Source organism: Phyllobates terribilis, unplaced genomic scaffold, assembly GCF_046119375.1.
Source record: "Phyllobates terribilis strain yellow unplaced genomic scaffold, ASM4611937v1 Scaffold_1__5_contigs__length_1240528914, whole genome shotgun sequence".
Classification (NCBI taxonomy): Eukaryota; Metazoa; Chordata; class Amphibia; order Anura; family Dendrobatidae; genus Phyllobates; species Phyllobates terribilis.
The window spans coordinates 1,113,259,615-1,113,403,793 of NW_027362761.1; positions in this window are offsets into that span (position 1 = coordinate 1,113,259,615).

Genomic DNA, 144,179 nt, shown 5'->3' on the forward strand with positions numbered 1-144,179 from the left:
CTCTCATTCGAGAGAATCGGGCTGATAATGCCGAAAATTGTCTCCATCTTCTCCATTCGAAGCCCCTTTGAGAAAGCTGATGCAAAACCATGTTAGCAGTGCTCTATATTGCATGGTTCCCACTGTGGTATAATGATTTAAAAGTTTCTTATGACTATTTAATCTTATATTCAATATTGACATCTCTATATATGGTAGCTTGGCCTAGGCAATGGTTATTTAATTCCATTCTGTGACTGCATATGTAAATTCTCAGTTTTCTCTATAGAGTTATAATTTGGGTCTCTGAGTTCAGTCTCTATTCTTTTTGGCCCCTTGTGAATTGTCCCTTCATCTCTGGTTTAATCTAGGGGACAACTGGAGATTACTTTGCTCACTTGATTGATTTATTTAGATCTGACTCAGAGGTTATTTTGAAACCAATTTTTTTACTACTCGTATATACTCGAGTATAAGCCGACCTGAATATAAGCCGAGGCACCTAATTTTACCACAAAAAACTGGGAAAACTTATTGACTCGAGTATAAGCCTAGGGTGGGAAATGCAGCAGCTACTGGTAAATTTCCCTATCCTGGTAAGCATTGCCCACTCATTCCCAGTCCTGGTATGCATGGCCCCATCATCCCCAATCCTGGTATGCATGGTCCCCCGTCACCAATTCTGGTGTGCATGGCCCTATCATCCCCAATCCTGGTATGCATGGCCCCATCATCCCCATCCTGGTATGCATGGCCCCATCATCCCCAATACTGTTATGCATGGCCCCATTATCCCCAATCCTAGTATGCATGGCCCCATCATCTCCAATCCTGGAATGCATGGCGCCATCATCCCCAATCCTGGTATGCATGGCCCCATCATCCCTATGCTGGTATGCATGGTCCCATCATCCCAAATCCTGGTATGCATGGCCCCATCATCCCCAATCCTAGTATGCCTGGCCCCATCATCCCCAATCCTGGTATCCATGGCTCCATCATCCCCAATGCTGGTATGCATGGCCCCATCATCCCCAATCCTGGTTTCCATGGCCCCATCATCCCCAATCCTAGTATGCATGGCCTAATCATCCCCAATCCTGGTATCCATGGCTCCATCATCCCCAATGCTGGAAGGCATGGCCCCATCATCCCCAATGCTGGTAAGCATGGCCCCTCATTCCCAATCCTGGTATGCATGGCCCCATCATACCCAATCCTAGTAAGCATAGTCACCCATCCCCAATCCTGGTATGCATCGCCCCCCTAGCCTTGTATACATGGCCCCCCATCACTGCACTCATGAAAAAAAATACACTCCTAATCACCTTCCTTCCTTGTGCTCCAGAGCTGCAACCTGTTCTGCCAGCAGCAGATCACCTCCACATCTGAGCAGCGCATGACATCAATGCCATGCGCCCTCAGACACCGAGGTGAGCTGCCGGGATATCGACTCCTCACCACACTGGGACTATGGGCGTGGAAAGGAGTGAATAGTCATTCTCCTTAATAGCACAGTGTGAGTCGCAGCCACCGCTTCCTGCAGAGGCTCTGCAATCACATGTGCCCGCTACTAAAGAAAATGAATATTCACCTCTCTCCATGCCCATGGGTGTGGAGAAGAGTGAATATTCATTCTCTCTAAAAGCGGGCACAGAGGATTGCTCAGCAGCAGCAGGAAGCCGCGGCTGCAACTCACACTGCGCTATTAAAAAAAATGAATATTCACCCCTCTCCACGGCCATGGGTGTGAAGAAGAGTGAATATTAATTCTCTTTAGCAGTGGGCACACATAGTAGCTGCAGCTGCCGGCTACTGTATGTACCCGCTCCTCCACCACCGCAACCCCCCCACCCCACCGGTATATACTGTATATATAAGTATATACCTAAGTATAAGCCGATGGGGGCTTTTTCAGCACAAAAAATGTACTGAAAGAGTCAGCGTATACTCGAGTATATGCAGTACTTAATCAACTCTGATCAGAGTTTGGGGAATTACTGCTCAAGCACTTGCACTTTTAAAGGTTTTTCTTTTTAACAACTATGCAAGAAATGATTATTATTTATGATTTCCTTAGTCTATAAAATCTAAATTTGGTGTTGTTTTGTACTCCTGGTACATTTCAGTGTAAAATGCATAATAGGGTGATTCTAACATATGTCAACCACATGCAATATGACCCTTTTGCCTTCCTGTACTATGTAATGCCTTTAAAGTTTTTATATACTTTATGATTTTATTATGAAATTAATAAAATTTGATATATTTTACCAGTCCTTAAAGGATTAAAAGGCTCAGGCTGATGTAAAATACTAAAATTAGAAATGTTCACCTGCAGCTTCTACTCCAATCTATACTAATATCTTGGAAATGATCGGTATCTCAACCAATCAAATCAGAGTTTAACTCAGTGGGCAATTCTGGCCATTTTTGATGGGTGAAAACTGGTATAGGAAATAGAGGTCTGGGGGGGAACAAGTGCAGTACATCATTCTCATAAACCCCTTTCTATCCCCTGTCATCCACTTTAAGGATAAAGTTTATAAATATAAGATTTGCTGGAAGACATGTTTATTCATACATCCAACATTTGCGTCAATGAGCAAGACATGTAGGTCATATCTAGGTTTGCAGGTCTAGAATTTACACACATCTATTGGCAGCAATGCATTTTGCAGAGAAAAAGTGCTATATTTTGGGGTCAAAGTTAGAATTACACATTTTCTAATTCTGGTAATCATATTCAAAGAGAAATAATACAGAGAAAGACAGAGCATTTCATAAATCTTAACATTGCTGCTCGTGAATTTAATAGCTCTGCTGGTAAATTAAGCTGATTGGAAACGGTCCAGCGAGGCTCTAAGCAGAGTTATTCATTTCCTGTCGATTCCTGGAATGATTTGAATTCCACAAAATTAAAAGTCTTGATTTCCCAGGCCAGAATTGCGGCCAGCTCACCATTAAGCAACATTGTCTTATACTTTTCTAGCTGTGTTTTGCTACTAAGACTTTTCACCAACTGTGTACAGGATTAGGTCTTCTCCAAGAGTGGCCTTAAGGGCAAGCAATGATGAGCTCTTCATATAGATTACAATAGGAAGCTGTGTGTATTCTGTATTCCAATTTTATCGTTCATTTCCCATGTTATTATATCTGCAGCTAATATTATAGAGCCCAGCTTGTTTGACTAATAGACTTCAAGTTTTAATTAAAGTTGACATTTCCAGTCTAAAGTGTGTCTAATGCAATGGATCTTGGCCAACAATTGAGTGAATATGTGTCTATGATGTGTAGAATTTTCAGAAAGAAATGAATGAAATTGTGAAATTATTACATGTTATGATAAATAATTAAATTATATAATGATGTAGGAATATCTTTATTTAGGTATTTTATTAAATTGTTTTATATAAAAAAAATTGGGCTTTCAAGACAACCTCCCTTTACAGCGTACACGTGCAGCATAAAAGGGATCCTCCTCTCCCTCTGGCACACTCAGCCTATGTATTACATGGACAACTATTCATCTGAATTAGAGGGAACCTGTCACCAGGTTTTCCTAATATGTGAGTATAATAACAGGTAATTTTTGTGGTGTGTAGAGAAGATTGGAGAATCACATACAGCTTACTAGAATTCTGTAAAAGAGGCCTTTAAGGTGGTCTCCATACTTTATATTGGGAAAAACTGGTGACATGTTCTCTTTAATACGCAACAAGTAGTACAACATTTTCCCTGGAGTAATCATTGAAACTATTTATTGGTCTTATTTAGCCATCTATTGCCCCACACTGCAATAGTAAGAAGGCAACAAGTCACTGTGCACATCATCCACTATCGTGCCACAGGGCTGTATTTTTTATTTTTCTTTGAAGCAATTGGTATACATATAAATTCTGTGATTTCCCATCATTGGAGTATACAACAGTTGAAAACTGAAATCTGCAGCAGACACAGCCGCTGGGTTTGTGGTAATATCATTACTTACAAGTGGTAACTGTATTATACAGTTTACACTCAGAGATAACTTTGATCCTAGCTGTTTATCCACTTAGATTCAGTCAATGCTGGTTTCAGCAGCTAATTGGTCATACAGAGGGAGGGTCTTCCTCTCTCATGGCACCTAGTCGCATACCCCGCAATGCACTGATGTGTTTTCATAGCTAAAGACATAATATTCTACAGTGCAGAAGTATTGCAGTGCATCATGTGCCAATTTAGAGGACAAGGGCTCATTCAGACGTCTTTCACATACAAATTCTATCCGTGATTTTCACACATAGAACGTGTACCTATGATAGTCTATGAGGCTGTTCACATATCCAAATTTTTTTGTCAGAATGACTTGTCAGCGCACAATCATGGAGACCTGTCCGTCTTTAATCCAAGTGTCAGAGCAAAATTGGCAATGCAAGTCTATGGGTCCCTGAAAAATTAGGCACCACTCGGATGCCATTGGATGCAGTATGGATAACGTACAAACATCAATAATGGAGCCAACATGATTTTTACTCGACTCCCCCCCCCCCAAAAAAAAAAAAACCCAAACATATAATATGTGACATGATTCCAAAAAGGGTGCCATTTATAAAAGATATCTCATCCTGCAAAAACACATTTTCATACTGTTGCGTCCTTAAGGGGCTAAAGGACTGTTTGAAGTAAGAAGCCATGACATATTTCTTACAATGAACTGATGGCCCATAAGTTTTGTTCATTCTTGCAGCTTAATTCTGCCAATTTGCATAGGTTGAGCTCTAATAGCAGCTCAGATTAATATTGTTTTGGGGAGAAAGTAGCCATGCTTTATAATTTCATACAAAAATGATTTTATACAAATTATGGCTCTCGGCAAAATTTACAAGTAGGACCCCACATGGTAACATATTGCACCATCACATCAGCATTTACAAAGGCTGTTTTCAGACTGTTAAACAAATTCCTATCGGCAATATTCAAATCATTCGGCGCTTGTTTATCAGCCTCTTTACACAGATTGATGAAGAATGATGGGGTAGAAGATTATTCTGTCCACATATATATCATGTTATCTGCAGCACATCTACTCTGTACATCAGGCGATGTGTTGTCGAGAACAATGATATTCATTCTATACATCAGTATGTAATACATACACAGATCAGTATATAATACACACATCATTACTAGTGTTGAGCAAGTATGTCTCATTAACCCTTTCGACGAGCATGCTCGGGTGCTCGCCGAGTATTTTGGCGTGCTCGGCATTTGTTTTACTGTGGCCGCGGATGCAAGTGTCACGGCTGTTAGACAGCTGTGACACATTAAGGGATTGCCTGTTTGACACACAGTGTAGAGGATTCACCATGTTTTCTTGTCTTCAGAGCCTCCATACTATTGCAGGTTGAAAGACCTTTGTCGCATGACCATGATGTCACCAAAGGTCCTTCTGCCTGTCTAACCTTGGAAACTGCACTGGTAATGCAGGACCAGCATTATCAGTACATTTTCTGGCTTTTAAAGTCTGAGGCCAGAGGCATAGCTAGGGGTTTAGCATAGGCAGAAGCAAAACATCTATATAAACACATATGTTGTAGATAAATAGACAGATATTCAGTATATACAGTACATGTATAGATATACAAATATACAGTATTTATTAATTGTAGCCAATATCACTATTTTTATCTATTGTCTTGTAATTTATTAGATATTACAGTCTTCTTCTTTTCATAAAAATATTAATAAAGACCAGCTTGCCTATTGTTAATTGACTAAAGTGTTAGGATGCATAATATATTCAGAAGCATGAACAATATACGCAGAATGATAACTGATACAAATGGATTGTAATGTAATGACTGGATTGTGAACAAAACAATATACGATGTGGATAGATTCCCAATTGTGAATAATTACATTATCATACGAATGTCATTTTATAATATTCTGTATAATCCATAGTTAGAATTCCCTAGTTCCTCAGTGCTTTATCAATGATAATTACATTGGCACCTGCCCGCCATGCTGATATGACATATTTTTGGAGCCAGTCGCCCTATTTCAAAAACCTGACTTATTGTAATAGTTCTGGGTCCTAATCATTGCTCCCTCAAATACTGTGCATGTAAGTCAGCAAGCCCAAATCCAGAGTGCAAATTTGGGTGATTAATGATATATCAGCTACAGGGAAGACAACTCCCTTTAACAATTTGTTTAGGATTATTTCTTAGCACATTGCTTGTCTTTTTGACGTGTACAAATCCAGCAAATTTTTCAGGAAGAAAACAATTCAGGAAACTCTTAAAAAAATTCTAAAAAATATATAGCTGCACTCTAGGTTGCTAGAATGGTAAATTTAGACAATTGAACTGCATTACTGCCATTATAAATATATAAGTGCTACATAATATACATATGGAATTTTGGTAAAATGGAACAGCAAAAATTTTGCTCTAGGAAAATTTACAGTAGAAGGAAGGTACTTGGCACATAAGTTGACCAATGTATATGAGCCCAACAGCTAACGTCAAAGCGTACCTTTATTGTTGGGTCCCTGTCCTGAAAACATACACATCTCTTGGACTAAAAAGCCTAGAATTTATGGGGCCTGAAAGAACCAGCTAATTAAAACCACCTATGACTGATGGTAATAGGAGTGCACATGTCACAGGAGTTGGCTGCAAATAGAAAAAAACAGACCGGCACACCGTAACTAGTGTGAATAGGAGCCAGCTAAGAAAATAGTTCTAAAAAATATATAGCTGTACTCTAGGTTGCTAGAAAAGTAAAATTGGAACTGCATTACTGCCATGAGAAATAGATATCGGATTTTTCGGACTATAAGAAGCACTTCTTTCCTCCAAAATTTTGGAGGAAAGTGGGGGGTGCGTCTTATAGCCCGATATACAGAAATACTGTGGCTGTGGGTGGTGGAGGATGTGGGGGAAGCAACAGTGGCAGAGTAGCGGGGCACAGGAGGCAGCAGCCACCTGCTGCAGCCTACACTGTGCCTGATACTAAAGAAAATGAATATTCACTGCTCCCCACACCCATGGGCGTGGGGAGCAATGAATATTAATTTTCCTTAATAACCGACACACTGTGCCTGCCGCACGGCTCCTGGTATGTATGGCACCCTTCATCCCTGTATATATGGTCCCCCTCATCCAGGTATGCTTGGCACCCCCTGATCCCTGTCATGCTGCACAGAAAAAAAATAAACTTTCATACTCACCTTCTCTCTCCTCCAGTGCTGTGTCTCGCTCTGTGCCGGAATAGTCACTGCTCCCCACGCCAGGACTGTCTGCATGGGGAGTAGTGACCATTCATTCACCCTAATAGCGCAAATGCTGTAACCGCAGCGCGGCTCCTGCGGGTGTGGTGAATATTCATGGCCTTTAATAGCAGGCACGCTGACCGCCGAGCACAGCAGGAGCCACGCTGCAGCTAAAGTGTGCGCGCTATTAGGGAGAATGAATGGTCACTGCTCCCCACGCATGCAGTCCCGGCATGGGGAGCAGTGACTATTCCGGCACAGAGCGGAACACAGCATTGGAGGAGAGAGGAGGTGAGTATGATTGTTTATTTTTTTTTTCTGTGCAGCGTGACATGGATCAGGGGTGCCAAGCATAACAGGATGAGGGGGCCATACATACAGGGATAAAGGGGGCCATGCATACAAGGATGAGGGGGGCCATACATACCGGGATGAGGGGGGCCATGCATGCAAGGATGAGGGGGGCCATATATACAGGGATGACGCATGAGGGGGACCATACATACAGGGATGAGGCATGAAGGGGGCCATACATACAGGGATGAAAGGGGCTATAAATACCAGGATGAGGGGGGCCACACATACAAGGATGAAGGATGAGAGGGGCTATACATACAGGGATGAAGGGGGCCATACATACCAGGATGAGGGGGGGCATACATACAGGAATGAAGAGTGCCATATTTACCAGGAAGAGTAATGAAGGTAACATACATACGAGGAATAGGGGTGAAGGTGCCATACATATCAGGATGGGTGTGAGGGGGATATACATACCAGGAAGAAGGGTGCCATACATAACAGGAAGAGGGATGAGGGGGCCATATATAGCAGAATGGGGAATATTAACAGAATTGGGGGGCATTACCCCTATAACAGTGTCAGCAGCAGACGCCCTCCCCCTCAACAGGGCATCATGACCACATTTTTGGCTTAAATTTTTTTTTCTATTTTCCTCCTCTAAAACCTAGGTGCGTCTTATGGTCCGGTGCGTCTTATAGTCCGAAAAATACAGTAAGTGCTACATAATGTACATATGGAATTTTGGAAAAATGGAACAGCAAAAATTTTGTTCTAGGAAAATTTACAGTAGAAGGAAGGTTAATTGTAGGCTTCTTAGTCCAAGAGAGGTGTCTTTTTTCAGGACAGGGACCCATCAATAAAGGTACGCTTTGACGTTAGCTGTTGGGCTCATTTGCATTGGCCAATTTATGTGCCAAGTACCGTCCTTCTACTGTAAATTTTCCTAGAGCAAAATTTTTGCTGTTCCATTTTTCCAAAATTCCATATGTACATTATGTAGAATTTATATATATATATATATATCATGGCAGTAATGTAGTTCCAATTGTCTAAATTTACCATTCTAGCAACCTAGAGTGCAGCTATATATTTTTTTAGCTGTCACCTATTCACACTAGTTAGGATGTGGTAGTCAGTTTTTTCTACTTCAGGACACTCAGGCATCTTTTTTACTGAAAAGCATTTTTGGGGTTTCTTTTCAGTTGTTTTTTTTTCAATGTCTGTTACTGTTGTTTTTTTAACTAATATTGAATAAACTAATGAGCGGCTTCCAAGTGGAAACCACTTGCACAAGGTCAGATCACTTCTTTAACCGTTTTTCAACTTTGGATACCTGAAGCGCTAAAAAGGCAAAAAGCTGAACATTTGGTCAACTAGTAGTTTTTACATGGTAGCACAAGACCCATTGATTTTCCCGGAAATTCTTAACCAATATAATAATAACACGTGACACACTAAATTTGTGGAATAAATAGGCCGTGATGTTTTTATTAAGTTACTTTAAATTAATATCAATAGATAAATACCATAAATAGTTTTAATATTATCATCCATAAATTGTAATACTATAAAATTCTCATAAAACCATATAACAACCATAAACAAAGACCAACTCCACCCAGCAAAAACTGGGCGATTATCCACCAGCCAGGACTAAAAGATCTGACCCCCCCCTCCCCAACAAAAACATCACAGACATTTCTCCATAGCATTTTGCAAACCCAAATTAAAAATATCCAGACCTATGTCTGACAAATGTACTAAATCTCTCCTAAATAAACCTGCCGCGAATCCCTCTAAATCAGAATACCTGTAAGAAAAACCTCCTAGCAAATTCGTACATTTTTCCATCGATCTATTCAGTCTTTTCCGCATTTTCTCGAAAAACTTGCTATCTAAACCTGACCAAACTAATCTATGGACTATTTCTGAATAAACTAAACAAGTATTGGGAAACTAACATTTAATTAAAGAAACATCTCCATGCATTAACCAAAGAAGGTGCAAAGTTTTTAGCTTACCTGTGTCGTTTCCACCTGCATGAATTATAATTAGATGTGGATTCGGCCATAACAAAGACACTTTTTTAATTTCATTAGGAACATTTTCCCACCTTAGACCTTTAACACCATATCAGAAAATATTGAAATTTTACAAGATCAATAGATAAGTTTTCAGAATAAGACCTCTTGTTTGCCCTCTTCTGGACCCAATGAATATACAAATGACCCAGGATCCAGATAATCATTGTACCTGAGAAATGAATATTAAAGTTTAACAATTAATTCTGGCCTTATATAAATATTGTACCAGTTAGATTCCCATATACCTATCTTTTTAATTGTGCTTTCATTCAAACCTGAGCTGATATCTTAATTTTTTCCAAGCCTAGTTTCAATGAAATTTCATAATAAGATCAACTTGTATAAATAAAGAACCTTTATTAACTGGTCTATTGCGTAACCACTTTATGAGGTTAAAAACTGGGCATAAATTAAAATTCTTCAAACTATGTACCCTAATCCAGCTTCCTTTCCCCCTTCCGATCTGTTTTTGATCTTTTTAAATACACTAGCATCATTTTTTTTTTTTAAATAACCTCTTCAAACATTAAGCCAGAAAATCTCTTCTTACTCTCAAAAGAACCTCACCAATTCTTAACTCAGCGAAAAAAGTCTATAGAAAAATTGTTCTAAATAAGCAGGCTTCAAAATCATTAAAACAAACTTCAGCTAAAACTAAAGAAAGCTTTTGCAGAAAAACAATAAAAATTGGTCGCCTATCATCCTAAAACCTTTTAAAGCCTGCTTTACAGGAAAAAATACATATAAAAGGAAAAAGATATTTTCTTGGAGAACAAAATCATTTAAAAATAATAAAACAGATTCTAGTATGATAGGTGAGTTGGGCAAGGGATCCCTTCTTGATCCACTTCTGGAAATAGTAAACAAAATGCTTCCCACTGGGGGCGAGAAAGGGCGTTAGCTATTAATTTATTGCTATTCTCTATCAACGAGTTTTTACATATATGTTCTTTTTAAGGCAAAAAAAAAACTAAATGTCTAATTAGTTTTGCTGAGCAAAAACGTTTTGAAGTAAGAGTATTCAATGCTAAAAAAAACACCTTGATCATCTGAAAGAAATATAATTCTCCTATTCTGCAGCCTAGTACCCAAAATAACCAACACCACTAAAATAGCAAAATGCTTTAATGTTACCAAGCTTTTAACCACTTTTGATTACACTAAAGAGAAAGGCCATTCAGCCGTTGATCAATTGACCATCAAAAAACACTCTATAATCATAATTAACAACAGCTTCTGCAAACAAAATTCAGCCAGTCTGAAGAAGCAAAATCAAACTGCCAACAACTACGTCCGTTAAAAACTTCTAAAAATTCGTTCCAAACAGTCGTATCTTCTTTTATAGCTTTTGTTGAATGAATATGACATTTTGGAGACTTAATGTTTTTCGTGGCATCATACATCCTTCTAAAAACCATACCCATAGGGATGATACGAAGAGAAAAAATTCAACAATCTTAATACAGACGGAAGCTCTTTAACCCCTTCGCAACCTTGGGTTTTGTCGTTTTTGCTTTTTCGTTTTTTGCTCCCCTTGTTCCCAGAGCCATAGCGTCTTTATTTTTTGGACAACATAGCCGTGTGAGGGCTTATTTTTTGCGGGACAAGTTGTACTTTTCAACGCCATTACTAGTTTCACCATATCGTGTACGGGAAAACGTTAAAAAAATTCCAAGTGCGGTAAAATTGCAAAAAAAGTGCAATACCACAGTTGTTTTTTATTTATTTTCTTTACCACTTTCAGTTACCACTTTCACTGAATGCTAAAACTGACTTGCCATTCTTATTCTCCAGGTCATTACGAGTTCGTAGACACCAAACATGTATAGGTTATTTTATATTTAAGTGGTGAAAAAAAATTCCAAAATTTGGTAAAAATTTTTTTTAAAAAAATAGCGCCATTTTCTGAGACCTGTAGCGTCTCCATTTTTCGGGATCTGGGGCTGGGTAAGGGCTTATTTTTTGCATGCCGGGCTGACGTTTTTATTGATAGCATTTTGAGGTAGATCCGATGTTTTGATCGCCCGTTATTGCATTTTATTGCAATTTTGCCGCGACCAAAAAACGTAATTCTGGCGTTTAGAATTTTTTTCTCGTTTCACCGTTTACCGATCGGATAAATTCTTTTTTTATATTGATAGATGGGGCGATTCTGAATGCGGAGATACCAAATATGTGTATGTGGGGTTTTTTTTTTATATTTTATTTTGAATGGGGTGAAAGGGGGGTGATTTAAACTTTTATATTTTTTTTTCATTTTTTTTATATTTTTAAAAACATTTTTTTTTCACTTACTGCATGCTTCTATAGTCTCCATAGGAGACTAGAAGCAGCAGTTGTCTGATCGTCTCTGCTACATACAGGGGACCAGCAGATCCCCTGCATATAGCAGAAATGGTCCTGTGCTATGAGTGCCGACCACTAGGTGGTGCTCATAGCGACGAGATCATGACAACCACAGGCGTCTGCTGCAGACCCTGGGTTGTCATGCACGCCCATCGGTGACCCGCGATCACGTGACGGGTTCGCCGGTGGGCGGGGCTTATGATGCGCAACCCGGAAGCGCGCGTTAAATGTCGCTGTCGGAGATTGACAGCGGCATTTAACATGTTAACAGCCGCGGGTGGATCGCGATTCCACCAGTGGCTGTTGCGGGCACATGTCAGCTGTAAGAATCTGCTAACATGTAGTCGGTTCAGTGCGGGCTCAGCGCCGGAGCCCTCACTGAACCGGGGGTACGCAAATGTGCGTACTAATACGGCAAGGGTTGGAAAGGGGTTAAACGTTGTTTGATCTTTTGTAATATACTTGTCAATAAGCCAAGCAATCTACTTACTTTAAGTAAAGGTAATCTACATTCCATTTTCAAGAAGTCATTTGTGATACCCAAAAATTCCAAGCAATTACAAGGACAAACCGTCTTTTCTTCTGCTAAATGTACACCAAACCACTCAGACAATTCTTTACATTTTAATAACAACTTCAAACAACTATCAGAGCCATAATTATCTATAAACAAAAAGTCTTCTAAATAATGCAAAACCCCCTCCTCCTTTACCTGAAGCTGCAAAACCCAATGTAAAACAGGACAAAAAAGCTTCAAAATAAAAACATGGTGAAGAAAAACCGATAGGTAAACTCCTGTCAAAATAAAAATTCCCTTTAAACTGAAAACCAAGTGAATGAAAACCTTTAATATTAACTAGTAACAATCTAAATGCAGATTTAATGTCAGTTTTTGCCATCAAAGCTCCTTTACCGAACGATTGTATATTTGACTGACGACTCTCATTTACTTATCTCGTCATTCAATGAAACACCAAGAGGAAAAGAGAGATGGGGGATCAAACTAAAAGATCCCACGTCCTTTTAAGGTACTACTCCAAGAGGAGATAACCTAAAATTTTCTAATGGAGGAAAAGAAAAAAATCCTGATATTCTCCCCATCTCTATTTCTTTCCTTATCTTTTCTTCAACCACATTTTCAAACATTTTTTACGGAAGACAAATTTTCCACCCAGCAGCACCCTTTACCAAAAAACTCAGGTACATTAAACCCATTCTTGAATCCTTCAAAAAACAAATCAGCCTTGTCCCGGTTTGGGAACAGCTCGAGCCATGGACACATTCTTTCCAGCATCACTGGCTTCTACTCTTTTAAAAAGTTCTTTTGATCCTGGTTGCTGCTGATTGGATTGTGCATTCTTTTTGAAACATTTCGACATGGGGTGCATACTCCCCCTGAAGGAGCATTCATTCCAAAATCTACAGTTGGCTTGCTATTTGCAAGCCGAGTCATTGTAAATAAAGCAAAAACCTCTTTTAGGCATTACAGGAACTGCTGTCCTGGAAAAACTGCTCCTCTGTAATAACAATGTTAAATCACAGCCCTATGTCTCTTGCACCCCATTTTAGTGAATTATGAACTGAGAGTTTCTGTCTAAACATGTCGTTATAATTGTACCAGGCCATACTGTCAAAATTGCGGTATGCCTCCAATACAATATACATACATTGGGATAAGCCCGAACACAAATGAGATTTATTTTCGCCTAAAAACAGAAGCGTAAATAGGAAAAACCTGAATCCAATTGTTGAAAGATTTAATAACCCCTTGTTTCCTATCATCACTTTCAGATTTTTCCATCCCTTTTATTCTGCTTAGGAAAAGAATCTCTTAAAGGGAGCAATGAAAAAATGTCTATTTATTTAAAATTTCAAACACGCTTCTTAACTTAAATTAAACCCTAAAGGGGATATCTCACAAACTAATCGTTCTTTGAGACAAGTCTCAGACAAACCAGATCTTTTAGGAACTGATTTGCTAGACCTCTCCAAAGAAACATCAGACCTAATATTAGATAAAAACTCAGGCTCTTTTAACATGTCAAAAACCATTTCTTTAACTGTCTCTTTAAAAAAGTCTACATTAATATTAGAAGGCGGGACAGACAATGTCACATAAAATTTCTCACCCCTCCTTTCTGCTTCATGGCATCTATCTTGCGCTGGGGTAGCTGTGACGTCTTCTTCAGCGCTCATAACCTCCTGTAGTGCCGCTAAGCTTCTTTAGATCTTGCTGCTGCTTCTTCCTTAGATGATATATCGCTGTTGTCGCACCAGGCACTGGACACTGATGCACTTATGTGGCACCCCAGGGGTCCGGTTGCCACAGTGGAATTGCCTCCCTCACAAGGGGTGATGCCATGCCTGGAAGCAAGCAGGGGTCCCCTAGTCAGGTATACTAGCATGCAACACTTTCCTGGCTCCAGACCAGCAAGGGGAGCTCCTCCCCTTAGAAAATGAAATCTGGAGGCGGGGTTAGTTAGAGTTAGTGAGAGGAGTTGAATACAGGACAGTGACGAGGAAAGACCTAGGGAGTGGAGCTGCACGGCAGCTCGCCCCAGAGAGGAGCATAGAAGAACCGGACACCGGAGTCCAAGGTTGTGGGGCACTGAAGGCCCAGCAGCAGAAACCGGAGGGCAGGAGACAGCAGGTCTCCTGGCCCCATCAGACGCCCGGGGGCTCAGCAGCACATAGGGCCAAGCACCGCCACGTGGGAGCGACACATAAGGAAGGCCCGAGCTGCCTGCCATACGGGTGAGCACAAAGACATTTTACTTAGGGACGAGGGTCACAGCACAGCTATAAGCAGCAGGGCCAAAGAGATTAACTCAAAGGGAAGGCCTACAACTTCACCTGGCGAGGTGGATTCCCAACATGCTTCCAGGCTGCCCGGACCTCTACTACTCGCTAGTACCCGTGCCTTACCACTGCAAGTAAATATAAGAGGAAACCGCCATTAAGTTGTGGACTGATTATTAACTGAGCCATCCCCTGCACTACACTGCACAGAAACATCTATAACATCACCATTTCCTGCCCTGGAGCTAAGCACTGCCAGTGGAAAGCTGCACCAACTCTGCTGTGTCATCATCAGCTCCAGAGGATCTGCCCCGCAGCGGCGGCCCCTTACAGCCGCATAGCACAGGTGGCGTCACAAACATTTATATAAAACTTTAATTCCCCTTTTCTCAACATCCCCTTTTATTGACCGCCCTGGGTCACGGACTGGGTCACCGCCACTGTGACACCCCCAGCACCGACCGGCGCGGCTACAGAGTACCCCACGGCCCAGGGGGCGTGTCAACTTGGCGTCACAAACAGGATACGAAGCCCGGTATTACCGGGTCCTGTGTGCCACAAAGACTGTGTACAACTGTATAAACTGCAGCCATTACTGTAGCACATGCAGAATTAATGATATGTGGGGTGTCCCATCGTGGGTGGAGCCTCAGAAACAGCGTCAAAATAGGCCCCTCTCACTTGAAAGGTGCCAGCCTTCCCCTTTGCATCAGACTGAGGGGGGAGATTGTCGCCTCCCCCTGCAGAGGGCTGTGTGATCCCATCCATCCATCCATCCCAGCTGCTGAAGCTCTGAGCTGTGTGATCCCATCCACCCAGCTGCTGCAGCTCTGTGAATACACATGTGAGAAGCTGTGCAGCAAGAGTGCAGCTGTACAGTGACCTGCAGAGCAGCAGACTGGTACGTCAGCAGAAACCCAGGACCTGGCTGAGGTTCACTAGGGGGGAGGAAGATGCCCAACCTGGGAGAGAATCTAGCTGTCGCCGCCGCCACTGTGATGCCGTTATCAATGCCATATATACCAGGGGCGGCGTGGTTGCCCCCGTACTCAGGGGAGTTGCACACCCTGACCGACTTTGAGGAGAGACTGCGCAGTTTGTTTAAAGTGTACCCCCTGTCTGAGGAGCAAAAAGTCAGCATCCTCATAGGCCAGCTAATCGGTGCAGCCTAGAGAGAAGTGAGTCCTGGCCGGGCAGGGACAAAGGCACTGTTAAGGAAATACTGGCCCGGTTAAAGGATACCTTTGACACCCGCACAGCAGTAGAGATTAAAATGAAGTTTTACGGGTTCAAACAAAGGGTGCAGGACAGTGTAAGGGACTATGCTCTAAACCTGCAGGAGGCGCTGTGGGCCATTAAACAGGTAAACCCCGACAGTGTGCGGGACGAGGACAGATTGCTAACTAAGCAGTTTATTGAGGGGCTACTGTCTAATGCTCACCGGACACAGCTGCACATTATGGCTCTGCAAAACCATGACCTTGACTTTGCGCAATCTAAAGACCGAGCCATCCGGGTGCTGCGAGAATCAACCCCGAGTGGCACTGCATCCCTCCGGCGCCCAGCTATCACATACCACCAGGGCGTGGTGCCCTTTTCCCCAGCACCTCTGGAGGCTGATGCGCAGACTCTATTTAATCACCCGTCTGCAAACCTACGCCTTCAGGTCCAGGAGCTGACCAAAAGTGTGGCTACACTAACCAAAACCATGCAGGCCACTCAAGTGTCTCCAAAGGAAAAGATCCAGCTGGCTTCCAGTCCAGATGATGTCCCATGGCGATAACAGAGAAGAATTCCACCGACCAGAGGGAGGAACAGCGATCGCTACAACCAGGACAGACAACCCATCTGCTGCCTCTGTCAAAAGGCGGGCACTTCGCAAGATTCTGAGATTTAAAATGAGCAACCCCTGGGGCAGAGGGCCAACCCCCAGGAGTAAGACGACCAGGCCTACAAAGCTGGCGAGACAAGTACGTGGGAGAATGACCGGTCCTACCTGTCGTGCTTGATGGCATCCCGATGAACGCACTGCTGGACACTGGGTCCCAGGTGACAACGATGCCATATATCCTTTATAAGCAATACTGGACTGATTCAGACATTACCCGCCGTCCAGATGAACATCTTAGCACCTATGCCAGCAATGGTCAGCCCTTGCCTCAGGTGGGGTATAAAGAGGTGACCATAAAAGTTGGCCAAGTAGAATTGCCATCATAAGGAATGATTATTGTTGATATTGATCGCCGAGAAAGTCATCCTATGATAACTATAGGCACCAATCTGATAGAGAATTGTCTTGGTGAAATTATTGTTTTGTTGCAACAGGTCGCAGAGACTGCCAGTTCCAGTCGGCAGCAAGTTCTGCAGAAGGAAATCAGAGCCCTGATGAAAAGAAAACAGGTAGAGCTGTCAGGTGGAGAAGTTGGCAGTGTCAGAATGAGTGATCCATTCCCCATTGCAATGCCCGTAGGAGTGAAATGTTAATATGGTGTCAGGCAGCAATAGGTCTCAGGGGTCAAGATTACCAGGCCCTGTTAGAACCCATGTACTCTGATAGTAGGCCCACCATCTTGACAGCCAGGGGGTAGTCGATGTCCGCAAGGGGAGAGTACCGATATGCATCCTGAATTGTGGGGAGAAAGAGGTTCATTTACCCCGGTATGCTACCCTTGCTAAGCTATTCACTGTCAGTAACAACGCAATAAAGACAGTGGAACCCTTGCCTCCATCCAAACAGCGGAGGATAATGGCTCCAAGGGGCAGATGGAGGATTGGTGTCAGAAGCTACAAGTGGGCACTGACTCCACCCCTCTCCACCAAAAGCATGGAGTATACCGGGTGGTCCAAGAATATGAGAGAGTCTTCAGCAAACACCCACTTTGGGCAGGTAAAAGGGGTCCAACATCATATTCCCACGGGAGATCATCTGCCTATTAAAGAGAGGTACCGGCCTGTACCCCCAGCTCACTATCAATGTGCCAAAGGAATTTTATGGGAGATGAAGGAGGCTGGGGTGATCAGAGATAGTTGTAGCCCCTGGGCAGCTCTATTAGTTCTCGTTAGAAAGAAAGATGGTACAATGAGGATGTGTGTTGACTACAGGCAGATTAACCGCATTACACATAAGGCTGCCTACCCATTACCCAGAATTGAGGAATCCTTAGCAGCATTGAGATCAGCTAACTATTTCCCCACTTTGGATCTCACCAGTGGGTACTGGCAGGTTCCTGTGGCAGAGGCGGACAGAGAAAAGACCGCATTTACAACATCAATGGGCCTCAGCGAGGTAAACTGCATGCCATTCGGGCTCTTCAGCACCCCAGGAACCTTCCAGACGTTAATGGAGTGTTGCCTAGGACACAAAAACTTCGAAACCATCCTGCTGTACCTAGAAAACGTAATCGTCTATTCAAAGACATATGAAGACCACCTGGAGCACCTGGCCGAGGTGTTCGAAGCCCTATCTGGTTATGGCCTGAAAGTAAAGCCGTCCAAATGCCACCTATTAAAGCCCAAGGTGCAGTACTTAGGTCTTGTGGTAAGCGCCGAAGGTGTAGCACCAGACCCTGAAAAATTACTGTGATCAAGGACTGGCCAAGACCCTCCACTATCAAAGAAGTGCTGCAGTTCCTCGGGCTGGTAGGCTACTACAGGAGATTCATCAAGGGTTTCACCAAGATAGCAGCACCCATGCAGGACCTCTTAGTGGGCCAGTCCAAGAAGGCCAAGAACACGAAACCTCCGTTCAAATGGGGTAAACCAGAAGACAAATCTTTCACTCGACTGAAAATGGCTCTTACGGGAGATGAAGTCCTGGCCTACCCCGACTATGGCCAACCCTTTGTACTTCATACGGATGCCAGCAACGTGGGATTGGGAGCAGTGCTGTCCCAGGTACAGCAGGGCAGAGAGAGAGTGATTGCCTACGTCAGCAGGAAGCTCCGGCCCACGGAAAGGAACCCCGACAACTATAGTTCCTTCAAGTTGGAGTTTTTAGCCATAGTCTGGGCTGTAACAGAGAGCTTCAAACACTACCTCGCCTCCTCCAGATTTACAGTCTTCACGGACAACAACCCGCTAACACACCTGGAGACTGCGAAGCTTGGTGCCCTAGAACAATGATGGATGGCCTGACTGTCTAACTACGAGTTTACCATCAAGTATCTGGCGGGGCATAAAAACACAAATGCTGATGCGCTGTCCAGGATGCCCAACTTGCCAGATGGGGGAGCAGACCGGGAAGAGCTGGAGGAGATAGAGCTACCCGCTTTCCATCGTCACGGGGTGAGCCAGTGCTCCCATTGTGTGAGGGACAAGCGCTCCGCCAACAGAGAGGCCACATTCAACACATTGCCCCACCATGGATGGGCAGAGACGCAGGATAGCGACCTGGCTGTCCGCCTGGTAAAAGAGTTGCTGACACAAGCTGACTCGCACCCTGATCCAGATGCTCCACAGGAGTCCCAACAGTTGTGGAAGGAGAAGGGCAAACTGTTCATCTACGAGGGAAAGCTGTGTCGAAGAAGCATCAACTCCCGGACACACACACTGGTCTGGCAGGTGGTAGTCCCGAGGCGGGATGCGCCAATGGTCTTAGATGCGTACCACGATGGAGCAGAACACTTTAGGTGGAAAAAGTGGGAAGTACTGCTACGTGAGCGATTCTACTGGGTTGGCATGAGGAAAGCAATCGAGAGATGGTGTCGAGAATGTGGTCCATGCGACCTGAGACGGAAAGACTGTGACAGCCAGAGGGCTCCCCTGCAGGCCATAATCACCAAACAACCATTTGAACTGGTAGCCTTGGACCACGTGAAGCTAGCCCCAAGCCGGTCAGGCTATGTCTACGCTCTCACCATAGTAGACCACTACTCCCGGTTCTTGGTAATAGTGCCAGTGAAAGATAAGATGGCTCAGATGGCAGCCAAAGCATTTCAACAACACTTTTGTCGCCCATACGGTTACCCTGAACGAGTGCTGACCGACAAAAGTTCTGCCTTTGAAGCAGAAGTGTTCCAGGAATTCTGTAACTTTTACGGCAGCAAGAAAATCAGGACGACGCCGTATCATCCCCAGACCAACGGGTTGTGTGAGAAGATGAACCAGGTGGTAATAGACCTGTTGAAGACATTGCCCCTTGAAGAACGTAGCCTGTGGCCAGAGAGGTTACCAGATTTGGTGGACCTATATAACCACATCCCGGTGAACTCCACCAACTCTACACCCGCTTACCTGATGAGAGCAAGACCTGGTAAGCTACCCATCGACTTAGACATGGGAGTCTTAACACCAGAGATGACATCACCAGATTCAGATTGGGATACACAGCGGCAGCAACAATACCGCAAGGAGCAAGAATGTGTGGAGAGAAGTTTGTCCCAGGCGAGACAGAAGCAGGAGAAAACTTACAATCAGCACGCACCTGCAGTTCCCTTATCACCTGGAGAACAGGTACTCAAGAGGAAGAGACAAGTCCATAAATTAGATGACCAGTGGGAGGTTGAGCCATACACCGTCCTACCCTCGAATTACGATAACACCAAAGTGCACCTCATCAGTAAAGATGGAGGGGAAACTTCAGCGGCAGTCTCAAGAGACCACTTGAAGATATGTCCTGAACATTTGAAACACAAAGAAGAAGACCAAGACAGCCCTCAGCCCACAGAAGAGGTGGAAAAAACGGTCCAGACAGTCCTTGGAGCATTTCCCCGGTCTTGGATGCAGGTGAACAGAGCAATTGTGGTACCGGTTCTGACTTTTCTCCAAGCGGCCTCACCGGAAGCTGCAGAGGCTCCAGAACATCTGGAAGCCCAGTCAGCCCCAGAGACAGATGCTTCATCAGCAGCAGATTAGGAGAATCCACCCTCTGCTAGCAGTGAACCTGTCATACCCAGGGTGAGTCAAAGAATTCGTAGGAGATTACCCAGCCTACCGGTGTTATCTCAGACTACCCGTAGTGTAGTTCACACTGAACCCACCACATCAGGGGTAGTCACTAGGAACCAGGGTAGGTCAGTGACAACAAATGTACTACGTAGATCGACCCGGAGTAGCTCCCTGGCTGCTGGAGGAACTAAAGTGTATGTTATATATAGTTGTAAACGTTAAATAATCTTGGATATATATAGTTGTTAAATTTATGGACAGTTGGACCACAGGACTAGGTGTGGTCAGGACAATATTGAAAATAGTTGGTAAGTGGCCTTGAAAATAAACCGCAGGCGTGGCTGAAAACCGGGCCCAATGACAGAGTGCCCTGAAGCCACGCCCAGGGACGATACACAAAGTGGGTTGATGCGGTTCCCACCAGCCAAATTTCAATTATCCGGAAAAAGACAATCCCCGGATTGTGGCGTAAAGACTAAGCGCCGCAGTGACTGCTATATCTTTTTGGTTATTTTTTTTTGTAATCTTTGACTTTGTAAACATTTTGTAATGTGAATTGTTATTGTTCATTGTTGATTCAAAAAGGTATCCTCAGTCCAGGAGTACTGAATTTAACTAGGGGGGAATGTGGCACCCCAGGGGTCCAGTTGCCACAGTGGCATTGCCTCTCTCACAAGAGGTGATGCCATGACTGAAAGCAAGCAGGGGTCCCCTAGTCAGGTATACTAGCATGCAACATTTTCCTGGCTCCAGACCAGCAAGGGGAGCTCCTGCCCTTAGCAAATGGAATCTGGAGACGGGGTTAATTAGAGTTAGTGAGAGGAGTTGAATACAGGACAGTGACGAGGAAAGACCTGTGGAGTGGAGCTGCATGACAGCTCACCCCAGAGAGGAGCATAGAAGAACCGGACACTGGAGTCCGAGGTTGTGGGGCACTGAAGGCCCAGCAGCAGAAACCGGAGGGCAGGAGACTGCAGGTCTCCTGGCCCCATCAGACGCCTGGAGGCTCAGCAGCACATAGGGCCCAGCACCGCCACGTGGGAGCGACACATATGGAAGGCCCAAGCTGCATGACATACGGGTGAGCACAAAGACATTTTACTCAGGGACGAGGGCCACAGCACAGCTATAAGCAGCAGGGCCAAAGAGATTAGCGTAAAGGGAAGGCCTCCAACTTCACCTGGCGAGGTGGATTTCCAACTTGCTTCCAGGCCGCCCGGGACTCTACTACAAGCTAGTACCCGTGCCCCGGTCTGCCAAACCACCGCAAGTAAATATAAGAGGAAACCGCCATTAAGTTGTGGACTGATTATTAAGTGCACCATCCCCTGCACTACACTGCACAACAACATCTATAACATCACCACTTCCTGCACTGAAGCTAAGCTCTGCCTGTGGAGAGCTGAACCAACTCTGCTGCGTCATCAGCAGAGGATCTGCACCGCAGAGGCGGCCCCATATAGCCGCATACCACAGGTGGCATCTCGAACATTTATATAAAACTTTAATTGCCCTTTTCTCAACATCCCCTTTTATTGACTGCCCTGGATCATGGACCGGGTCACTGCCACTGTGACACCCACAGCACCGACTGGCCTGGCTACGGAGTACCTCACGGCCCAGGGGGCATGTCACTTGCTCTTCTTGCGCGTCGCCTAGCAGCCTGCACTGACGAAATAGCGCTTACCGCAACTTGCTCTGATGTTTACGGTCTCTCAAGGATCACCGCCAGTTCACAGACGCTATTTGCTGAGGTAACGGATGCTGCCTTATGACGTCCGCGATGACGCGACTCGGCCTTCAAACTTACGATAGGCGGTGACTTTCTTCTGGATCCGGTCTTTTTCCTGGCGGTTAGCGGCGGCGGTGAGTATGCATTACAGCGCCTCTGTTTCCTTTTCAAGTTTCGATAGCTCTGATGCTCGTCCTCAACCACCGCTGCAGAATTCTCTTCAGGGCTTACTTCTTGCTGAAACCCACTCGGTCTTCTCTCTTCTTCAGCAATTGATTGAAGATTTTGCTCCTTAAGGCACCTCTTCAGTGCTTCCCTCGCTCTCTTCAGGAGCTGTTCTTTCTTGATATGGCGGCGAATGCCAGCATCAGACTGGAACTGTTATTTAAATATAAGAGCATTTTCCCGCTCTTTCTGATTCAACCAATCATAACTCTTCAAAAAGACCGTGCAGCATAACTGCCAAGAACAAGTTCAAACCTGCTCGTGCCTCAGCACAGCGGACTCATATTTATTTTCAACTACAAGAATAAACTGAACACAACTGTTAATAATATATAACCTTATAAATGAGCTATAATAAAATAATCTCTTTATAGGGTCTGTGCGACCACGTATCCCCCATTTTAATATGGCGGGCCCCTCATAGTGCGTATATTCATTCTTTTTAACATTTATTTAGTTTTGTTTTAGTTGGGTTATGGAGTGTACCCCCCTGAAAAAGACATCAAGTGCACAAACTGTAAGGGTATGTGAACACGATCAGAAATTTCTGCAGCGTTTCTGCAAGGTTCTGCACCTCTTGGCATAAAAAAACGCTGCGCAAATTTTGCATGTTTTTTGACGCATTTTTTTTGCCTGAAGATTTGCCATGTGTTTTTTTCCAATGCATTGTATAGGAAAAACACAGGCAAATCCGCACAAAGAATGGACGTGCTGCTTATTTAAACACACATGAAATCCTGTCAAGAAAATTCCTGATCACGTGCACAGATCTTTCAATTTTTCATAGAAAATGCTGGGATAAGGTTTGTAAAGCGTTTTTGGGGCCAATTCCAAGCAAATTTACCTCATGAAAAATGCAGCATGTGCACATACCCTCAAGCTAGGCACCTGTCCAGAGTCGACAGATGACTATCTCCAGGGCTCGTTCACACAACCGTATTTTCGGACCTCATTTCGACCAATGTTAATCAATGGTGCAGTGCAGATGACCAATTTTTTTTCCCTGCGTGTGAAAAAAATAGCGGCATGCACTGGTTTCTTCTGTAAATCAGATGAAACCCACCCAATCAAGTCTATGGGTGCAGAAAAAAATCAGATGCCATACGGAGACACAGTATAACATCGGATTTTTATGGATACATTGTAATTCTGTAATGTAGTAAACTGTAAATGGTCTTGTAAATGATTAATAGCTGCTGTAAAACTGTAAAAAAATAAAGAATTGTATACAAGTGAGAAAAAAAATCATCCAAGTTTTCTGAATGAAACTTTAAATGTTTTTTTTATACACTCGTGTGAGCCTACCCTCATCGTTTGAGACCACATTCTTTCTAGTTTAAATCCACATTGTACAGTTACTGCATTTTTACATATTTTTGGAATATCTCTTACATTAGGGATGATTGAACATGATTGAGCATGGATGGATTATTTAGGATATGATTATTTTAGGATATGACCAATTGAAATGGAAGTTATCAAGGGATACTGCAAGACAATTTAGGTACTTTAATATCAAGACTGCACATGAAAATGTATTCATAGAATTACCTTTTGTCATTTTTCTATAAAACGGCATGCTTTCTTATTTTCCTTCCCTCATTTTGTGCCAATCTAATGTTATTTCTAGGTTATTGTAACACCACGCTCTAAAATTAGTAGCGAATGCCATGACTACCAGTGATTTTTTTTGCTTGGTGCCTACAAATAACACTCAATAAATGCAGAACCAGTTTTCAGGTAGAAAAGCATTGGGAATAATGTTGTCATGTACATGGCAAACCAAGTTCTATCTCCTACGATTAAGGGAACGGTTTACCTAATATCACACGCACTACTATATCAAACTTTTCTTGGCTTTGCTCAAATATGCCTTCAAATGCTTCTCACACCATGACATAATAATCCATGAAGAACCTACAGCACCTTATTACATTCATGCGATCACGTAAAAACAGACATTATCACTTGCAGATTGGAAAATAGCTGGATTCGATTACAATTACCAAAATCCTTATGTATGAGAGGATACTAATATAACTGGCACAATATATTTGGGGAGCTCTGGGGAGCAATAGACTGTGGCTCTGCTTGCAGAATAGGATTATGTTCACGTCTTTTTCCCATGCTTTTCAAGTGGCTCTGCACATAAAAACAATGGGAAAAAAAATTCACAAAATGCTCAAAAGACTCTTCCTATTTTTTTCCATGGAAAAATGACAATGTTTGTATGATCAGCGTTTTTAGCATCTTTTAAACTTTTCAGGCTTTTGAAAACTCCTGCTTGGAGAAAATGAAGTGAAGGTAACTTCTTTGAAGTAGCTCCTGTCTAAAAACGTTTCAAACTCTGGGCACTAACCAATTAAGAGGCTGGAAAAAATGCTTCAGGAAAACAAAATTCAAAAACTTTTGAAAAACTCTTCAAAACTGGTGCAGGAAATGCTCCAGGAAAAGCAAATCTTCTCCAAGAACTCTCCAAGAGTATGTGCACATGATGTCTTTTAAAGTCAGATGAACCTGTCTAGTTTTTCAAATAGAAGATTCTTCAGGGAAAAAAAAATTCAGTTGTTTTCCTGAGCGTTTTCCAGTGGTTTTTCCCAACTGCAATTTTTTTCCAGTGGTTGAGGTGATGTCTTTTTTATTGTTGTTGTCTGGTAATTTTTTTAACGACATTGAATTGAATAATAAAGAAACCTTTTGCATGTTTTAACTACAAACAATAGTAAAACATTCTAAAATTGTCCAGGCTTTTTAATGCCTTTTAACTCCTTTACAACCCAAGGTGGTTTGCACGTTAATGACCAGGCCAATTTTTTCAAGTCTGACCACTGTCACTTTATGAAGTAATTACTCTGGAATGCTTCAACGGATCCCCCTGATTCTGAGATAGTTTTTTCGTGACATATTGTACTTCATGATTGTGGTAAAATTTCTTCGATATTACTTGCATTTATTTGTGAAAAAACTGGAAATTTGGCAAAAATTTAGAAAATTTTGCAATTTTCAAAATTTGAATTTTTATGCCCTTAAATCAGAGAGATATGTCACAGAAAAGTAGTTAATAAATAACATTTCCCACATGTCTACTTTACATCAGCACAATTTTGGAACCAAATTTTTTTTTATTAGGGAGCTATAAGGGTTAAAAGTTGACCAGAAATTTCTCATTTTTCCAGCAAAATTTACAAAACCATTATTTTAAGGACCACATAATATTTGAAGTCACTTTCAGGGGTCTTTATGACAGAAAATAACCAAAAGTGACACCATTCTAAAAACTGCACCCCTCAAGGTGCTCAAAACCACATTCAAGAACTTTATTAACCCTTCAGGTGCTTCACAGGAATTTTTGGAATGTGGAAGAAAAAAATTAACATTTAACTTTTTTCACAAAAATGTTACTTTAGACCCAATTTTTTTTATTTTTGCAGGGGTAACAGGAAAAACTGGACCACAAAATTTGTTGTGCAACTTCCCCTGAGCAAGCAGATACCCCATATGTGGGGGAAAACCACTGTTTGGGCGCACGCCACGGTTCGGAAGGGAAGGAGCGCCATTTGACTTTTTGATTGTAAAATTTGCTTGAATAATTAGCGGACGCCATGTTGCGTTTGGAGAGCCTCTGATGTGCCTAAACAGTAGAAACCCCCCACAAGTGACACCATTTTGGAAACTAGACCCCTCAAGAAACTTATCTAAATGTGTGGTGAGCACCCTGAACCCCCTAGTCCTTTGCAGAAGTTTATAACATGGAGCTGTGAAAATAAAAAAATCAAACTTTTTCCACAAAAATTATGTTTTAGCCTCAATTTTTTATTTTCACAAGGGTAAGAGGAGAAAATGGACCCCAAAAACTGTTGTGCAATTTCTCCTGAGTACGCCAATACCCCATATGTGGGGAAAATACAGTGTTTGGGCGCACGGCAGAGTTCAGAAGGGAAGGAGCACTGTGTGATCTTTTGAACGCAAAATCGGCTGGAATCAAGAGCGGACACCATGTCGGGTTTGGAGAGACCCTGATGTGCCCAAATAGTGGAAACCCCCCTCAAGTGACCTCATTTTTGAAACTAAACCCCTCAAGGATTTTATCAACGGGTACAGTGAACATTTTGAACCCAGAGGTACGACACAGAATCTGATAACATTAGATCATCATATTGAATAAGTTGACATTAGTCTTGAGTGTAAGTGCTCGCTATTTGAGTTTGCATCGGGTACTCAGGTATGCACCACGTATCAAGGATGCTCGAGTGACATGCTCGAGTCCCCGCATGTTTCACGGTTATTAGACACCCCCAAAAAAACAGGAAGGGATCGCTTGTGCATGGCAGGCAATCCCCGTGAGGTTTTTATGGCCGCGAAGCATATGGGGCGGAGACTTGAGCATGTCACTTGAGCACCCGCGATACTCAGTGCATACCCAAGCACCCGATGCAAACTCAAGTAGCGAGCACTTGCACTCAACACTAGTCTTTTTTTTTTTTTACTTTTGAAAAAAATCCCAACCCTAACCCTAGCCCAACCCTAACCCTGACCCCAACCCTAACCCTAGCCCAACCCCAACCCTAACCCCAGCCCCAACCCTAACCCTAGCCCAACCCTAGCCCTAACCCCAACCCTAACCCCAACCCCAACCCTAACCCTAGCCCAACCCTAACCCTAGCCCAACCCTAACTCTAGCCCAACCCTAGCCACAACCCTAACCCTAGCACAACCCTAACCCTAGCACAACCCTAACCCTAGCCCAACACTAACCCTAACCCCAACCCCAACCCTAACCCTAGCCCAACCCCAACCCTAACCCAAGCCCAAGCCTAACCCCAGCCCCAACCCTAACCCTAGCCCCAACCCTAGCCCAACCCTAGCCCTAACCCCAACCCCAACCCTAACCCTAGCCCAACAATAACCCTAGCCCAATCCTAACCCTAGCCCAACCCTAGCCCCAACCCTAACCCTAGCACAACCCTAACCCCAACCCCAACCCTAACCCTAGCACAACCCTAACCCGAGAGTTTACTTTTTACGCCGTTCCTCGTGTGGTATAAGTGATTAGACGACTTTATTCTTTGGGTCAGTGCGACTACAGAGATACCAGAATCATATCGGTTTCTTATGATTGACAGCCGTCACACACTAAAAGACGCATTTTTTAAAAAAAATCTAGTTTTTGCATCGCCATATTTTGAAAGCTATAATTTTTCCATATTTTGGCCGACAGAGTCATATGATGGCTTGTTTTTTGCAGGATGAGTTGACGTTTTTATTGGTGCCATTTACAGGCACGTGAAATTTTTTGATCGCTTTCTATTCCGATTTTTGGGAGGAGGCAGAATAAACAAAAACCAACAATTCAGGAATTGTTTTTTTTTTTATTTTTTTATTCTGCTCCGCGTTTGGTAAAATTGATAAGGTAGCTTTATTCTTTGGGTCAGTACGTTTACAGCGGTACCACATTTATATTGTTTTTCTATGTTTTGGCTCTTTTGCATAATAAAAGCAATTTTATAGAAAAAAATATTTTTTGCATTGCTTTATTCTGAGAGCTATAACTTTTTTATTTTTCGGCTGATGGAGCTGTATGGCAGCTTGTTTTTTGTGGGACGAGATAACGTTTTCAGCAATACCATTTTTATTTATATTCGTCTTTTTGATCGCGTGTTATTCTATTTTTTGTTTGGTAGCATGACGATAAAGCATTCTTTTGTGCTTCGTTTTTTTTTTGTTTTTTTTTACCGTGTTCACTAAAGGGGTTAACTAGTGGGACAACTTTATAGGTCAGGTCATTACGGAAAAGAAAGAAAAAAGTTTGTAAAGCAGTAGATTATTTATTATGAGGATCTGAAAATCGTGGTTAGGTGAATTTGTTTATGGATAGATGTTATTATGAGTGTTGTTGTTTTTTTTTTACATGAAATAATGCTTGTTACATATGTACTGTTTGGGTCAATATGACCCTATGATGTTTTATACAGATCTCCTGCCATATCTTCACTCACATAAACGATTTATGATATTGTGGCACCCCAGGGGTCTGGTTGCCACAGTAATAGAAATATTATGTCTGAGAGCAAGTGGGAGGTTTCTCTGGTCAGGAGCCCTAAGCATGCAACACGGCCCACCCAGACCTGGGAGGGGAGGAATCTGCCCTTATAAACTGGGTCTGGGGCGGGATTAAGTTAGTCAGAGTCAGAGTGAAGTCCAAGACAGAGACGCAGTCAGGTCTGGAGGACAGCAGACACAGGGAAAGCAAGAACTAGGAGCTCTGTAGGAGCAGGAGTGAGTGCCAGAGGCTGGAAGCTAGACAGCTCGCCTTGGCTGAAGACACTAAACCCGGACACGGAGTCCGAGGCTGTGGGGACATCCAGGTCCAGCAGCAGAATCCAACCGACAGGGGATTCCATGTCCTCTGGCCATAGAAGCCCGGAGGCACAGTCACAAGCAAGGGACCAGCACCGCCATCGTGAAGCGGAGGCTAACGGAAGGCCCCGGCCATACGGGTGAGCACCACACGGTATACTCAGGGACGTGGGCTGCTTCTACCCGCATAGAGCAAGGTAGCCAGGAAAGAGTGCAGATAGTCGGGGAGGCCTACAACTCCACCTGGCCAGGGGAGATCCTACTTTCTTACAGACTGACCAGGCCCCTACTGCTAACCAGTACTCCCGGGAGGGTCTGCGTTATACCATCAGTAAAGACCCTGAACTGCACCACACGTTTCTGTGTTTCATCGCCGCACCAGCACCATTACTACTGGGACGCTCACACCATCACTCCCATCTTCCACACTAGCTGCCCTGAGGCAATACTTCTCCCGTGGGGAGTTATCCCATACTCGGCTGTGCAAACAACATCAGCCTCAGCGGTCTGCAGCACAGCGGCGGTCCCCACTGACCGCAATCCACGGGTGGCGTAGTCGGACATTGTGATTACCTAAGACTGCCACTGGTTTGACCGCCCTGGGCACGGACCGGGTCACCGCCACACTGAGACTACAACCCCCAGCGATCCGGCTCCGGGTATCCCCTGCACCGCACAGGCCCAGGGGGCACGTCAACTTTGGCGTAGTCGGCAGGATTTCGTGCCCGCAACCACCGGGTACTGCGTGCCTGAAAAAGACTTTTATACTTACCTGTGGTGAAGTTTCCCGCCGTCTTCTGCCGTCTTCCCGCCATCCGCAGCTGCTTCCCGCCATCGGATGCCATCTTCAGGACGCCGCGCGGGAAGTAGAGGGGCGTGGACGCCAAAAGCGCGCGAGATCCGAAGCTCCGCCCCACGCACCGACGCTGCGCAAGGTCCTGGAAGGGAGAAAGAGCGACGCTGATGTCATCGGAGCGCGACGCCAGGTCCTCGACCCCGACGATTTACTGCGGAGCCGCGGCCTACGGAAGAAGAGCATCGCAAGGTAGGCCACGGTCCACTAGGGGGGAAGAAGGATGTCGGACACCGAGGGGAGTTCCACCGCCACACCGGCCGCCAGAGCAACTGCTGCAGCGGTCATGCCATTCACCATGCCCTATATCCCGGGGGCAACCTGGCTACCCCAGTACTCAGGGGAGTCACATACCCTGAGTGACTTTAGGGAAAAACTGGATAGCCTCTTCCAGGTATACCCCCTCACGGAAGAGCAAAAAGTAAGCATCCTGGTGGCCCAGTTAATCGGGGCAGCCCAAAGGGAGGTAAAGTTCTGGTCACCTGGGAAGAAGAGGACTGTCAGAGAAATACTAGCCCAGCTGAAAGACACATTTGACACCCGGACCTCAGCTGAAATAAAACTCCGATTTTACAGGTGCAAACAACGGGCACATGAAAGTATAAGAGATTATGCTCTAAAACTACAAGAGGCCCTGAGAGCCATTAAGCAGGCAGACCCTGACAGCGTGGGAAATGAAGACAAGCTGTTGACCGAACAATTTATTGAGGGTCTACTGTACAATGCCCACCGAACCCAGTTGCGAGCAATGGCCTTACAGGACCCTGACCTGGACTTTGCACAGTTCAAGGACAGAGCCATCCGGGTGCTCCGAGAACCGGCACCAGGTGGCGCTGTGACTCACAGGCGCCCTGCTATCACTTGTCACCAGGACGCGGCGCCCTTGTCTGCAGGGCCTGTGGGAGCTGATGCGCAGGCTTTGAACAATGACCCGGCTACAGACCTGCACCATCAGGTCCAAGAGCTGACTAAGAGCGTTGCCGCGCTAACCAGAACTGTGCAGTCTTTGCAAGTCTCTTCTCCAGGAAAGATCCAGCTGGCATCCAGACCGGAGGACGTCCCGTGGCGCCGACTGAGGAGGACCCCACCGGCCAGAGGAAGACCCAGCGACAGATACAACGAGGACGGACAACCCATCTGCCGCCGCTGCTATCAACCCGAACATATGGCAAGGTACTGTCATTTAAACGGCACAACCTGGGGTAGAGGGCCAACCCCCAGGCTTAAGATCATCAGGCCCATTGAACTGGCATGACAAATACGTAGGGGGACGTCCGGTCTTGCCTGTGGTACTGGATGGCATTCCTATGAGTGCCCTACTAGACACTGGGTCACAGGTGACTACCATCCCGTATGTGCTCTTCAAGCGGTACTGGAATGACTCGGACATAACCCGCTACCCAGATGACGACCTGAGCATTATCGCCAGCAATGGTCAGCCCGTGCCACAGAGAGGATTTAAGGAAGTGACCATCAAGGTCGGTAAGGTTGAACTGCCGGCACAAGGACTGATCATTGTGGACATTGACCGTCGCGAGAGTCACCCAAAAATAACCCTAGGTACTAATGTAATCGAAAACTGTCTTGCAGAGGTAATTCTTATTTTGCAACAGGTTGCCAAGAACGCCAGTTCCAGCCAGCAGCGTGTGCTCCAAAAAGAGATCCGGGCACTGATGAAGCGGCAACAAGTGGAACTATCTGGTGGTGAGATAGGTAGCGTGAGAATGTGTGACCCGTTCCCTATTGCCACGCCCCCGAAAAGTGAGATGATGATTTGGTGCCGGGGAGCTATTGGTCTAAGAGGTAGAGACTACCAAGCAATGGTAGAACCCGTCTACTCAGACAGTAGGCCCACCATTTTGACAGCACGGGGGGTGGTCGATGTACGCCATGGGAGGGTGCCCGTCCGCATCATTAATATCGGGGAGAGAGAAGTATACCAGCCCCGGTATGCAACGCTAGCCAAATTGTTCACCATCAACCAGAACTCTGTACAGGCCGTGGAACCCTTGCCTCCATCTCAACCAGAGGAAGGTAACGGCTCTAAGAATCCACTGGAGGACTGGTGTCAGCAACTGCATTTGGGTACTGACTCCACTCCCTCACACCAAAAACAGGGAGTCTATCGGGTGGTTCAAGAGTACGAGAGAGTGTTTAGTAAACACCCGCTGGACTTCGGGCGAGTAAAGGGGGTAGAACATCACATCCCCATGGGAGACCATCCTCCCATAAAGGAGAGGTACCGACCCGTACCCCCTGCACACTATCAACACGCCAAGGGGATGCTAAAAGACATGAAGGAGGCTGGGGTAATTAGGGACAGCTGTAGCCCCTGGGCAGCTCCACTAGTCTTAGTGAAAAAGAAAGACAACACCATGAGAATGTGTGTAGACTACAGGAAGGTCAACCATATCACACACAAAGATGCGTACCCGTTACCAAGGATAGAAGAGTCCTTAGCTTCATTAAAATCTGCTAACTTCTTCTCTACTTTGGATCTCACTAGCGGGTACTGGCAGGTTCCTGTAGCAGAGGCGGACCGGGAGAAGACCGCATTCACCACCCCGATGGGACTCAGCGAATTTAACTGTATGCCGTTCGGGCTCTGCAACGCACCAGGAACCTTCCAACGGTTGATGGAATGCTGTCTGGGACACCGGAACTTTGAGACGGTCCTATTATACCTGGACGATGTCATCGTCTATTCCAAGACCTATGAGGACCATCTGGAACACCTGGCAGAAGTGTTTGAAGCCCTGGCAAACTATGGCCTAAAGGTAAAACCCTCAAAATGTCATCTACTGAAGCCAAAGGTACAGTACCTGGGACACGTGGTGAGTGCTGACGGAGTGGCCCCCGACCCTTACAAGATCACCGTGATTAAGGACTGGCCAAGACCATCCAGCATAAAGGAAGTGCGGCAGTTCCTCGGGTTGGTAGGCTACTACCGAAGATTCATTCCCGGTTTTACCAAGAAGGCAGCTCCTATGCAGGACCTCCTGATAGGCCAGTCCAGGAAGGCCAAAAACCAGAAGTCACCCTTCAAATGGGAAAAGCTGGGAGTCCTTCCGCCAGCTGAAGATGGCCCTCACGGGGGATGAAATCCTGGCGTACCCTGATTACAGCCAGCCCTTTATCCTCCACACGGACGCAAGCAACATTGGGCTAGGAGCCGTACTGTCCCAGATCCAGCAGGGGAGAGAACGGGTAATTGCTTACGCCAGCCGAAAACTGCGACCCACGGAAAGAAACCCTGAGAATTACAGCTCGTTCAAGCTAGATTTCCTGGTAGTGGTGTGGGCAGTAACCAAACGTTTCAAGCATTACCTTGCCTCTTCCAGGTTCACCGTGTACACGGACAACAACCCGTTGACACACCTGGACACTGCAAGACTGGGTGCCCTGGAGCAGAGATGGATGGCCCGCCTGTCCAATTATGAGTTCATGATCAAATACCGGGCAGGACGCTCCAATACCAACGCGGACGCCCTGTCCAGGATGCCAAACCTACCGGACGAAGGGGAGGATCCAGAAGAATTGGAAGAGATCGAACTCCCTGCGTTTCACCGTCATGGGATTACCCAGTATTCCCACCGTGTGAGGCAACTGTCCGCGGAGAAGAGCAGACTGTTTCTCTACAAGGAGAAGTTGTGCCGCAGAATGGTCAATTCCCGGACACATGAGCTGATCTGGCAGGTTGTGGTACCGAGACGGGACGCAGCTATGGTGCTGGAGGCCTACCACAATGGGGCAGGGCACTTCGGATGGAAGAAGCTGGAGTTCCTGCTGCGTGAACGGTTCTACTGGATAGGCATGAGAGGAGCCATTGAGAGGTGGTGTAGAGACTGTGGCCCGTGCAATCTAAGAAGAAGGGACCGTGCCAGCCAGAGGACTCCCCTGCAGCCCATCATCACCAGGCAGCCGCTGGAACTGGTCTCTCTGGACCATGTTAAACTGGCTCCAAGCAGAAGCGGGTATGTTTACGCCCTAACCATCGTGGATCACTACTCCCGGTTCCTGGTGGTGGTCCCTGTCAAAGACCTGACGGCTCAGACAGCAGCCAGAGCCTTCCAGCTGCACTTCTGCCGCCCACACGGGTACCCGGACCAAGTGCTGACGGACCAAGGACGAGCCTTCGAAGCGGAGGTCTTCCAGGAGTTCTGCAACCTGTATGGCTGCAAGAAGATAAGAACAACGCCCTATCACCCCCAAACCAATGGACTCTGCGAGAAGATGAACCACGTGGTGATAGATCTGCTAAAAACATTGCCCCTGGAAGAACGCAGTCTGTGGCCTGAGAAACTGCCTGATCTGGTGGACCTGTATAACCACATCCCGGTAGGTTCCACCAACTGTACCCCGGCTTACCTAATGCGAGCAAGACCTGGTAAGCTGCCTGTTGACCTGGATATGGGAGTCCTGATACCCGAGGACACCTCGCCAGAGGCAGACTGGGATACAGAACGGCAGCAGCAGTACCGGAAAGTACAGGAGAGCGTCGAGCGAAGTCTCTGTCAATCAAGAGAAAGGCAGGAGAGGACTTATAACCAACATGCTCCCGCTGTTCCCCTGGTACCTGGAGAGCAGGTCTTGAAAAGAAAAAGGCGGCTCCATAAGTTGGACGAACAGTGGGAAAAGGACCCGTACACGGTACTGCCCTCAAGCCACAATAATCCAAAGGTGTACGTCATCAGCAAGGATGGAGGAGAGACCACAGCCACTGTCTCCAGAGACCACCTGAAAAAGTGCCCCGAGAAGTTGCAAAGCACGGATGAAGATCAGGAAGACCCTCAACCAGTAGAGGAAAAGGAGGAAATGATCAGCACCGTACTCGGAGACTTTCCCCGGTCCTGGACACAAGTAAACAACGCTATCGTGGTGCCCATCCTCACCTTTCTCCAGCCAGCCCCTCAAGTGCCTACAGAAGACCAGGTAGAGCTGGAAAAGCAGCCGGCCCAGGAGGCAGAAGAATCCACACCAGCAGCACAGGAGGATCAACCCTCTGCTAGTAGTGAGCCTGCCATGCCCCAAGTGAGCCAAAGAGTGCGCAGACAGCTGCCCAGCTTACCCATAACACCTCCTACACCCTGTAGTGCAGGACCAGTTAGTGAGCTCCGTAGGTCCACTAGAGTCACTAGAGGTCAGATGCCCGCTCGCTGGAAAATATAAAGTAATGCACTGTGAATTTATCTGTTTAACTGTTTATGGTTTATGTCTGTTGCCTGTTATTAATTATGCTTCTCAGTTACCCTGCAGATTTCTTTGGACTAACAGGTTATGGACACTGGATAACCGGAACAGTTTTGTAGATAGTTGCACCTTGGTGCCTCTTGCGAAAACGGCCGCGGAAGAGAAAACCTGTCTGGCGTGGCCTCCTTGCGGCCCAAAGTAGCTAGCTCCAGCCTTGCAGCCACGCCCAAGGCCAATGCAAGGGGTTTGCTTTGGACAGGTCCCCTACTTCGCTTAAAGCTTCACCTTGGGTGATATGGACACCCGGTTGCAGACACGCCGTGACCTTTAAAGAACTAAAGCTTCTTGTAAATATGTTATTGTATTGTTGTTTATACCCTTGTATTTATGTTTCTTTAAAAAAATGTGTTTAGTCCCGGAGTACTAAAATTTACTAGGGGGGAATGTGGCACCCCAGGGGTCTGGTTGCCACAGTAATAGAAATATTATGTCTGAGAGCAAGTGGGAGGTTTCTCTGGTCAGGAGCCCTAAGCATGCAACACGGCCCACCCAGACCTGGGAGGGGAGGAATCTGCCCTTATAAACTGGGTCTGGGGCGGGATTAAGTTAGTCAGAGTCAGAGTGAAGTCCCAGACAGAGACGCAGTCAGGTCTGGAGGACAGCAGACACAGGGAAAGCAAGAACTAGGAGCTCTGTAGTAGCAGGAGTGAGTGCCAGAGGCTGGAAGCTAGATAGCTCGCCTTGGCTGAAGACACTAAACCCGGACACGGAGTTTGAGGCTGTGGGGACATCCAGGTCCAGCAGCAGAATCCAACCGGCAGGGGATTCCATGTCCTCTGGCCATAGAAGCCCAGAGGCACGGTCACAAGCAAGGGACCAGCACCGCCATCGTGAAGCGGAGGCTAACGGAAGGCCCCAAGTCACCGGCCATACGGGTGAGCACCACACAGTATACTCAGGGACGTGGGCTACTTCTACCCGCATAGAGCAAGGTAGCCAGGAAAGAGTGCAGATAGTCGGGGAGGCCTACAACTCCACCTGGCCAGGGGAGATCCTACTTGCTTACAGACTGACCAGGCCCCTACTGCTAACCAGTACTCCCGGGAGGGTCTGCGTTATACCATCAGTAAAGACCCTGAACTGCACCACACATCTCTGTGTTTCATCGCCGCACCAGCACCATTACTACTGGGACGCTCACACCATCACTCCCATCTTCCACACTAGCTGCCCTGAGGCAATACTTCTCCAGTGGGGAGTTATCCCATACTCGGCTGCGCAAACAACATCAGCCTCAGCGGTCTGCAGCACAGCGGCGGTCCCCACTGACCACAATCCACGGGTGGCGTAGTCGGACATTGTTATTACCTAAGACTGCCACTGGTTTGACCGCCCTGGGCACGGACCGGGTCACCGCCACACTGAGACTACAACCCCAAGCGATCCGGCTCCGGGTATCCTATGCACCGCACACGCCCAGGGGGCGCGTCAACATCATTGTGGATTATTTATTGCATCTACTATTGTTTATTAATTTCTCCAGCTCCTGCAGGTCCGTGCGCTCTTTACATTTGCAAGTTACTATAGATGGATGAGCTTTGAGTACAGGTCTGTGCAGGTCTGTTTCGCTGTAGTAAATAAGGGTCACGCATGGTATAGGAAAGACTAAGTGCAACACAAAGGGAAGAGAGCAAGGGAGCCCAAACACTAGGGAAAGGGGGAGTGGAGACCTCCTATGCTGATCTGATATCACCTTGTCTCCCCTAATGTCCCTATATTGGTTTCTCACCAACCACCGCACAGGAACCTAAACCCTGTTTTTCCCTAGAGCTTGGCCCTGGATAGGGAAGGGGAGATGAGCATTAGTCAGTCCCCACTAACAATTAAAGACAACATAGGAGACAAACACGGGGGAAAGTAACAAAGCTTGAGCCGACTTCAGAGAGATTACACCAAACGTTCTCCTAGGGACCAGAGAGGAAGTAAGAAGACTGCAGTAGCTCCAAGCCTTCACAAGGGAACATGTAAATATCACTGGCGCCTCCCTGTAGCAAACAGAAAGTATTTAAACACCCAGGCCTGGGTGTCAGTTAACAGGATGGAGGTAGCCACTGGGTCTTAGAGTGAAACAGATCTAAGAAGGTGTCTATAATGCCAAACAAAGAGATCTTCTGCAACCAACTGTAGGGCGACTGTCTGTCACATCTGACACACCCGTGACAATAAACTCTTATTGTTGCTACACTGGTTAGTGTTTGCTGCGATTTTATTATTATTTTTACTATTATTATTATTGTTGTTTATTTATATAGTACTATTATATTCCACAATGCTGATTTAACCCCATGAAAGTTGTGAGTGTCCATTATTTCAAAAGTTGAATAAAAATGTGGCAAAGAAGTCTATTGAGTGAAACTAAATTGTAGAAGCTTGCCAATGCCTCAGATTATGAAGAAGATATCCAACTAGAGAAAGTATCTAGTGGACAGGACCACATAAGGGGCAGGGAAAGTGATAACAAGCATTCTGATTCTGAAGTTGAATCTGATGAAACAATATACCCAGACAACTAGTCTGATGCAAGCAATTCAGTCTAAAAACAAAAATGTACCGTATTTTTTGGACTATAAGATGCACCGGACCATAGGATACACCTAGGTTTTAGAGGAGGAAAATAGGAAAAAAAATGTAAGCAAAAAATGTGATCATGATGCACTGTTATGGGGGGAGGTCTGCTGCTGACACTGTTATAAGGGTAATGTACCCCAATTCTATAGTAATATTCCCCTTCCTGGTATATATATATATATATATATATATATATATATATATATATATATCCTGGTATATATGCTCCCCATCCTGATATATATATATCCCCCAATCAAGGTATATATGGCCCCCAATCCAGGTATATATGGCCCCTATCCTAATCCTGGTATGCATGGCCCCCTCATTCCCATCCTGGTACACATGGCCCCCATCCTAATCCTGATATATATGGCCTCCTCATCCCCATCCTGGTATGCATGGTCCCTCATTCCCATCCTGGTATGCATGGCCCCTTCATCTCCATCCTGGTATGAATGGCCCCCTCATCCCCATCCTTTTATATATGACCCCATCCTCCCCATCCTGGTATATACTGTATGGCCCCCTAATCCCCATCCTGGTATGCATGGCCCCTTCATAACCATCCTGGTACATATGGCCCCTCCTCCCCTTCCTGGTATGAATGGTCCCCTTCATCCCCACCCTGGTATAAATGACCCCCTTCATCCCCATCCTGTTATACATGGCACCCCCCATCCTGGTATCCTTTGCCCTCCATCTCCATCCTGGTAAGCATGGTCCCCCATCCCCATCCTGTTATTCATGGCATCCCATCCAAATCCTGGTATCCATGGCCCCAATCCAAATCCTGGTATCCATGGCCCCCTATTACCATCCTGGTAGACATGGCACCCCCATCCCCATCACTGTACACATGAAAAAAAATAAACAATTCTACTCACCTTCCTTCCCTCTGCTCCAGTGCTGTATCCTGTTCTGCTGCAGGCAGCTAATGTCAGCCTATGAGCAGAGCATGTCACTGCCATGTGCCCTCACACGCTGAGATGGACTATGGACGTGGAGAGGAATGAATATTCATTTTCTTTAAAAGTGCACACTGTCAGTCTCTACCACGGCTCCTGTTGCGGCTTCGAGATCTCATGTGCCTAGTGTTAAAGAGAAAGAAAATTCACTCCTCTCCATGCTTATGGGAGTGGAGAGTAGTGAATATTCATTCTCTCTAATAGGGGGCACAGAGGATCACTGAGCCACTGCAGGAGCCGTGGCTGTGACTGATAGTGTGCTGGCTATTAAATGAAATGAATACTCACTCCTCTCCACTCTCATGAGCATGGAGAGGAGTGCATATTCATTTTCTGTAGCAACAGCAAAAGAGATAGCTTCAGCAGCAAGCTACTGCCTGTGACCCATGCCTCCACTGCAACTCCCCCCCACCTCACCATCCACAGCCGGAATGTATTACCGGACTGTAAGAAGCACCCCCCACTTTCCTCCAAAATATTGGAGAAAATAAGTGCGTCTTATAGTCCGAAAAATATGGTAATTTGGAACTTACCGTTATTAGAAAAGGTTGGGATAAACAGATAGAGATTCTTCCAAACTTATACAATACTGGTGAAAATGTCACTGAGAATGAATAATTGGGCATTCTGAGGTAGGTGCCCGTTCACACAATATATACCGAGTAAGCCAGCAAAGTACGGCATCAAGATATGGACACTTTGTGACAGGAGAAGTTCATATGCTCTAAACGCTCAGGTAGCTTTCAGAAAAAAGCCTGGAGAATAAACTGAAAAGAATCAGGGTATGCAAGTTATTTCAGATTTGACGCATGGACTAAGAGGACAAAATGTGACAACATTTTTACATCGCACCAACTGGGGCAGCTGTTGCTAAAACTAAAAGTTATTCCTTCCAATGTCACACAAGGTGTGGGAAAGACTTAGTGCAACACAAAGGGAAGAGGGAAATGGAACTCAGACTCTAGGGAAAGGGGGGAATGGAGACCTTCTAGGCTGATCTAGTATCACTCTGTCTCCACTAACGTCCCTATTTTGGTTCTTCACCAATCGCCGCACGTGTACCTCGGCCTGTGTTTCCCTGGCATTTAGCCCTGGCTAGGGAAGTGAGGGGATGAGAGCTAGGTGATCCTTACTGAACACTAAAGACAACAAAGGGGAACAAACAGGGGAAAATCGCTTAGCTTTAGTCGACTCCATACAAATGTGCACACGTCCTCTAGCACCAGAGAGGAAGAAGTACTGCTCTTTCTCAAGCCTTCACAAGGAGGATAGAATATCTCCGGCACCTCCCTCTCGCACACATCAGGTATTTGCACACCCAGACCAGACTGTTAATTAGCCAGAGGAAGGTAGCTGCTGGGTCGTAGAGAGACAGCTTCAAGAAGTTGTCTGTAATGCCAAACGAAGAGATAATAATAATAATATTTTTTATTTATATAGCGCCAACATATTCCGCAGCACTTTACAATTAAGCAGGGACATGTACAGACAATAAATTCAATACAAGGTGAAACATATAAACAGTTACATCAGGAGTGAGGTCCCTGCTTGCAAGCTTACAATCTACAAGGAAAAGGGGGGACACAATATGTGAAAAGTGCTTGTCCTTTCAGGTCTGGCAATTATAGTAAATAGGGATTTTCATATATAGCTGCATGATCAGGTCATCAACCCATATGTTTAAGTAAAGTATCGAGTGCAGTTATCGTGTGCATGGAGGGAGTAGAGACAGATAAACAGTAGGGAGCAGATTCTGAATAGTATTTAGGAGGGAACAGGGGAAAGTTAGTTTGCTTGGTATTTGAGGTGGTAGGCCTGTTTAAAGAGATGGGTTTTTAAAGCGCGCTTGAAGACATGGGGGCTAGGCATCAATCGGATCGTCTGGGGTAGAGCATTCCAGAGAACTGGCGCAGCACGGGAGAAGTCTTGGAGACGGAGGTGCGAGGTTCGGATTATGGAGGATGTTAGTCTTAGGTCGTTTGTGGAACGGAGGGCACGTGTAGGACGATAGACTGAGATGAGAGAGGAGATATAAGGTGGTGCAGAACTGTGGAGAGCTTTGTGGGTGAGAGCAATGAGTTCATATTGGATCCTGTAGCGAATGGGTAACCAGTGTAATGACTGGCACAAGGTGGAGGCATCGGTGAAGCGGCTGGACAGAAATACGACCCTGGCTGCCGCATTCAGAACGGATTGGAGAGGGGAAATTTTGGGAGACCGATCAGAAGAGAGTTGCCGTAGTCCAGACGAGAGTGAATAAGAGCGACAGTCAGAGTTTTAGCAGTTTCAAAGGTGAGAAAAGATCGGATTCTGGAGATGTTTTTAAGATGCAGGTGACAAGAGCGAGTGAGTGATCGGATATAGGGAGTAAAGGAAAGGTTAGTGTCGAATATGACCCCAAGGCAGCGGGCGTGCTGCTTGGGAGTTATGGTTGAACCCTCCAAGGTAATTTCAATGTTAGGTAGAGTTAGGTTAGTAGAGGGGGGGGAACACAATAAGTTCAGTTTTGGAGAGATTCAGTTTAAGATAGAGGGAGGACATGATGTTAGAGACAGCAGACAAACAATCCTTGGTATTTTGTATTAGGGTAGGGGTGATGTCAGGGGAAGAAGTGTTTAATTGAGTGTCGTCAGCATAGAGATAATACTGGAACCCAAATCTGCTGATAGTTTGTCCAATAGGGGCAGTGTATAGAGAGAAGAGAAGGGGGCCTAGGACTGAGCCCTGCGGAACTCCGACGAGGAGAGGAAGAGGAGCCAGTAAAAGATACAGTGAAGGAGCAGTCAGAGAGGTAGGAGGAGAACCAGGAGAGAACCGTTTCCTTGAGGCCAATAAAGTGGAGCATAGTGAGGAGGAGCTGGCGATCCACAGTGTCAAATGCTGCAGAGAGATCCAGGAGAATTAGCAGGGAGCAGTGACCTTTGGATTTAGCGGTTAGTAGATCATTAGAGACTTTAGTGAGGGCAGTTTCAGTGGAGTGTAAAGAGTGGAAACCAGATTGTAGAGGGTTGAGGAGAGAGTTATCTGAGAGATAGCGGATTAGACGGGAGTGGACCAAGCATTCCAGGAGTTTAGAGATGAAAGGAAGATTAGAGACAGGTCTGTAGTTAGCAGTGCAGTTCTGGTCCAGGGATGGTATTTTCAGTAGAGGGGTTATGATGGCATGTTTAAATGAGATGGGAAAGATACCTGAAGAAAGAGAGAGGTTAAATATTTTAGTCAGGTGAACGGTGACCACCGGTGAGAGAGACTGCAGGAGATGTGAAGGAATGGGGTCACTGTTGCAGGTTGTAGGCCGAGAAGAAGCGAGGAGCTGGGTAACTTCTTCTTCTGTAACAGGCTCAAAGATGGCAAGTGAGCTTGAAGTGTGGCAGGGAAGGGGATCCAGGCGCTGAGGAGATTGGGCTGAGATGTCCTGATGGATGTGGTTGATTTTTTCAAGGAAATAAGTGGCCAGATCCTCACTGCTGAGGTTGGTGATGGGGGCCCATGCTTGAGGTTTCAGGAGGGAGTTTAAGGTTTCATAAAGTCGTTTTGGATTGTTGGACATTGAAGTGAGGAGGGTGGTGAAGTAGGATTGTTTGGCCAGATGAAGGGCAGAGTTATAGGTTTTGAGCATGAATTTATAGTGGATGAAATCCTCTGCTAAAAGAGATTTTCTCCACTGACGCTCAGCACACCTTGAGCAACGTTGAAGAAAACGTGTTTGCATCGTGTGCCAGGGCTGCCGTTGTTTGTGTTGGGTCTTTCTGCATGTAGAAGGTGCTGCTTCATCTAAGGCACTCTTCAGTGTAGTATTGTAGTGTGTCAATGCTAAGTCTGGACAGGAGAAGGAGGAGATGGGGGCTAAAGATGTGTGGAGATTGTCCATAATCTGCTGCATATTAATGGTACGTGTATTCCTATAAGTGTGGTAAATGGGGGTGTCCCGGGTGAGGAGACAATTCTTGACAGAGAAGGAAAGAAGGTTGTAGTCCGAGAGCTGGAGAGGGGAGTTGGTAAGGTCATCCAGTGAGCAGAGACTGGAAAAAAACAGGTCCAGAGTATTCCCGTCTTCATGGGTACGAGAATTAGTAAACTGTGAGAGACGGAATGAAGAGATTAGAGAAAGTAGATGAGAGGCAGCTGGGAGAGGGGATCATCGATGGGGATGTTAAAGTCGCCCATGATGAGGGTCGGGATGTCACAGGATAGAAAGTGAGAATGCCAGGTGGCAAAGTGATCTAAGAACTGGCGGTAGGTGTCTGGAGGGCGATACATGACCGCCACTCACAGGGAGAAGGGTTTAAAGAGTCTGATGGTGTGCACTTCAAAGGAAGGAAACATGAGTGAGGGAACCGGGGGGATGACCTGGAAGGCACATTGTGAGGAAAAGAGCAAACCAACACCTCCACCCTGTCTGTTGCCAGGTCTGGCGGTGTGTGAAAATTTCAGCCCACCAAACTAGAGAGCAGCAGCAGCGGTGGTGTCTGGCTGATGAATCCAGGTTTCTGTGATAGCCAGAAGGTTAAGGGAATTAGAGAGGAAAAAATCGTGAATGTTAAATTAGTTTGTTCCACACAGACCGTGCATTCCAGAGAGCATAATGGAAAGCGATAGGAGAGGGCATGCACTGAACATTAATAAGATTAGCAGTATTTCTATATGCAGCTGGAGGAGAGTAATGTATGCTAGTGGAGGGGGGCCCAGGGTTGGGGGAGATGTCGCCTGCGACAAGTAAAAGGAGAAAAAAGAGAAAAAGCAGGTGGTGCAATGATTTGTATGAACATTTTGAGTGCTGTATGGAGGTATTGGATGGTTTGCAGTGGGTGAGAAATGTCAGTAGAGCCTCAGAGTTATACATGGGAGAGGGGAAGGGAGGGGTGAACATAGAGAGAGTGCACAGAATGTGTTAAAGGGCGGGTGATTTGTGAGGAAGCAGAAGTGAAAACAAATAAAAAGCAGATTGATAAGACTAATGCATAATGCAGTATGACTGACCGAGAAGCATGGTTGTATGAATATCTTATGAACCTTACCTGTCTCCTGCCCTGTCCAACTGCCATTGTATAACTGCACTTTTAACTATTGCACTTAAAATCTATTGCACGCGTGACCCCGCATGCGAACTATCCCGAGCCAGAGCTGAATATATATGAAATGAAATGTCTGCTAGAGTCCAGCACCAGTTGGTCATACTGAGTAATTAGACAATTAGCACAAGGTCAGAGCAGGCAATGCTATGTAAGATAAACACAGAGGCCATAAAACAGTGAAACATAAGGCTTTGAACACTTTAAAATAGAAACAAGAAAACAAAAACAAAAAAGACAAAAATACACAGGAGCAAGGAATTAAATACCATGGAAAAATGTTGCTAGAGAATAAGACTCTGTTCACACTTATCAGACAGCACACAAACGGATGGATGAATTAAATACAGTCATATGAAAAAGTTTGGGCACCCCTATTAATCTTAAGCTTAATGTTTTATAAAAATTGGTGTTTTTGCAACAGCTATTTCAGTTTGATATATGTAATAACTGTTGGATACAGTAATGTTTCTGCCTTGAAATGAGGTTTATTGTACTAACAGAAAATGTGCAATCTGCATTCAAACAAAATTTGACAGGTGCATAAGTATGGGCACCTCACCAGAAAAGTGACATTAATATTTAGTAGATCCTCCTTTTGCAAAAATAACAGCCTCTAGTCGCTTCCTGTAGCTTTTAATGAGTTCCTGGATCCTGGATGAAGGTATTTTTGACCATTCCTCTTTACAAAACAATTCCAGTTCAGTTAAGTTTGATGGTCGCCGAGCATGGACAGCCTCTTCAAATGATCCCACAGATGTTCAATGATATTCAGGTCTGGGGACTGGGATGGCCATTCCAGAACATTGTAATTGTTCCTCTGCATGAATGCCTGAGTAGATTTGGAGCGGTGTTTTGGATCATTGTCTTGCTGAAAGATCCATCCACTGCGTAACTTCAACTTTATCACTGATTCTTGAACACTATTGCCAAGAATCTGCTGATACTGAGTGGAATCCATGCGTCCCTCAACTTTAACAAGATTCCCAGTGCCGGCATTGACCACACAGCCCCAAAGCATGATGGAACCTCCACCAAATTTTACTGTGGGTAGCAAGTGTTTTTCTTGGAATGCTGTGTTTTTTTGCCACCATGCATAACGCCTTTTTGTATGACCAAACAACTCAATCTTGGTTTCATCAGTCCACAGGACCTTCTTCCAAAAAGAAATAGACTTCTTCAAATGTGCTTTTGCATACCTCAGCCGACTCTGTTTGTGCGTACTTGCAGAAACGGCTTCTTTCGCATCACTCTCCCATACAGCTTCTCCTTGTGCAAAGTGCGTTGTATAGTTGACCGATGCACAGTGACACCATCTGCAGCAAGTTGATGCTGCAGCTCTCTGGAGGTGGTCTGAGGATTGTCCTTGACTGATCTCACCATTCTTCTCTGCCTTTCTGATGTTTTTCTTGTCCTGACACTTCTGGCCTTAACAAGAACTGTCCCTATGTTCTTCCATTTCCTTACTATGTTCCTCACAGTGGAAACTGACAGGTTAAATCTCTGAGACAGCTTTTTGTATCCTTCCCCTGAACAACTATGTTGAATAATCTTTGTTTTCAGATCATTTGACAGTTGTTTTGAGGAGCCCATGATGCCACTCTTCAGAGGAGATTCAAACAGGAGAACAACTTGCAAGTGGCCACTTTAAGTAGCTTTTCTCATGATTGCATACACCTGGCTATAAAGTTCAAAGCTCAATGAGGTTACAAAACCAAAAAAAGTGCTTTAGTAAGTCAGTAAAAAGTAGGCAGGAGTATTTAAAACAAGAAAATGATAAGGGTGCCCATACTTATGCACCGGTCAAATTTTGTTTGAATGCAGATTGCACATTTTCTGTTAGCACAATAAACCTCATTTCAAGGCAGAAACATTACTGTGTCCAACAGTTATTACATATATCAAACTGAAATAGCTGTTGCAAAAACACCAATTTTTATAAAACATTAAGCTTAAGATTAATAGGGGTGCCCAAACTTTTTCATATGACTGTACCTGTGAGAAGAAGAGGAGAGTGGAATATCAGCTTCATGTCATTGTATAACTGCACTTTTAATTATTGCACTTAAAATCTATAGCACTCGTGACCCCGCACGCGTGCTATCCCGAGCCAGAGCTGAATATATATATATATCTCCTCCAACCAACTGCAGGGTGACTGTCTGTCACTTCTGACACACCCATGACAGTACCTCCCCCTCTACAAGAGGCCTTCGGACACTCAAGACAGGGTTTCTCAGTATAAAGGGGGTGAAATGAACGAACCAACCCGGGAGCGTTCACCTCTGATGCTGAAACCCACATCCTCTCCCTTCCAGTGCACCAAATATTGAAGAGAACGACGTTGGAGACGAGAATCTACAGTCCTCGTAATCTGGAACTCCAAATTACCATCAACCATTACTGGGGCCGGTGGTAGAAGTGAGGGCTCAAGAGGTTCCACATACTTCTTGAGTAAGGACCTATTGAACACGTTGTGGTCTTTAAGGGCTCAAGACGAAACGCTGCTAGATTAATGACAGCGGTTATTTTATAGGGACCAATAAACCTAGGTCCCAGCTTCCAAGAAGGAACTTTCAATCTTATATTCTTGGTAGACAACCGCACAAAGTCATTCACATTCAGGTCCGGACCTGGCAAGCGTTTTCTGTCAGTCATACGCTTATACCTGTCTCCCATGATCTTTAAATTACTCAGAACACCCGGCCTCCTCAGGAACTCCCGAAGCTCCTCCCCCACTAAAGGTACGAAATTCAGGGTGGTAACCATATGCACCGTAAAACGGTGACCTGCCAGTGGATTCTTGTCGATGATTATTAACGGCAAATTCTGCCAGCAGTAAGTAGGATGCCTAATTCCCTGATTCTTGGAAATGAAACACCTGAGGTAGGTCTCCAAATTCTGATTGACACGCTCAGTCTGTCCATTTGACTGAGGGCGGAAGGCAGAGGAAAAGGACAGCTGCACCCCCAGTGGAGAACAGAATGCCTTCCAGAACTTTGAAACAAACTGGGTCCCCCGATCTAACACCACATTGGAGGGAACCCCGTGAGGCTTCACGATCTCATTTATGAACACCTGAGCCAGTGTCTTGGCATTAGGAAGTGCAGGTAATGCGATGAAATGAACCATTTTACTGAACCGATCTACAACCACCAAAACCACCGTTTTGCCTGCAGAAACCGGTAGGTCAGTAATAAAATCATTGGACAAGTGTGTCCATGGCCTATTAGGGATAGGTAGCAGAAGGATTGTACCAGACGGATGGGTATGCGAAACCTTAGAACGCACGCAAATACTTCAAGCAGATAGGTGCTCAATTACATCCCGATGCAACCCCGGCCACCAAAAATGACTGGAGAGGAGGTCCACGGTTGCCTTACCACCTACAAGCACAGAGTTCTGACATTTTTTAATAACCATACGACGCAGATTGAATGGTACAAATAATCTTCCTGGAGGGAAGGAGGCAGGGGCGTCCCACAATCCAGTTCAGGATATAATGCCGAAATGACTACACCCTTCTGTAATATCGGGACAGGGTTCTCATAGTCACCAACACAAGGAAAGCTCCGAGCCAAAGCATCAGCCTTGACATTTTTGACCCATGGACGAAAGTGACAACAAAATTGAACCTAGTAAAAAACAGGGACCATCTGGCTTGCCTGGGGTTGAGACGTTTAGCTGACTGGAGATATGACTGGTTTTGATTGCCAAAAGTTCCCTATTACCCACGTCTTAATTTCTCTCAGACAATTTTTTTATAAAAGAAGGCGCATGGACGCCATTTACCAGAGGACAGACCCTGAGACAACACAGCCCCAACCCCCACATCTGACGCATCAACTTCCACAATAAATGGTTGGGAAACATTGGGTTGACTGAGTATAGGTGCAGTGGCAAAATTATTCTTTAAGGAAGAAAAAGCCTGGAGGGAAACATCCGACCATTTGGAAAAATCAGATCCCTTCTTAGTCATGTCAGTGAGGGGTTTCACAATTACTGAGTAACTTTGGATGAATTTCTGGAAAAAATTAGTAAAGCCCAGAAAGCATAGAGCCTTCAGGTTCTCGGGACGGTCCCAATCAAGGACTGCACAGATCTTCTCCGGATCCATCCGAAAACCCGAAGATGACAAGTACCCCAAAATCTGCACCTCCTGAACAGCGAAAATACATTTTTCCAGTTTGGCATAAAGTTTGTTATCTCTTAATATCTGGAGCACCTGTTTAACATGTCCCCTATGTGTCTCAATATCAGGTGAGTAAACCAAAATATTGTCCAGATAGACCACCACAAACCTCCCCACCAAATGATGGAAAATATCATTTATGAAATGCTGGAATACCGCAGGTGCATTGGTCAACCCGAAAGGCATAACCGGACTCTCGAAATGCCCTTCAGTGGTATTTAATTCTGTTTTCCATTCTTCCCCTTCTCTGATTCTAACCAGATTGTAGGCTCCCCTTAAATCCAACTTGGAGAATACCTTAGCTCCTACAACTTGGCTGAACAAATCAGGAATCAGAGGAAGAGGGTATCGATCACGTATGGTAATTTGATTTAATTCCCAGAAATCTAAACAGGGAAGTAGACCGCCATCTTTTTTCTTCACAAAGAAGAACCATGACGCCACAGGCGAAGATGAGGGTCTAATATGCCCCTTCTCCAGACTTTCCGCAATGAAATCCTTCATGGCTTGACTCTCAGGGCCAGAAAGATTATATAGTCTGGACTTCGGTAGTTTAGCTGCGGGGGTCAGGTTAATAGGACAGTCATATGCACGATGAGGAGGCAATTCCTGACATCCCCTATAAGAAAAAAACATCCTCAAAACCAGACAGGAAAAGCAGGAAATATTTCTGTAGAGACAGTAGCAAGGGAAATATCTAAACAGTTCTCATGACAGTAATCACCCCATTCAATGATCTCTATGGCTTGCCAATCCACTAACGGATTATGTTTCACCAGCCACGGAAGACCCAGTACAATTCGTGTGGGAAGACTGTCCAGGACATAGCAAGATATAACTTCACAATGAACCGAGCCCACCCTCAGTTTTACATTATGTACAATCTGAGTAATGTTTTCTGTGCAAGTGGAGCTGAGTCAATGGCGAAGATGAAAATAGGCTTAGCTAAAGAACAGCCAGCAAGGCTATGAGCTTTTGCAAACTCAGCATCAATCATGCTGACTCCCGCACCACTGTCAACAAACAGAGAAATTTTCTCAGTTGTGCTATCTAACATCACCTCTACTGTCAGGACAAACCGGGAACTGCAGGTTGGCAACAAATGCACCGCTTGCTTATCCAACTCCAGTCTACCAAGAGTTAATCAAGTCTCATTTTGTTTAGGAATTGAAGGACAGGTTCCAATAAAATGTCCCTTTTTCCCCAGACAAAAAATACACTTTTTTTCTTGCAAATCTGCGGGGAAATGTATGATGTAAAGGCACCCCCTAACTGCATGGGTTCCTCCACCTTCCCCAGTACTGGTTCACCACCAGACCGCTCCCCCGGCAGAGGTACATAACCCCGACAAGAAGACCCCGGAGAAGGAGGTCTCACCCGTCTATCCCAAAGACGTCTATCAAGACGTATGGCCAACAACATGGCAGCCTCCAACGACTGAGGGGTTTCATATACTGCCAAGGCATCTTTCAACCTTTCAGAAAGACCCTCACAAAATTGGCTTCTAAGGGCTGTCATTCCATTTAGAATCCGTTGCCCATCTACGGAATTCAGAACTGTACGTCTCTACTGACCAATTCCCCTGCTGAAGGCGACGTAGCCTAGACTCAGCCAAGGAAAATCGGTCAGGGTCATCATAAATGATGGCAAGAGCCCCCAAAAAACCCTCTACAGATTGGAAACAAACTGAATCCTAGTAAAAAAAAAACACCCACGATTAAGGATCTCCCTGCTGTAGGGAGATCACAATTCCATCCCGTTGTTCCTTATTTCCGGAGTAGTAGGGACGAAGTTTAAAATACAGTTTACAGGCCTCCTTGAATACAAAAAACTTGTCCCTACCTCCTGAAAACTTGTTCGGGAGGGCAACCTTGGATTCAGGCTGGACAGGCCTACCTGCAGAGACCCCCACATTGGTGACCTGTAGCCGCTGATGCTGCTGCTGAACCTCACAGCGGAGGTCATTCACCTCCAGAGACAGACTGCGCAGCCACTCTGAGAGATCTGCAACTGAGCCCATACCAAGGAGAAAGGAAAAAAAACACACACAAAAACCACACACACAAAAAAAAGTGTCAGGTTTTTTTTTGTTCCTTTTCAAAATGTGCTCAGCCGGCGATATTGTTATGCATGGTGTGGGAAAGACTTAGTGCAACACAAAGGGAAGAGGGAGAGGGAACCCAGACTCTAGGGAAAGGGGGGAGTGGAGACCTCCTAGGCTGATCTAATATCACCCCATCTCCACTAACGTCCCTATATTGGTTCTTCACCAATCGCCCCAAGCGTACCTCTCCCTGTCTTTCTCTGCCATTTGGCCCTTGCTAGGGAAGATATGGGATGAGCGCTAGTCGATCCCCACTGAACACTAAAGACAACAAGGGGGAACAAACAGGGGAAAATCACTTAGCTTTAGTCGACTTCAGACAAATGTGCACATGTCCTCTAGCACCAGAGAGGAAGAAGTACTGCTCTTGATCAAGCTTTCAGAAGGAGTAATGAATATTGCTGGCACCTCCCTCTGGCACACAACAGGTATTTATCCACACAGGCCAGAGTGTTAATTAGCCAGAGGATGGTAGCCGCTGGGTCCTAGAGTGACAGCTTCAAGAAGTTGTCTTTAATGCCAAACAAAGAAACCTCCTGCAACCAACTGCAGGGCAACTGTCTGTCACTTCTGACACACCCGTGACATTCAAAGACCATACTAAGGATTAGGGGGCACTCATTACAGGTGGAAGAAAGGTGATTCCAGCACCTAAACAAGAAAGGATTCTTTACAGTCAGACCAGTCAGACTATGGAATGCCGACTACAAGAGGTAGTGATGGCAGACACTATAACAGCTTTCAAAAAATGGCTGGATGATTTCCTCCATACACATAAAATTGTAGGTTACAGTTAAATTAGGCAAAATGTTACACCTATATTAGTACATTTAATATGGTAATAGTAATTACATTACTAGTATCATAATTATATGCAAAAACTGGAGGAAACTGAGTACACGGCATCAAATAGAAAAAACTTTTATTTGAGAATAGAAAAGTCACATAAAAAATACATGTCTCAAGTACATGTGAGTTTCAGACATGTCAAAGTAGAAAAGCACATGAAAAAATGACCATGGTAAGACCCTAACCACGGGAAGGAGGGTGCCTATATAAATAAGTAGTCAGGACAAAATCCTGATACAGACTGCAAGTAAATACAGTGCCTACAAGTAGTATTCAACCCCCTGCAGATTTAGCTGGTTTGATAAGATGCAAATAAGTTAGAGCCTTCAAACTGCAAACGAGAGTAGGTTTTATGAACAGAAGCATAAATCTTACAAACCAAAAAGTTATGTTGCTCAGTTGAATTTTATTAAATTTTAAACATAAAAGTGTGGGTCAATTATTATACAACCCCTATGTTTAATATTTTGTGGAATAACCCTTGTTTGCAATTACAGCTAATAATCGTCTTTTATAAGACCTGATCAGGCCGGCACAGGTCTGTGGAGTTATCTTGGCCCACTCCTCCATGCAGATCTTCTCCAAGTTATCTAGGTTCTTTGGGTGTCTCATGTGGACTTTATTCTTGAGCTCCTTCCACAAGTTTTCAATTGGGTTAAGGTCAGGAGACTGACTAGGCCACTCCAACACCTTGACTTTTTCCCTCTTGAACCAGGCCTTGGTTTTCTTGGCTGTGTGCTTTGGGTCGTTGTCTTGTTGGAAGATGAAATTACGACCCATCTTAAGATCCTTGATGGAGGAGCGGAGGTTCTTGGCCAAAATCTCCAGGTAGGCCGTGCTATCCATCTTCCCATGGATGCGGACCAGATGGCCAGGCCCCTTGGCAGAGAAACAGCCCCACAGCATGATGCTGCCACCACCATGCTTGACTGTAGGGATGGTATTCTTGGGGTCGTATGCAGTGCCATCCAGTCTCCAAACGTCACGTGTGTGGTTGGCACCAAAGATCTCGATCTTGGTCTCATCAGACCATAGAACCTTGAACCAGTCTGTCTCAGAGTCCTCCAAGTGATCATGAGCAAACTGTAGACGAGCCTTGACATGACGCTTTGAAAGTAAAGGTACCTTACGGGCTCGTCTGGAACGGAGACCATTGCGGTGGAGTACGTTACTTATGGTATTGACTGAAACCAATGTCCCCACTGCCATGAGATCTTCCCGGAGCTCCTTCCTTGTTGTCCTTGGGTTAGCCTTGACTCTTCGGACAAGCCTGGCCTCGGCACGGGAGGACACTTTCAAAGGCTGTCCTGGCCGTGGAAGGCTAACAGTAGTTCCATAAGCCTTCCACTTATGGATGATGCTCCCAACAGTGGAGACAGGTAGGCCCAACTCCTTGGAAAGGGTTTTGTACCCCTTGCCAGCCTTGTGACCCTCCACGATCTTGTCTCTGATGGCCTTGGAATGCTCCTTTGTCTTTCCCATGTTGACCATGTCTGAGTGCTGTTCACAAGTTTGGGGAGGGTCTTAAATAGTCAGAAAAGGCTGGCAAAAGAGATCTTTAATCCACACATGTGAAGCTCATTATTCTTGGTGCCTGAACTACTTCTTAATACTTTTGGGGGACCAAACAGAATTCTTGTGGTTTGAGGGGTTGAATAATAAATGACACTCTGAATTAACTTTTAATGTTTTAAAAAAAAAATAAAAATTTGCTGCAGTGCATTTCCCACTTCCAGGCTGATCTACAGTACAAATGTCACAATGCCAAGTTAATTCCGCATGTGTCAACCAGCTAAATCTGCAGGGGATTGAATACTACTTGTAGGCACTGTAGGTCTTCCCATGGCACAAGGCTAGCACGGTCCATATAAATAGTGAGACATTAGAATGGGAACAATTGGTGTATTACTCTAAGAGTCAAATAGCAATCTGGATATACAGTATATATATTTTTTTTTAAAGCAACTTAAAGCATCAGACATTACAAAGATATCTCAGATATATAAGACTCAAAAAATGAGTAACTCACCCGTGTAAACACCAACAGTTGCTCAAAAAGAAAGGGGGAAGGGAGGAGTAAGAGAGTGAACCAGCAGAGCAGGAGCGAACAAGTATGGGGCCCGCAGGCCTCGACGCGCGTTTCGCGTAATTAGCTTTCTCAAGATGCGACGCTAGTCCAAAGACCGGCACCTTTTTAAATATAGCGCTCGAATGGTCACATGTTCGATCATATGACCGGAAGAAGATGGCCGCCGACCGGAAGGCATATCCGGCGCATGCGCGGGGACCACTATAGCGTCCCACCCCCCGCCGTGTCCGTCAAGACAGCGGCGCCGCCCTGAAAGTGTTGAAAAAACACCATCCGGAGCATCGCCGACGCCAGGGAGACAAACACGCGGGACCGTAGGAGGGTAAGTAGCCCCGCGCACGCGCACCGCCCACTTCGTAAACCTATATCCAACCACCACCATAAATATAAATCCATATCTTAAATGAACATAGATCCATGACATCATATATATTATAGACACAAGTCAGTATAAGTATGATTAAAGCAGTAACACATATCAAAAGTTCATATAATGAAATACAGGAATTCGAAGGAATAGGTTCCATGAAAAAACAAGAGGCAGTCAGGTTGGCGAAGTCCATCAAGGCCGGTCAGTCATTCCTCTTTTTTGATTTACAAGCGCTCTCTAACGAATGGAAGCATCAGAGCCGGAAAAGGGACCATAAGTATAGAAACACTTACATAGTTACATAGTTTATAAGGCCGAAAAAAGACATGCGTCCATCCAGTTCAGCCTATTTCTTGTGCACTGCAGCTATTCCGCAGCGTTGATCCAGGGGAAGGCAAAAAAAAAACCATGCGGTATAGGCCAATTTACATCATTGAGGAAAAATTCACTTCCCGACACCAATCTGGCAGTCAGATTAAATCCCTGGATTAATTAACTATCACTAAGCATAAGATGTAATTTTATTGTTCTCAAGAAAGGCGTCCAGGCCTCTCTTGAACTCATTAAGTGAGTTGGACATCACCACTTCCTCTCCCAGAGAGTTCCAGAGTCTCACGGCTCTGACCGTAAAAAAGAATCCCCTTCTATGCTGGTGCAGGAACCTCCTTTCCTCCAGACGCATAGTGTCCACACTAGATGAAAAAGTAAGAAAAGACAAATTAGGATCAAAGAGAATTAAAATAGAAAATTAAAAGTGGGCAGCCCACAGATGCTCGCCCTGCCATTGTGGGTATATGTTATATAGCAGGGACTACAGGAGAGCTAAAAATAGACCAACTAAATAGAAATCGGATATAACACAGGGAGGATGTCAGTCTCCCCTGAGTCAAAATTACATATCACTCCTCCCAGTATCAATTACACCATGAGAGAAATGATAATACAACTGAGACGTAGAACAGCACCCAATGGATCATAGAAATGATGAAAAGCCTAGATTTTCGTTAAGACCCCGTGGTGCCAGGGTATCAAGGGTGATGATCCATCTCGCCTCCTTTTGTGCCAGGAGGCATTTGGCATTCCCACCCCGGGAGCCGAGGCACACTTTATCAATCCCCCGCACCTTGAGTGAGCGGGGGTCACAGTTATGGACGGCCTTAAAATGTCGGGGTAGTGTCTTCAGCTATAGTATCATAATTATGTTTGATCCAGGGTCCTATGACTCATCGTCTTTTCTCTGGGTCAAGAAGGAATTAATCCCCGGGATGCAAATTGGCTAATGGTGTCCTAGGGTTTTTGCCTTCTTCTGGATCAACAGATTTAGGCATCAGGATTTTAGTAATACCTTTTCATAGAATCACGAGGATAATACAAAATATAATACTAATTAAAAAATTATAAATGGGTTAATTTTTAATTGTAAAATTGTAGCAATAATAAAAAGGATAATAATAACACATTTGTGAGGCATTGTCCAACAAACAGGTCATTCTGATGAGCACGTTGCACCATGACAATGCAGTAAGTAGTCGAGATGACAAAAAGCCGCAGATGATAATAGATTATAATTCCACCAAAGGGACAGTTGATACAATAGATCAACAAATAGCTACGTACACAACCAGACGCAAACCCAATCGGTGGCCAATGGTTTTATTTTATAACATTCTTGATGTATCTGCCTAGAATGCATTTATTTTATGGCATGAAATAAACCCAGATCAGAACACCAATAAACTGCATAAATGAAGACTCTTGCTGTAAGAATTAGGAAAGTCACTTGTTCCATCTATTTTAGGAAGGAAAGTAAAACCCCGAAGTGAAGGAGCAGGAGCCACAGTAAACCGTATCCAGCAGCATGCTCAACAACATGAGTCTATGGCCCTCACCAGCACTGGAAAAAGACTTAAAAGGAACAGATGCAGCATTTGTCTATCTTTGTGTTGTAAAAGAAATATCACATGTTCTAATTGTAGTAAATATTTATGTAAAGCACATGTGAGTTTTTTCTGTGCAGAATGTAAGAATGCCTGAATATAAGTGAACATGTACAACCTTTTTCTAAAGAAAATAAAGCAAGCTGAAGTTTTGATTTTCATTTGTTTTTGACCAAACATGTTCACATACAGTTAAATAATGCAACTGGTATTCAAATAATACTCTTAGAGTAGCTAAATGTCAAAATTAACAGACTTTAATAGATCGGGTCATATTGACCCGAACAGTACATGTGTACAGCCAATACGAACAGAGCAGCAGGGTTAAAAGGCTACGAAGAATGCTTCAGGAAAAAAAACATTCTAAAACATTTTAAAACCTCATCAATTTCAGGAAAAGATAAACTTCTCTCAAAACTCCCCAAAGGGTATGTGCATGTGGCATCTTTTACATGCCTGTTGAGTTTTTTCTGTAAAAAAGCTTCAGGAAAATGCTGGCGGTGTTTTTCCTCAAATATCTTTTTTTATGTCTTTTCTGACATCTTTTGTTGCAGCTTTGTCACTGAGGTTTTTTGTTTAAATTATTTGTAGTGCAAAAGACTGAACATAAATATGCACAGCAAGTCGTTTTTACATTGCATTCTTTTTTGGATTTATTTAGGGCTTTTGCATGGATTATGAAGGCTATCTGTCTGAAAAAGACATTGTGTGCACATGCCATGAAGCAAGACACCTGACCAGAGGCCATCAGATGACTATCCTTCTTCGTTTTGGAAGCCTGCAGTAGTTAAAAGCAGTCTAAAAAGACCAAACATATGCACAAGTCATATTTATTTTGCTGCAAATTTGGTCATTGTTTTTGCAGATTTTTAGTTCTTTTTTAAGGTGGGTACCAGACAGAGTCCATCTGAAAAAGATGCTGTATGCACATACCCAAAATGGAGCACTTTTCTTTAAAAACTCATGGTTTCTGAATCCTTCAAAAAACTCCATGTATGCATACCCGATGGTATGGCTATCCAATTTTTTATCAGATGCAACCGGCATGGATTTATATAGTGTGACCAAGTAATAGTTAAAAAAAAGAATAAGAATGGTAAAAAATTAAAATTAAAGATTATACTTACCTTCCTTACCTGGCACTTACCAGTGTTTTCTCCGCTGCGTCCGGTCTGTTGCATCGGTCGTGGTGGTGTGAAAGGACCTGCCATGACGTAATTTAGTCAAGTGACAGGTCACGCGACCGCCGACGTCAGCGATCGCGTGACCTGTTACATGACTAAATTACGTCATGGCAGGTCCTTTCACACCACCACGACTCATACAACAGACCGGACGCATCGCTGAGGAGACCGGGGGCCATCAGAAGGTATCCTCTTCTCCAAACTCGGGTACCATCCGCACATTGAACTGTATGATATCCGCATGGGCACATGTGCTCACACGGATAATATGCGGTTCAATGCAAGTCAATGGCGGCAATTACGCTGTGTGTCCGCAACATTAATGGACATGCTGCGTATTTTTGCGCAATGATAATCCGCAGAGAAAATTTCCGCAGCATGTGCACAACACATGTGGATTATCATTGGGGACCATGGGGCACGTATTACCAAGTGTTTTTTAAGCATTTTTGCTGCGGAAATTCCACGGCAAAAACGCTTGAAAAATGCATAGTGGGCACGCAGCGTAATGCTTGGCTCACATGACTGTTGATTCTCTCATGTCAGAGAATTGGGCCGTTTATATTAATGACACTCAGCTCAAACTCTGTCAGAGTTTGAGCCGAGTGTCATCTTGTTGTGCTGCAATTCTTTCTCATTAGAGAATTGCAGCACAGGTGCGAAGATGGAGGACTTAATTTCTCCATCTTCTCCATTGTTTGTGTCCGTGTATGGCCTATATAAATGATAAAATTTGAATGCCATAATATGGCATCTAATCTATTATGGATACATTGCAATTCTAGAACATAGGAAACTATAAATGGTCCTGTAAATGATTAATAGCTGCTACTGTAAAAAAATTGGTCTGCACACAGAGGACAGGTGAAAAAAAAAATTGCACCACTTTATGGGATGAAAATGGGACTGATTTTTTATTATGACATTAGCCTAACACAAGTCGCGTAGCCAAAGATCATTGTATACTGCTGATGCAATGAAATAATAGTGCAAGTGAATGGAGTCGCACTGAGACCCGCAAGTTAAAGCAAGAGCTAAAAAGTCCAACTGGTTCTGACTCTTTGCTACTTGCTTACAACAGGGTTCCCCAACTCCAGTCCTCAAGGCCCACCAACAGATCATGTTTTCAGGATTTCCTTAGTACTGCACAGGTGATAATTACATCACCTGCACAGCCAATAATTTCATCACCTGTGCAATACTAAGGAAATCCTGAAAACATGATCTGTTGGTGGGCCTTGAGGACTGGAATTGGGGAACACTGGCTTACAGGATTGAGGTACCTTACGGGTTGCAATGCGACCTCATTCACCTACAATATACTATCAAGTATTAGCATTGATTGGCCTGTGTAGAGTCCAATATCACTGTGTAGCCCCTTTAAGGCCATGGCCTCACTATCAGTATTTGGTCAGTATTCGGTCAGTATTTTTTCTCAGAAGTGGGAGCCAAAACCAGGTGAGGAACAATCAGAGAAAATGTATAATAGAAACAAATCACCAATTCTGCATTAATCACCCACTCCTGGTCTTGGCTCCCACTCCTGAGAAAAAATACTGACCAAATACTGATAGTGGAGCCGTGGTCTTATAATGATCACAGAACACTGCAGCGGTAAGCTTGCAAAAGTGGCTCTTGTGAAATCATGTTAGGGCATTAAAGGGGTTGGCAGGTTTACAAATCTTATTTTCTTTTTCTCTATTGTATTATGGAATTCTCAATTAAAATAGGGAAACACCATTTTTTTTTTACTTTTTTTTAGTATTCCAATATTTTGGCCAGAGTGAAGAGTAGCTACTCAATTTCTTGCTCTGCACTATGTGTCCTATCTTGCATTACACAGGCAGCCAAATTATTTGAATACTTATTATGTAATGCTTCAATTATCCAATGAATTTGAAACACTTACTACCAAGTTTCTCCACAAGTAACAGTTGTATGTTGAAAGTTCAATCCGGGGGAACTTTGTTACCGTTTTAACAAGGTGCCTGTGTGCATGCTTAATATCCTGCCATACACACGTAGGGTAGAATAATTTAAAATGAAAAAGTTTATCTCTAGTTGTTTTTTTCTTCCACTACTCTAAGATGTGAAACCAGTTAAAACATTCTGTTCTCTGACCCAAGGACACAAACTGAAATTCTGAATCAATATTTTTACTTCCAACAATAGATTCTGTGTAAACCATCATCCGGTCTGCATGCCAAATATTATAGAGGGGCCTCTCAGCCATTCCCATAGCTCCTCATTCTTTCTCCATTTCATTAGTGGAGGAACTGCTACAGAGTCATTAACCAGCTATTACAAAAATGAATAACACTTCAGACGGAAATTTAAATTGACAAGCAAGAAGAGCGATACCACTTGTGTTATGCACATATAATTATTTGATACAAATAAGATAAATGTGGATTACATTGTCAGAAATGGAGAGTTCTGGATGCATTTTAGATGAGGCATTCATAATGTTCATCATAAAATCCATGGCAGTAAAGAGCAAGGGTAGAGGACACCATGAAGTCATTTTATACTGAGCTAGCAATAGTAAAGTCTTGGATCACGCTCTCGATGTGCTTAGTAGTCTTTTCTTTTGGCCCAGAACTCCATCCACAAATATCCATGTTCTTAATTAACATAAGACAGCATAAGGATAAACTAGCATCTAATGATAAAGTTATTCACTCTAGGGTGATTTCTGTAGGTAGTGTAGGAAAGCAGGTGGTAAACTCTTGTACACAAGGTATCTTTCACCAAGGTGGCAAGCCATGGTGATGAAAGTCCCAGAGATGAAAGCTTCGACCAATAATTGGCTGCTGAGAAGTTTTAATGGGACCTGATTTTAGGTCCGGGTTTCCTTTGTCCTGGCTGGTGTATTTTACACTTTACTTCTCCCACTTTTTCCACCACTTCATAGGATTTCTGCTGCTTAGCAAGTAACTTGCTCTCCACCATAGGTGCTAGCACAAGTACCCTGTCCCCAGATTGAAACTGTCTCACTCAGTTTGACCTATTGTAAGACCTATTGTATTGTCTCTTGCCAAAGTTTCCAACAGAAATGTTGAATTATAGCTTGAGTGGCATAAGCCACTGGGCTTTTGGAACTGGCTGTGCAGGGATTGCAATAGTTAGCACAACCGGGCAGATATACTAAGAGTTGCGACACTAGAGCAAGAGATGCACTTTGTTAGTGAATTTCTATTATGACAAATACAAAAGTGCCTTGAACGCATCATTATTTTGGGGGTCAATTTATTCTTAGTATGCTTAGTATATCTCTACTAATATCTTTATAAGTGTATAGACTGTACTGAGCTTACGTTTGTAGCTATTTATGTTTTCACTCAGATGTTCGTTAGATCTCCATCATGCTCCAAAGTCACCGGGACTGACGGAGTGATTATGCTGGGATAATTGCAAAAGAGCTGCATTGCTAGCTTGTCATGTTCTAAGAGATATCCTTTCAAAATCAAGCTTCTTTAAGATTGTACTGCTGGGACTGGGCACTAAAGATGGGTGAATTGATTCAAAGCAAATCGAATTCATGATGAATTTTTAGGCATTCGACAAACTAGGTGTATTCGAACAATTTTTACTTCAATTTGTGTGAATAGTCGAAAATGGATTCCATAACTTAACACATTGAATCAGATTGTATCAGCCATAAAAGGCTCACATAACTTAGGGCAAGGATAGTCGTGCCTCCTCACAATATATTGCAGCTATCACATTACATATAGCACAGTCAATGGTTGGGATTATCATACTTGGTAGAAAAGCAAAGGCAGGGAATGTAGCTGCCATATTTATGGAGAATCTAGATAGTAAGAAGATGTCACAGCTCACAACTTTGCTATAGAGGTAATGAAAGGCATAAAATACTGACGAACCTGCACAGATGATATGTAACAGCACAGAAGTAAGAAAAGAAAAAACTGGTCAGCTCACCACAATGGGAAATGATTCTGTTCCAGGACTGGATGGACCCACATAGATAGCGTCAGAGCAAAAACTTCATATATACAAAGGAGGAGGAATCTAGCGGTGAGACATCATTGCAGGTAAGTATGTAAAATTAGACTTTCATTTGACCATTAAAACCATCCAGGATAAGTAACTGACTGGTCAGCAAGATAAAATAGGTATAGGGACGGACCTACGCGCTTTGGCAATAAGCCTTATTCATGAGCTAATGAATAACGCTTACCGCCGAAATGTGTGGGTCCATCCCTATATCTATTTTATCTTGCTGACAAGCCATTTACTGCTCCTGGATGTTTTTAATGGTCAAATAAAAGTCTAGTTTTACATACTTACCTGGAATGATGTCTCAACACTGGATTCCCCCTACTTAGCACAGAAGTAAAGAACAGTTACTATCTGTTTACCCAGAGCCATATACAGTATATTGCTAGCAATTTGATATTACTAAGGTGGGGTTTGCAGTAAAGAGTTTGAAAGGGATCAGATACAGTTCTTCGAGACCTCAGAGTGCTAGTCACATCTTCTCAGCTTCGAAGGGTGTTTGGAGCACTTGCAATTTACCACTCATTAATTTTTCTTGGAAAAATTTGCTGAAGCTGGCAAATTCACTTTTCAAAATATTCTCTTATCTTCTCCGTGCACTAAAATAAGTATAGTGAAGGAACTGGATGACTTTCAGAAATAAAGTATGTGGAATGAGGGTTTAAATACAGTATTTAGGGTTTTATTTAGTTCAATCTCACTCTGATTATCATGAGTCCCCCAGCCGGACTTTTTCCAATACGAATATGTTTACATAGGCTGCCAATATGTTATCAATTCGTATGATGGGAACACCTCCTCCATAAAGTGATGTTTCATCTCCTGTAAATTTTACAGTACTTCTATGGGTCTGAAGTTCAGTCTAGATTACAAGTGTTGAACTTGAATGGTTCTATTAAGTTGCTCATTATTTAGAACATCTGGTACATCCATGTGTTGAATATAATCTGGATGAGGTATTTTTTCATGGGTTCTGGTCACAGGTGAGATTTCAGACATACTCTACGGATCTGTCCTGACAGTCACTTATTAGATACTTGAACAGGCTGAGTAACTGGGCTCATTTCTCCTGAATTTTCTGCCTCTACAGTATATATTATACATCAGCATAAAAAATAGAAAAATAATGAGTTTGCGATTTAAAACTAATAGATTTTAAAAAGACAAATTCAAATCCATTGTGATTGAACTATGAATGCATTATTTTATACTTTGAGGCTAAGTAGGAAAAAGGGTAAATTGCCATTGATGGTGCGAGAATGAGCTAAAATAATCACAAACACTTTCCCATGAGGGATTATGGACATTTTTTTCTACCTTAATGTATCTTCAGGCAGTACCTCTAATTGGGCTATCATCATTTTACACGGCTCTGCATTTTGTTCATTCAAACAGGGAAAATGTTTGATTCGAACATTTTTCTTTTCATATTGAAATTACAAAGTCCTGACAGGAATACGCAAAAATCCTATGAGTTGATGTTTTACTTTTAATTATGCAGTGGCTATGTTTGTAGTGCAGAAAGCGTGCATTGATTTATTATTTCCATGACTGTACGATGCCATTTGTTTTGATTCCGGACAGTGCCTGGCAATTACGGCATGTTTTGAATTTAACACAAAGAACGGATTTGCATTCTCTTTTCATTGTTTTCTTTTTATTGGTTTTCAAAAAAGCAGAAAGACGTCTCCAAAAGTAAAGTCAGAAAACATTTTTCCCATCTAGGTAAGTACGGTGATTGGCAAACAGATAAAGAAGGGTTTACTGCAGGAAAAGTTATTCTATGATTAAAGGGTTTATCCAGGACTATTTTTCTTACTATGGGTCTAAAAACTACCTACCTGCCTGTCGTGCCCAGTGATGATCTCTGCCGGCATAGAGTGGACACAGACCACTCCTGCCGGGGACTCAGCATCTTTCTCTGATGTCATGTTGTCAGAGCAACTGCTTCTCTTCTGCTCTGTTGATTAGGTGTGGCTGCTGACATCATGCTGATTGACAGCAGGCAGTGATCACTCTGAGCCGGCGCTGGGTAGAACAGGCAGGAAGTTACCAACTACCTGCCTGTTGGATTTAAGGCCCATAATGAAAAAAAATAGTCCTGGATAACACCTTTAATGGTGAGGTGGAAAATTTGAACAGCCCTCGCATTGACAAAAATGTTTCCTTTTAAAGGATGCACGATAGATTGCATTGGTTTGTTATGTTCAATTTGATTTTGAAGAAAAACTTCCAATATTTTTTTTATTAGCTAAATTTGTGTACATATGTTTACAGTAAGGTAAGTATGTTAATTTACTTATGGATTTCTATCTTTTCTAATTAAAAACTTCACTCCAGTCCTCTTCTGGGTCACATGATGGCTATTCTGACTCGCCGGCTCATTCTGGGGTCTATGCATGAGCTGAAAGTCACTTTTATAATGTAAGTCTATGGTGTATCAGAAAAAGGCTCCATAAACTTACATTGTAACAGCAACTTCCGGCTAACACATATTGTGCAGCGTGAGTCGGCACGTTGGACTAGCAATAACATGACAAGAAGAGGACCAGAACGGTGCTGGATTCCGGGGAAGATGGTGAATATATTACCGCATTTACACTACGTTACACACGTGTTTACACAGGTTTAACTGATAAAAGAAATATTCGGGGTGCTTCTTTAATATTGTAAAGACTCTAGTATGCAGCATAACTAACTCAGCAGACACAAATCATTATAATGACCAGATCCATAGCTATAAGAAGTGCAAGAGTAGTAATGGGACCTGGATCCCTTGTATCAGAGTCCCACTTACTACATAAAAAGACACCAGTTGGAGGCACATAGGAAAAGAGGGCCTCCTTATAGAATTTGCATTAAGGCACAGGACCTTCAGGTAACATCTCTGATAACAGCTTAAAGGGTAACTTACTTTTTTAAGAGCTTTACCCTAAATTAGGGGTCTGAATCCACAAACCCTAACCAATCGCTCAAAAATCCACTCTGTAGTCCACTGCACAGCAGGTAGAATCTCTGAGCTTCTGCATGAAGAGTGCACAAAGCAGTGTATGTTCTCAAAAGAAAGCTAAGAGCCCTACGCAGAAAAAGATTAATGTATAAAATAATAGACCTTCTATTAAAATTATACACTTCTTCTCTGTGCAGGATTATTAGACTTTCTATTGAGACAATATAATGCTAGATCTCAGTGTTTCTGCCTGCTGAGTAGAGCGTTACAGAGTGGATTTTTGATGGATCGGTTAGGGTCTTAAGACCTGGACCCCCACAAACTGAGCTGCAGGACAAGTACTTTAGTGTACCTGTGGTGCCCCTGCGGGTCCAGTTGCCACAGAGGTACTGCATCTCATCCAGAGGTGTGGTACCCCGCTCTCAGGTAAGGAGGGAGCACTACCTGGGACTCACACACTCACATCCAACACCACACCACTCCAGTAGGGAAGGGCGAGATTGCTCCTGAGGGAGAGCACAGTCCCTGTCCCTGTCAGGAAGGTGGAACTAAGTAGATGAAGTGGGTGGAGGAAGTAGTTTAGGGGAGCACCTACAGAAGAGTATAAAAGCAGGGGTGGAAAGATCTAGAAGCAGTTCCGTGGAGAGTTGTGGCTATAGTCCAGTCTCCTGTTCCAGTGCTTGAAGCAGGAGGTCAGGAGGAGTTCAGTTCTGCTCAGGGGAGCAAGGGAGGAGTCAGCCCAGTCAGAGAGGCCCAGGAGGAGAGTGAGGAGAGAAGACCGGAGCAGTGAGGAGGGCTCCAGAGAGAGAGAGGAGGGATCCTAGGGGCACGGTGAGTGCGGGATGCCACCCGTGCGCCCGAATTCACGTTGACGTGGAGGAATCAGGCCCCAGCCTAGTGAAGTACTTTAAGACTCAGGTAGCAAACCGGAAGTTGCAGTATTTCAGGTGCCGTAGCCACATCCACACATATTCGCTGAAAAGGTGGCCATATAGGACCAAGGGGACAGACCGGACGTCTCCCAACAAGGCCTGCGGCCACTGGCTTGGGACACTGTGTGTGAGGCGCAGGGCAGGAGGGCGAGAGCCAGCGCAGAGAGACGACCTGGAGAGGTACACAGAAAGGGGATCCCGATCAAGTGCTTCCAAGATATCTGAGAGTTGGCTGGATCACTTCCCCGGCGGACACAGGACTCGGTGGGCGGTTATAATCTGGCCATTGTAATCTGGAAGAGCTTAACAACTATGAGTAAAGCCTGAAGACTGCACCCCGCTGTGTCCTTGACTAATTACTGCGTCACCTGCCCTGCACTGCACTGTCCCTGCCGACAACATCTACCTCATAAAATCATCATATACTGCCCTGGAGCTTAGCTCTACCCGTGGAGAGCTGAACCAACTCTGCTGCGTCACCATCAGCCCCAGTGAATCTGCACCGCAGTGGCGGCCCCATATAGCCGCATACCACTGGTGGCGTCACTAACATTATCCCCAAAACTTTATCCCCCAATTGACTTTTAATTTATTTGACCGACCGGAGCCACGGACCGGGTCACTGCCACCATGACTACCCCGAAAAGGACCGGCCCGGCTACTGACTACCCCTCGGCCCCAGTGGGCGCGCCATAACGATGTTAGTAAAAAAAAACTTAGACCCTTTAATGTATTTTCTATAGTTCTGCACAGGTAAAAAGTGCAGTCATGGTGCACACAGGATGCTCATAAATTAACAGTTCAGTGTATCACGGTTCCTCTAATTCAATGGCACATGCTTCAGACTCAAAAAATACAGAAACCCAAGCTGCACCAAACTAAGAATAGTAAGCTCTCTATGTTCACATTTGAATAATTTGTTCTTTTATATTAACATAATTATATTAATAGGTCAATTCTGATATGTTTAGCAACAACGAAAAAATAAAACAACAATTACACTTTATGTTCATAAATCAATAATATGCATGCAAATAGGAAACTATTACACTGATCATTTATTCTCTAAATTCTCAAGTAAAATCTGTCTTCATTAAATACTAATTTTTCCATGACTGAGATAGGAGATGGCAGCTGGTGCTTATAAAGTTTTAAGAAAATTAGTAACTGTCATTTCAGGAGAACTTGTAGCAAGATGTCTGTATCTGCCTGTAGCTCTTTCCACCCCATCCATAGAATTTTAAAAGAATCACTGAGCTCCTGTCTTAATAATCGTAAAATCTGTCTTCACTGAATACAGATTTTCCAGGATTTTACCCATGAATTGAGAGTTAAAGATTAGTGATGAACGAGCACTAAAATGCTCGGGTACTCGTTGCTCGGGTACTCGTTGCTCGGGTACTCGTTGCTCGGGTCAAGCAAATTGGAATACTCGGGTGCTCGACCCAAGCAACGAGCCCAATGTAAGTCTATGGGAAACTCGAGCATTTTTCAGGTGGCTCCCCCCAGCGGTCTGCAGAGGACCTAAAAATTGCCTAAATCGATGGGAACAGTGCTCAAATGACACTGGAACAGCATGGGGAAGACCCCTGGAAGCATCTATGACTCCCAGATCACTGCTGTCAACAACGTGGTCAGAGTTTTATGCCACTTTTACGGACTCACAATAAAACATACAAAAACGAAACCAAAATGGATTTTCCTGGGAAATATGTTAAGGAACATCCTTTCCAGGGTAATGACTTGTATCGAAGGCAAAATAAATAACCAAAAACAAAAATACTCCTCCACACCTTGGACTATGTTCACGCGTAGCGTTTTTGATGCGTTTTTGCACTTTTGCATTGCTTTCAACCAAGACAAATGCATTCACCAGGAAATGTCATTTAAACATTTTACAACCTTATCTGGCCATGTGGTGTGTGACACATCATCAGACATATACATACAGTGCTGAAAAGACATGGGAACAGCATGGGGAAGACCTCTGGAAGCATCTCTGACTCCCAGGTCACTGCCTAAAAGTGTGCCCATCATAAGTGATCCTTGGCGCATGCGAAGATGACTCCTGCCATGCACCTGTTGTTGCAGACTTGCAATAATCACCGTCCACGCCCTTGTCTCACTGCAGCGTTTAGTTGTCCCTACCCCATTCTTTGGAATGCAAGTGTAAGTATGCAGCCAGCCACCCACTAAACCCACAGGTCGCAACACTAAACTGCCAGATTTCTGGGCAGCTCTTTGCACTTAAAATATGGCCTTTTAAGCTCGTGGAGGTGAAAGCTTTTCACAACCTCATGCCGGTGGCGGCTGGGTGTCCATACTCGTTCCCCAGCCGCCACTATATTTCCCGATATCGCCTCCGCCTTCCACACGCACGGGTCCCACAATATTAACCGTGCCCTCCCCAGTGCACTTACTGGGAAGGACCGCCTAACCACAAACATGTAGACAGGTGAATGTGGCCAGGGACGGTACGGAGCCAGCCCACAACTTTTTTTGCTGAGAGTTGTATTTAGCTTGGTGAAAGGACTGGCATAGAGTGAAACCGTATCTACCCTGCGTGTCATTTCTCACAGGAAGTCCTGTAATTGAGCTTGTTGCAGAAGCAATGGCAACCCATTCAACATCAACTCATACTTGTCGGTGGTGCTTTGACACACTCACATCTTTCTTTGCGCATTTAATTTCTTGAATACAGAGTTGGACAATGGCCTGATCTGTAATGCATTTTGAAAAATAACATGCATAAGCATGACCAATCCACATTAAAAAGCAGCCATACAGTGTCCGGGAACCTTCCCCCACACTTCTTTTAGCCAGGGCTGCACGGGCCCACCAGAGAACCGGAGACTCCTCCGGCAGGCCCTGGCTTCTCCTTCAGGAGAGTTCATAGTGTCGAGGTGAGGCCATGATGATGATAGAGGCCACCATCTGCTTAGTTTTCTGCTACTTGGAATGCAAGTGCAAGTATGCAGCCAGCCACCCACCCACCCACAGGCCGCTACACTAAACTGCCAAATTTCTGGGCAGCTCTTTGCACTTGAAATATGGCCTTTTAAGCTCTTGGAGGCGGAAGCTTTTCACAACCTCATGCCGGCGGCGGCCGGGAGTCCATACTCGGTCCCCAGCCGCCACTAAAGTAAATTTTTAATGGAGGCCAGAAATGGCAGTATTTTCTGACAAGGTATATGTGATCCGTGTGATGGAGAAAACAGAGTTTTAAATACCTGGCCTGTAGGTAAGTAGTTTGAACAGCAAACTGCGGTGAATTGCTTCAATGACACACTAAAGGAAATTTTTAATGGAGGCCAGAAATGGCAGTATTTTCTGGCAACATATATGTGATCCGTGTGACGGAGAAAACACAGTTTGAAATAGCTGGATTTCTAGCGCTGTAATATGGAAAGGACCTGGCTGTATTCTGCAGTGCCAACAAGCAAATGGTGCAGAAAAAATGGTGTTCTCTGGATTGCGTTTTAAGCAAATAATGAGGATTAAGATCCAAAGAAAAGTGTTCCTGGCCCCTGAGACCTGGGCCTTTGTATAGAAATATCTAACAGCAGCAGAAGGCAGAATTGGAATGAAGCCTCTTGTGCTATATGCACTGCAGTCTGCTATATACACTGCCTGCCTATACACCCTGCCTGCCTGATATCTCTGCAGATGGATTAGTCCTTAGAAGGACTGTTTGTTAAGATAGATATGTGTAATGTACGTTTTTTCTCCCTACACTACCTAATACGCAATCAAATCTCTCCCTAATGCAGCAGCACCACTCCCTACACTGTCTGATCCGGAGTGACTGTGACGAGCATGGCGGCGCCAGGTCTGATATAGACCTGATGGCGCTGTGCGGCCAGCCAATCACTGTAATGCCCACAACCAATATGGCTACGGCATTCCAGTTCATGGCAGGCAATCCCTACATGTTCATTGGCTCTCTAAAGAGCGCCAAACATGCAGGGAGGGGACCCGAGTTCCCGCCAAGCAACCCCGGAAATACTCGGTGAGCGCCGAGCATCTCAAGCAGTGAGATGCTCGGGCGAGCACCGAGTAGTAGCGAGCATGCTTGCTCATCACTATTAAAGATCAGTATAGGAGGATAAAGAAGCAGGTTTCTCTGATAAGATATGCTACGAAGTTGCTTAGTTTCATATATACTATTGATGTATAAAATAAAAATTAAATTGGCGGTTATTCTAAAAGAAACACTCCCATGAAATGTTTTATGCCCTTCACCTGATAAATATATGAGTTTGTAGAGTATTCGGTCAGTTTTTTTTTCCTCAGGAGTGAGAGCCAAAACCAGGAGTGGGTGATAAATGCAGAATTGGTTACTTGTTTCTATTATACCTTTTCTCTGATTGTTCCTCACCTGGTTTTGGCTCCCACTCCTGAGAAAAAAAACTGACCCAATACTGATAGCGGGGCCATGGCCTAAGTCTGCTAATATACTCATTGGTTGCTATCTTACAAGATTTACAGCGCCTCTCTATGTCACTTCTCACTTACCTGACCACAATTCCAACTCACCCGATTTTTGTGGGGGTCAGAAGTCGCTATTATTATGGAAGTCTATAAAGCTTTGTTCTGACTCTCCATAGATTCACATTGTAAAAACAACTTCCCACTCACACATAGACCCCAGTGTGCTCCGTCAAGTTGAAATTTCAGTCTGTGACCCTGAAGAGGACCGGAGTGTCGCTGGAAACCAGGGAAGATGGTTATTGGTGAGTTAACATACCACTACTTTACGTATATATGTACACAGGTTTAAAGCATTAAACATTTCATGGTAGTGCTTCATTAAATGTAATATTAAAAGGGTTGTCTAAGCACAATATATTGACCGTTAGATCAGATTAGTGGGGTTCTGACACAATTGGGGTCTGACACCCAGGATCTCCATCAATCACCTGTTATTTGCCCCGACAGTAACCAGATGTAAATGGCTGATGCTGAGTGCTGCAGAACAGCTACTTTTCTTTTGCATGTGAGCTAGATTATAGTACTCGGGAGGCACCACAACACACTGAATATAGCTGCTCATTAGAGCTTCTTTCCATGTGTTTACAACTGGCCATCACAGGAGAAAATACCAGCTAATCAGGGGGGTGCCAGGTGTCAGACCTCACCTGATCTGATATTGATGACTTATCCAATAGATAGGTGTGAGGAGCTGGTCTTGTTCTGAAACTATAGAACCAATGCATGAAGAGAGGAGTCCACGGCTCTAAGGGATGCAGACTTTTTCCAGCACAGAGCACCGGTTCGGTCAATCTTATTATTGTGTTTTATTAGAGATTTGCTTGCTGTGTTTTATTAATGTTCTGCTTGTTCATCAGTTTATGTGCACTAATTTCACTTGAAGTGTTCAGTAGAGATGAGCGTTGTTCGACTCGAACTGTTCGCCAATCTCAAATTCGAGCTGTTTTGGGCGGTGTTCGAGCCATTCGGCGAACACGAACGATTTGAAAAAAATTTGGCTGTTCGAGGTTATGTTCGATAACTGTTCGTGCACCAAAATCATAACTGGATTTTTTCTCAGTAATGATGAAAATTAATGTTAATACGCAGTTTGAGTGTACAGCGGGGCGGGGGGAGGGGCAGGGGATGGATCTCTGCAGGAATAATGAAGATCTCCATTTTTTTTTCTCTTTCCCGCATTTACAGTGGGGAGGTGCAATCTGTCAGCCTATCAGCAGCGCACACACGGAGCGAAGTGCTTTTTTTCACACAAGCAAGGGCATGTGTCATTGGCAGTGTATGTCACATGTCCTTGCCCTATAAGACCCAGCCATTTTCCCCGTCGCCACCATTTTCTCACTGCTGCAGCTGCGTGTTAGATGTTGCTGTGTGCGCTATACCTTGTTAATTTCAAGCCAATTTTCGCACAAATCTACAGATAGCTTGGGAGTAGGGAATAGCTGTGATTGCAGTCCCTTTAAGGACTAGGTTACAGCATTTCCTACGACTTTTATCAGGCAGGTCTGTGCTCTTAAATAGATAGGTTGTGGGAGTAAAGACTAATTGTAATTGCAGTCCTTTTCAGGACTAAGTTACATCGTTCCTATCCGTTTTTGCCAGGCAGGTCTGTGCCAGTGATGTGCAAGTTTTTTTCACAGCATTTGGCTAAATCTAGCAAAGCTAATCCTTTTTGGCCTATTGCAGAGTGTGTTAGTCAGTGGAGTAGCCTATCTGTGTGGCAAGCTACACCACCTGTGTATAGAATACCAATTTTTTTACTGCACCTAGTGAAGTAAAACCTTTTGGGCATAGCATCATTCTATTAGTCCATCTATACTGACCTCCATCACGTTGCAAATTGAATATAATTTTTTTCTGCATCTAGCTCTGAAAAAATATTTGGCCTTCTAGCAGTGTGTGGGACTTGTTCTATTAGTCCATCTATACTGACCTCCATCAGGTTGCAAACTGAATATAATTTTTTTCTGCATCTAGCTCTGAAAAAATATTTGGCCTTCTAGCAGTGTGTGGGACTTGTTCTATTAGTCCATCTATACTGACCTCCATCAGGTTGCAAACTGAATATAATTTTTTTCTGCATCTAACCGAGACAATAGTTTTGGCCTAATACCACAGTTTGGCCACTCAGCTCTGCTCGGTTCCCATCCATTGTTTTTTTGTGCAAACAACTCCAGAGTTGTGAATTAGTTAACCACCAAAATGAGCGGAAAAAGGCCTGCTGCTGGTGGAAAGGGGAATAGGCGTGTTGGGAAGGGGAAAAAAGGTTGTGTCCGTGGAGTAGGTGTTAAAGCAACAGTAACATCTGCAGAAGAAAGACCATCTTCCAGCAAAACTAAAATGTCTACTTCTTTTAGCGGACAATGTGATAAGATCCCTTTCTTACGGCCACGCCAATCGCTACAAATTCCAGATGAGGCACAAAAACAGTAGGTGCTTCAACGGTTATCAAGTGCTCCTTTAAGTGGGCTCTCCTCCACATCAACTTCAACATCACAAATACTCCAGTCCTCAGAGGTGTCACCCCAATCGCACTTGCTTCCTCACAGCTCCCAAATCTCCAGCTGCTCGTCTGAATATGAGGTAGAACAGATGGTTGAGTCTGCAGAGCTGTTTACTCATACTATAGCCTGGGAATCGGAGGTCGGCTCCAGCGCTTCTGTGAATCCAGACCAGGAGATGATCTGCACTGATGCCCAGAATCTTTATGAGTCGGATCCAGGACCAGACGCAGAAGGTTCTGACCATAATGTAGACCCTCATTCCCAAACTGTAACTCCTGTTGGTGGAGACAATGAGGAAGACGATGATGAGACTCAAATACCTGATTGGAGCGACAACTTTAGTTTTTTGTCAGGGCAGGAACAGGTTTGCTCTGAGGACGACGGGTGTGATAACACACAGGGTGATGATGATGAGGTTGGAGATCCCACTTACTGTCAACCCACAGTCAGCCAAGAGATGAGGTCAGCAGAGGAGGTGGAGGAGTATGCTAGTGACGACGAGGTCAGGTTGCGCCTTCCTGGACAGAGACGTAGTACTGGAAGCACGTCAACAACTGCATCCTCAAACACAACTCTGCCTCTGACCACAAGTCGTGGTGGCTCTTCAGGTCGCATGGGTGCTAAGCCTTGCATAGCCTGGGCATTTTTTCAGATCGATAAAGATGACCCAACTCGTGTTATCTGTAACATTTGTCAGCAAAAGCTAAGTAGAGGCCAAAAAATACATAGTTTGAGTACTTCATGCATGAACCGGCACATGGACATGAAGCATAAGTTGCAGTGGGAAGCTCACTGTGCTACAATGCGGCCTAGCCGGCCGGGCCAACCACTGTCTGCCACATCTGGTGCATCCGCAGCCTCTTCATCCTCTGTGACTGGGGGGACAGCAGTCACACCTGTTTTGGGACGCAGACCTGCCACCTCTTTACCCGCAACAGCCAGCGTGATTGGCAGGTGATCATTTTCTTTGGAGGTGGTAACACCAGCTGGTGTTCAGCGCTGTCCGACATCGATAGCACCACCTTTGGATCAAGGCAACCTAACATGTCCGCCTGCATCTTCCTCACAGACCGGCAGTTTGCCGGGGACACCCTTCTCAACCCCGTCTAAGCACAACAGCCAGCCCTCAGTCCCTCAGATGTGGACAAGTAAATGACCATTTCCTCCTTGCCATGAGAAAGCTAAGAGGTTGAATTTCACCATCTGCAAGCTCTTGGCTACAGAAATGCTGCCTTTCCGCCTGGTGGACACAGAGGATTTTCGAGACCTTATGTCCGTCGCAGTGCCCCAGTACCAGATGCCCAGTCGGTACTACTTCTCAAAGAAAGGTGTGCCTGCGCTCCACCAGCATGTCACACACAACATCACCGCTTCTTTGAGAAACTCTGTGTGTGACAGGGTGCATTTCACCACAGACACTTGGACGAGTAGGCATGGACAGGGGCGTTACATGTCGCTGACTGGGCACTGGGTAACTATGGTGACAGCAGGACAAGGGGCTGCTGTCCAAGTTTTGCCGTCCCCACGAGTTGTGCGTCAATCCTCTTTATGTCAAAGTTTCTCCACTGCTTCTGCCTCCTCAACCTCCTCTCGGTCCTCCACCTGCACCCAAAGCCTGTCTGGTCATGCCACAAGATTTGGTGTGATCCTGCACACCTCCTTACTATGCTGGCAGTAGGGCTCAACGTCATCAGGCGGTTTTTACTTTGAAATGTCTGGGAAATGTGAGTCACACAGCTGAGGAGTTGTGGTCAGCTCTGGAGAACCAATTTCATGAATGGTTGTCTCCACCGGACGTGAAACCTGGGAAGGCCGTGTGCGACAATGCTGCAAACCTGGGTGCGGCCCTTCGCCGGGGCAATGTCACACACCTGCCTTGTATGGCTCACGTGTTGAACCTGGTTGTCCAGCAATTTTTAGCCCACTATCCCGGACTAGATGGCCTTCTGCAGAGGGCACGGTCGCTGTGTGCTCACTTCCGCCGTTCGCATCCCGCAGCTCAGCGACTTACATCTCTACAGAAGTCGATGGGCCTGCCACTTCACCGGCTAAAATGCGATGTGCCTACCCGGTGGAATTCAACTCTGCACATGTTGCAGCGACTGTGGCAGCACCGACAAGCCCTGGTGCAATACGTTCTGATTTATTGCCTGGGCCAACGGGATCCAGAGGTGGGGCAAATCACGCTGGAGGAGTGGTCTCAGATCAGGGACCTATGCACCCTTCTGCACAGTTTTGAAATGGCGACGAAGATGTTTAGTGCTGACGATTCCATTATCAGCATGACTATCCGGTGATTTACATGCTGGAGCACATGTTAAACAGAATTCGGAGTCAGGTGGTGGCACAAGAGGAGGTGGAGGAAGTAGAGGAGGAGGAGTTGTATGCGGAAGGGCTAACATCTGCAAGGTCCAGACGGTCGGCAGCACCAAGGCGGCAGGCATGTGAGGGTGGGGGAGATGGTTTTACCAGGGCGCATGATAGCAGCCAAACTAGTGAGGAAGGTGCAGGAGCCCAGGAAGAAGTGGAGGACGAACTGATGGAAGACTCATCAGATGAGGGAGACCTTGATCACATTTCTGTTGTGCGAGGTTGGGGGGAGAGGACAGAGGAAGGAAGCATGATTGTTACCTCGCCACCAACACAACAGGGACTTGGTGCTCCTGGATGCGCAAGACACATGAGTGCCTTCTTGCTGCACTACCTGCAACATGACCCTCGAATTGTGAGAATTAGAAATAATCCTGACTACTGGGTTGCCACACTGTTAGATCCCCGGTACAAAAGTAAATTTGCAGAAATAATTCCTGCCATAGAAAGGGATGCACGCATGCAGGAGTATCAGCAGAGACTTTTGCAGAATCTTACATGTGCTTTTCCACAAAACACCAGTGGTGCACGTAGTGAATCTCACAGTTCCAACTTGCTAACCGTGGGACCGTCGAGTGTTCAGCACTCAAACCGTAACAGAAACACAGTATCTGCTGGTAACATCAATTTTGCGGAATCATTTCACCACTTTTTTAGCTCATCCTTTGCAATGCCACAGGAGACAAGAAGTCTGACACATCGTCAACGCCTAGAGACGATGGTACAGGAGTATCTCCAAGTAAACATTGAAGCCACGACTGTGTCACTGGACCCTTGCTCATTTTGGGCTTCCAATCTGGATAAATGGCCGGAGCTCGTCACTTACGCCTTGGAGATCTTGTCATGCTCCGCAGCCAGCGTTCTGTCTGAAGGGTGTGTTCAGCGCTGCTGGTGGTGTGCTGACAGATAAGCGCACGCGGCTCTCCACTGATAATGTAGACAGACTCACGTTCATAAAGATGAACAAATCATGGATCCGAAATGACTTTTCTACCCCTGTGTCATCCTGGGGAGAGTAAAAGCTTGATGATTGGTTAAAATCACCTCACCAACCGTTTTAAGCTTTCAAATTACTAATCATGTTTATCTGTATCTTGGCTGGAAAATAATTTGGGCTTTGTAGCAGTGTGCAGTACTGATTCTATTAGGTCATCTATAATAAGCTCCACCAGATTTAAAATTAATAATAATTTTTAGCTGCATCTAGCCCGGAAAATAATTTTGGGGCTCTGAGATGCGCAAGACACATAAGTGCCTACTTGCTGCTCTACCTGCAACATGACCCTCAGATTGTCAGAATTCGAAGTAATCTTGACTACTGGGTTGCCACACTCTTAGATCCCCCACACTCTTCGATCAACCTTTTCATTTTAATAAAGACCAAAAAAATGGTCATTTTTGAAATTATGAGCATTAGCAGGTTATTAGAAACTGAAATCAAACAGTTTTCAACTCAAAACTTTATTCTAGGTGATGTTACATTTGCACATAGGACCCCTTGTTCGAAAGGAGCTTCTGAACTCTCTCGTCCATTGAATTTGTCAGGTTTTGGATGGTTTCTGCTTCAATTGTTTTGCATGAGGACATAATACCCTCCCAGAGCTGTTGCTTAGATGTGAACTGCCTCCCGCCATCATAGACACTCCTTTTGATGATGCTCCAGAGGTTCTGAATGGGGTAGAGGTCAGGGGAGCATGGGCGTCACACCATAAGTTTGTCCCCTTTTATGCCCATATCAGCCAGAGATGCAGATGTGTTATGTGCAGCATGAGACGGTGCATTATCATGCATGAAAATGATCTTGCTGTGGAATACACAGTTCTTCTTCTTGAACCATGGCAGGAAGTGCTGTTTGAGAAACTCCACATACATTATGGAGTTCATCTTTACCCCTTCAGGGATCCTAAAGGGGCTGACAATCTCTCTCCCCATGATTCCAGCCCAAAACATTACTCCACCTCCTCCTTGTTGGCGCTGTAGCCGTGTTTGCGTGGGGTGTCCATCAACCAGCCATCCTCCACTCCATCCATCTGGACCATCGAGCGTTGCACGGCACTCGTCCGTGAACAAAACAGTTTTGAAATCAGTCTTCATGTAATGTTTGGCCCACTGGAGCCGTTTCTGCTTGTGTGCAGAGGATAGAGGAGGTCGACAGGATGGCGTACGCACAGCTGCAAACCTCTGAAGGACCCTGCATCTTGTTGTTCGGGGGACGTTGGAGGCACCAGCAGCTTCAAAAACTTGTCTGTTGCTATGACAAGGCTTTTTTGCCGCTGCTCTTTTAACCTGATGTAATTGCCTGTAGGAAAGAGTCCTCAATTTGCCCTTATCAGCACGCACATGTGTGTACTGTGAATCAGCTACATACTTCTTGATTGCCAAGACACTTCATCCTGATCATCGCACAATGTTGATTGTAGTCATGCCTTGACCTAAACACTCCACAATTTGTTGCTTCTCAGCAGCCGACACATTCTTTTTCTTTCCCATTTTGGCAGAAAATGTAGGCTGCTTAATAATGTGGGACAGCCTTCTTAAGTAGTCTTGCCGTTCATTGGACACACCTGCCAAACTAATTAGCACAGGTGTCTGTAATTGCTTACAGTGATATAAAGAGCCCGGACACACATCACCATCAATGAGTTTAACTGACAAACAAACAAATTCTTCCCTTATCACTCCTAAACACTTTTTGCATAATAATTTGGAACGCAGTGTACATGTGCTTTTCCACAAAACACCAGTGGTTCACGTAGTGAATCTTACAGTTCTAACTTGCCAACCGTGGTCTGTATGGAGTTGTTCAAAAAAGGACCCAAAATTAAGATAACATAGATGGGAGAGGTCTCTATGAATAGGAATTCCTAAGAATTTGATACCCTGTGAGGGCCAGGCAAAGGGAAAGTTGGACTGGATGGAATCCTGTATGGATTTGGGAGGGAGACATCGAGGGCCTCAGACTTCGCTGTATTGATTTTAAAATTTCACCATGTAACAAAGTGATCTATTTCAGCCAGAACAGCCTGCTGATGGATATATGTGATTGACATCATCAGCAAATGCAGAGCACTTGTACTCGGTGCCTCCCACCTCAATCCACCTAATATTGGGGTTATGGCGAATTGATGAGAGCAGGTGCTCCATCACTAGGATGTATAAGAGAGGGGACAGAGGACATCCCTGCCTTGTCCCATTGGTGATTATGAAAGGTGATGAAAATGTTCTGACGCGCCCCCTGGGCCTTGGGACATCCGGAGCCGGACCCTTTTTGGTGGATGCTGGTGGTTGTAGTCTCCGTGGCGGCGACCCGGTTCCGTGGCTCAGGGCGGTCAAACCAGTGGCGGAACTATTTATGTGGTTTTGATGTTTAAATGTCCGACTATGCCACCTGTGGATTGCGGTCAGAGTGAACCGCCGCTGCAGGGCAGACCGCTGAGGCTGGTGTTGTGGGTGCAGCAGAGCATAGCATAACTCCCCACGGGAGGATGATAGCCTCAGGGCAGTGTATGCGGAGGATGGGGGTGATGGTGCAGGGCAGCAGCAGTAACGACACGGAGTCAGTGATGCAGTCCAGGGCCTTTACTCACAGTTCTTATTATCCAGACCACTTCTGCAGGTAACGGCTGCCCACGTCGTACTGTGCTCACCAGGTGAGGGGCTCAGACAACTCCCAGATAACTTTGGAGCGCTTCACAGGACCCCCTTTGTGTGTCCTTTGTCTGGCCTTTCTTACCAACCCTTCTGTCCGGCTGCCTCGGGCCTCCTCTTGGTAAACTTGGCGCCAGTTTCCCTGACCCTATGTGCTGCCCTCCTAGCGGGTGTAGCGAGGGGCTGCACCACATAAAATGTCACAGCCTCCGGTTTCTAGCTGAGGGTCATTTCCCGCCCCCACTAGTTTCGGGGACCGGTCTCCCCCTTTGGCCTGACCCCTCCACGCAGGTGGATTCGGGCGTGCGGTGGCGACTCGCCCGTCCACACCCCTGGGATCCCTTCATTCCTCGTTCCTGGAGCCTTCTCCGCTCCTCTTCCTTCCTTCTCCCTCTTCCAGGCCTGGGCCTCTGTTACTAGGCCCGCCTCTGGAGCAGAGCTCATGCAGAGCCCCTGCTCCCTGTCACTTCTGCTCAGACTTCTCTGCACTGAACTAAGATGGTGCCAACCTTTTATACTCCCTTCTCAATGCACCCAGGAACTGCTTCCTCCCTGCTCCTGCACTACAGGGTTCTCCTTCCTCAGTGTTCCCTCCCCCCACTCCAGCCAGGGACAGGGACTGTCATGCCCATCTCAGGGGCATATTGGTCGCCCTGCCCCACGGCAATGTGGTGTAATGCATGCAGGTGTCGGGGTCCTGATCCACACTCCATCCTTACCTGAGAGTGAGATATCACACCTCTGGGTGAGGTGCAATACCTCTGCAGCAACCGAGCCCTTGGGGTGCTACAGTTCCATTTATCTTCAGCCTAGGTGACATATTGCGATACAGGGCCGTGATTTTGGCTATAAAAGGGTCCCCTAGACCCCTGCCCCAAGCTTTTTAAGAGAATAATATATGGCGTGCCAGGAGACTCTATGGAATGCTTTCTCAGCATCCAACGAGAGTATCTAATTACAAATTTTTAACTGCATCTAGCCCAGGAAATACTTTGTGCCTAGTAGCATTTTCAAAGGAAATGCTTAGGGACCACGGGATACTCAGTGAAGAGCATTAGGAGGCACCCCAAGGCATAGGGGCTGGGACTGGCGGTAGGACGCCTTGCGGTGGACAGCCCAGCTCGATCCTTATAAAAGCTTTTTAACTGCAGCAGCTTAAGTGGACGCTACTCGAGCTGGAATTACGCGGCTGCTGGCATGAGACTTGCCCTTCAATAGATCCTTGTAAAAGGATTTAAAGTGTATTCATTCAAATTAGAGAGACAATTTAAATTAAAAAGCTTAGAGCTGCCTCCACCACAGGGGGGCTCACTCGACCCACCAGCGGACAGGCACCAGTATTGGGAGAGGGGGGCTGGCCGTCAGGGTCCACCGCGGCTCTGGCACAAACCCGGCGACACGGAGGTGGCACGGGCAGGAACGGACTGGCCGTGTCGGCTTCTCACTTTTTGGATTTTAGAAGGGCATAACATGCCTATATCTGTGTCTCCCCCTCCTTTTACTCCTTCACCTCTTTTCTTTTCGCATGACTATATGTACTTGTCACTTTTTCATGTGTTAGTTATGTCTTCTGAGCAGTTTGTCAGCTTTTGGACACCTTTGAAGGTGTTTTCTATGTGTTTCTATGTGTTTTTGTTTGCCTGCCATTGGTTTTAACGGTGTTCGAAGGTGTTCGACGAACAGTTCGGCGAACACAAGGGTGTTCGATGAACCGAACTCGAACACTACGGGGGTGGCTCAACACTAGTGTTCAGCTTCATGAATCAATGTTTCCATTCAGTGACAGTAAGCAGAGGAAGATATGCTGGTTGGAACTTATGTATATATAAGGCCTGACAAGAGATTGCTAAAAGTAAATGTAAATGTAAATTACATTAATTCCATTAGTATCTCAGGAGCTTCAAGCCATTGTTCCAACATCCACTAGTCCCATTGTGTGGATGGCAATAGTAGACTCACTGGAGCCATCACCACAGGAGTCTCACATGCAGTCACCAGTGATGGGCTTCTAGAAGATTTTTCATTCTTGCAGCTAAAAGCAAATGTCTAAGGGGGAGAGTGTGAACACTTCTGCCCACCCAGGGGGCTTATCCCTGGGAGGGAGGAAAAGAAGTCACATGTTAAGTCAAGAAGTTGGTGGAATGACGTTGAAGGGCTAGGAGTATCTGGATGGATAGCCTATGGCATTTCGGAGATCAGTCACCAACTGGGCTGGATAAACGTGCTACAGTTGTGTGATCTGTCATCTGGATTTAAACTTTCTTAAAGGACTATTGCTACTGGATACCTGTGCTTCTATCATTTTATCTGTCATCTGGAGAATCGTGGAATGTGAATACAGACTATACTGGCTGGAGATACGAAATCTGTGGGACAACCAAAAGTTGGAAGACAGTGAGTATCGCCTGGTACAAAGGCAGTGGAATTACCATTCTGGGGAGGGGATCTTGTGGACTGAGACAATTGTATTTTGGCCATTTGCCTGGAGTTGTTATAAAACCTTGGATATAAGGAATAAAATATTGTTGCATTGTTAACCTGCCTAGGTGATTAATACAAACCACCACCTCAGATCTTCACAATAGGTCATCAATATTTTATGATTGGACACGTCATTTAATTTTTCTTTGTTATTTGAAAGGGTTTTCAATTGCTTTGATACCTTAGAGCAGTGGACCCCAATCTCTATTATCATGAGAGTCACATTCAGTCTTGAGAGATGGTTGCGAGCCACATTCAGCTCTGTGAGATAGTCGCGAGCCACATTCAGCTCTATGAGTTGGTCATGAGCCACATTCAGCTCTGTGAGATGGATGCGAGCCACATTCAGCTCTGAGAGATGGTTGCAAGCCACATTCAGCTCTAAGAGATAGTCATGAGCCACATTCAGCTCTGAGAAATGATCATGAGCCACATTCAGCTCTGTGAGATGGTTGTGAGCCATATTCTATACCCCCACCAGGACAGTAGTTACACCTAGAGCATGGTACAAAGACAGCGAGAGCTACCTCACAAAAAGCACCCCAAAACCTTGTTCCCACTCCTTTATAGGCAGTATACTTACATCTAGGAGTGCACACTTTACCTCCATTGAGTACTCTTACATCAAGCACACTCACCACACTATTGAATCCAGCTTCAAGCAGCCTTCTAACTAGTAGTATCATCTTATTTCCAGTTTACCATATTTATTTCCCTCCCCTCCCAGTACATGGGCGTCAATATCTGCTCTTCCATGTGGATCTACTCAAAAAAGTTACCATCTGGAGACCTGCTCTTCATAGCTCTTTGATAGACCTGGTGCTAATGCACGAAGTTGGCAGACAGCCGTGAGCCACACATTATTGGCCTGCAAGCCACAGGTTGGAGACCTCTACTTTAGAAGATCATTATTTGATCAGTGTAGGTCTTATTTTTGGTATTCTTGCTAATCAAGTGAGTGGGTCTGAGCCACAGTGCCAGGCACCACCTTATGGGCACGACATTATACCTGGGTAAACAATTTCTATTGAAAAAAGTTTAGCTTGTCTACATAGTACTATATGAATATCATCTGGGGAATTGGTGGCTGCCGAACCACCACTGCTTTAGCTTATCTCAAATTTATAGCTGTATATCTATATTATAAATGTATTCTATATAGATCTTGTGGTCCACAAAGATACAATTAGATTTATGGTATGGCTATCAATTCCTAGACTGTGCAGATTCGGCACCATTTCTTTTCCTGAAATTGCTTTTGCTATTTTTATTGCCGCTATATTGTAACAAATTTCATATGCGAGCTGTTGTCACGTAAACCATAATTCATTATAACCTTTCCCCTTTCAAAGGACAAATATAGTTAATTAAACCATATCTCAGCCTTGACAATGAGTGAGTAACGCCTATGATTAATGGCTTGTGTGTTTATTGTCACTTAACAAATGCGGCCACTTCAGTCATATTTCAGACTTTGTTTTGGCTTGCCGGTGGTTACGTAGTTTTACTAATGGCTCTATCTACTCGGGTAACAAGTTGCCATCCGAGCTGGACATTCACAAATTATCAGAGCGCTAATTGGTTTCTGCATAATTGTTGATCATGCTTTGGCGCTGATTGTGACATTTAACAGAAACAGACATATCTCCCTCCTGAAATTCACTGACCACAGACCAAGTTGATTTTGTTCAAAGGGAAGTAGAATGCAAATGATGATGTTTTTATTTCTTTTAATTAGCGGTATGTATAACCCTTCCACTAATACACCTTATTCGGTGCCTGGCTATGAACTAATGAAGAACGACTCTGTTTTTCCAGACACCGATGTAACACTAATTTATCTAAGGACTATTAGAGACAGAAGCAAAGTATTTGTGCCCTGAGCTACTTAATTTTTTATGAAAACAGTGATAAATTTTGCTTTAGCCTTTTTTCTGTTCACTACCCGTCTCTTAATTAGACCTTAATAAGTATTTATAAGGAGTCGGCTATTATGAAACTTTTAAATGATTTCTAGTTGGAATTACATTTTAATATATAAAGTTCTTGAACTGCCCATTGCTAAGTGATACTTTATATGGTTTTGCAAGATATGTCATTACATTTTTCAAAACCAATAATATCATGATTATTGGTAAGAGTAATTATCTTATTCTACAAAATGAAAAAGTTCCAGTTTACATCTTTCCCAAAGGAGATAATTTTAGAAAACTGGACTTATTTTGACTAATTTAATAGCAGAGAAAATAAAAGTATTACCTCTTTTATTTAAATAAGGTGGTTTGGGCAATTACCAGTTAATGGTGGAGGGAGCCGTGTTTAAGCATTTCTTTTCCAGGTGAAATTCAGCTGATTAGTCAAATAAATGATCATCTATGTAATTAACAGGTACACAGAGAAGTTTCTTGCATGTGAGCCTATCCTCTAAATGACATATAGGGCATATGGAGTGGAAATGTCATGGTGAGACAACATATTTAATAATATATATATAAATATTCTGCTTCTTATAGGGACAAATTTGCAAGTTTATTTTAATAGTATTTTCTGCAAGAACAAAAAGTAATATTCTCAATTTCTCTTTCATCTGACATTTGCCATGAGGGGTAATACAGGTGAACTCCCTGCAGGACATTTGGCAGATCCATCCAAAGTGAATATGCCCAGGCCTTTAAAAATTGGGAGAACTAATGAGCATATAAAGTCATGACCAAAAACTTTGCGAACAGTCTGAGCCATAAAAGGGACTAAAGCTACATTTACCAAATTATTACTTCATGATTGATTCATTATCCCAGTCTATTAGTTAGATAACAAGTTATGCTAATATGGAGCATTATGGAATATTATCATTACCTACCTCTGTCTTCCATTTCAGTGTGGAAGCTTAGAGAAACTGTGGTTGTATTGAGCATAAATCCTCAACAACATTTCAAAGTTTCCCCAATTTTTCAGACTGACTGACCTTCATTTCTTAAAGTAATGATGGCCACTCGTTTTTCTTTACTTAGCTGCTTTTTTCTTGCCATAATACAAATTCTAACAGTCTATTCAGTAGGACTATCAGCTGTGTATCTACCAGACTTCTGCACAACACAACTGATGGTCCCAACCCCATTTATAAGGCAAGAAATCCCACTTATTAGACCTGACAGGGCACACCTGTGAAGTGAAAACCATTTCCGGTGACTACCTCTTGAAGCTCATCAAGAGAATGCCAAGAGTGTGCAAAGCAGTCATCAAAGCAAAAGGTGGCTACTTTGAAGAACCTAGAATATAAGACATATTTTCAGTTGTTTCACACTTTTTTGTTAAGTATATAATTCCACATGTTTTAATTCATAGTTATGATGCCTTCAGTGTGAATGTACAATTTTCATAGTCATGAAAATACAGAAAAATCTTTAAATGAGAAGGTGTGTCCAAACTTTTGGTCTGTACTGTAGATATGCAGATAAATTCATAGTCTAGACAGCATGATTCCAAGTCTATGATGTCATCTCAATGGGCTTAAAATTATCCTGCTTTTCATGACCATCTCAACCTCCCAGAACCCAAAACTAGGCCTCCTGATGATCGACCTAATGGAGAAATGCGTCGAGGCATGAGGAATTTAGACTGGCATCATGATATTCAATTAAATACAATACAGTGAGTACGGAAAGTATTCAGACCCCTTTAAATTTTTCATCTTTTGTTTCATTGCAGCCTTTTGGTAAATTTTAAAAAAAATCTTTTTTTTTCTCATTAAAGTACACTCTGCACCCCATCTTGACTGATAAAAACCAGAAATGTAGAAATTTTTGCAAATTTATTAAAAAAGAAAAACTGAAATATCACATGGTCATAAGTATTCAGTCCATTTGCTCAGACGATCATATTTAAGTCACATGCTGTCCATTTCCTTGTGTTCCTCCTTGAGATGGTTCTACTCCTTCATTGGAGTCCAGCTGTGTTTAATTAAACTGATAGGACTTGATTTGGAAAGGCACACACCTGTCTATATAAGACCTCACAGCTCACAGTGCATGTTAGACCAAATGAGAATCATGAGCTCAAAGGAACTGCCCAAGGAGCTCAGAGACAGAATTGTGGAAAGGCACAGATCTGGCCAAGGTTACAAAAGAATTTCTGCATTACTCAAGGTTCCTAAGAGCACAGTGGCCTCCATAATCCTTAAATGGAAGAAGTTTGGGACCACCAGAAGTCTTCCTAGACCTGACTGTCCAGCCAAACTGAGCAATCGTGGGAGAAGAGCCTTGGTGAGAGAGGTAAAGAAGAACCCCAAGATCACTGTGGCTGAGCTCCAGAGATGCAGTAGGGAGATGGGAGAAAGTTCCACAAAGTCAACTATCACTGCAGCCCTCCGCCAGTCGGGCCTTTATGGCAGAGTGGTCCGAAGGAAGCCTCTCCTCAGTGCAAGACATATGAAAGCCCGCATAGCGTTTGCTCAAAAACACATGAAGGACTCCCAGACTATGAGAAATAAGATTCTCTGGTCTGATGAGACAAAGATAAAACTTTTTGGTGATGATTCTAAGTGGTATGTGTGGAGAAAACCAGGCACTGCTCATCACCTGACCAATACAATCCCAACAATGAAACATGGTGGTGACAGCATCATGCTATGGGGGTGTTTTTCAGCTTCAGGGACAGGACGACTGGTTGCAATTGAAGGAAAAATGAATGCGACCAAGTTCAGAGATATCCTGGATGAAAACCTCTTCCACAGTGCTCTGGACCTCCGACTTAAGCACACAGCTAAAATAACAAAGGAGTGGCTTCAGAACAACCCTGTGACCATTCTTAAAACCTATTAAAGTTATCTCTTTACCAAAGTATTAAACCAAAGGAAAGAGAATTGTAGCCAAAATATCAGCTATGCTTATACAACCCCTGGCAAAAATTATGGAATCACCGGGCTTGGAGGATGTTCATTCAGTTGTTTAATGTTGTTGAAAAAAAGCAGATCACAGACATGGCACAAAGCTAAAGTAATTTCAAATGGCAATTTTAGGGCTTTAAGAAACACTAAAAGAAATCAAGATTAAAAATGTGGTACTCAGTAAGGATAATTTTTTTCAGACCAAGCAGAGGGGAAAAAATTATGGAATCACTTAATTCTGAGGAAAAAAATATGGAATCATGAAAAACAAACACACAAAAGAACATTCCAATACATCACTAGTATTTTGTTGCACCACATCTGGCTTTAATAACAGCTTGCAGTCTCTGAGGCATGGACTTAATGAGTGATAAACAGTACTCTTCATCAATCTGGCTACAACTTTCTCTCATTGCTGTTTCCAGATCAGCTTTGCAGGTTGGAGCCTTGCCATGGACCATTTTCTTCAACTTCCACCAAAGATTATCAATTGGATGGAGATCTGGACTATTTGCAGGCCATGACATTGACCTTATGTGTCTTCTTTCAAGGAATGTTTTCACAATTTTTGCTCTATGGCAGGATGCATTATCATCTTGAAAAATTATGTCATCATTCTCAAACATCCTTTCAATTGATGGGATAAGAAAACTGTCCAAAATATCAATGTAAACTTGGGCATTTATTGAAGACGTAATGACAGCCATCTCCTGTTAGGGGGATGGTTGCAAACAACTTTATTAAATAATGGAAAGCAACCGAACCCGGGGTCCGCGATGCAGCCTGGTGGACTGCGGCCGAACACCTTCCGGGTGAGAAGGTAAAACAACCAACTTAAATGGCAATCCCTTCCGTGTTACTGCACACCGGAACCGGAATAGGGATTCGCACTATCTCCGTTAACAGCAGGAGAGATATGCGATAAATAATCTATCTGTAGTCCTCTTGCAGCACAGGGACTACACAGTTTGGTGCTAGGATGCGTGTGTGACTCACGCCGGCGAATATGTGCTCCCAGCCGGCGTGCTACCGGACTGAAGAGTATCTCTCCACGTGGCTTACAGGTGATACCGGGAATAGGGTGTCTGCAGACTGATCGGGGTGTAAGGCGACCCCTTTATCGTAGGCAGACTGTCAGATGAAGCTACCTGCCTATTTCTACTAAACCTGCCTGCCAGAAACTAAAGCACACGTGGAGCCCAAGAGACCAAGCGTCCACACAACACCATCACAGCTCAATGATCACAGCGCGCCGCCATGTTTGTGGACGGGATTTTTAAAGATTAAGCCCTGCCCACCGTCGCACCATTGGTGACGTCACCCGCGACCAATCAGGCGGTGCCAGGTCACCGGATCAGCTGACTCCCAAACCACCAATCACGGTCTGCTATGTCACGGGCATGCTCAGTACAGAGAATCCTGGACTTAGGCTTTAGCAGCCCTGTCTCCCTCATCAACCTATCCTTCATGTTGCTAGGAACAAAGACCCGAGAGACAACCTGTACCTCTCGTGGACTAGCTAGGCATTGGGACTGACGATGATGCTGAGCAGCATCAGCCACAGCTGGACCAGAATGGGAGACTACTGATGGTTCTGAACTCATTTCAAATCCAGCAAACGCCCGACGCTTAACATTATCCCCCCTTCTTACATCTCCCTCCACTTGATGCTCATTTTCCTCAACGAGCAGGGGAGCATGAATGTGGTCCACAGGTTCCCAGGGATGATCTTCAGATCCATGGACGCACCAGTGTACTGGGTAACATTTTTTTCCACGAACCATCTTAGACCCCATAATAGCCTGCACCTCGAGATTATCACCCCTGGTGTCTGTAGCAGGTTGGGGTTTAGCGAGTTTTGTCAGGTGAATGGGTTTAAGTAGCGACACATGGAAAGTGTCGTGACTCCTCAGGTGTCGTGGTAACTGTAAACGGTACATTACCGGGTTTACATGGGCCAAAGTTTTGAAAAGACCAATAAAGCAGGGGGCAAACTTAGCAGATTCCCCGTGCACTTTAGTATTGCGAGCCATGAGCCACACTCTTTCGCCTGGATAGAAAACGGGAACAGGACGACGAAGAGTGTCAGCCGACTCTCTCATTCGATTCTTGGAGGCCAATATAGCATTCTGGGTATGGTCCCAAACCTCCCGCGCCCCCAGAGCCAAATCTCTGGCCCCAGGTTCCATAGAGGGAACTGGCATAGGAACCAAAACGCGTGGATGTTGGCCATTATTCAGAAGAAGCTGAGTCAGATCTGTGGAGTCCGCCATGGGTAACGGGTGGAGAAGACCAACCGTACTATGACGGGATGATTTATCTCTCGCATAGGTGACACATGCAAAAACATATTTCTTAACGTCTTGGTGCCACCGGGGCCACCAATAGGACCGTTGAAGGAACTTTGTGGTACGTTTGACCCCAAAATGAGCTCCAATCTTAGAGGCATGTGCCCAGGAGAGCACCTCATTTTGTAGATTAGGGGGAACGAATGTCCTCCCCGAAGGAACCGGGTTTAAGGACACTGGAGCCACCCTCTGCATACCTCCCAAAGGAACGGTGAGCCTGGGCTCATCATCGTCCTCAGCCGTATCCATGGACCGGGACAAAAGATCTACCCGATGGTTCTTTTTGACATATTCTGACAAGACCTGGGTCTCGGAGACAGACAGAGGATCTGTGCCGGGGGCCATATCGGTAGAAGGGTCAGAGACTACTCTACGGATGACTGCAACCATACACTGAGACACACAATTCTCACTCCAGTAAGAAATTCTCCCCGTATTCCAGTCAATGTGTGGAGTGTGACAACGTAACCATGGAAGACCCAATAACACCTCATCTAATCAACCGGGAATAATAAGAAAGGAGATAACCTCCCGGTGACCCTGAGGAAATGACATGGTGAGGGGAATCGACTGGTGGGTGATTTGCGTGTCCAGGAGTGAACCGTTGACTACCCTAATGTTCATTGGTCTTGGCAGTACAGAGTATAGGGATGGCATGCTTCTGGGCAAACATAGATGACAAAAAATTGCCATCGGCGCCAGAATCCACCCAAGCCTTGGCAGTAACCGCGGTTGCTCCGAAGAACAATGTCACCTTATACAATAATTTGGAGGAAGAAGCCCCAGAATCTAACACACCTCCTCCAACGGTGGTTAGACACACTCATTTCCCCGACTGCTTGGAACCCTTATTAACGGGGTACTCCAAGAGATGTGCAGGTCGGGAACGAGAGGAGCTAGACTCAGTTTGGGATATATCCACAGCCTCAGGCTCCGGGTCGGGAGTCGCAGGTTTGGAAATGGGTCTAGAGAAGGATGGTGCCAACCGACACTGAGGTCTGGGGACCTCCAGCTCTAATTTGTGTTCTGCATGACGCAAATCTATTCGGCTAGCGAGAGAGATTAACTCCTCCAGGGAGGTTGGAATCTCTCTGGTAGATAGAGCATTTTTAATATGCCCAGCCAGACTCTTCCAGAACACCGGTATTAAAGACCACTCAGACCAATCCAATTCAGCCACTAAGGTTCTGAACTGGATGGCATAGTGGCTGGCGGTGACCGAACCCTGGACCAACGCAAGAAGCTTAAGAGCCGTATCATGCGTGACCTGAGGACCTAGGAAAAACTCTTTAGGGCATTAAGAAAGAGACCCGCATTAGCCACTACCGGGTCATTGCGCTCCCACAGAGGGGTATCCCACTCCAGAGCCCTGTGGGAGAGTAACGAGATGACATAACCCACTTTGGCCCTTTCGGAGGGGAACCGTGCCTCCATCATCTCCAATTGAATGTAGCATAGGTTAATAAAACCACTGCAGAATCTGCTGTCACCAGAAAATTTTTCCGGGAGAGCAAAACGGGGTAATGGAGCAATTGCAGCTGCCGCAGCATTTACCGCGGCCGGGTTAACCAGATTGGCTGCTTGAGAAGCCGCCTGGGTAGCTACTGCAGTGATATCAGCTAGCGGGTCAGATTGTTCCAGAGTCCTAAGTCTGGTTTCAAGTTGCTGTATATAGCGCTGCAGTTGCTGGTTGTCAGCCATGTTCGGCAAGACCCTGGCGCTCTGATACTGTTAGGGGGACGGTTGCAAACAAATTTATTAAATAATGGAAAGCAACTGAACCCGGGGTCCACGATGCAACCTGGTGGACTGCGGCCGAACACCTTCCGGATGAGAAGGTAAAACAACCAACTTAAATGACAATCCCTTCCGTGTTACTGCACATCAGAACGGGAATAGGGATTCGCACTATCTCCATTAACAGCATGAGAGATGTGCGATAAATAAAGTATCTGTAGTCCTGTTGCAGCACAGGGACTACACAGTTTGGTGCTAGGATGCATGTGTGACTCACGCCGGTGAATACGTGCTCCCAGCCGGCGTGCTACCGGACTGAGGAGTATCTCTCCACGTGGCTTACAGGTGGTACCGGGATTAGGGAGTCTGCAGACTGCTCGGGGTGTAAGGCGACCCCTTTATCGGAGCCAGACTGTCAGATGAAGCTACCTGCCTATTTCATCTAAGCCTGCCTATCTCCACTAAACCTGCCTGCCAGAAACTAAAGCACACGTGGAGCCCAAGAGACCAAGCGTCCACACAACACCATCACAGCTCAATGATCAGAGCATGCCGCCATGTTTGTGGGCGGGCTTTTTAAAGATTAAGCCCTGCTCACCGTCGCACCATTGGTGACGTCACCCGCGACCAATCAGGCGGTGCCAGGTCACCGGATCAGCTGACTCCCAAACCAACAATCAAGGTCTGCCATGTCACGGGCATGCTCAGTACAGAGAATCCTGGACTTAGGCATTAGCAGCCCTGTCTCCCTCATCAACCTATCCTTCATGTTGCTAGGAACAAAGACCTGAGAGACAGCCTGTACCTCTCGTGGACCAGCTAGGCGTTGGGACTGACAATGATGCTGAGCAGCATCAGCCCTGGCTGGATTGGAATGGGAGAACACAGAATACACTGATGGTTCTGAACCCATTTCAAATCCAGCAAATGCCTGACACCTAACATCTCCCCAGTGCCTTTACCTGACATGCAGCCCCATATCATCTATGACTGTGAAAATTAGCATTTTCTCTTCATGCAGTCATCTTTATAAAACTCATTGGAACGGCACCAAACAAAATTCCAGCATCATCACCTTGCCCAATGCAGATTCGCGATTCATCACAGAATATGACTTTCATCCAGTCATCCACAGTCCACGATTGCTTTTCCTTAGCCCATTGTAGCCTTGTTTTTTTTCTGTTTTGGTGTTAATGATGGCTTTTGTTTAGCTTTTCTGTATGTAAATCCCATTTCCTTTAGGTGGTTTCTTACAGTTCGGTCACAGACTGTTTCCAGTTTCCTCCCATTCATTCCTCATTTGTTTTGTTGTGCATTTCCTGTTTTGGATACATATTGCTTTAAGTTTCCGGTCTTGACGCTTTGATGTCTTCCTTGGTCTACCAGTATGTTTGCCTTTAACAACCTTCCCATGTTGTTTGTATTTGGTCCAGATTTTAGACACAGCTGACTGTGAACAACCAACATATTTTGCAACATTGCGTCATGATTTACCTTCTTTTAAGAGTTTGATAATCCTCTTCTTTGTTTCAATTGAGATCTCTCGTGTTGGAGCCATGATTCATGTCAGTCCACTTGGTGCAACAGCTCTCCAAGATGTGATAACTCCTTTTTAGATGCAGACTAATGAGCAGATATAATTTGATGCAGGTGTTAGTTTTGGAAATGAAAATTTACAGGGTGATTTCATAATTTTTTCCTCAGAATTGAGTGATTCCATAATTTTTTCCCTCTGGTTGGCCTGAAAAAAATTATCCTTACTGAGTACCACATTTTTTATCTTGTTTTCTTTTAGTGTTTCTTAAAGCCATAAAGTTGCCATTTGAAATTACTTTAGTTTTGTGCCATGTCTGTGATCTGCTTTTTTTCAACAACATTAAACAACTTGAATGAACATCCTCCGAGCCCGGTGATTCCATCATTTTTGCCAGGGGTTGTAATTAGCACAAAACTCCAAAAGAATAGCCAGAGAAGAAGCTCTTAATGAAAATATGCATTTATTAAATTGTGAATAGAAAAGGTAAAAAATTGCATTACATTTATGTTGGCTAATGTGAGAGATACGACCAGATTGGCAGGTGGAAAAGGCCAGGGAGAAAAAGACCATATCCCCCGTAGCAGAGACTCTGCAACAACCACAAAAAGAGATAATAACAGCACCAGTATACATTTATAAGGAGACTGCAGAAGGATTAATTATCAGGTGGTTAGAAATTAACCTATCCAGTTCAAATTAACCGAATACTATAATGTGGTCAGATTATAGCATCACATATAAGGGATATTCCTGTAGTTATAGCAGAGCCTACAAATATATATATATAGTCTGCTGATCCAGTATCTACTACTGAGTCCCCATTCATAAAGCCAGGAAATGAGCTATTCTGAACATGCATTCAATGTAAACCAATATATGGTGCGTGTTAAATTCACAAGCTGAAACCGCGTGACTCTAGTGCTGTTCACAGGTATAACAATAACATATTACCTTGTGACATGTTGTATGCGGTGTACGGGTTCTGCCAGGAGGGAGCTCATAGCGCGCCTCAATGTGCGTTTCGCCTTTGTGGCTTTGTTAGGTCTTGACTGTCGCAGCCAGAGCCCTGACCTAAACCAAATTGAGCATCTCTGGAGAGACATGAAAATGGCTGTCCACCAACGTTCACCATCCAACCTGACGGAACTGGAGAGCATCTGCAAGGAAGAATGGCAGAGGATCCCCAAATCCAGGTGTGAAAAACTTGTTGCATCATTCCCAAGAAGACTCATGGCTGTACTAGCTCAAAAGGGTGCTTCTATTCAATACTGAGCAAAAGGTCTGAATACTTATGACCATGTGATATTTCAGTTTTTCTTTTTTAATAAATTTGAAAAAATTTCTACATTTCTGTTTTTTTTCAGTCAAGATGGGGTGCAGAGTGTACTTTAGTGAGAAAAAAAATAACTTTTTAGAATTTACCAAATGGCTGCAATGAAACAAAGAGTGAAAAATTTAAAAGGGTCTCAATTCTTTCCGTACCCACTATATATATCATTCTCTATATGATAACACGCTCACAATGCTTTTTTCTAGACTAGGATTGAATCATTTCAATATTGAGCTTGATGCCTGAATCATTCTTGGGACTATCCAGGTCTGTAGTGTATACTGATCAAGTTATTCGTATATATACCTAGCGTATACTTCTTGATCAGAGATATACTTTTATTTTTCACTGTACACATTGTTAGTTTTTGGTGCATTTTTAAAGATTCTAATAAAAAGTAATTTTAAAGGGTTAATACAAGTGCTTCTCACTAAATTAGAATATCATCAAAAAGTTAATTTATTTCAGTTCTTCAATACAAAAAGTGAAACTCATATATTATATAGAGTCATTACAAACAGAGTGATCTTTTTCAAGTGTTTTTTTCTGTTAATGTTGATGATTATGGCTTACAGCCAATGAAAACACAAAAGTCATTAACTCACTAAATTAGAATAATTAAGAAAAAACACCTGCAAAGGCTTCCTAAGCATTTAAGAAAGGTCTCTTAGTCTGTTTCAGTAGGCTCCACAATCATGGGGAAAACTGCTGACTTTGCAGATGTCCAGAAGGAAGTCATTGACAAGGAGGGTAAGCCACAAAATGTCATTGATAAAGAAGCTGGGTATTCACAGAGTGCTGTATCCAAGCATATTAATGGAAGGTTGAGTAGAAGGAAAAAGTGTGGTAGAAAAAGGTGCACAAGCAATCGGGATAACAGCAGCCTTGAAAGAATTGTCAAGAAAAGGCCATTCAAAAATTTGGGGAAGATTCACAAGGAGTGGGCTGCTGCTGGAGTCATTGCTTCAAGAGCTACCACACACAGACATATCCAGGACATGGGCTACAAGTGTCATATTCCTTGTGTCAAGCCGCTCATGACCAAAAGACAATGGCAGAAGTGTCTTACCTGGGCCAAGGAGAAAAAGACCTGGACTGATGCTCAATGGTCCAAGGTGTTGCTTTCGGACGAAAGTAAATTTTGCATTTCATTTGGAAATCAAGGTCCCAGAGTCTGTAGGAAGAGTGGAGAGGTCACAATCCAAGCTGCTTGAGGTCTAGTGTGAAGTTTCCACAATCAGTGATGGCTTGGGGAGCCACGTCATCTGCTGGTGTAGGTCCACTGTGTCTTATCAAGACCAAAGTCAGCGCAGCCGTCTACCAGGAAATTTTAGAGCACTTCATGCTTCCCTCTGCCGACAAGCTTTTTGGAGATGGAAATGTCATTCTCCAGCAGGACTTGGCACCTGTCCACACTGCCAAAAGTACCAATACCTGGCTTAAAAACAACAGTGGCGAGCACACTCGGCAGACCTTTACCCCATAGAGAATCTATGGGGTATTGTCAAGAGGAAGATGAGAGACACCAGACCCAACAATGCAGACGAGCTGAAGGCTGCTATCAAAGCAACCTGGGCTTCCATAACACCTCAGCAGTGTCACAGGCTGATCGCCTCCATGCCACGCCGCATTGATGCAGTAATTGATGCCAAAGGAGCCCCGACCAAGTATTGAGTGCATTTACTGAACATACATTTCAGTAGGCCAACATTTTGGATTTTAAAAACATTTTTCAAGCTGTTGTTATAAAGTATTCTAATCTACTGAGATAATGACTTTTGTGTTTTCATTGGCTGTAAGTAGAGATGAGCGTTGTTCTACTCGAACTGTTCGCCAATCTCAAATTCGAGCTGTTTTGGGCGGTGTTCGAGCCGTTCGGCGAACACGAACGATTTGAGAAAAATTCGGCTGTTCGAGGTTATGTTCGATAACTGTTCGTGCACCAAAATCATAACTGGATTTTTTCTCAGTAATGATGAAAATTAATGTTAATACGCAGTTTGAGTCTACAGCGGGGTGGGGGGAGGGGCAGGGGATGGATCTCTGCAGGAATAATGAAGATCTCCATTTTTTTTTCTCTTTCCCGCACTTACAGTGGGGAGGTGCAATCTGTCAGCCTATCAGCAGCGCACACACGGAGCGAAGTGCTTTTTTTCACACAAGCAAGGGCATGTGTCATTGGCAGTGTATGTCACATGTCCTTGCCCTATAAGACCAAGCCATTTTCCCCGTCGCCACCATTTTCTCACTGCTGCAGCTGCGTGTTAGATGGCACCGCTGTTGCTGTGTGCGCTATACCTAGTTAATTTCAAGCCAATTTTCGCACAAATCTACAGATAGCTTGGGAGTAGGGAATAGTTGTGATTGCAGTCCTTTTAAGGACTAGGTTACAGCATTTCCTATGACTTTTATCAGGCAGGTCTGTGCTCTTAAATAGATAGGTTGTGGGAGTAAAGACTAATTGTAATTGGAGTCCTTTTCAGGACTAGGTTACATCAGTTCCTATCAGTTTTTGCCAGGCAGGTCTGTGCCAGTGCTGTGCAAGTTTTTTTCACAGCATTTGGCTGAATCTAGCAAAGCTAATCCTTTTTGGGCTATTGCAGAGTGTGTTAGTCAGTGGAGTAGCCTATCTGTGTTGCAAGATATACCACCTGTGTATAGAATACCAATTTTTTTACTGCACCTAGTGAAGTAAAATCTTTTGGGCATAGCATCATTCTATTAGTTCATCTATACTGACCTCCATCAGGTTGCAAATTGAATATAATTTTTTTCTGCATCTAGCTCTGAAATAATATTTGGCCTTCTAGCAGTGTGTGGGACTTTCTCTATTAGTCCATCTATACTGACGTCCATCAGGTTGCAAACTGAATATATTTTTTTCTGCATCTACCTCTGAAACAATATTGGGCTTGTAGCTGTGTGTGGGACTTGTTCTATTAATCCATCTATACAGACCTCCATCAGGTTGCAAACTGAATATAATTTTTTTCTGCATCTACCTCTGAAAAAATATTTGGGCTTCTAGCTGTGTGTGGGACTTGTTCTATTACTCCATCTATACTGACCTCCATCAGGTTGCAAATTGAATATAATTTTTTTCTGCATCTAGCTCTGAAAAAATATTGGGCTTCTAGCTGTGTGTGGGACTTGTTGTATTAGTCCATCTATACTGACCTCCATCAGGTTGCAAACTGAATATATTTTTTTCTGCATCTACCTCTGAAAAAATATTGGGCTTCTAGCTGTGTGTGGGACTTGTTCTATTAATCCATCTATACAGACCTCCATCAGGTTGCAAACTGAATATAATTTTTTTCTGCATCTAGCTCTGAAAAAATATTTGGCCTTCTAGCAGTGTGTGGGACTTTCTCTATTAGTCCATCTATACTGACCTCCATCAGGTTGCAAATTAAAAATAATTTTTATCTGCATCTACCTCTGAAAAATTATTTGGGCTTCTAGCTGTGTGTGGGACTTGTTCTATTACTCCATCTATACTGACCTCCATCAGGTTGCAAACTGAATATAATTTTTTTCTGCATCTAGCTCTGAAAACATATTGGGCTTCTAGCTGTGTGTGGGACTTGTTGTATTAGTCCATCTATACTGACCTCCATCAGGTTGCAAACTGAATATATTTTTTTCTGCATCTACCTCTGAAAAAATATTGGGATTCTACCTGTGTGTGGGACTTGTTCTATTAATCCATCTATACAGACCTCCATCAGGTTGCAAACTGAATATAATCTTTTTCTGCATCTAGCTCTGAAAAAATATTTGGCCTTCTAGCAGTGTGTGGGACTTTCTCTATTAGTCCATCTATACTGACCTCCATCAGGTTGCAAATTAAAAATAATTTTTATCTGCATCTACCTCTGAAAAATTATTTGGGCTTCTAGCTGTGTGTGGGACTTGTTCTATTACTCCATCTATACTGACCTCCATCAGGTTGCAAATTGAATATAATTTTTTTCTGCATCTGGCTCTGAAAAAATATTTGGCCTTCTAGCAGTGTGTGGGACTTTCTCTATTAGTCCATCTATACTGACCTCCATCAGGTTGCAAACTGAATATAATTTTTTTCTGCATCTAGCTCTGAAAAAATATTTTTACCTTCTAGCAGTGTGTGGGACTTTCTCTATTAGTCCATCTATACTGACCTCCATCAGGTTGCAAATTAAAAATAATTTTTATCTGCATCTAGCTCTGAAAAAATATTTGGGCTTCTAGCTGTGTGTGGGACTTGTTCTATTACTCCATCTATACTGACCTCCATCAGGTTGCAAATTGAATATAATTTTTTTCTGCATCTAGCTCTGAAAAAATATTGGGCTTCTAGCTGTGTGTGGGACTTGTTGTATTAGTCCATCTATACTGACCTCCATCAGGTTGCAAACTGAATATATTTTTTCCTGCATCTACCTCTGAAAAAATATTGGGCTTCTAGCTGTGTGTGGGACTTGTTCTATTAATCCATCTATACAGACCTCCATCAGGTTGCAAACTGAATATAATTTTTTTCTGCATCTAGCTCTGAAAAAATATTTGCCCTTCTAGCAGTGTGTGGGACTTTCTCTATTAGTCCATCTATACTGACCTCCATCAGGATGCAAATTAAAAATAATTTTTATCTGCATCTACCTCTGAAAAAATATTTGGGCTTCTAGCTGTGTGTGGGACTTGTTCTATTACTCCATCTATACTGACCTCCATCAGGTTGCAAATTGAATATAATTTTTTTCTGCATCTAGCTCTGAAAAAATATTGGGCTTCTAGCTGTGTGTGGGACTTGTTGTATTAGTCCATTTATACTGACCTCCATCAGGTTGCAAACTGAATATATTTTTTTCTGCATCTACCTCTGAAAAAATATTGGGCTTCTAGCTGTGTGTGGGACTTGTTCTATTAATCCATCTATACAGACCTCCATCAGGTTGCAAACTGAATATAATCTTTTTCTGCATCTAGCTCTGAAAAAATATTTGGCCTTCTAGCAGTGTGTGGGACTTTCTCTATTAGTCCATCTATACTGACCTCCATCAGGTTGCAAATTAAAAATAATTTTTATCTGCATCTAGCTCTGAAAAAATATTTGGGCTTCTAGCTGTGTGTGGGACTTGTTCTATTACTCCATCTATACTGACCTCCATCAGGTTGCAAATTGAATATAATTTTGTTCTGCATCTAGCTCTGAAAAAATATTTGGCCTTCTAGCAGAGTGTGGGACTTTCTCTATTAGTCCATCTATACTGACCTCCATCAGGTTGCAAACTGAATATTTTTTTTTCTGCATCTAGCTCTGAAAAAATATTTGGGCTTCTAGCTGTGTGTGGGACTTGTTCTATTAGTCCATCTATACTGACCTCCATCAGGTTGCAAATTGAATATAATTTTTTTCTGCATCTAACCCAGCCAATAGTTTTGGCCTAATACCACAGTTTGGCCACTCAGCTCTGCTCGGTTCCCATCCATTGTTTTTTTGTGCAAACAACTCCAGAGTTGTGAATTAGTTAACCACCAAAATGAGTGGAAAAAGGCCTGCTGCTGGTGGAAAGGGGAATAGGCGTGTTGGGAAGGGGAAAAAAGGTTGTGTCCGTGGGGTAGGTGTTAAAGCAACAGTAACATCTGCAGAAGAAAGACCATCTTCCAGCCAAACTAAAATGTCTACTTCTTTTAGCGGACAATGTGATAAGATCCCTTTCTTACGGCCACGCCAATCACTACAAATTCCAGATGAGGCACAAAAACAGCAGGTGCTTCAATGGATATCAAGTGCTCCTTTAAGTGGGCTCTCCTCCACATCAACTTCAACATCACAAATACTCCAGTCCTCAAAGGTGTCACCCCAATCGCACTTGCTTCCTCACAGCTCCCAAATCTCCAGCTGCCCGTCTGAGTATGAGGTAGAACAGATGGTTGAGTCTGCAGAGCTGTTTACTCATACTATAGTCTGGGAATCAGAGGTCGACTCCAGCGCTTCTGTGAATCCAGACGAGGAAATGATCTGCACTGATGCCCAGAATCTTTATGAGTCGGATCCAGGACCAGACGCAGAAGGTTCTGACCATAATGTAGACCCTCATTCCCAAACTGTAACTCCTGTTGGTGGAGACAATGAGGAAGACGATGATGAGACTCAAATACCTGATTGGAGCGACAACTTTAGTTTTTTGTCAGGGCAGGAACAGGTTGGCTCTGAGGACGACGGGTGTGATAACGCACAGGGTGATGATGATGAGGTTGGAGATCCCACTTACTGTCAACCCACAGTCAGCCAAGAGATGAGGTCAGCAGAGGAGGTGGAGGAAGATGCTAGTGACGACAAGGTCAGGTTGCGCCTTCCTGGACAGAGACGTAGTACTGGAAGCACGTCAACAACTGCATCCTCAAACACAACTCTGCCTCTCACCACAAGTCGTGGTGGCTCTTCAGGTCGCATGGGTGCTAAGCCTTGCATAGCCTGGGCATTTTTTCAGATCGCTAAAGATGACCCAACTCGTGTTATCTGTAACATTTGTCAGCAAAAGCTAAGTAGAGGCCAAAAAATACATAGTTTGAGTACTTCATGCATGAACCGGCACATGGACATGAAGCATAAGTTGCAGTGGGAAGCTCAGTGTGCTACAATGCGGCCTAGCCGGCCGGGCCAACCACCGTCTGCCATATCTTGTGCATCCGCGGCCTCTTCATCCTCTGTGACTGGGGGGACAGCAGTCACACCTGTTTTGGGGCGCAGACCTGCCACCTCTTTACCCGCAACAGCCAGCGTGATTGGCAGGTCATCATTTTCTTTGGAGGTGGTAACACCAGCTGGTGTTGAGCGCTGTCCGACATCGATAGCACCACCTTTGGATCAAGGCAACCTAACATGTCCGCCTGCATCTTCCTCACAGACCGGCAGTTTGCCGGGGACACCCTTATCAACCCCGTCTAAGCACAATAGCCAGCCCTCGGTCCCTCAGATGTGGACAAGTAAAAGACCATTTCCTCCTAGCCATGAGAAAGCTAAGAGGTTGAATTTCACCATCTGCAAGCTCTTGGCTACAGAAATGCTGACTTTCCGCCTGGTGGACACAGAGGATTTTCGAGACCTTATGTCCGTCGCAGTGCCCCAGTACCAGATGCCCAGTCGGCACTACTTCTCAAAGAAAGGTGTGCCTGCGCTCCACCAGCATGTCGCACACAACATCACCGCTTCTTTGAGAAACTCTGTGTGTGACAGGGTGCATTTCACCACAGACACTTGGACGAGTAGGCATGGACAGGGGCATTACATGTCGCTGACTGGGCACTGGGTAACTATGGTGACAGCAGGACAAGGGGCTGCTGTCCAAGTCTTGCCGTCCCCACGAGTTGTGCGTCAATCCTCTTTATGTCAAAGTTCCTCCACTGCTTCTGCCTCCTCAACCTCCTCTCGGTCTTCCACCTGCACCCAAAGCCTGTCTGGTCATGCCACAAGCTTTCTAACTGCGCAGAAGGGATCCTGCACACCTCCTTACTATGCTGGCAGTAGGGCTCAACGTCATCAGGCGGTTTTTACTTTGAAATGTCTGGGAAATGTGAGTCACACAGCTGAGGAGTTGTGGTCAGCTCTGGAGAACCAATTTCATGAATGGTTGTCTCCACTGGACCTGAAACCAGGGAAGGCCGTGTGCGACAATGCTGCAAACCTGGGTGCGGCCCTTCGCCGGGCAATGTCACACACGTGCCTTGTATGGCTCACGTGTTGAACCTGGTTATCCAGCAATTTTTAGCCCACTATCCCAGACTAGATGGCCTTCTGCAGAGGGCACGGTCGCTGTGTGCTCACTTACGCCGTTCGCATCCCGCAGCTCAGCGACTTACATCTCTACAGAAGTCGTTGGGTCTGCCACTTCACCGGCAAAAATGCGATGTGCCTACCCGGTGGAATTCAACTCTGCACATGTTGCAGCGACTGTGGCAGCACCGACAAGCCCTGGTGCAATACGTTCTGACGTATAGCCTGGGCCAACGAGATCCAGACGTGGGGCAAATCACGCTGGAGGAGTGGTCTCAGATCAGGGACCTATGCACCCTTCTGCACAGTTTTGAAATGGCGACGAAGATGTTTAGTGCTGACGATGCCATTATCAGCATGACTATTCCGGTGATTTACATGCTGGAGCACATGTTAAACAGATTTCGGAGTCAGGTGGTGGCACAAGAGGAGGTGGAGGAAGTAGAGGAGGAGGAGTTGTATGCGGAAGGGCTAACATCTGCAAGGTCCAGACGGTCGGCAGCACCAAGGCGGCAGGCATGTGAGGGTGGGGGAGATGGTTTTACCAGGGCGCATGGTAGCAGCCAAACTAGTGAGGAAGGTGCAGGAGCCCAGGAAGAAGTGGAGGACGAACTGATGGAAGACTCATCAGATGAGGGAGACCTTGATCACATTTCTGTTGTGCAAGGTTGGGGGGAGAGGACAGAGGAAGGAAGCATGATTGTTACCTCGCCACCAACACAACAGGGACTTGGTGCTCCTGGATGCGCAACACACATGAGTGACTTCTTGCTGCACTACCTGCAACATGACCCTCGAATTGGGAGAATTAGAAATAATCCTGACTACTGGGTTGCCACACTGTTAGATCCCCGGTACAAAAGTAAATTTGCAGAAATTATTCCTGCCATAGAAAGGGATGCACGCATGCAGGAGTATCAGCAGAGACTGTTGCAGAATCTTACATGTGCTTTTCCACAAAACACCAGTGGTGCACGTAGTGAATCTCACAGTTCCAACTTGCCAACCGTGGGCCCGTCAAGTGTTCAGCACTCAAACCATAACAGAACCACAGTATCTGCTGGTAACATCAATTTTGCGCAATCATTTCACCACTTTTTTAGCCCATCCTTTGCAAGGCCACAGGAGACAAGAAGTCTGACACATAGTCAACGCCTAGAGACGATGGTACAGGAGTATCTCCAAGTAAACATTGAAGCCATGACTGTGTCACTGGACCCTTGCTCTTTTTGGGCTTCCAATCTGGATAAATGGCCGGAGCTAGCCACTTACGCCTTGGAGATCTTGTCATGCCCCGCAGCCAGCGTTCTGTCTGAACGTGTGTTCAGCGCTGCTGGTGGTGTGCTGACAGATAAGCGCACGGGGCTCTCCACTGATAATGTAGACAGACTCGCGTTCATAAAGATGAACAAATCATGGATCCGAAACGACTTTTCTACCCCTGTGTCATCCTGGGGAGAGTAAAAGATGGATGATTGGTTAAAATCACCCTACCAACCGTTTTAAGCTTTCAAATTACTAATCATGTTTATCTGTATCTTGGCTGGAAAATAATTTGGGCTTTGTAGCAGTGTGCAGCACTGATTCTATTAGGCCATCTATAATAAGCTCCACCAGATTTAAAATTACTATTCATGTTTATCTGTATCTTGGCTGGAAAATTATTTGGGCTTTGTAGTAGTGTGCAGCACTGATCCTATTAGGCCATCTATACTAAGCTCCACCAGATTTAAAATTAATAATAATTTTTAGCTGCATCTAGCCCGGAAAATAATTTTGGGGCTCCGAGATGCGCAAGACACATAAGTGCCTTCTTGCTGCACTACCTGCAACATGACCCTCATATTGTCAGAATTCGAAGTAATCATGAATACTGGGTTGCCACACTCTTAGATCCGCCAAACTTTTCGATCAACCTTTTCATTTTAATAAAGACCAAAAAAATGGTCATTTTTGAAATTATAAGCATTAGCAGGTTATTAGAAACTGAAATCAAACAGTTTTCAACTCAAAACTTTATTCTAGGTGATGTTACATTTTCACATAGGACCCCTTGTTCGAAAGGAGCTTCTGAACTCTCTCGTCCATTGAATTTGTCAGGTTTTGGATGGTTTCTGCTTCAATTGTTTTGCATGAGGACAGAATACCCTCCCAGAGCTGTTGCTTAGATGTGAACTGCCTCCCGCCATCATAGACACTCCTTTTGATGATGCTCCAGAGGTTCTGAATGGGGTAGAGGTCAGGGGAGCATGGGGGTCACACAATAAGTTTGTCCCCTTTTATGCCCATATCAGCCAGAGATGCAGATGTTTTATGTGCAGCATGAGATGGTGCATTATCATGCAAAAAAATGATCTTGCTGTGAAATACACGGTTCTTCTTCTTGAACCATGGCAGGAAGTGCTGTTTGAGAAAATCCACATACATTATGGAGTTCATCTTTAGCGCCTTCAGGGATCCTAAAGGGGCCGACAATCTCTCTCCCCATGATTCCAGCCCAAAACATTACTCCACCTCCTCCTTGTTGGCGCTGTAGCCGTGTTTGCGTGGGGTGTCCATCAACCAGCCATCCTCCACTCCATCCATCTGGACCATCGAGCGCTGCACGGCACTCATCCGTGAACAAAACAGTTTTGAAATCAGTCTTCATGTAATGTTTGGCCCACTGGAGCCGTTTCTGCTTGTGTGAAGTGGATAGAGGAGGTCAACAGGATGGCGTATGCACAGCTGCAAACCTCCGAAGGACCCTGCATCTTGTTGTTCGGGGGACGTTGGAGGCACCAGCAGCTTCAAAAACTTGTCTGCTGCTATGACAAGGCTTTTTTGCCACTGCTCTTTTAACCTGACGTAATTGCTTGTAGGAAAGAGTCCTCAATTTGCCCTTATCAGCACGCACACGTGTGTACTGTGAATCAGCTACATACTTCTTGATTGCCAAGACACTTCATCCTGATCATCGCACAATGTTGATTGTAGTCATGCCTTGACCTAAACACTCCACAATTTGTTGCTTCTCAGCAGCCGACACATCCTTTTTCTTTCCCATTTTGGCAGAAAATGTAGGCTGCTTAATAATGTGAGACAGCCTTCTTAAGTAGTCTTGCCTTTCATTGGACACACCTGCCAAACTAATTAGCACAGGTGTCTGCAATTGCTTACAGTGATATAAAGAGCCCTGACACACATCACCATAAATGAGTTTAACTGACAAACAAACAAATTCTTCCCTTATCACTCCTAAACACTTTTTGCATAATAATTTGGAACACAGTGTACATGTGCTTTTCCACAAAACACCAGTGGTTCACGTAGTGAATCTTACAGTTCTAACTTGCCAACCGTGGTCTGTATGGAGTTGTTCAATAAAGGGCCCAAAATTAAGATAACATAGATGGGAGAGGTCTCTATGAATAGGAATTCCTAAGTATTTGATACCCTGTGAGGGCCAGGTAAAGGGAAAGTTGGACTGGATGGAATCCTATATGGATTTGGGGAGGGAGACATCGAGGGCCTCAGACTTCGCTGCATTGATTTTAAAATTTGACCATGTAACAAAGTGATCTATTTCAGCCATAACAGCATGGATGGATATATGTGATTGAGTGATATATACTAGGACATCATCAGCAAATAGAGAGCACTTGTACTCGGTGCCTCCCACCTCAATCCACCTAATATTGGGGTTATGGCGAATTGATGAGAGCAGGTGCTCCGTCACTAGGATGTATAAGAGAGGGGACAGAGAACATCCCTGCCTTGTCCCATTGGTGATTGTGAAAGGTGATGAAAATGTTCTGACGCGCCCCCTGTCCGACTACGCCACCCGTGGATTGCGGTCAGAGTGAACCGCCGCTCCAGGGCAGACCGCTGAGGCTGGTGTTGTGGGTGCAGCAGAGCGTAGCATAACTCCCCACGGGAGGAGTATAGCCTCAGGGCAGTGTATGCGGAGGATGGGGGTGATGGTGCAGGGCAGCAGCAGTAACGACACGGAGTCAGTGATGCAGTCCAGGGCCTTTACTCACAGTTCTTATTATCCAGACCACGTCTGCAGGTAACGGCTGCCCACGTCGTACTGTGCTCACCAGATGAGGGGCTCAGACAACTCCCAGATAACTTTGGAGCGCTTCACAGGACCCCCTTTGTGTGTCCTTTGTCTGGCCTTTCTTAACAACCCTTCTGTCCGGCTGCCTCGGGCCTCCTCTTGGTAAACTTGGCGCCAGTTTCCCTGACCCTATGTGGTGCCTTCCTAGCGGGTGTAGCGAGGGGCTGCGCCACATAAAATGTCACAGCCTCCGGTTTCTAGCTGAGGGTCGTTTCCTGCCTCCACTAGTTTCGGGGACCGGTCTCCCCCTTTGGCCTGACCCCTCCACGCAGGTGGATTCGGGCGTGCGGTGGCAACTCGCCCGTCCGCACCCCTGGGATCCCTTCATTCCTCGTTCCTGGAGCCTTCTCCGCTCCTCTTCCTTCCTTCTCCCTCTTCCAGGCCTGGGCCTCTGTTACTAGGCCCGCCTCCGGAGCAGAGCTCATGCAGAGCCCCTGCTCCCTGCCACTTCTGCTCAGACTTCTCTGCACTGAACTAAGATGGTGCCCACCTTTTATACTCCCTTCTCAATGCACCCAGGAACTGCTTCCTCCCTGCTCCTGCACTACAGGGTTCCCCTTCCTCAGTGTTCCCTCCCCCCACTCCAGCCAGGGACAGGGACTGTCGTGCCCATCTTTAGGGGCATATTGGTCGCCCTGCCCCACGGCAATGTGGTGTAATGCATGCAGGTGTCGGGTCCTGATCCACACTCCATCCTTACCTGAGAGTGAGATATCACACCTCTGGGTGAGGTGCAATACCTCTGTAGCAACCGAGCCCTCAGGGTGCTACAGTTCCATTTATCTTCAGCCTAGGTGACGTATTGCGATACAGGGCCGTGATTTTGGCTATAAAAGGGTCCCCTAGACCCCTACCCCAAGCTTTTTAAGAGAATCATATATGGCGTGCCAGGAGACTCTATGGAATGCTTTCTCAGCATCCAACGAGAGTATCTAATTACAAATTTTTAACTGCATCTAGCCCAGGAAATACTTTGTGCCTAGTAGCAGTGTCTGCTAGTCAGCGGATTATCCCGGCTGCTAAGCAAGCTACACCACCTGCAGTTTTGACACTTAATTTTTTCAAAGGAAATGCTTCGGGACCACGGGATACTCAGTGAAGAGCATCAGGAGGCACCCCAAGGGATAGGGGCTGGGACTGGCAGTAGGATGCCTTGCGGTGGACAGCCGAGCTCGATCCTTATAAAAGCTTTTTAACTGCAGCAGCTTTAGTGGACGCTACTGGAGCTGGAATTACGCGGCTGCTGGCATGAGACTTGCCCTCCAATAGATCCTTGTAAATGGATTTAAAGTGTATTCATTCAAATTAGAGAGACAATTTAAATTAAAAAGCTTAGAGCTGCCTCCACCACAGGGGGGCTCGCTCGACCCACCAGCGGACAGGCACCAGTATTGGGAGAGGGGGGCTCGCCGTCAGGGTTCACCGCGGCTCTGGCACAAACCCGGCGACACGGAGGTGGCACGGGCAGGAGCGGACTGAACGTGTCGGCTTCTCACTTTTTGGATTTTAGAAGGGCTTGACATGCCTATATCTGTGTCTCCCCCTCCTTTTACTCCTCCACCTCTTTTCTTTTCGCATGACTATATGTACTTGTCACTTTTCCATGTGTTAGTTGTGTCTTCAGAGCAGTTTGTCAGCTTTTGGACACCTTTGAAGGTGTTTTCTATGTGTTTCTATGTGTTTTTGTTTGCCTGCCATTGGTTTTAACGGTGTTCGAAGGTGTTCGACGAACAGTTCGACGAACACACGGGTGTTCGACGAACCGAACCGAACTCGAACACTACGGGGGTGGCTCAACACTAGCTGTAAGCCATAATCCTCAACATTAACAGAAATAAACACTTAAAATAGATCACTCTGTTTGTAATGACTCTATAATATAGGAGTTTCACTTTTTGTATTGAAGAACTGAAATAAATTAACCTTTTGATGATATTCTAATTTAGTGAGAAGCACTTGTATATACACGCCCTGATACTTTCCCTTTTTTTTCATAAGTTTAATATACTGTTTATGAATTAGAAAAATACATAAAAAATAACCACACTGAATTTTAGTGACAATTGAACCTGAATCTACATTGAATTTGGTGTCAAGGTCAAGTACAAGACCCAAGCTTCTATGTTTTCATTCCCATTTTTATAATATAAGTTAAAGCTCTCATGTTCAAGCCATTACTCCCGATAATTATAGAAGTAATACATATTAAAAAGTTGTGGATTGATTTGATCACTACTTGGGGAGGGACACTAGAAATATATATATTGTGCATGACATGTTCTAGGCACTACGGCTTCTCCGGAGAGGAGCACTGTGGTTATTAACCATGTCTAGGTGTAAAAATAATGATAACTATTACCATGCTTTGACTGCTACCTACTGACATTAGTCAAGTTAAAATGAAAAATGTAAACAAAAAACACAATTAATTAATGAATTTTTTGACATTGACCAAAATGTATTCTCTTCTAATACATTGCTAGATTATATAGAGAATTCATTCATCAGTAATATATTGCAAAGTACCGTGTATATTAGTAATATATCCTCTTTATTCCCATTACTAATGAAAATATGCTAAATTTATGTAATCCTTATTGGGAATTAAAAAAAAAAGATTTTCTCTTCATATCTAATTCTCTTTTAAATGCCTTACTAAGCCTTCACATTTTGTCATTTGATGTGCTTTGTTCATTTTCACATGGGCAGAAAAACTGGCTAGAACTTATTAACTAACGGGTCCCTTGTGTAAGTATGCCAAGGCTTAAGGATTCAGGGGGGATTGGAGTACTAGGATACAGTAGGGCAATGGAGAGCCTTATCACATTTGCTTTTCTCACAATGACAAATTTCAATAATTTCTTCACATTTATATGTCTTCATGCCCTGATCCTATAATGACATGTTTAGATCACACTGTTTTATAATGATTAAAACTTTCTCAAGTTCTCAGTGTGTGACAATACTTGCAGCTCCAGGTCATGGGTACGATGTGTATTATGAAAATGTAGCCTCACTAATTAATCTTTATACATATAAGATGCATATTATCATTTTTATTGTTATCCTTTTTATATTTGTTATCATGTAGGTCATCGGACAATCATCAAGGGTCTGGCTGCTTAAACTCTCGGGTTGGGCTGCTATCTTCTGTAGAAACTTTGGTTGACCTTGCATTTACAAGAAATGTAGTATTACATCGCTCTAATTGATTTGTAAGAATAATTGATGTAATATATGATATAGTTGGGTCCGCATGAGCAGAAGCAGATCTTTCCTATGGCTCTCACTTTGATTATGTATTTTATGCAAAGGGAATCTGTCTGCAAAATCAACCCTCCTAAGCCGCCTAGATGGGCATGCAGGTCATAGAAAGTCAAATAAGATTATACCTTGATATCTGTGATACAATGAATTATTAAAGAGAAATTCATGTTTCATCTGAAATATAAATGAGCTGTTAAGATCTATGGGTTGGACATAGATCTCCCTGAGAATATGCCTCCAGGGAATATTTTAAATGAAAAGAGGTGTTACCAGTGTGAAACATGTAATGATTGGAAGTCAGCTCTCCTGATTTACAAGTATACCAATTGTATTGCCCCTTTCCATTTAAAATAAGATCTGGAGGCATATACTTATACAGATACTTGCCCATAGATCTTACCAGATCATTTACATATTGTTAGAACAGTGCCAGCGCCCCTACATGAGTCCCCTTCCTCCTCCCTGTTTTCAAGTCTTACCATACCATAATGGGCTCTAGTAAAGAACCAGATGTTCGCTTAGTTACACCTTTCCAGGCTTTCTCCGGACCGCGGCACAGTGGTTCCACAACCACATGCATAACACATATTAAGAAAAATGTGGATTATTCTGGTATATGACATTGGATCCCAGATATCAAAGTATAATTTTATTCAGCTTTCTATGACTTGCATGCCCGTATAGACGTCTAGAAAGGGTTGAACCTATTGACAGACTTCTTATAGGTGGATCTATTCTGATATAGTGATGTAAATGCTGTTTCTGAAATAATTATAGGAATAAAATTTGAAATATTTTATATCCATACTTACCTTTCTGCAAATTTTGTTAACGTATCTGTCTGGTCACACAACACTGATGATGTATCGGTCATTAATATGAGGTACAAGAGGGTCAGACACCCAGAAACCCCACCAATCAGCTGTTATTTGCTTTTATAAAGACATGGAATAGAGCTACAGAGTGGAGCTCCATTTCATTGTGCAGTGGCTACTGACAGGTACTACAGAACAACTCTTATAAGAAGAAGAGCCATTCTGCAGTACCCGGCAGTGGCTTCTACACACTGAATGAAACTGCTCTTTGCAACTTCATTCAAAGTATTTACATACCACTGCTGCTTCAAATAATAGTTAATCAGTGGTGGTGCCACTGTCTGGCCCTACTGATCTCATTTTGATGACCAATTTATCAGAATATAAATTTAATACATTATCTAAGAATATGTAAAGTGAAGGGAAAATATAAGGAATGGTAAATCTTTATGTACAGACAAAGTAATGCAATCTAATGCTATATATAGCTTGTTCGCGAGTACCATAGAGTGGTGGAATGCATGCTCAACCTCCACAGAGAGCCGATCTGGAGATCGATGGGGATTTCAATGGAGGGTAATTTGGTACAAGCCTTTTATACTGGCTATGATAGAAAGGAAGCCACAGATAGTGCTAGTTATTCATAGACTTGCCTTACTTACCCCTATCCATTACAGATAATACCTACAGTGGGTATGTAAGCATCAGAACTGGACCATGGAGCAATAGAAAAAGGAGGCCTGTACTAATAAATCACATTTTCCTTTTCATCATGTGGGCAGCCAAGTGCGATTGAGTCACTTCCATGAGAAAAAGAAGGCACCAGAATGCAGCATGGAAAGAAGGCAGAGATAGAGTGATGCTCTTGCAACCTCTCTAGATGCAAAGCTCCCATTAATGCAAAGAAAGTACTCATCTTCATGGCTTTATGCCAGCGCTATTCCTTAAATGGATGGTTCATCTTTAGAGGAATTGTTTTTAAACCTAAATGCATATAATTGGGACTAAAAAAAAATATTTTAGCAATTGGGTTTTGCACCGCTTGCCTTTTATTTTCCCTGTGTTGTACAGTGTATTGCTTGCTGAAGAATCAGCTAATGGCATTGGCCAAATTATATTTATTTTAACAGATGTGTCGGGAACAAGATTTTGTGTGCATTTACTACACTGTGTTCCAAATTATTATGCAAATAATATTTTCTCAGATTTTCCCAAATTACCTATATGAATTGCAGTCATTGTAATTTTTCAGTCAAATAACTATTAGAGTACAATTGAAAGGTTTTTGTACAAACTGCCTATGATAACAGTATATTTTTAAAAAAATAAAACACTCAAACTTCACTCAAAATGCATGTTCCAGATTATTATGCACAGCAGAGTTTTCAACCTTTTCATTTTAATAAAGAACAAAAAAATGGTCATTTTTGAAATTATAAGCATTAGCAGGTTATTACAAACTGAAATCAAACAGTTTTCAACTCAAAACTTTATTCTGAAATGATCTCAATGGTCCAGATGGATGGAGTGGAGGATGGCTGGTTGATGGACACCCCATGCAAACTCGGCTACGGCGCCAACAAGGAGGAGGTGGAGTAATGTTTTGAGATGAGATATATTTTTGTCTTTTGTAGGTTTTGCTTCTTTTTGCTAGTGTGAACATGCTCCTATTTCTTGCATGTCTACCATCTTAGACCTCAGTTCACATTGCTTGTTTTTTTGTCTTGTTTGCATTCTGTGCAATTTAAGGGTGTGGCATCCCCTTTGTTGAGCTGATTAGTATATATGTAGCTTACCACGGGCCTAGGTGGTCTGGAGTTGGGACCCAGTCCTATTTGTCTACCCTTTTATATGGATTACTTCAACTTTGATATACAGTAAGGTTTTTAATATAGACAGTATAGGTACCGTCCCAATTTAGGGTCACCTTGCCGCTGGTGGGACGGCTTGTATACTTTTTTCGATCAAAAATAGTTCACTAAGTACCCTATATTTATTATGCACCTTTGCTTTACATTTATATATAATGATGGTAGGGTATGAGATATATTTTTGTCTTTTGTAGGTTTTAAATAACTATTAGAGTACAATTGAAAGGTTTTTGTACAAACTGCCTATGATAACAGTATATTTTTAAAAAAATAAAACACTCAAACTTCACACAAAATGCATGTTCCAGATTATTATGCACAGCAGAGTTTTCAACCTTTTCATTTTAATAAAGAACAAAAAAATGGTCATTTTTGAAATTATAAGCATTAGCAGGTTATTACAAACTGAAATCAAACAGTTTTCAACTCAAAACTTTATTCTGAAATGATCTCGATGGTCCAGATGGATGGAGTGGAGGATGGCTGGTTGATGGACACCCCATGCAAACTCGGCTACGGCGCCAACAAGGAGGAGGTGGAGTAATGTTTTGGGATGAGATATATTTTTGTCTTTTGTAGGTTTTGCTTCTTTTTGCTAGTGTGAACATGCTCCTATTTCTTGCATGTCTACCATCTTAGACCTCAGTTCACATTGCTTGGTTTTTTGTCTTGTTTGCATTCTGTGCAATTTAAGGGTGTGGCATCCCCTTTGTTGAGCTGATTAGTATATATGTAGCTTACCACGGGCCTAGGTGGTCTGGAGTTGGGACCCGGTCCTATTTGTCTACCCTTTTATATGCATTACTTCAACTTTGATATACAGTAAGGTTTTTAATATAGACAGTATAGGTACCGTCCCAATTTAGGGTCACCTTGCCGCTGGTGGGACGGCTTGTATACTTTTTTTGATCAAAAATAGTTCACTAAGTACCCTATATTTATTATGCAACTTTGCTTTACATTTATATATAATGATGGTAGGGTATGAGATATATTTTTGTCTTTTGTAGGTTTTGCTTCTTTTTGCTAGTGTGAACATGCTCCTATTTCTTGCATGTCTACCATCTTAGACCTCAGTTCACATTGCTTGGTTTTTTGTCTTGTTTGCATTCTGTGCAATTTAAGGGTGTGGCATCCCCTTTGTTGAGCTGATTAGTATATATGTAGCTTACCACGGGCCTAGGTGGTCTGGAGTTGGGACCCGGTCCTATTTGTCTACCCTTTTATATGCATTACTTCAACTTTGATATACAGTAAGGTTTTTAATATAGACAGTATAGGTACCGTCCTAATTTAGGGTCACCTTGCCGCTGGTGGGACGGCTTGTATACTTTTTTTGATCAAAAATAGTTCACTAAGTACCCTATATTTATTATGCAACTTTGCTTTACATTTATATATAATGATGGTAGGGTATGAGATATATTTTTGTCTTTTGTAGGTTTTAAATAACTATTAGAGTACAATTGAAAGGTTTTTGTACAAACTGCCTATGATAACAGTATATTTTTAAAAAAATAAAACACTCAAACTTCACACAAAATGCATGTTCCAGATTATTATGCACAGCAGTTTTCAACCTTTTCATTTTAATAAAGAACAAAAAAATGGTCATTTTTGAAATTATAAGCATTAGCAGGTTATTACAAACTGAAATCAAACAGTTTTCAACTCAAAACTTTTTTCTGAAATGATCTCGATGGTCCAGATGGATGGAGTGGAGGATGGCTGGTTGATGGACACCCCATGCAAACTCGGCTACGGCGCCAACAAGGAGGAGGTGGAGTAATGTTTTGGGCTGGAATCATGGGGAGAGAGATTATCGGCCCTTTTAGGATCCCTGAAGGGGTAAAGATGAACTCCATAATGTATGTTGAGTTTCTCAAACAGCACTTCCTGCCATGGTTCAAGAAGAAGAACCGTGCATTCCCCAGCAAGATCATTTTCATGCATGATAATGCCCCGTCTCATGCTGCACATAACACATCTGCATCTCTGGCTGCTGTGGGCATAAAAGGGGACAAACTTATGGTGTGGCCCCCATGCTCCCCTGACCTCAACCCCATTGAGAACCTCTGGAGCATCATCAAAGGAGTGTCTATGATGGCGGGAGGCAGTTCACATCTAAGCAACAGCTCTGGGAGGGTATTCTGTCCTCATGCAAAACAATTGAAGCAGAAGCCATCCAAAACCTGACAAATTCAATGGACGAGAGAGTTCAGAAGCTCCTTTCGAACAAGGGGTCCTATGTGCAAATGTTACATTAACTAGAATAAAGTTTTGAGTTGAAAACTGTTTGATTTCAGTTTGTAATAACCTGCTAATGCTTATAATTTCAAAAATGACCATTTTTTTGTTCTTTATTAAAATGAAAAGGTTGAAAACTCTGCTGTGCATAATAATTTGGAACATGCATTTTGAGTGCAGTTTGAGTGTTTTATTTCTTTTTTAAATATACTGTTATCATAGGCAGTTTGTACAAAAACCTTTCAATTGTACTCTAATAGTTATTTGACTGGAAAATTACAATGACTGCAATTCATATAGGTAATTTGGGAAAATCTGAGAAAATATTATTTGCATAATAATTTGGAACACAGTGTATTATATTAGTATGAGAGGTTCATCTCCTGCTCTTGTCCTCAGCCCGCTCAGCCCTCCAGTCCATGAAATCCACGGAGGACTCACCTGTCCAGCTAATCTACAGAACGCCTTGTTCCCCGGCCGATATTAAACTATCTTTTTACGCTGCAGCATTTCGGAGTTAAACATATATGGCTGAAATCCGGCAGCCATTGTCTGACACATGCGTTTCCTTTAATTCTGAAACGTTGGGATGTTTCAGAGAAAACTTGATTTAATAGCCAAACTGGATGGGAGACTAGTCGAACAGGCGCGTCCCCGGTGGCTTTTCCTCAACGGCTGACCTAGAGTGACAGGTTTCTTCTTGTAAGCTCGTATAGGAAGAGACCTATCACTCAAGGAGAGCAGGTGAGGAGAAACTGTTAAAGACCCACCTGTATGGCTAATATCCAGGGCAGCCCAGTCCCCAGTGGCTATTAGACAAATGTTTTATCTGAAACACCGCAGCGTATACAGTGGTGTGAAAAAGTGTTTGCCCACTTCCTGATTTCTTATTCTTTTGCATGTTTGTCTCGCTTAAATGTTTCAGATCACAAAACAAATTTAAATATTAGATAGAATAAATTTAAACAAATTTAAACAAATTTAAATTTAAACAAATTTAAATATTAGATAATAAAGATAACACAAGTAAACAAAAAATGCAGTTTTAAGTGATGGTCTTTATTATTAAGAGAAAAAGAAATGCAAACCTACAGGGCCCTGTGTGAAAAAGTTATTACCCCTAAACCTAAAAACTGGTTGGGCCACCCTTAGCAGCAACAACTGCAATTAAGCATTTGCGATAGCTGGCAATGAGTCTTTTACACCGCTCTGGAGGAATTTTGGCCACTCATCTTTGCAAAATTGTTGTATTTCAGCCACAGTGGAACTACTGCAACTCTCTTCTGATCGGTCTCCCTCTTACCAAACTTTCTCCTCTCCATTCCATCCTGAATACAGCAGCCGGGGTCGTATTTCTGTCCAGCCGCTTAATTGATGCCTCCATCTTGTGCCAGCCCTTACACTGGTTACCCATTCGCTACAGGGTCCAATATCAACTCATTGCTCTCACCCAAAAGCTCTCCACAGTTCTGTACCTCCTTATATCTCCTCTCTCATCTCTGTCTATCACCCTACATGTGACCTCTGTTCTTCAAATGACCTAAGACTAACATCCCCCATAATCCGAACCTCGCACCTCCTTCTCCAAGACTTCTCTCATGCTGCACCAGTTCTCTGGAATGTACTACCCCAGACGATCCGAATGATCCCTAGCCCCCACGTCTTCAAGCGTGCTAACTAACTTTCCCCTGTTCCCTCCTTCTAAATATTATTCAGAATCTGCTCCCTACTATTCACCTGTCTCCACATCCTCCATGCACATGATAACTGCACTCGATACTTGATTATTGCACTTAAACATATGGGCTGATAACCGGATCATGCAGCCTTATATAAAAATCCCTATTTATTAAAATTGCTAGACCTGAAATAACAAGCATTTTTCACCTATTGTATCCCCCCATTTCCTTTTAGATTATAAGCTTGTAAGCAGGGACCTCACTCCTAATGTAACTGTTTAAACTGTTTTACCTTGTATTGAATCTATTGTCTGTACATGTCCCTGCTTAATTGTAAAGTGCTGGGGAATATGTTGGCGCTATATAAATAAAAATTATTATTATTATTATTATTATTATTATGAACCGCCTTTTTAAGGTCATGCCATAGCATCTCAAGTGGATCAAGGTCAGGATTTTGACTAGTTCACTCCAAAGTCTTAATTTTATTTTTCTTAAGCCATTCAGAGGTGGACTTGATTGTGGTTTGGATCATTGTCCTGATGAAGAAGAATAATAATAATTTTTATTTATATAGCGCCAACATATTCCGCAGCACTTTACAATTAAGTAGGGACTTGAACAGACAATAAAAACAATACAATGTAACATATTTCAACAGTTAAGGGAGGAGTGAGGGCCCTGGTGGCAAGCTTACAATCTATATGGAAATAGGGGGACACAATAGGTAGAACATGGTCATCAGCCAGTGCAGTTACCGTGTGCTATTGCGTGCATGGAGGATGTGAGACAGATGAATAGGCAGGAGCATATTAAGATTATCATTTAGGAGGGAACAGGGGAGAGTTAGGTTAGTGAGTTGATATGATTGGCATGTCTAAACAGATGTGTTTTTAAAGCACACTTAAAAACTTGGAGGCTAGATATTAGTCAGATATTATACTAGATATTAGTCAGATTGTTTGGGGTAGTGCATTCCAGAAAACTGGTGGAGCATGAGAGAAATCTTGGAGACGGAGGTGCAAGGATCGGATTATGGAGGATGTTAGTCTTAGATCAATTGCAGAATGGATGGCATGGGAAATGTGATACACAGAAATGAGGGATGAGATATAGGACGGTGCAGAACTGTGGAGATCTTTGTGGGTAAGAGAGATGAGTTTGTATTGTATTCTGTAGCGAATGGGTAACCAGTGCAATGACTGGCACAGGGTCAAGGCTTTGGTGAAGCAGCCTGATAGAAATATGACCCTGGTTGCTGTATTCAACTCTTGAATGAGTTGTTGCTGCGTAGTTAGGGTAATTTTGGTTGGCCGGCCACTCCTGGAAATTTTCACCACTGTTCCATGTTTTCGCCATTTGTGGATAATGGCCCTTACTGTGGTTCGCTGGAGTCCCAAAGCTTTAGAAATGGGTTTATAACATTTTCCAGGCTGATAGATTTCAATTATTTTATTTCACATTTGTTCCTGAATTTCTTTGGATCGCAGCATGACATCTAGCTTTTGATAATTTTTTGTCTACTTCACTTTGTCAGGCAGGTCTTATTTAACTGATTTCTTGATTGGGAACAAGTGTGGCAGTAATCAGGCCCATGTGTGGCTAGGGAAATTGAACTCAGCTTCCCAAAGATGTCATAAATTACAGTTAATTTATGTTTTAAGGGGGGGGGGGCAATCACTTTTTCACACAGGGCCCTGTGGGTTTGGATTTCTTTTTCCCTAAATAATAAAGACCTTCATTTAAAAACAGCATTTTGTGTTTACTTGTGTTAACTTTGTCTAATATTTAAATTTGTTTTGTGATCTTAAAAATTTAAGTGTGACAAACATGCAAAAGAATAAGAAATCAGGAAGGGGACAAACACTATTTCAAACAACTGTAAATGGCTGAAATTGTGCTGCAAGCATCTGATACATGCTGCCCATTTATCGGGTGACATGTATCCGCTGTCAGGTTCCCTAAGTATATGGGAAAAGACTTTACTTTAAAATGTTATTTAACGTAACGTTAAATTATTACAGGCATCCACAAGTGGATATTATTACACCAGATTTTACACATTTACACACAATTACATAGAGCAAGTGTTGAAGTTATAACTAATTAATCTCTTCACACATCGGTACAACGGTACTGGCAACAACTCCAGCACAGGCTGATGGGAATAATCAAACTTAGAACCTCATTCAGCTGAAAGGCTCGCCTCCACCCTGCTCCTCCTCTGCACACTTGTAAGATCCTGTGTATGATTGCATATAATGTGCTTCTTTCAATTATTGCTTTCCCACTTCCTCGCTAACGCTGGACATTTAAATTGATAACATTTGTTGTTTTTTGTCCTCAGAGATGCCAATAGTTTGTAAAGATTTTACAGTTCAGATGTAACAGAGCTGTAATTGCTATGTAGCTCATTGGTGATATACTGTACTTAGGAAAATGAGACAAATAATGCCCTTTCTTGATCTCCATATCTGTACCATCTCTATACACTGCAAAATAAATAAATTGAAAAAAGCCTTGGACAGGCTGAAACGTCTTTTTGTGAGTTGTGGAATAAACCAATTAATTATCAACACGTGAGTGCCGGGATTTTCTTTTCCTATAGACATTGTTTTCCACGTGCACCACCCTAGCTACACGGAGTGCCGACTATTCTCTTTTGATACCGATAGTCCAAACTGTCAATTTTTAGGAGCTCTCCATATCCCGGCCACCATGAAGGCGGGAGGTAGAGTAGCAGTGCTCTCTTGAAGATAAAATATGAGAACATGCTTTTAAAGAATACCTTCTGTTTCAAGAGAACATACGGCTGGATTTCTGTGTCTGCCTCTAGCTCTTCCTCTCCCCTCCCCTCCTCTCTCCATGTACATATTTTACCTGTGTATTGAGAGTGAAAGATAAATTCATGAGGAGAAGGAAGCAGATTCCTCTGATAAAATATATTACAACATTTTTATCCTCACTTTAAATATGAAAAAACTGTGTTGCCCATTGCCCTTTATACAATATACTGCGCTTCCCATTGCCCTCCATACAGTATACTACGCATCCCTTAGTCCCCCATACAGTATACTGTGCTCCCCATAGTCCTCCTTACAGTATACTGTGCTCCCCATAGTCTTCCTTACAGTATACTGTGCCCCCCTTAGTTCTCCGTACAGTATACTGCATTTGCCATAGTCCTCGCTACAGTATACTGTGTCTCCCATAGTCATCCATACAGTATACTGCGCTCCCCATAGTCCTCCATACAGTATACTGCATTCCCCATACTCCTCCATACAGTATACTGTGTTCCCCATAGTCATCCATACAGTATATGGCACTCCCCATAGTCCTTCATACAGTATATTGCACTCCCAATAGTCCTCCATACAGTATATTGTGTTCCCCATAGTCCTTCATACAGTAAACTGCACTCCTCATAGTCCTCCATACAGTATACTGCATTCCCCATAGTCCTCCATACAGTATACTGCGCTTCTCATAGTCCTCCAGAAAATATTATAGCCACGACAATTAAAAAAAAAATGCAATACTCACTTCTCATCCTCGTTCCCCCGCTGTTCTGGTCTCTGCAACGAGCGTTCTGAAGCGCCGCACATCTCAGCGCAGCAGCACCAAGTAGTGATATCATCAGATCAATAACATAAAAATAATAATAAATAATAACAATAAAAAAATAATAATAACATAAAAACAGATCAAGACATTAAATCATAACATTTTATTTTTAATTTCAAACATAGTCCAATGGTGTGGAAACACGGGGGTCTCCCGTGGGCAGAATACTACTCAGACAACATAGGGTGTGGGTAAAACAGTGTGGCAATACTTTATTGAACCACCAAACTGACAATAAAGTATAGCACAGTCCCAGAAAAATACCCAAGATGGTGCAAAATTACAGAGTATCTCCCTTCCGCTGACTAGCCGGGATTAGAGCAGAGGCGAATTCGGGGCTTGCAGGGCCGACTCCCCCCCACCAGTGGCACCCCGCTTTTGGCAGGCACCAACAGAGAGGAGGTAACAACAAGCTTAGGAAGCTGACAGTCCATTGAGGTATGTGACCAGGTGACCAGAGTGTCCTAACCTGGCTTCTCCAAACGTCTCCATGGGGCCAGGTGACCAGAGGGTCCCAACCTGGCTTCTGCAAACATATCCATGGGTTCCAGGTGATCGGAGGGTCCCAACCTGGCTACCCCAAACATATTCATGGGTTCCAGGTGACCGGAGGGTCCCAAGCTGGCTACCCCAAACATCTCCATGGGACCAGGGTCAAAATCTGTTTTCCCCAAATGTATCTGTGGCACCCCAGGGGTCTGGTTGCCACAGTAATAGAAATATTATGTCTGACAGCAAGTGGGAGGTTTCTCTGGTCAGGAGCCCTAAGCATGCAACACTGCCCGCCCAGACCTGGGAGGGGAGGAATCTGCCCTTATAAACTGGGTCTGGGGCGGGATTAGGTAAGACAGAGTCAGAGCCTAGTGAGTGAAGTCCCAGACAGAGTCTGAGAGTCAGAGCTTGGAGAGGGAAAGTGACAACAGGAGCTCTGTAGGAGCAGGAGTGAGTGCCAGAGGCTGGAAGCTAGAAAGCTCGCCTTGGCTGAAGACACTAAACCCGGACACGGAGTCCGAGGCTGTGGGGACATCCAGGTCCAGCAGCAGAATCCAACCGGCAGGGGATTCCATGTCCTCTGGCCATAGAAGCCCGGAGGCACGGTCACAAGCAAGGGACCAGCACCGCCATCGTGAAGCAGAGGCTAAAGGAAGGCCCAAAGTCACCGGCCATACAGGTGAGCACCACACGGTATACTCAGGGACGTGGGCTACTTCTACCCGCATAGAGCAAGGTAGCCAGGAAAGAGTGCAGATAGTCGGGGAGGCCTACAACTCCACCTGGCCAGGGGAGATCCTACTTGCTTACAGACTGACCAGGTCCCTACTGCTAACTAGTGTTGAGCCACCCCCGTAGTGTTCGGGTTCGGTTCGGTTCGTCGAACACCGGGATGTTCGAGGAACTGTTCGTCGAACTGTTCGTCGAACACCTTATAACACCGTCGAACACCGTTAAAACCAATGGCAGGCAAACAAAAACACATAGGAACACATAGAAAACACCTTCAAAGGTGTCCAAAAGCTGACAAACTGCTCAGAAGACGCTTTCTTTAAAAAAGCCGGCCGGCAATTCAGCAGCGGCATACACCGGTACCCGACAATTTAGACATGAAGGAATAGAGCATCACACATAGATTAGATAGATAGAAACATGTCAGTCACATATATATGAAGTACAGTGACAGTGTTGCTTACTGTACTTGTCATTTAGTGTAAAGGATTTATTAAAAAATATAATAGTGTTTTCGTGCACCGTCTCTTTAAAAAAGCCGGCCGGCAATTCAGCAGCGGTACCCGACAATTTATAACAGACAGAATAGAGCTTCACACATAGATTAGATAGATAGAAACATGTCAGTCACATATATATGAAGTACAGTGACAGTGTTGCTTACTGTACTTGTCATTTACTGCAAAGGATTTATTAAAAAAAATAATAGTGTTTTCATGCACCGTCTCTTTAAGAAAGCCGGCCGGCAATTCAGCATCTGTACCCGACAATTTAGAATAGAAGGAATAGAGAATCACACATAGATTAGATAGATAGAAACATGTCAGTCACATATATATGAAGTACAGTGACAATGTTGCTTACTGTACTTGTCATTTACTGCAAAGGATTTATTAAAAAAAATAATAGTGTTTTCATGCACCGTCTCTTTAAGAAAGCCGGCCGGCAATTCAGCATCTGTACCCGACAATTTAGAATAGAAGGAATAGAGAATCACACATAGATTAGATAGATAGAAACATGTCAGTCACATATATATGAAGTACAGTGACAGTGTTGCTTACTGTAATTGTCATTTAGTGTAAAGGATTTATCAAAAAAAATAATAGTGTTTTCATGCACCGTCTCTTTAAGAAAGCCGGCCGGCAATTCAGCATCTGTACCCGACAATTTATAACAGACAGAATAGAGCTTCACACATAGATTAGATAGATAGAAACATGTCAGTCACATATATAATAAGTACAGTGATAGTGTTGGTTACTGTACTTGTCATTTAGTATTAAAATAAAGGATTTATTATTAAAAAAAATTGGCGTGGGATTCCCCGTAATTTTAGTCTCTAGCGGAGGTTAAGCAGACGGCTGGGGCAGATGTTTGAAGCCTGGGAAGGGGGTAATACCCACGGAGCTTCCCAGGCTACTAATATCAGCCCCCAGCTGAATACCTAGCCTTTACTAGCTATTAAAATGGAGGACCCCCCAAAAAAATGACGTGGGGTCCCCCCTAACTTAATAGCTAGCAAAGGCTAGGCAGACAGCTGGGGGCTGATATTAATAGCCCAGGAAGGGAGCCATGAATATTGGCCCCCTCCCAGGCTAGAAACACCAGCCGTCAGCCGCCCCAGAAATGGCGCATCCATAGGATGCGCCAATTCTGGCACTTAGCCTCGCTCTTCCACGCTGCCCTGGTGCGGTGGCAGGGGGTAATAGGGTTGGGGTTGATGTCAGCTTATAATGCCAGCTGACATCAAGCCCAGGTTAGTAATGGAGAGGCGTCTATAAGACACCCCCATTACTAACCCCATAGTCAAAGTTAAAAAAAAAACACAAACACCCAGAATAAAGTCCTTTAATTGAAATAAAGACACAATTCTTTATTGTTCTAAATTAAACCATACTTACCATCACGCCCATTCCAGCTGAAGCCAACGATCTCCTGCAATAAAAGAAAAATAATAAAGCAACCTCATCCTTACCTTTCCATGGTTCCCAGGACAGCTCCAGCTCTGCTACATCGAGATGACAGGCTGGACCGCAGCAGAACGCTGCCATCCAGCCTGTCATCCCGCGGACACTGAGAAGCACAGGCATGCTTGCGCTCCTCAGTGTCTGACTGTGACGGCATCCAGATGAGCCGACAATGAACTCGGCTCACCTCATGTACGTCACTGACAGCGTGGGAAAATTCTCCTGCACTCAGCGCTTCAGCGTGAGAATTTTCCCACGCTGTCAGTGACGTGCATGAGGTGCGCCGAGTTCATTGGACATGACCTCGGCTCATCTGGATGCCGTCACAGCCAGACACTGAGTAGCGCAAACAAGCCTGCGCTTCTCAGTGTCTGCGGGATGACAGGCTGGATGGCAGCGTTCTGCTGCGGTCCAGCCTGTCATCTCGATGTAGCAGAGCTGAAGCTGTCGTGGGAGCCATGGAAAGGTAAGGATGATGTTGCTTTATTATTTTTCTTTTATTGCAGGAGATCGTTGGCTTCAGCTGGAATGGGCGTGATGGTAAGTATGGTTTAATTTAGAACAATAAAGAATTGTGTGTTTATTTCAATTAAAGGACTTTTTTCTGGGTGTTGTGTTTTTTTTAAATACTTTACTAGAAATTCATGGTGGTCATGTCTAATACTGGCGTGAGCCCATGAATTTCGGGCTTAGGGCCAGCTGATAATGCCAAGCTGGCCTTAACCCCTTTATTACCCAGTGAGCCACCGCACCAGGGCCCTGGATGAGTTGGGTACAGCGCCAGAAGATGGCGCTTCTATGAACGCGCCATTTTCCGGGGCGGCTGTGGACTGCAATTTGCAGCGGGTGGGGCCCAGAAAGCTTGGGCCTCCCTGCGCTGCAGATTCCAGCCCCCAGCTGCCTAGTTGTACCTGGCTGGACACAAAAATAGGGCGTAGCTCCACGCATTTTTTTTTTAGATTCATGAAATTCATGGAATAATTAAGAAAAAAAGGGCTTCCCTATATTGTTGTGTCCGGCTAGGTACAAATAGGCAGCTGGTGGTTGGGAGCAGCCCGTTCCTGCCTGCTGTACCTGACTGGACACAAATATAGGGCAATATTCATGGCACCCTTCCTGGGCTATTAATATCAGCCCCCACTTCAACTTTGATATACAGTAAGGTTTTTAATATAGGCAGTATAGGTACCGTCCCAATTTAGGGTCACCTTGCCGCTGGTGGGACGGCTTGTATACTTTTTTTGATCAAAAATAGTTCACTAAGTACCCTATATTTATTATGCAATTTTGCTTTACATTTATATATAATTATGGTAGGGTATGAGATATATTTTTGTCTTGCTTCTTTTTTGCTAGTGTGAACATGCCTCTGTTTCTTGTATGTCTGCCATCTTAGACCTCAGTTCACATTGTCTGGTTTTTTTACTTGTTTGCATTCTGTGCAATTTAAGGGTGTGGCATGCCCTTTGTTGAGCTGATTGGTATATATGTAGCTTACCACGGGCCTAGGTGGTCTGGAGTTGGGACCCGGTCCTATTTGTCTACCCTTTTATATGCATTACTTCAACTTTGATATACAGTAAGGTTTTTAATATAGGCAGTATAGGTACCGTCCCAATTTAGGGTCACCTTGCCGCTGGTGGGACGGCTTGTATACCTTTTTTTGATCAAAAATAGTTCACTAAGTACCCTATATTTATTATGCAATTTTGCTTTACATTTATATATAATTATGGTAGGGTATGAGATATATTTTTGTCTTGCTTCTTTTTTGCTAGTGTGAACATGCCTCTGTTTCTTGTATGTCTGCCATCTTAGACCTCAGTTCACATTGTCTGTTTTTTTTACTTGTTTGCATTCTGTGCAATTTAAGGGTGTGGCATGCCCTTTGTTGAGCTGATTGGTATATATGTAGCTTACCACGGGCCTAGGTGGTCTGGATTTGGGACCCGGTCCTATTTGTCTACCCTTTTATATGCATTACTTCAACTTTGATATACAGTAAGGTTTTTAATATAGGCAGTATAGGTACCGTCCCAATTTAGGGTCACCTTGCCGCTGGTGGGACGGCTTGTATACTTTTTTTGATCAAAAATAGTTCACTAAGTACCCTATATTTATTATGCAATTTTGCTTTACATTTATATATAATTATGGTAGGGTATGAGATATATTTTTGTCTTGCTTCTTTTTTGCTAGTGTGAACATGCCTCTGTTTCTTGTATGTCTGCCATCTTAGACCTCAGTTCACATTGTCTGGTTTTTTTACTTGTTTGCATTCTGTGTAATTTAAGGGTGTGGCATGCCCTTTGTTGAGCTGATTGGTATATATGTAGCTTACCACGGGCCTAGGTGGTCTGGAGTTGGGACCCGGTCCTATTTGTCTACCCTTTTATATGCATTACTTCAACTTTGATATACAGTAAGGTTTTTAATATAGGCAGTATAGGTACCGTCCCAATTTAGGGTCACCTTGCCGCTGGTGGGACGGCTTGTATACCTTTTTTTGATCAAAAATAGTTCACTAAGTACCCTATATTTATTATGCAATTTTGCTTTACATTTATATATAATTATGGTAGGGTATGAGATATATTTTTGTCTTGCTTCTTTTTTGCTAGTGTGAACATGCCTCTGTTTCTTGTATGTCTGCCATCTTAGACCTCAGTTCACATTGTCTGGTTTTTTTACTTGTTTGCATTCTGTGCAATTTAAGGGTGTGGCATGCCCTTTGTTGAGCTGATTGGTATATATGTAGCTTACCACGGGCCTATGTGGTCTGGAGTTGGGACCCGGTCCTATTTGTCTACCCTTTTATATGCATTACTTCAACTTTGATATACAGTAAGGTTTTTAATATAGGCAGTATAGGTACCGTCCCAATTTAGGGTCACCTTGCCGCTGGTGGGACGGCTTGTATACTTTTTTTGATCAAAAATAGTTCACTAAGTACCCTATATTTATTATGCAATTTTGCTTTACATTTATATATAATTATGGTAGGGTATGAGATATATTTTTGTCTTGCTTCTTTTTTGCTAGTGTGAACATGCCTCTGTTTCTTGTATGTCTGCCATCTTAGACCTCAGTTCACATTGTCTGGTTTTTTTACTTGTTTGCATTCTGTGCAATTTAAGGGTGTGGCATGCCCTTTGTTGAGCTGATTGGTATATATGTAGCTTACCACGGGCCTAGGTGGTCTGGAGTTGGGACCCGGTCCTATTTGTCTACCCTTTTATATGCATTACTTCAACTTTGATATACAGTAAGGTTTTTAATATAGGCAGTATAGGTACCGTCCCAATTTAGGGTCACCTTGCCGCTGGTGGGACGGCTTGTATACTCTTTTTTTGATCAAAAATAGTTCACTAAGTACCCTATATTTATTATGCAATTTTGCTTTACATTTATATATAATGATGGTAGGGTATGAGATATATTTTTGTCTTGCTTCTTTTTTGCTAGTGTGAACATGCCTCTGTTTCTTGTATGTCTGCCATCTTAGACCTCAGTTCACATTGTCTGGTTTTTTTACTTGTTTGCATTCTGTGCAATTTAAGGGTGTGGCATGCCCTTTGTTGAGCTGATTGGTATATATGTAGCTTACCACGGGCCTAGGTGGTCTGGAGTTGGGACCCGGTCCTATTTGTCTACCCTTTTATATGCATTACTTCAACTTTGATATACAGTAAGGTTTTTAATATAGGCAGTATAGGTACCGTCCCAATTTAGGGTCACCTTGCCGCTGGTGGGACGGCTTGTATACTTATTTTGATCAAAAAAAGTTCACTAAGTACCCTATATTTATTATGCAATTTTGCTTTACATTTATATATAATTATGGTAGGGTATGAGATATATTTTTGTCTTGCTTCTTTTTTGCTAGTGTGAACATGCCTCTGTTTCTTGTATGTCTGCCATCTTAGACCTCAGTTCACATTGTCTGGTTTTTTTACTTGTTTGCATTCTGTGCAATTTAAGGGTGTGGCATGCCCTTTGTTGAGCTGATTGGTATATATGTAGCTTACCACGGGCCTAGGTGGTCTGGAGTTGGGACCCGGTCCTATTTGTCTACCCTTTTATATGCATTACTTCAACTTTGATATACAGTAAGGTTTTTAATATAGGCAGTATAGGTACCGTCCCAATTTAGGGTCACCTTGCCGCTGGTGGGACGGCTTGTATACTTTTTTTGATCAAAAATAGTTCACTAAGTACCCTATATTTATTATGCAATTTTGCTTTACATTTATATATAATTATGGTAGGGTATGAGATATATTTTTGTCTTGCTTCTTTTTTGCTAGTGTGAACATGCCTCTGTTTCTTGTATGTCTGCCATCTTAGACCTCAGTTCACATTGTCTGGTTTTTTTACTTGTTTGCATTCTGTGCAATTTAAGGGTGTGGCATGCCCTTTGTTGAGCTGATTGGTATATATGTAGCTTACCACGGGCCTAGGTGGTCTGGAGTTGGGACCCGGTCCTATTTGTCTACCCTTTTATATGCATTACTTCAACTTTGATATACAGTAAGGTTTTTAATATAGGCAGTATAGGTACCGTCCCAATTTAGGGTCACCTTGCCGCTGGTGGGACGGCTTGTATACTCTTTTTTTGATCAAAAATAGTTCACTAAGTACCCTATATTTATTATGCAATTTTGCTTTACATTTATATATAATTATGGTAGGGTATGAGATATATTTTTGTCTTGCTTCTTTTTTGCTAGTGTGAACATGCCTCTGTTTCTTGTATGTCTGCCATCTTAGACCTCAGTTCACATTGTCTGGTTTTTTTACTTGTTTGCATTCTGTGCAATTTAAGGGTGTGGCATGCCCTTTGTTGAGCTGATTGGTATATATGTAGCTTACCACGGGCCTAGGTGGTCTGGAGTTGGGACCCGGTCCTATTTGTCTACCCTTTTATATGCATTACTTCAACTTTGATATACAGTAAGGTTTTTAATATAGGCAGTATAGGTACCGTCCCAATTTAGGGTCACCTTGCCGCTGGTGGGACGGCTTGTATACTTAATTTGATCAAAAAAAGTTCACTAAGTACCCTATATTTATTATGCAATTTTGCTTTACATTTATATATAATTATGGTAGGGTATGAGATATATTTTTGTCTTGCTTCTTTTTTGCTAGTGTGAACATGCCTCTGTTTCTTGTATGTCTGCCATCTTAGACCTCAGTTTACATTGTCTGGTTTTTTTACTTGTTTGCATTCTGTGCAATTTAAGGGTGTGGCATGCCCTTTGTTGAGCTGATTGGTATATATGTAGCTTACCACGGGCCTAGGTGGTCTGGAGTTGGGACCCGGTCCTATTTGTCTACCCTTTTATATGCATTACTTCAACTTTGATATACAGTAAGGTTTTTAATATAGGCAGTATAGGTACCGTCCCAATTTAGGGTCACCTTGCCGCTGGTGGGACGGCTTGTATACTTTTTTTGATCAAAAATAGTTCACTAAGTACCCTATATTTATTATGCAATTTTGCTTTACATTTATATATAATTATGGTAGGGTATGAGATATATTTTTGTCTTGCTTCTTTTTTGCTAGTGTGAACATGCCTCTGTTTCTTGTATGTCTGCCATCTTAGACCTCAGTTCACATTGTCTGGTTTTCATATATATGTGACTGACATGTTTCTATCTATCTAATCTATGTGTGAAGCTCTATTCTGTCTGTTATAAATTGTCGGGTACCGCTGCTGAATTGCCGGCCGGCTTTTTTAAAGAGACGGTGCATGAAAACACTATTATTTTTTTTGATAAATCCTTTACACTAAATGACAAGTACAGTAAGCAACACTGTCACTGTACTTCATATATATGTGACTGACATGTTTCTATCTATCTAATCTATGTGTGAAGCTCTATTCTTTCGGTTCTAAATTGTCGGGTACCGGTGTATGCCGCTGCTGAATTGCCGGCTTTTCATGTTTCACTGTGAGCACTGTTCCCATCGATTTGGGCAATCACTGTAATGCCACAACCACCATGGCTGTGGCATTACAGTGAGTGGCAGACAACCCCTGCATGATTGGTGCTCTAAATAGCGCCAGACATGCAGGACACGCTTTTGGTGCACGAACAGTTATCGAACATAACCTCGAACAGCCGAATTTTTTGGAAATCGTTCGGGTTCGTCGAACAACTCGAACACCGCCCAAAACAGCTCGAATTTGAGATTGGCGAACAGTTCTAGTCGAACACCGCTCATCTCTACTGCTAACCAGTACTCCTGGGAGGGTCTGCGTTATTCCATCAGTAAAGACCCTGAACTGCACCACACGTCTCTGTGTTTCATCGCCGCACCAGCACCATCAGTACTGGGACGCTCACACCATTACTCTCATCATCCACACTAGCTGCCCTGAGGAAATACTTCTCCCGTGGGGAGTTATCCCATACTTTGCTGCGCATACAACATCAGCCTCAGCGGTCTGCAGCGCAGCGGCGGTCCCCACTGACCGCAATCCACGGGTAGCGTAGTCGGACATTTGTTATCACACTCAGACTGCCACTGGTTTGACCGCCCTGGGCACGGACCGGGTCACAGCCATGGAGGACTACAACCCCCAGCGATCCGGCTCTGGGTATCCCCTGCACAGCACAGGCCCAGGGGGCGCGTCAACTTTGGCGTAGTCGGCAGGATTTCATGCCCGCAACCACCGGGTACTGCGTGCCTGAAAAAGACTTTTATACTTACCTGTGAAGTTTCCCGCCGTCCGGAGCCATTTCCATCGGACGCCATCTTGGGTCGTTTCCCGCCGTCTTCTGCCATCTGCCTGCCATCCGCAGCTGCTTCCCGCCATCGGACGCCATCTTCGGGACGCCGCACGGGAAGAAGGGGGCGTGGACGCCGAAAGCGCGTGAGATCCGAAGCTCCGCCCCACACACTGATGCTGCGCAAGGTCCTGGAAGGGAGGAAGAGCGACGCTGACGTCATCGGAGCTCAACGCCAGGTCCTCTACCCCGACGACTGACTGCGGAGCCGCGGCCTACAGAAGAAGAGCATCGCAAGGTAGGCCACGGTCCACTAGGGGGGTAGAAGGATGTCGGACACCGAGGGGAGCTCCACTGCCACACCGGCCGCCAGCACAACCGCTGCTGCGGTCATGTCATTCACCATGCCCTATATCCCGGGGGCAACCTGGCTACCCCAGTACTCAGGGGAGTCACATACCCTAAGTGACTTTAGGGAAAGACTGGATAGCCTCTTCCAAGTATACCCCCTCACAGAAGAGCAAAAAGTAAGCATCCTGGTGGCCCAGTTAATCGGGGCAGCCCAAAGGGAGGTAAAGTCCTGGTCACCTGGGAAGAAGAGGACTGTCAGAGAAATACTAGCCCGGCTGAAAGACACATTTGATACACGAACCTCAGTCGAGATAAAACTAAGATTTTACAGGTGCAAACAACGGGCACATGAAAGTATAAGAGACTATGCTCTAAACCTACAAGAGGCCCTGAGAGCCATTAAGCAGGCACAATTTATTGAGGGTCTACTGTGCAATGCCCACCGAACCCAGTTGCGGGCAATGGCCTTACAGGACCCTGACCTGGACTTTGCACAGTTCAAGGACAGAGCCATCTGGGTGCTCCGAGAACCGGCACCAGGTGGCGCTGTGACCCACAGGCGCCCTGCTATCACTTATCACCAGGACGCAGCGCCCTTGTCTGCAGGGCCTGTGGGAGCTGATGCGCAGGCTTTGAACAATGACCCGGCTACAGACCTGCACTATCAGGTCCAAGAGCTGACTAAGAGCGTTGCCGCGCTAACCAGAACTGTGCAGTCTTTACAGGTCTCTTCTCCAGGAAAGATCCAGCTGGCATCCAGACCGGAGGAAGTCCCGTGGCACTGACTGAGGAGGACCCCACCGGCCAGAGGAAGACCCAGTGACAGATACAACGCGACGGACGACCCATCTGCCGCCGCTGCAATCAACCCGGACATATGGCAAGGTACTGTCATTTAAACGGGCACAACCTGGGGTAGAGGGCCAACCTCCAGGCTTAAGATCATCAGGCCCATCGAACTGGCGTGACAAATACGTAGGGGGACATCCGGTCTTGCCTGTGGTACTGGATGGCATTCCTATGAGTGCCCTACTAGACACTGGGTCACAGGTGACTACCATCCCGTACGTGCTCTTCAAGCGGTACTGGAATGACTCGGACATAACCCGCTACCCGGATGAAGACCTGAGCATTATAGCCAGCAATGGTCAGCCCGTGCCCCAGATAGGATTTAAAGAGGTGACCATCAGGGTCGGTAAAGTTGAACTGCCGGCACAAGGACTGATCATTGTGGACATTGACCATCGCGAGAGTCACCCAAAAATAACCCTAGGTACTAACGTAATCGAAAACTGTCTTGCAGAGGTGATTCTTATTATGCAACAGGTTGCCAAGAACGCCAGTTCCAGCCAGCAGCGTGTCCTCCAAAAAGAGATCCGGGCACTGATGAAACGGCAACAGGTGGAACTATCTGGTGGTGAGATTGGTAGCGTGAGAATGTGTGACCCGTTCCCTATTGCCATGCCCCCGAAAAGTGAGATGATGATTTGGTGCCGGGCAGCTATTGGTCTAAGAGGTAGAGACTACCAAGCAATGGTAGAACCCGTCTACTCAGACAGTAGGCCCACCATTTTGACAGCACGGGGGGTGGTCGATGTACGCCATGGGAGGGTGCCCGTCCGCATCATAAATATCGGGGAGAGAGAAGTATACCTGCCCCGGTATGCCACGCCAGCCAAATTGTTCACCATCAACCAGAACTCTGTACAGGCCGTGGAACCCTTGCCTCCATCTCAACCAGAGGAAGGTAACGGCTCTAAGAAACCAATGGAGGACTGGTGTCAGCAACTGCATTTGGGTACTGACTCCACTCCCTCACACCAAAAACAGGGAGTCTATCGGGTGGTTCAAGAGTTCGAGAGAGTGTTTAGTAAACACCCGCTGGACTTCGGGCGAGTAAAGGGGGTAGAACATCACATCCCCACGGGAGAACATCCTCCCATAAAGGAGAGATACCGACCCGTACCCCCTGCACACTATCAACACGCCAAGGGGATGCTAAAAGACATGAAGGAGGCTGGGGTAATTAGGGACAGCTGTAGCCCCTGGGCAGCTCCACTAGTCTTAGTGAAAAAGAAAGACAACACCATGAGAATGTGTGTAGACTACAGAAAGGTCAACCATATCACACACAAAGATGCGTACCCGTTACCAAGGATAGAAGAGTCCTTAGCTGCATTAAAATCTGCTAACTTCTTCTCTACTTTGGATCTCACTAGCGGGTACTGGCAGGTTCCTGTAGCAGAGGCGGACCGGGAGAAGACCGCATTCACCACCCCGATGGGACTTAGCGAATTTAACTGTATGCCGTTCGGGCTCTGCAACGCACCAGGAACCTTCCAACGGTTGATGGAATGCTGTCTGGGACACCGGAACTTCGAGACGGTCCTACTATACCTGGACGACATCATCGTCTATTCCAAGACCTATGAGGACCATCTGGAACACCTGGCAGAAGTGTTTGAAGCCCTGGCAAACTATGGCCTAAAGGTAAAACCCTCAAAGTGTCATCTACTGAAGCCAAAGGTACAGTACCTGGGACACGTGGTGAGTGCTGACGGAGTAGCCCCCGACCCTGACAAGATCACCGTGATTAAGGACTGGCCAAGACCATCCAGCATAAAGGAAGTGCGGCAGTTCCTCGGGTTGGTAGGCTACTACCGAAGATTCATTCCCGGTTTTACCAAGAAGGCAGCTCCTATGCAGGACCTCCTGATAGGCCAGTCCAGGAAGGCCAAAAACCAGAATCCACCCTTCAAATGGGAAAAGCTGGAAGAGGAGTCCTTCCGCCAGCTGAAGATGGCCCTCACGGGGGATGAAATCCTGGCGTACCCTGATTACAGCCAGCCCTTTATCCTCCACACGGACGCAAGCAACATCGGGCAAGGAGCCGTACTGTCCCAGATCCAGCAGGGGAGCTAATGGGTAATTGCTTACGCCAGCCGAAAACTGCAACCCACGGAAAGAAACCCTGAGAATTACAGCTCTTTCAACCTGGAGTTCCTGGCAGTGGTGTGGGCAGTAACCGAACGTTTCAAGCATTACCTTGCCTCTTCCAGGTTCACAGTGTACACGGACAACAACCCGTTGACACACCTGGACACTGCAAGACTGGGTTCCCTGGAGCAGAGATGGATGGCCCGCCTGTCCAATTATGAGTTCACGGTCAAATACCGGGCAGGACGCTCTAATACCAATGCGGACGCCCTGTCCAGGATGCCAAACCTACCGGATGAAGGGGAGGATCCAGAAGAATTGGAAGAGATCGAACTCCCTGCGTTTCACCGTCATGGGATTACCCAGTATTTCCACCGTGTGAGGGGCCAGCGATCCGCTACGTTCAACTCCTTACCCCACTACAACTGGGCGGAGATGCAAGACAGTGACCCCGCAGTTTGTCTGGTGAAGGAGATGCTGACCCAGGCTGACGCCCGCCTGGACCCAGACGCTCCGGAAGAGACCAAGCAACTGTGGACGGAGAAGAGCAGACTGTTTCTCTACAAGGAGAAGTTGTGCCGCAGAATGGTCAATTCCCGGACACATGAACTGATCTGGCAGGTTGTGGTACCGAGACGGGACGCAGCTATGGTGCTGGAGGCCTACCACAATGGGGCAGGGCACTTCGGATGGAAGAAGCTGGAGTTCCTGCTGCATGAACGGTTCTACTGGATAGGCATGAGAGGAGCCATTGAGAGGTGGTGTAGAGACTGTGGCCAGTGCAACCTAAGAAGAAGGGACCGTGCCAGCCAGAGGACTCCCCTGCAGCCCATCATCACCAGGCAGCCGCTGGAACTGGTCGCTCTGGACCTTGTTAAACTGGCTCCAAGCAGAAGCGGGTATGTCTACGCCCTAACCATCGTGGATCACTACTACGGTTCCTGGTGGTGGTCCCTGTCAAAGACCTGACGGCTCAGACAGCAGCCAGAGCCTTCCAGCTGCACTTCTGCCGCCCACATGGGTACCCGGACCAAGTGCTGACGGACCAAGGACCAGCCTTCGAAGCGGAGGTCTTCCAGGAGTTCTGCAACCTGTATGGCTGCAAGAAGATAAGAACAACGCCCTATCACCCGCAGACCAAAGGACTCTGCGAAAAGATGAACCAGGTGGTGATAGATCTGCTAAAAACATTGCCCCTGGAAGAACGCAGTCTGTGGCCTGAGAAACTGCCCGATCTGGTGGACCTGTATAACCACATCCCGGTAGGTTCCAAAAACTGTACCCCGGCTTACCTAATGCGAGCAAGACCTGGTAAGCTGCCTGTTGACCTGGATATGGGAGTCCTGACACCCGAGGACACCTCACCAGAGGCAGACTGGGATACAGAACGGCAGCAGCAGTACCGGAAAGTACAGGAGAGCGTCGAGCGAAGTCTCTGTCAATCAAGAGAAAGGCAGGAGAGGACTTATAACCAACATGCTCCCGCTGTTCCCCTGGTACCTGAAGAGCAGGTCTTGAAAAGAAAAAGGCGGCTCCATAAGTTGGACGACCAGTGGGAAAAGGACCCGTACCCCGTACTGCCCTCAAGCCACAATAATCCAAAGGTGTACATCATCAGCAAGGATGGAGGAGAGACCACAGCCACTGTCTCCAGAGACCACCTGAAAAAGTGCCCCGAGAAGTTGCAAAGCACGGATGAAGATCAGGAAGACCCTCAACCCGCAGAGGAAAAGGAGGAAATGATCAGCACCATACTCGGAGACTTTCCCCGGTCCTGGACACAAGTAAGCAACGCTATCGTAGTGCCCGTCCTCACCTTTCTCCAGCCAGCCCCTCAAGTGCCTACAGAAGACCAGGTAGAGCTGGAAGAGCAGCCGGCCCAGGAGGCAGAAGAGTCCACACCAGCAGCGCAGGAGGATCAACCCTCTGCTAGTAGTGAGCCTGCCGTGCCCCTAGTTAGCCAAAGAGTGTGCAGACAGCTGCCCAGCTTACCCATAACACCTCCTACACCCTGTAGTGCAGGACCAGTTAGTGAGCTCCGTAGGTCCACTAGAGTCACTAGAGGTCAAATGCCCGCTCGCTGGAAAATATAAAATAATGCACTGTAAATTTACCTGTTTATTGAGAGATGTTGATGGTTTTTGTTGTTGCCTGTTATTAATTATGTATCTCAGTTACCCTGCAGATTTATTTGGACTAACAGGTTATGGACGCTGGATAACCGGAACAATTCTTGTAGATAGTTGCACATTGTGCCTCTTGCAAAGACGGCCGCGGAAGAGAAAACCTGTCTGGCGTGGCCTCCTTGCGGTCCAAAGTAGCTAGCTTCAGCCTTGCAGCCACGCACAGGGCCAACGCAAGGGGTTTGCTTTGGACAGGTCCCCTACTTCGCTTAAACCTTCACCTTGGGTGACATGGACACCCTCTTGTTTCACAAACTTCACCTTGGGTGATATGGACACCCGGTTGCGGACACGCCGTGACCTTTAAAGAACTAAAGCTTCTTGTAAATATGTTACGGTATTATCATTTATACCCTTGTTTTTATGTTTCTTTAAAAATGTGTTTAGTTCCGGAGTACTAAAATTTACTAGGGGGGAATGTGGCACCCCAGGGGTCTGGTTGCCACAGTAATAGAAATATTATGTCTGAGAGCAAGTGGGAGGTTTCTCTGGTCAGGAGCCCTAAGCATGCAAAACTGCCCGCCCAGACCTGGGAGGGGAGGAATCTGCCCTTATAAACTGGGTCTGGGGCGGGATTAGGTAAGACAGAGTCAGAGCCTAGTGAGTGAAGTACCAGACAGAGTCTGAGAGTCAGAGCTTGGAGAGGGAAAGTGACAACAGGAGCTCTGTAGGAGCAGGAGTGAGTGCCAGAGGCTGAAAGCTAGAAAGCTCGCCTTGGCTGAAGACACTAAACCCGGACACGGAGTCCGAGGCTGTGGGGACATCCAGGTCCAGCAGCAGAATCCAACCGGCAGGGGATTCCATGTCCTCTGGCCATAGAAGCCCGGAGGCACGGTCACAAGCAAGGGACCAGCACCGCCATCGTGAAGTGGAGGCTAGCGGAAGGCCCCAAGTCACCAGCCATACGGGTGAGCACCACACGGTATACTCAGGGACGTGGGCTACTTCTACCCGCATACAGCAAGGTAGCCAGGAAAGAGTGCAGATAGTCGGGGAGGCCTACAACTCCACCTGACCAGGGGAGATCCTACTTGCTTACAGACTGACCAGGCCCCTACAACTAGCCAGTACTCCCGGGAGGGTCTGCGTTATTCCATCAGTAAAGACCCTGAACTGCACCACACGTCTCTGTGTTTCATCGCCGCACCAGCACCATCAGTACTGGGACGCTCACACCATTACTCTCATCATCCACACTAGCTGCCCTGAGGCAATACTTCTCCCGTGGGGAGTTATCCCATACTTGGCTGCGCATACAACATCAGCCTCAGCGGTCTGCAGCGCAGCGGCGATCCCCACTGACCGCAATCCACGGGTGGCGTAGTCGGACATTTGTTATCACACTCAGACTGCCACTGGTTTGACCGCCCTGGGTCACAGCCATGGAGGACTACAACCCCCAGCGATCCGGCTCCGGGTATCCCCTGCACAGCACAGGCCCAGGGGGCGCGTCATATCCCTGGGGTCAGATGACCAGAGGGTCACAATCCTAGCTTCCCCAAATATATCCATAGGTTCAGTGATATTCTATGGAGCAGATCTGTATTCTTCTAGCTGGGGCCATGTTCCCGTAAGCTGACATCCCATAGCGCCACATATCTGTGTCCATCTTGATGGAGCCATATTGTCCTAGCTGTTGCTCTGGCAATTCACTCTGATTCCTCGTGCAGAATGATAGAAATCCCTTTTTATATCCACATCTGTGACTCATGTCATCATCCACAGGTTAGGGGGGAGGTGGGATGAGTTTAACACTCAATGTTTAAGCATTTAATAGATATGCATAGTTCGTCCTTTGTTTTGTGGGTCAACAAGCCACAAGGCCCACACAATGGTCAATTAACAAATTTAGCAAACATTCATTGTTCAATGACCCTGTCTTGCTTAGTCACCAGACAAAAAGTTGCAGTAAATATCAACTCAAGTGTCAACATCCAGGCTTATACAAGTAATAGTTTGTGTTTCTTGACCAATCAAAGAAAAACATCCAAAATTCAAAGTTCAACATAAAGATAATAGCATATGTCTCCTGGCCTACCAAATTTACGGCTGAATAATTAAGATTAAATGCTGTGGCGTCACAAATGAATACCATGATTCACAGAAATTGGTACATTTTGGAGAGTTACAAGTATCTGCATAAAATAGCTATTTCAAAACTTTTTTCTTATAGAAGAGTTCAAAATTTAGGTGATGTTTTAGTTCACAATAGAATATTACCTGTTTCTAAAAGTTGGCTTAACAAATGTAGTCCAAAAGGTCATTTTAAATGCAATAATTGCTTTAGTTTCCATTTGCATATTGCAGAAAACCCTTTGTGCATAGGTCCTATAACACATCGAATTAGGGATTTTACTTCCTGTTTGACTAAATACGTAATTTACATTATATATTATCCCTGCATGTTCTACTATATACGTAAAACTATTAGACCCCTGAAAACATGTTTTCGGGAACATTGCCGCTCTATTCTATCCAGAAAAGGTTCTTTAAGACTAATTAAACATGTTCAAGAAAAACACATCTGATCCTGAAACATTACATTTTGCAGGATTAGAAGTAGTTAATTATCCACCACAAGGTGGAGGTCATAATAGATTACCACTGAGACATGAAGAAAAATGGATTATCAATACCAATGCACAAGGACCCCTAGGCTTAAATGACAGAGTATATTTATCTGTATTTTTATGAATTTTCACAGTTTTTATATTTTAGTCTTATGTTTGTATCATATGTCATAATGTATGTCTGGTGAACTTCCCCTAAAAAGGAGTAGTTCTAGGTAATTGCATACCTGGACCCATAGAAGCGTTGGATTAGCACAAAACGGCCGTTGTCCTATTTGTCTTCTCTCTCACATCCCTCTGTTTCCCTGCACAACCTGTCCATGTCCCGAAGTATGGAATAAAGGACTAATAAGTTTTTTATGGATCGGTGAGTGCCACCTTCTTCTTCTTTTCATCGCTCCCGCTGCACTTAGACGTCAGACTCAGTGGGAAAATGATGGAGGAGGAAGCTGATGCTCTCTCCTCCATCATTGCTTTCAACTGTGTCGGAATCCAGGATACCGATAGAGTTGAAGGTGCAATGACGGGTGTGGGGGGTCCGGTGCTGGCAACATGCCCCCCTGACTCACGGGCCCCATAGAGGACGTGCAGCTTGCTGCCATTGGCGGTACACCACTGCATAAAAAGATAACTCCTTTATTGTGTCACAAGTCCTCAATTTTATGAAAGAGGCTGGTTGACATCATTTTAATCCTCCTTTCAACCCCTATCAAGGTTGCCAATTTGACTTTTCATTTTTTCTGGACGGCTTGTCAAAAATTCACAGCTAGACAATATATTTTACGGACGCTTGGGAAAACCATAATGAATCATTAAGATTATAAGTGATACTCGTCTACAGCCCATTATTCTGATATGAGACATCAGCGGCATTCAGTGTGAACTGTAAAATAATGATAATTACAGTCAAAATAATTCAGCATCAAAAAAATCAAACACATTCTGCACTCTGCAATGCTAAGTATGTGAACATGAAATATGAAATATGAATAGCATTACTGCTCTAGAAAATAGAAATAACTGAGAAATTTTAGCGTATAAATTGGCCAATTCATGTGTACCTGGTAGCCGTGATAAGGCGTTTCTCTTTACCAGGAACCTACCTAATGTGAATCCTCGCTTAAAGACTAAAGTCTGCATGTGTATGGAAAGGAAAGATCCTGCTGTGTTTCTCAGTTATTTCTATCTTGTAGAGAAGTAATACAATTCAAATTTCATATTTCATAGCGTTGCAGAGTGCTACTTTATTTGTGAGTTATATATGACGATGGCTACTCTTAGTAACCACTTGTACACACCTATTTTCTGTTTTGGAAGTGACAGTCAGCTTTTTGATATAAAAAAAATCACAGACACCTTAAGTTGTTTTTTTACGGACAGGGCAAAAAAGTGCCCTATTTTTATGCACTGTCTTGGAATTTCTGGACGGTTGACAACCTTTGCACACGGGTCTGCGGTTTCCCTTTAATCCTGCACAGAGTTAAGTCTGGTTATAGCTTTTTGTGTTTTTGAGTCTGAATATGACAGACATGGTTGTAGTTATTGGTAAGTACTGGAGAGCATTAATTTGGACTAAAACTTTCTAAATAATGGTGAATGATAAGAATTCTTTCATCATTATGTAGTTCATCTTATTATATAATTAATTGTCTATCATGAAATAATATTTGAAGGTTATTAATCTCTTGTGCTATATTTTGTAAATTGTCACTGCCATTAAAGAAAGGCTATAGGGCAAAGTAACCCAGTTTCTAAACAAAAGGTAACCTAGCAACAAATACAGAAAAATACCATCTTATTCATCAAAGAAAATGTCAAAGTGACCACTTTGCTAAAAACATTCAAGGTTTCTGCTGAGAAGAAAAACAAAATTGTTAGCGGCAAATTACAAGCAATTGTGAGGAATATGTGGAGACCATACGTAGGACTGGACTCGCTGGCTTGTTAATATCATCCCATCTTTAAGGCTATTACATAGGACAGTATGGACAACATGAACAGCAAGGTTTATTGTATTGGTGTAAAGTGGTGTAAAGTGGTTGAGAGTGGTAGTCATGACCGAGCTGCTGTCTGTTATGCTCTGGCACTTTACAAGAAAACAGTGTCCCAGTCCCAGTGTGCTATTAGTTGTAGGGTGCATCACACTCCCTTGTAGGCCTCACAGGTCTCCGCTGTCTGCAGGCCTCCATCTTCCGGAGCCACTGCACACAACTCAGGGGACACTAAGTTCATTGCAATAAACATTTACTGGTCAGTTCAAGTTCATCAGGTTGTAACATGTGGGATAGGGCACAACATTTCATATTCCTTACTTCCTTAGCATGACACATCTTTAGCCGTACCATTCATTCCTCCTGGACTATCCGTAAGCCCACTGACTTCTTCATCCCCAGGAATTTCCTGTCCAGTTTCACAGTGCACTCGGGATCAACTACCTGCCCTTCACAGGGTTGTGCGTCTATCTTCCCCTGTGCAATAGAGGACTTAATGCGCCCATCAGCCCCCATACCGGGCCTTGGGCTCCTGACATAGCTGGAATGTCCGCATAGGATATCAGTACAGCCTCCCACTGTCTAGAATGATTGGTACATGCTGGTCCTAGCAGCTCACCGCACTTGAACTTGACCTTGTTACTGTACTTCCCTATCTGACAACTATCAGGAAGTCATTTTTATAACCTCACTAACCCCCTCCCACTGTGGGCTAGCCCCAAACATTAATTATATCTTATGTCCTATATCACTGCTAAGTTACATAACTATATAAACAATACTCATGCTATTCCATATTATAGTCTAGTTACAATAAAAACTAAAACCACAGTACATAGTTCACATTTCACATGACACTATAGCTATATATATAAAACGCATGACGTTATTTACATTACACGATTGTTGTTATCACGGACAGGAACAGGGCAATACTGTCCACACCCTTACATTGGATCCATCCACATGTCTAATTTTACTTGGGATTATTGGGCCATTCTTATGGATTCACATTTGTATTATGGATATATATATATATGTTACAAATATGCCTAATATGGTGTCCATAGAATGATGAATGGATTCATACTCAACGTTCATGAGTCTTGGGGTTTATAACTAGCACATGCCGTGTTATAGAGGGTGTGAAGACACGGGGTCTTCCATGGGCGCAATACTACTGAGACAACACGGCGTGAGGGTAAAACAGCATGGCAATACTTTATTGAACCACAAAGTGGACAATAAACAGATAGAACAGTCTTAGCAAATACCCTAAATGGTGCGACTATGGGACTTCCAGGGCCAACTACCTCAACCAGTGGCCCTCCCACTTCTAGCGGGCCCCCACAGAGAAAAGTTACTGGCAAGCTTAGGAAGCTAGAAGTTCATCGAGGTACAAGGCCAGGAGACCGGTGGGTCCCACCCTGGCCTCTCTGAGAGTTTCCATGGGCCATATGACCAACTGGTCCCAATCTGGCTTCTCTGAATGTCTCCATGGGTTCCAGGCGAGCGGATGGTCCCACCTTGCAACCCCAAATAACATCCATGGGGCCAGGTGACTTCATCGTCCCAACCTGGTGTCCCCAAATGTATCCGTGGTCTCTCTGATGGTCAGTAGAGCAGATCTGAATATTTACAGTCAGGCTCTCGTACCCTTAGACCGGAATCATGTAGAATACAAATCTGTGTCTCTTTGGATGGAGCCGCCATGCAGTCCACCTACTGTCCTGAAGGATGTCTCTCATTCTCCTTGTAAAGTCTTTCTGATGCTCCTTGATTCTGCTTGCAGCACTACAGATATCCCTATTTATATTTACACCAGTGTAAGGTCATCAGTCGCAGGTTGGGGGGAAAGGGCAGCACACAGAACTCATTGTTTGAGCTAATCAATTTACATAGTTGATATACAGTGGGCTCTTTAAATCAACATTCAGCTGGCTTTTAGCACAATATGTAATTAACATATTAGCAAACATCATTGTTTCCAAACCCAAGATGAGATAACAATCAGGGTTATACAAATACTGGTCTGTCCTTCTTGAAATACACATACATTTACAAGTTGTTACGGGTCCGGGTGGTGGAACCACTGTGCCTTGGTACAAGGAGGGACCAGAGGGGCGTAAATAGGGACAAACATGGACTGACCTTGGCTATATGGCGGCTTAGTCGACTCCATGAACCAAGGAGGGATCGGGAAGGTGGACCAGGTGCTACTCTGGGACCGACCTCGTGTGAGAGCAAGCGACTCCCACGGGACTGACAGTTGATGCTGACAGGCATGGCAGATAGGCTGGTAGATGGGCTCAATTGGTAAGCAGGTAGGCAGGCTCAGCTGGCAGGCAGGTAGGCGGGTACGACTTGCTAGACTGGCAGGCGGACGGACAGGCTGGTGGGCATGGCTGATAGGCTGGTGGGCAGCACTTGGACCTGGGGGCTAGAGAGAGTGTTAGACAAAACAAACTACAACATTGCACAGGCACCTCCATTTTGGAGGACTTGCCTTATATAGCAGATGTCATCCGGCCATTGGCCGGGGACATTTTAGGACGGCGTGCGCGGCCCCTTTAAGAAACAGGGAGCATGCGCCCGCATGCCCTAAGAACAGTGCCTGGGGATCTGCTCTGGGAGCCGGAGGTAAGAGCGGAGGATGCCGGACCAGGGCCGCGGCGGTAAGGGGAGCGGCGTCTCTGCAGGGCAGGATGCAGAGATGCCAACACTATAGTACCTCCCCTTTACACCCCCTTCTCTTCAAGCCCGCAAGACATTTTTCCAGAAGAAGAGGGGCATGAATGTTCTCCCTGGGCTCCCAAGGACTCTCCTCAGGACCAAACCCCTTCCAATCCACAAAAAAAGAAAGTCTTTCCTCTTACCCTCTTGGTAGCCAGAATGTTCTCTATCTCAGTGGAGACTGGAGCAGGAGAAGAAGAAGAAGGAATTGAGGATAACAGGCTGGAGGAGAGACGCATGAAAGGAATTGGGGATCCGCAAAGAGGCAAGGAGTTTCAACTTGTACGCCACCGGATTGATGCGACTCAAAATTTTGAAAGGACCGATGAACCACGGACCCAACTTGTATGAAGGTATCTTGAGGTGAACATACTTGGATGATAACCAGACCTTGTCCCCTGGACAGAGTACCGGCGAATCCAGACGTCTCTTGTCTGCATGTTTCTTCATATGCTCAGAAGACTGTAGCAATGAAGACTTTGTGTCCTCCCAGATCACAGAAAAGTCTTTAACAAGAGATTCTGAGGCGGGATTATCAACAGAAGTGGAAACAGGAAACGGAATATTGAAATTCTGACCATATACCACAAAAAATGGAGACTTGGCAGAGGATTCACTCACATGATTATTGTAGGAAAATTCAGCTCAAGGCAGGAGTTCCCCTCAGTTGCTATGGTGGGCGTTGACAAAGTGTCAAAGGAAGCTAGTGAGGATCTGATTGATGCGCTCAACCTGGCATTAGACTGTGGATGATAAGCCGAAGAAAAGTCTAATGCCAGATTTAGCAGCTTGCACATGGCTCTCCAGAAGCATCAAGTAAACTTGACCCCTCTATCTGAGACAATATGAAGAGGAAGGCCGTGGAGACGGAAGATGTGCAGAAAGAATTCTTTAGCAAGCTCTTGCGCAGAGGGTAGACCAGGTAGAGGAATGAAGTGAGCCATCTTGGAGAAGCGGTCAGCAACCACCCAAATGACAGTACACCCAGCCGATACAGGAAGATCCATGATGAAATCCATCCCAATATGCTGCCATGGAGCGGAAGGCATGGGTAAAGGAAGCAGTCAACCCATCGGAAGTTGCCTAGGAGTCTTGTTTCGGGCACAGGAAGAGCAGGCAGAGATGGTCAGTCACCAATAATGTCGGGAAATAAGCAGAGTCGTTTTCCTCTGTCAGGTGTGGCCTGCCAGTTTAGACGAATGACCCCAGAGTAGGACCCTCTTCCTATCGGGAGCCACCACGAAAGCCTTACCTGGGGGAAGATGAGACAGATCAAACGGAGCTACAGTAATTATTTTGGAGGACTCAATGATGTGTTGACAGAAACGATCAGGAGAGTGTGTCTACCTTGATATTCTTATCTCCCGGCTGGAAGTGGAGAATGAAATTGAAGCGGGCAAAAAACAGGGACCATCTGACCTGACGAGGATTAAGTCATTGAGCGGACTGCAAGTAGACGAGATTCTTGTGGTCCGTGTAGATGACCACTGGATGCAGGGCCCCCTCCAGTAGGAATCTCCACGCTACCAGCGCCAGTTTGATGGCCAGCAGTTTCCGATCTCCAATGGAATAGTTGTGTTCCGAGGGCAAGAAGAGCTTGGAAAAGAAGCCGAAGGTCACCATTCATTCAGACGAGGATTTCTGGGTGAGAACTGCTCCGGCCTCTGAGGAAGAGGCATCAGCGTCCAGGAAGAACTGCTTGTTACAGTCAGGACGATGAAACACTGGAGCAAAAGAGAAGGCTTTTTTCAAGGACACGAAAACTTCTTCCACCTCTGGAGTACATTCCTTGGGATTGACCCCTTTGTGGGTCAGGGTGAAGATGGGAGCAGTCCGGGAGGAAAAATGAGGAGTGAACAGGCGATAATAAGTAGCAAATCTCAGAAATCGCTGCATAGCCTTCAACCCCTCAGGTCAGGGCCACTTTAGAACAGCAGACACCTTCTCGGGATCCATCATGAGCCCGGTCTCCAAGATTATGTACCACAGGAAGGGAAGAGATGTCAGTTCGAAAACACATTTCTCGAATTTGGCATACAGACGATTCCTCCTGAGCCTCTGCAATACCTGTCGAACGTCTCTTCGATGTGAGGGCAGATACGAAGAGAACACCAGGATATCGTCTAGGTACACTACCACGTATGAATATAGTTTCTCGGAAGATGTCATTCACCAGTTCCTGGAAGACTGCTGGTGCGTTGCAGAGTCCGAAAGGCATCACACGGTACTCCTGAGTGTTGAATGCCGTCTTCCACTCGTCACCTCGGGAAATCCGGATCAGATTGTATGCGCCACGGAGATCGAGCTTAGTAAAGACCTTGACAAGCTTGAGGCGATCAAAGAACTCGGAGATGAGAGGCAGAGGATACTTGTTTTTGATGGTAATCTGATTTAGACCCCTATAGTCGATACAAGGGCGAAGAGAGACATCCTTCTTCTTGACAAAAAAAAATCCTGCTCCAGCTGGAGAGGTGGATTTCTGAATAAATCCCCTAGCAAGATTCTCTTCGATGTATTCGGACATGGCATGGGTCTCGGACAATGGCAGGAGGTAAATTCGACCTCAGAGTTGCGAGGCACCAGGAATGAGATCGATAGGACAGTCATACGGCCTATGAGGAGGAAGTGTCTCATCCTCCTTCTTGTCAAAGACGTCAGCGTATGACCAGTAGGCTGCTGGCAAGCCCAGCAAATTAGCTGGAGTGGACGGAGGTCAAGCAGGACGGACAGGAACCAAGCAGGTCTTGTGGCACTCCTGGCCCCAGCGGAGCACCGCTCCCGAACTCCAATTCAAGACTGGCTTGTGTCTCTGAAGCCAAGGCAGTCCAAGTAGCAAAGGATGAGAGAGGTCGGACAGCACGTAGTGGGAGATTTCCTCCAAGTGTAGCATACCAAGCTGGAGAACTTGGGACTCGGTGACAAACATGATGGACTCAGAAAGGGGCCTCCCGTCCACCTAGGAGATTGCCAACTGATCCAGAAGACGTTGGAGAGGAATTTGGTACTTCTCAACAATGGCTTGCTGGATGAGATTGCCAGCAGCACCAGAATCCAGATAGGTAGACTCGAAAAAATGGATGTTGCCATGGAAACCGATACAGACAGGGTCAGGGATGGAGAGGTATAATTATTGCCCAGGACGACCTCTCCAAGCGATGCTAGACACTGGAGTTTCTCCGAACTGCAACAGTAAAATCATCATGCGAGTCTTGACCATCTTCACCTGGTCTACCTGCAGAGATTCAGGGGTGGATGCCGAGGCAGAGGCTTGTGACGAAACTGGCCTTTGGAAGGTACGTGCAAGACACAGAGGTCTTCGGGTCACCTCCTTAGAGCATTCTTGGAACCTGATGTTGATCCATGTGGCCAAAGACACTAGGTCGTCCAGAGAGGTGGGTATGTCATTACCGGCCAGTTCATCTTTGATCCGCCCAAAAAGGTCCTCCCAAAAGGTAGCCACCAGAGCCTCATTATTCCAGGCGAGTTCAGACGAGAGTGTGCAGAAACAGACAGCGTACTTGCCCACTGTGAGGTTCCCTTGGTGTAGACGAAGAAGAGAGGTGGCTGTCGAGGGTTCATTGAAAACCTTGCAGAAGACTTCAAGGAAGGCCTGAAGGTTGGAAACCAGAGGGTCCCCTCTCTCCCATAGGGGATTGAGCCACATCAACGCCTCACCAGTGAGATGAGACACGATGAATGGCACTTTAGCCCAGTCAGAAACAAACTGATGAGCCAGGAGCTCGAAGTTCAGTGTACACTGATTGATGAAGCCTCGGCATAGAGCCGGATCACCGCCAAAGCGTGGAGGAGCTGACAGTCGGGGTCCAAAGCTGGGTGCAGCACTGCCACTGGGTTGTGGTGCTGCTGGAGCGGATACCGCTTGATTAGAGGCTGACACAGCCGGGGTGGATAGTGCATCCAAGCGAGAGTTTACGGTCCGCAGGAAAGACAGGACTGTATCCTGTTGAGATTTCTGGTGGGAGACCTCTTGGAAAATGTCAGAGACCGAGGGAGCCTTGGAGCCACCGGATTCCATGCCCTGTGCAAACTGTTACAGGTCCGGGTGGTGGAACCACTGTGCCGTTGTACAAGGAGCGACCAGAGGGGCATAAATAGGGGCCAACATGGACTGACTTTGGCTATACGGCGGCTTAATCGACTCCGTGAACCAAGGAGGGACCGGGAGGGTGGAGCAGGTGCTACTCTGGGACCGACCTCGTGTGAGAGCAGGCGACTCCCACGGGACTGACAGTTGACGCTGACAGGCATGGCAGATAGACTGGTAGACGGGCTCGATTGGTAAGCAGGTAGGCAGTATCGGCTGGCAGGCAGGTAGGCAGGTATGGCTTGCTGGACTGGCAGACGGGCATGGCTGATAGACAGGCTGGCGAGCATGGCTGATAGACAGGCTGGCGGGCAGCACTGGGACCTGAGGGCTGGAGAGAGTGTTAGACAAAACAAACTACAA